The sequence below is a fragment of the Corvus cornix genome, chromosome 13, assembly GCF_000738735.6.
Source record: "Corvus cornix cornix isolate S_Up_H32 chromosome 13, ASM73873v5, whole genome shotgun sequence".
Taxonomy (NCBI): domain Eukaryota; kingdom Metazoa; phylum Chordata; class Aves; order Passeriformes; family Corvidae; genus Corvus; species Corvus cornix.
The window spans coordinates 10,166,143-10,309,679 of record NC_046343.1 but is presented as its reverse complement, the minus strand read 5'-3'; the positions used below and the strand labels follow the sequence as shown (position 1 = coordinate 10,309,679).

The 143,537-nt window shown below is 44.8% G+C and overlaps 3 protein-coding genes and 1 long non-coding RNA gene across 11 annotated transcripts in view; 1 reads left to right on the top strand and 3 right to left on the bottom strand.

Moving 5' to 3' along the window:
- Positions 1-7,017: 7,017 nt before the first annotated feature.
- On the bottom strand, positions 7,018-13,745 carry LOC109143391. The gene is made up of 3 exons (XR_002043524.1): positions 13,644-13,745; positions 13,235-13,346; positions 7,018-9,147 (listed from the first exon to the last, which is right to left on the bottom strand). It is a non-coding gene; the product is annotated as an uncharacterized LOC109143391 (long non-coding RNA).
- A 31,560-nt stretch (positions 13,746-45,305) lies between these two features.
- On the top strand, positions 45,306-118,223 carry TCF7 (transcription factor 7). 5 transcript variants are annotated; one of them, XM_039559370.1, is made up of 12 exons: positions 45,447-45,644; positions 45,755-45,821; positions 46,222-46,331; positions 95,948-96,080; positions 99,158-99,248; positions 103,776-103,862; positions 105,504-105,614; positions 105,830-105,992; positions 106,205-106,312; positions 108,907-108,955; positions 110,526-110,598; positions 114,456-118,223. In XM_039559370.1, exons 1-12 carry the CDS (start codon positions 45,447-45,449, stop codon positions 114,754-114,756), a joined length of 1,491 nt encoding a protein of 496 aa, XP_039415304.1. In that variant the 3' UTR covers positions 114,757-118,223. The 5 variants fall into 5 exon arrangements, with proteins under 5 accessions (XP_039415308.1, XP_039415304.1, XP_039415305.1 ...); XM_039559371.1 differs by having other exon boundaries at positions 46,225-46,331; positions 114,456-114,756; XM_039559374.1 differs by lacking the exon at positions 110,526-110,598 and having other exon boundaries at positions 45,306-45,644; positions 114,456-114,631.
- Positions 118,224-119,908: 1,685 nt separating this feature from the next.
- Positions 119,909-129,008, bottom strand: SKP1 (S-phase kinase associated protein 1). Of its 4 annotated transcripts, none has more exons than XM_039559376.1 (6): positions 128,902-129,008; positions 126,320-126,416; positions 124,064-124,137; positions 122,734-122,877; positions 121,942-122,082; positions 119,909-121,169 (listed from the first exon to the last, which is right to left on the bottom strand). In XM_039559376.1, the coding sequence occupies exons 2-6, from the start codon at positions 126,414-126,416 to the stop codon at positions 121,134-121,136; spliced, it is 492 nt and encodes a 163-aa protein (XP_039415310.1). In that variant the 5' UTR covers positions 128,902-129,008; the 3' UTR covers positions 119,909-121,133. The 4 variants fall into 4 exon arrangements, with proteins under 4 accessions (XP_039415310.1, XP_039415309.1, XP_010388972.1 ...); XM_039559375.1 differs by having other exon boundaries at positions 128,765-128,945; XM_010390670.4 differs by lacking the exon at positions 128,902-129,008 and adding an exon at positions 126,773-126,852.
- A 9,579-nt stretch (positions 129,009-138,587) lies between these two features.
- Positions 138,588-143,537, bottom strand: part of PPP2CA (protein phosphatase 2 catalytic subunit alpha) — a 15,995-nt gene continuing 11,045 nt past the window's right edge. The window contains exons 2-7 of the mRNA XM_039559637.1: positions 143,015-143,224; positions 142,325-142,498; positions 142,055-142,144; positions 141,608-141,769; positions 140,739-140,857; positions 138,588-140,000 (exon numbers count right to left, since the gene is read on the bottom strand). Of these exons, the coding sequence (XP_039415571.1) occupies positions 139,928-140,000; positions 140,739-140,857; positions 141,608-141,769; positions 142,055-142,144; positions 142,325-142,498; positions 143,015-143,224 (828 nt within the window). The 3' untranslated portion in view covers positions 138,588-139,927. The remainder of the gene's footprint in view (positions 140,001-140,738; positions 140,858-141,607; positions 141,770-142,054; positions 142,145-142,324; positions 142,499-143,014; positions 143,225-143,537) is intronic.

Below are 143,537 nucleotides of genomic sequence, written 5' to 3'. Positions count from 1 at the left end.
TAGTCAAAACTCACAACATTTCCACTTTGCAATAGCCTGAGTGTTCAAGAGCACAAAAGTCTCCCACAACCTTTTCCTCCGGCACTCAAACACCTTTAAACACAACCCTCCAGTCTTCCAGAGCCACCTTACCATAGAAATCCTCCACGTTCAACCAGACTGAGCTGGTCCCAATCAGACGCAGAGGGAAAATCTGCCAAATAAAGCTGCCACCCCACCTGAAGGCTTTTAACTTGCCAATTGGCAAAGCTGCGGTGATAAGGGGAAGAAATGAGTGACCTTGGGGCAAAGCCTACAGGAGGATAATGCAACAGCTGCCCCCGCAAAGCAAGAGGGAGGTGCCACTAGGTGGTGACAGTGCTCACAGAAATCGAACTACCCAGGAACTGTTCCAGCTGGGAGCATGGGTTGGAAATAAATGATTAGTGCTTTTTGTTTCCAAGGAATGAGAACTAATGTAATTGGTGTTGTGGGCAAGAGCACCAAGAGGTGTTTGGTTACTGATAAATAGAAGAGTGAATGAATTCATCTGCTTGGTGTGAGTGTGAAATGAGCTGTTTCTGCATCATCATTAGAAGCAGAAAAACTCTATTTTTCTTCATTTCCCCATGCCCGCTCCCTTGCACCTCCAGTGCCCTTAGGCTGGGATCAAGTGTAATCTGGGCTGTGGGATCCCCCTGACATCCCCAAATGGAGCTGATCATCTTCCACGGAGAGACTTCACTTGCTCTGCCACTTGTCCCAGCACAGGAGGAGCCCAGTGTAAGAGCTGCTGCTGGTGACCCACCTGGGCACTGCCCTTGTACTGCTTTTCCAACACATTTCTGTTCCAAGCTCTTGGTTTACACCACATTCAAAGTAACACCTCAGCAGCTTTATGGCAGTCCACTAAATAATCTTGAATTCAGTAAAAATGGGTGGTTACAGATAACCCATAAAATCTATAAACGCTGATAAGCAGGAATTGGATTGTACCTGGTTACCTTGGTTTGTTTCCTGTGCAAATACTTGTGTAAGGGATGTTTTATCCTCCAAAAGGCTTCTCTCCCACTTTCCTGAAATCAGAGTTGTATGAGAATGAACAAGTTCACCTACATATTTCATCTAAGAGTGTGACACATCTCCAGATATTGGATTTGTCTTTCGTTTTTTATTAATCACCTAAAGGATGCATTCAAGAAAATGTAAATTTTTCAATAAATGGCAGCAGAGGAGAAACTTTTTCCTGGCATTTAATTATCTTTGTCATCTCAAAATCAAGAGCTCATTTACATCTGGTTGTCTTGTCACTGTAACACTCTCGTCTAAAACATGAGAAGGAGCCCAACTTGAAAACACCCTACAATACCCAGATTTTTCAAAAATCCATGTGCATGTTGTGACCTGATCTTTATTAGACTTGTGCTCCCTCTTGACTTGCTTCAGAGCTGCATTGAGCAAAGCTAAGTGATCCCATCATTACCACAGAGCAGACAACAAATCCACTGGGTTTTCTTCTGTTAAATATATCCACAGCATGGTGAGAAGAGGGGAATGTCTGGAAAGGACAGAAAATGTAGAGAAACAGCGATAATATTTGCAAAAGTACAGGAAAAATAATGTTCTTTCAAAGATGGAAAGATAAAAAAACCTGTGGGTAATTCTGAAAAAGAGGAGGGTTACTGATCCGTAATTATTATCTGACTCTGGGTTTTGTTTAGCTCCTTCGTAATCCAGCAAAAATGTTCTCCTCTCTCCCAAAGCGCAGCCCCATCGGTCAGACAATGTGAGCACTGCAGGCCAGGGCTCTCCACTCAGAGAGACAAAAGGGGGTGTAGGTGATCTGTGCTGAGCCTCAGATCAGTGCAAATCAGAGCAAATCCCATCTTTCAGACCACTACTGTAAACCACACTCCTGTACTCATGGCTGAATGGGATGCAAAGGAAGCATGGCAAGTATTCCTGCAGGGACAGAGCATTCTTAGGATCACAGAATTGTTTAGGTTGGAAAGGCTTTCTAAGATCATCAAAGCCAACCATTTGATGCCAAGCCCACCACTAAACCATGTCCCCAAGCGCCACACCTACACGTTTTTAATCCCTCCACAGATGGTGACTCTACCACTGCCCTGGGCAGCCTTTGCCATGGCTTGGCCGCCCTTTCAGTGAGGAAATTTTCTTTAATATCCAATCTAAACCTTCCCCTTGAACAATTTGAAGCTACTTCCTCTTGTCCTATTGCTTATTCCCTGGGAGAGAGATGGACCCTACCTGGCTCCAACCTCCCTTCAGGGAACTATAGAGAGCAAGAAGGTCCCCCTGGAGCCTCCTTTTTCTCCAGGCTGAGGCCCCCCAGCTCCTTCAGCTGTGCCTCATCAGTCTTGTGCTCCAGACCCTTCCCCAGCTCCATTGCCTTTCTCTGGATATGCTCCAGCCCCTCATTGTTGAATGTGGTGATCTTAAAGGTCTTTTCCAGCCTTAACAATTCTGATTCTACAAGTGTCTTTCCTGTAGTGAGGGGCCTTACTGCCCAACAAAAAAGCATTTACAAAACCACAGTTCAGGAGCATGTAGAAAGGAAAAGATATCTTCTCTGACTTGGCAAACAGCTGTCAAGTGCATCCGCAGAGCATTTTCACCTTCCCTTCATGAGTGATGCTCAAACACATTAGTTAATGCTTAGCCCCAAATGTGTGTTTTGTTGAGTTCTCACATGGGAACACACACACATATGTCAGCACAAACTGAGCTATTCCCATTGCAAATCCCCTTTGCTTAATGATAGCACCAATTTTACTCATTTCTAAACAGTCTCCTCTCTTTGTTCAAAAATCACTCACGTCTAAATGGAAAAAAAAAAGCCAGTGAATTTTTCAACCAAAAAAACTCAGGTTTCAGTTTTACAGTGAGTGTGAAATACCCAGTTCTGTCAGTTTTCACTTTTATTAAACACTGCATTTATTTGCACAGCTCTTCTCTTACCCAGGCTGGTAAGTGACTGGAAAATCAAGGTTTTGTCTCTTCCAAGGCCTTATAACCCCTGACAGCAGACATTGCCAATACCCCAGTTTAGCACTGGGTCTCTTCTCTGGAATGAGGTGGGATGCCCTGAACTCTCCTGAGGGAACAGCCACCAAGGGGACACCTGACATGGGTGGGTCCTTTCACGGGGATATAGGGTGCTCCAGGGGAGTTCCCCAGGATGGAGGTGTCCTCAGCTGCTAACAGTTCTTCTGGTAGAACCACAGACTCGGCTGTGGAGAGTATGGCTATGAAAAAAATACTATGCTAGAAGGTATAAATAAAAAATATTTCTTTTCAAAGTTGTGCTCTGATTTTTTTCTCAGCTGTACAAGCATTTTCGTGAAAACTGGAGACCAAAAGACCATTCATGTATGGAGCCACCTGGAAACAAAGGCAGCAAAGAACTTGAGACAAAAAAGGAAATTTCTTTCCCCATGTTCCAATCACGGAGCATTGGTGGGGAAGGCAGGGGGTTCCCTGCTATGATATATCTTTTGTGTTCTCCCCTTTATGCCAGCTGTAGGCCCTGGGCTGTGAGCTGAAAGCCAACATGCATCCCAAACCATGGGATTTTCTGAATCACCCCTTTTTCTCATTGTGCTGCATCTGCACAGCAGAAAGACGACCTTGACAAGTTGCCTGATTGCTGCAGGTGACACCCAAGCTTGTCCACTGTCACTGCAAACGCCACAGTGGCTTTAAAACCTGATGGGAAAATATCATTAGCACTAATTTACAGGTGGTTAATTGGTGCTTGCAGTCAAGGCTGCACCACCCTTCTTGGGGAAGCTGGGATGGGAAAGAGCTGGTGTCCCCCCTTTGGCAGCCAAGCTTGGGGCCAAACAAACACCTCATGGAGGCAACCAGAGATTTGGGGAAAACACCTTCAGTGTTTCGAGATTAAAGGCAGGGTGTCAGCAAGAGCAAGCAGGTGCCCTCAGGATCTGCAGCTCCTGTCCTGGTTCCCCGGACAGCACTGTGCTCCCAGCCCCAGAGCCCCCACATGCCTCGGGTGTCAGGTGGGGACACAGCAATGGGAGGGACAGGCAGCCCATTCCTGCCACAGTGCAATAACAGAACTGCTTGAAAACAAACTGCCTGTGGTTAGTGCAATGGAAAATATGCAAGAACATTCCTTTCCCCAGTACACACTTGCCCTCAACCTACTCCGCAGCTGGTGCAGAGCTCCTCCTGTGCCCCACACCTTCGGGTCCCAGCACTCCCCAACATCCATTTTTGTGCATCTCCGTGAACAAAGAGATTTCGTGACTTTTATTCCAACCATTAATCCACATCGCCTATGTCATGGTACACTCCAAAACTCCCTTCAGGACCGCCTGGGTGCTGAGCAGATGTAGGAGAAGCCTTGTACCCATATCAGTGAGGGCAAACATATCTCTATTTTGGAGAATACTGCTTTCCATTGTGGCCCAAGGTCACCCACAACAACAAGAGGGGTTCAATGTTATAACCAGTGCCACCAAGATGACAATTACTTTTCCAGATTTTTGAAAAACAAAAATCATTTAAATATTGCATCATATAAACAACCTGGTTCTTGAGCATAGGCTCATTTATTCCTTCCCAAACCAGATGTGCGGTAGAAGATGTCAACGCAAAGAGACCACCAAACAAATGTTTTCTACAGACACAGAGTTTATCTAGCCTTCATTGAAATAATCTGCTGTATCCCAGCAGTGAATGCTGCAAATTGACAATGATTTCCATGTTTCCCCGACTTTCTGGCATGCATATGGAAGTGTGTTGCTATAAAACATAGGCAAGAATTTCAGACTAATTAAAGGGATTTTATCTGGTTAAAATCATATCTTTCTTTTTTTTTTTTAACAGACATCTCCTTGCCTGTGTTTTCTAAATAGCATCTTAGATTATTAAAGTTTTACGAAGCTAATTTACATTATGCTGTTTATTGTCTTCTGTTTATTTTTGCATGTCTCCTTGTATAGTCTAGTCAGCCCTACCTTTCTTCCCCAGACCTAGAAAGTGCAAATCAATGGCATTTTCAGACTCTCTCGCCCGAAAGCAGGAGACAGGATGGATCAGTGGTTAGGGCACTAGACAGAAATACAACTCCCTGCTGCCAACATCCCGTGGGATCCTGAGCAAGGCGCTCGCCCGCTCTTTGTCTCTTTTCCCCATCTGTAAATCACCATTTTCCTAACTCACAGGGCTGTCCCAAAGCACACAACATTTCTTTTGAGCGAGATAATGAGGTGCAGACATAGCTCGTAGCCACCTCTGTGCCTGCCACCACTGTTAATCAAAAAAAAGCTACAAAAGGACTGAAGGGAGCTGCCTGCTGTAATTGTAGGCAGGAATGAAGCTGTAGGTGAAACATCTGACTTTGAAGAAGGGAGATACATGAAAGTGTGCAAGGGCGCTTCAGTCCCTGGGGTGGAATGTAAATACAGCTTTCCCAGCAAACACTCTACTCCAAAACTGGAGTAACTTTATTCAGGCATAAACACTGCACTTTAAATAGCACAGCAGTGCCTTATCTGCTTATCTTGACTATTAAGGAACCCTTTGTTTTCAGCAGATTGCCACTGGCCTGAGTGATGATCTTGTGATTCCTGCGGTGGGTATTAACCAGAATAGGATTCTGCACAGCAGCCAGGGATGCCTGTTTTTCCCTGGTGAACTCTTCACACATTGCAGACAGCCTGTCCAGGTGTGGCTGGAGCTGCACAGAGGAAAGTGTAGGGAAAGAGGAAGGCAGGACCTTCTTCTTCTCCACTACATGCCACCCTGACATCTTAGAGGTTATTTATGGCCTTGAAGACACGAAGCACATTCCCAAAAGTCCCAAGTCATCCCTCAAAAGGGCATCCTAAGGCAGCTGACCCAGAACATTGCAGGCTGTGGTTTCTCACATGTATCTCTCCCTGCCCTACTGCCCAATGTAAAGCAGGCAGGTACCAGAGCATCAGAGGCAGGTCCAGATCCCTCTCTGAGCTCTGTTAGAGGCTTAGGTGTCCCCAGTAAATCAATATTGTTACCTTATGAAGTCTGAGAAATCAAGCAAAGGTTCTGGAGCAGAATCTGTAAAACACTTTATTTAATCCAACCGGTTGTTCCCTCTGTCTTCTGTACTGTAAAATTCAACAGGAAGATACACGAAAGGATGATGGTATAGAGTTTCCCATCTCAAACAAATAAAATCCAACCCAGAGTCCAAAAGAATTTCCATCTAACAGCTGATATAAACAAGTCTGGGGCACCAGGTTAGCTCCTTCTCTGACAAAGGCAGCATCAGGCAGGGTGGCCCTGCTGTGGTTCTGGCCAGACTAAAGGGGAAGGGAGCTGAGATAACACTCATATCACACCCCACAGGACTCACCTGGGAGAGCACCACCCAGGCGGCCTGGTAGGCTGGGCCTGGGCAACTCCAGTGTGCAATGGCCCTGGTAAAAACATGAAATATAGTAACAAACAGGTTTTACTATAACTGAATTCCCAGAACTTGGCTGCGCTGGTAGGAGTCCAGTTCACTGGCACATTGCAGGGGGTCAGGAGCTGCACTGCTCTTTGGGGCATGATGTTACATTCTCCACAGGCCCATTCAATCAGTTCAAAACTCTATATAAATACCAATGAACGTGTTCATCCAAACTGCTGTGGATGCTGGGTTACATGAGCTCCTAAAGCATGTGCTAATCTCCAGCAATGGGAACCATTTGTTTTCTAAAGGTTACAGAGTGATCAGGTCTCCTATTTGTAAGAAAACCCTTCAAGAAGAACCTAATTTATCTGTTTTCTCCTAGATACACAGGCTAGTAGCCATGATCTATCATTCAATTACTAGTAAAATAAAAATATGCACCACTGTACACACACTGGTGACAGCAATACCTATAATTACCGGGTAAAGCCCAGTTTGCCCTAGAACACTAGCTGGTTGTAATTACTTACATTTACCCAATTTCAGCTCATCATACCCCTGACTATGCAGGGATCAGCAGCACTTTTATGAAAACCCCTCTGAAGATGGTGGTGCCCATGGAGCGTTGAGTTGCCTTTGGGGAATGTGAGCACCAAGAACTGATCCATTCCATCAGTAACTCTGGTGATACCAGATGGCTCTCAGGATCAGCCCCTCTCTTGCCACCCTGAGGCAAGGGAAGCCCAGCCAGGCACATCTGCAGAATCACATTCATGCACCAGCACTCTCTGAGTCAGGATCAGCCCCAGGGAATCGCGGGCAGTAAGTGCAGATCCCATGGATAATGAGGGGCATCAACCAAGTGGACATGTCAAGATATTTTTCAAAGCAGAAGGCAAATAATTAAAAGCTTGTAAATGCTCTAATACTCATTTCTGATAAGAGCTGCTGATTTGAACCATGGGTACTCATTTATTCAGCAGGATGTTTGTTACAGCATGAACTTGACCTTAGCAATGTAACCTACGTCTGTGTTTCTACTCTGAATCAGGCTTCTAAGCAGCCCATACCTGGCATGTTTTTTTCACTGAGGCTTCATGAAATATTAAGACTTAGAAAGAAAATTAGAAGATAAATATTTCCTTTACTGAACACAGATGATTCCATTCTTCTTGCCACTGGTTTACAAGCGTTTAAGGCAGAGATGGGTAGACAGAGCAGGAGCTGAAGGTCTTTCCAGGCCTGCAGCTGCTCAGTGGGAACACACAGAGCACCAATACAGAGCTGTACAAATGTCAAGACAGTGCCATTTTTGATAGCAGATTTTATGTAAAGTGCTTTAGCTCCTGAAACAGCTACTAGAAAAACACATGGAATCAAACTCAATCATCTGGGCAGAAATCATATTGGAAATATAGAAATAAAGAGATAAAGAGGAAAAAAGCAAAATACTGAAATGGTCTGTGTGATTTCAAGGGTGGCAGGTGGTTCCCAAAGGCTGTTTTACCTTTTTACCTGCTGTTCCTCAGGGCAGCTCAGGGGTACCCACTGTCACACACTCCTCTGCCATGGCTCACCACTGAGAAATTCCGTGACACCTCTTTGCCTCTTCCTTTGGGAGCCTATAACTGTTGTTCCAGCTCACAGCAAGTATTACTACTAGTCATACTGTTATCCAGCTGTTTGCTTTGAGAGTTTTATTAAAAGAAAAAAAGAGAACAATCATATTTAGCTTTATGGACGCTTTTCTGTAACAAGACTTTTCCAGATGTTCTGCCCCTTGATGATGCAAGCCACAAAAGCATGTTTTATCATGACATAAATACAAAGCAAGATGAAAGTCATGGAAATGCCTGTGTGTTCTTTTCTTAACACAGCTGTATTTGAGTTGGTTTTTTGTATCTGTCAGGCATAAATCAAATGGGGGAAAACAATCCTGAGAAGTCATCCATTCCTTGACAGAGTCAGTGTTTTCTGTCACAAATATTAGTCTTTGTCAAGAATTGTTCTCCACTATAAATTTCCACTTCCAGCATTCACGGAGAGGTTAAGTTAAATGTTATTGAAGCATTTCCAAGCCTGGACTGGAAAGTTCTGAAAGTTGCTACATTTATTGATCTGCATTATGAAAGATTAAGTAATGAGTACAGTGTAAGAGGAATGCACGTCAGCTATAATTCCTAATTTCTCTTCCCAGCAGTGCCAAAACATTCATGAGTGGCTATGGCCAAATTGCTGATTTGGACAAGAGGTTTTTTTCATATTTTCTGGAGACATGATAATTAATCATTAGTTTAGGTGTTCAGATGAAACTTCCTAATCAGTGAATACAAATAATTCTTTAGTTTAAACTTTTCACATTAAATTGTTGGAGCCCTGGCAAGCAGGATATCATATAAATGAAAAACAGGCTGAAGTGATAAAAAGTGTTACTGTGTAAGCACAAAATACAGCCGTACCAGGAGAAAGAGCAGCCAGTTTTTTCTGACGTTTCCCAAGCAAAGCACTACTTGCGGCGAGCCCTCGGCTGCACATTACCTATATCCTGTATGAATGAATCCCTTTTTTGTGTGGTTGTTCAAAGCCAATGTGTCCGTTTCTACAGAAGCACCCACAGGATCACCGAAAACCACATATTCAGTTCTTGTTAATGTCAGCAATGACGTACCAGAGCACGTACTTGTTTGTCCTGTAGAAATACAGGACTTCCACTGCTTGAGCATGAGCCTGCTGCCGAACGCCTGTTCAGATAGAAAAAAAAAGAAGAAAAAAGTTGTTGACATGAGAGGAAAAACCAGGTTTCCTGTTTGAACTCTGACAGGTACTGGAAGATATGAGTAACATCAAATCTTGGTCTGCTCTAAAGGCAGTCTGTGGTCAGGGGGTTCTCACATTTGTTTGTGTGGAACAGCTTTGAATTGTTTGCAGATACCGCGCAGAAGAAACTCAGAGATCCTTATCAGGGTGCAGGGCCTGTTATGAAATATGTGCGTTTGTGAGTAGGTTACAGGAGATCAAAACGGCTCCAGATGAGATGCCTCACATGCTGTAAATGTGGTAGATGCTCCCGAGATACCTCTGAAAATATCACATCGCAGTGTTGTCGAGTACAGGCAGTAGCCACCCTTCTTTCCATTTGTCACTGTGTGGCAGGCGAATGGAGTTTGGGGGATTTTTTCCAGATCATTCTTTGGGGTTTTTTTATGTGTGTGTGTCTGTCTGACTGTTCAAATTAAAAACTTTCCTTGGTTATGATTTTCACTAACAGAACTACTCAAATGGTTTCTGAAGGGGAAACCTGCAGCAAGGACAGACAGGGGAGATTCTGTGTGAGTGGTACAGACTATTCTCCAGCAGCAAGGAAAGTGAATAGACCTGGATGGGGATGCAGCAGGCAGAGCCCTTGGTGAGCCAACAGGACAGGACAGGACAGGACCACAGCACCCAGCCCAGCTCTGAGAGGGGCTGGTGAGAATTGTACCATTTGTAAGAGACTTCCCAAAGTGCCCTGTCAAAGTGATCAGTCAAAACTGAAGCCAAAGCCCCGTCTCCCTCACAGCACAGCCAAAAGGATACTGCTTCCTCCCATATCAAAGATCAACCCCTACAAATTCCTCTTTCCTCACACCTTTGTGTGAGGCAAAGTCTAACCAGCTGACCAGACACTTTCCAGGAGCTCAGCCATCCCTGAACCAGGAGCTTGCCCTCCAGCCCAGGACTCCAGGTGTGAAGATCTCAAAGGGCCCTGCTTGGTCCCATCCTTGTGACAAGCAGCTCTCCAAGTCAGCATTCATATCTGCCCTCGGACACTTGCAATGCCTTCTCTTTTTGACCACCCCAACATCACAGTACAGTGCATTTGTATACAAAAAACTAAGCCTCCACTTTCCCCACACTCTAATGTAAAACACCTCTTTCAAAAACTCTATTAAAAGGCCTCCCAGAGCCCTGCTAAGCCCAGGTGTATCAGGGAACACAGCTCATTCACAGCTCCATGTCAGCTTAATGAGCATTTTAGAGCTGCTTCAGCTCATTCTCTGAGGCAAAGCTCTCCTCAAAACTGTGAATCACAAATTGATGGCATCAGAGCTCTTGTAGCCCAAACTGAGCCCATGCAAGGAGCTTCCAACAAAACCAGAGGCAATTCTGCATACACCGCCGAGGAAGGGAACATGGTGCTCCAGGAGGAACACTCTCCTTGGAGAACATTAGCACCTTGATACGTTACCAGGAGACCACCACATCCATTCCAAACCAAACCATTCAGGGATTCCATGATTTATTTTTATTTCAATTTTTCCAGCTCACATGTGAGCTGCTTCTACTACAGTCAGTGCCCACAGAAAGCAGGTTTTCACTTTGCAGGCTGTAATACACATGGAAGTAAATTGAAAACTAAAACCATTGAATCAAGGAACAGAACAATTCCCTAGAACAACACCAGCCAGTTGTGGCTCAATAACAGTTGGAATTTATCTGGGCTAGTCATAAATCCATTTAGCATGCAAAAGCCTTTCTTCAGCTACTTGTAGTAACTTCTAATAAGCCTGAAGCAGAAAAAAACCTACAAGTTCCTTACAAACCTGATGCACGTTACAATCACAGCACATTAGTGTCAGAGTACACAGCTGAAGGATCAGAAACTCAGTAAATAATTATCCACTTAAAATACTAAGTACTGTGTTTCTCTTCATTTCCAAGCTAGAACCCTGTCAGATAAACTGATGATTTTCTACATTAGTTTTTGTAAACTTAGTGGAGTAGGTGTTTTTCCCCAGGATCCTGGATGGATTTTGCCAGCTGGGTTTTAAGTGCTGGTTCTGGTGCAGAGGACACAAATGCAATATTAACAGTATGTTCCCAATGGTCTGATACAGAAATTGCCCTGGTTAACTTAATATCTGTGTTAAGAGCTTTCATGAACCACAGCTGTAAATCCTCCTGGCACCAAAATCATTGACCACTTACTATTTATTTGAGGATATCGGGATTAAGCCATAAATTTTTTTTGTAGTAATTCATACCAGTGTCATTCCGAATGGACTTGTATTATCAAAAGTACAGTATTTAAAAAAAAAGTATTAAAATATGAAAATTAACTATATGAAAAATAAGAAAATCCTGTAGAATCATAACTAGAAGTAATATTGAATTAATTCAGTATGACACGGTGGCAGTGAAAAATACTAAAAAATGGGAACCCTGGTTGTTTATCTACAGCACTTCAGCATTATAAACTTACAAGACTGAAGAGTTTGTCTTAAGTACTAATCAATTGCAATTTTTTAAAATAACTTTTGAAGTAAAACTCTTTGAAATAACACATCACAGATCTTTGTTCCTTTGAGTCTCCAAGAACCTATGTGAATTATTACATTAAAATTGCTGATCCTATTGACTCAGTCTTGTTTTAGCAAATAATAAGGCCAGGTGTGCTCATAATCTTTCTATATTTTGAATGTTAATGGTCAATCAGGAAGATAATCAAATTTAACCAAGAAATAATCTTAATTCAATTATTAAATATAATTTCTGTTCATTATATTCTTTTAGTACAATTTCAATAAGGAATTTTCCCTTTTTAACTCTTTATGTTTAAATGCTGCTACCAAATGTTCTCTTATTTGAATAAAATAACAAGAGTCCTTTTTGCCTTACTTAAATTTCTTCTTTTCAACTTCTGCTTTTATTTTGGATTTTGAGACAGCCAATAAGGTGCAAAAAGAACTCTGTGTACTCAAAGCTTTATTTCCTATATCCAGACTTTCCTGGTAACAAACACACAATACAGTCCTGCTCTGAAAATTCCACCGTATCACTCAAATTCCACCTATCAACTGCCACACACTATATGTGCCTCCAGCTCTGAATTAATATACATTCATCAACAATATTATCTGATTTTATGTTATCAAATACAACATGCAGAAGCCGAGAAACAAAGTAGTTTGCTGGCTTATTAAAAATAAAAGAAATATTTAAAAACATACTTTTAACAAAGCAACTCATTTTCAAAGTGTCAAAACCTTTTTGTCTTTTTCTTTTTTTTTTAATTCTATACTTTCAGAATATCTAACCACAAGCATTTGAGCAAACTAGAGAAAAGAAACTGTTGGTAATGTTCTGCACGTTTCAAAAGGCAGCAGGATATACACACAGTTTATGTTTCTATCTATAGAGAGCTGCAGGCAAACGTACAGTGGAACAAAGATAGACATCAAGATATATTTGTACCTGCTGCTTGTGTGCATGCATGGAGGTAGATTCTTAATGAGATAAGTAAACAATGGAAACTTTTAAAATTCATAGTTTTAGTGTGCTCAGCTCTGTATTTCTCTCTTACCTCTTCAGTAATAAATTTTTATGTGCTTTCCGTGAGTTACAGCCAATCCCAAAGCATCCAGCACTGCTGGGAGAGCAGATGTGGGCTCTGGGTCTGGCTTTGACCTGCACCAAAGCACAACCAAACATATAAAAGTGAAATAATTTTCTTTAATTCAAATATTTCTTTGGCATTTTGGGAGAAAAACAATTTCTGAACTCCTGAGCGAAGCAATTGCAACATGGAAGATCCTAAGCAGAATTCACCTGCACGCTTCTCATCTCACTGCTTGTCCCCGTGGCTTTGTCTGCCCAGAGGACAGGTGGGTTCTGTACCAAAGCCCAGAGCCCCGGCTGAACCCGCAGTGAAGCTCCTCTGATCCAGATAATGCTTTATTTATAGCTTATAAAAAACTGAGCACATGTTTGGGGGGAAAAAGAGAGTCCATCATCAGCTAGTGGGAATCAGTAAAGCCCTGGGGGTTCAGCAGAACTATGATAACTCACACAAGATTCAGTTCAGATGACAGGAGCCAATCCAGAAGTTGATGAGATCCATGTGCTAATTTCCCAGCACTGCTGGAAGAGTCATTCAAGTGTCCACAGAAATCACCTGCTTCTAGTAAACAGAAAAGCAAATTGCTTATTTTTAAATAAGCTTTCTTTTCCCTTTTTCTGGCAAGGATTTAAGGAAGCAAAAGGTATTAAAAAAATATTTAAGAGACCATGCATTATATTGTAATAGCTATGACGTTGTGTTTCAAAACCCCAATCCTGTGTTAAATATTCATCCCAATACTTAAGAAATTCCAAAGAGGATATACATTTCTTTGCAATGAAACTTTAAAAATTAATTAAGTGAAATAATCAAATCCAGTAAAATCCAGAAGATGACTGACTAATTTTGCTTTCTTACAGAAATCCAGTGGCTTCAAGAGTCTTCTTCTCTCCTCGTGGTTAATAGAGTTCAGTTGTAAATTGATGGTTTCTTTCTTGGTCTTGGTAAAAAAAATTTAAATGTAAAACTTTGATAGTACAATTTGTCTGTAAAACCAGAATGGGAAACAGAAGTTGAGTAATAGGCTGAAGGCTTTCCTGAATTTATCATTCCATTCTCCAGTAAAGATCCCCTCAGTGCCCAAAACCAGGAAGAATTGTGTTGCAGTAGGTTTGGGAAAGAAAAAAAAAGGCTATTCTTGAAGTACACCAAATAAGGGTATGTGAACCAAAATACTGTAAAATCATTTAATGTAGCATAAGTTAAAACAAATTTTACCCTTCCTGGGGGTTTGAAGCAGTACACTGGAACCTCAGTATTTCTTGGACATCAAAAATAGCATCTGAGTGTAAGAGAAAATCTAACACATGGGCAGGTACACAAGTAAAATGTCAGATCCTTTAATATAACACATGGTTGTGTTTCAGCTTGTGCAAAATCCAAATTTTGAGTGTTCACTAGAAATAAAAGTTGGCACTTGGATGAGGCCAGCTTGGTATCTTCCATTTTATGTCTTTCTTCAAATTTCACAGGAGCTGTAAAAGCTGCACAGATTTTGTGGCAATCGCCCACTTTAGTTTATTCCAAGGTAGAGGGACAATATAAAGCAAGAAACAGAAAAATAAAGACATTATTAATTTTGAAAACATTGCTCTTAAAAGAAAAAGGTTACTCTCGGGTTACAAATGCCATTTTTCAGTTGATTGATTTCTCATTTGTAGTAAATGTTTCTGTGATTTTTTTTTTTTTTTTCACTTTCAAGGTCTGGGTTGTGTAAATGTTTTATTTTTGGCCACAACAGAGGCTGCTTATAATGCCTTGGTGAGTTCCTGGGGCTCCTTTTGATGCCATTTCAAGATTCTCTATAGTAACACATTTCTTGCTAATTTTACCAGCATCAATTTTATCCAGCCTATGTGTGGCTGGTAAACTTGAAAGTACTGCACGAAATCCAACGTTGGGAAATCACCATGGGATTTACTACCAGATTTCCACACTAACTCTTCAGTAGCTGGAAATCTGAGCTAAGAGCAGTAATTCTGTCCCTGCAATACAATACAAGCCTGTAAGTGCCAGGACAAAGCTTCCACTTCCCCAAACAAAACAAAAAGAAAAGGCATAAATTAACAAGAGTCATCTGCAAAGTGGGATACTACAATCCTCCCCTAAGTACTTTATGAGTGTCAGGACGATTCCAGCTTTTTCGTTAAAATCCACACCACCTTCATGCTCCAGGGTGGTATAACTTCACTTTTTTAGCTTTCTGGTCATGGTCCCGCTCCCAGACACATTTCTTTCTTGGGATATCTGGAGTTACATTGACTCTCTGCACTCAATCCCAGTTCTCACCTGGCCACAACCACTGAACCAAGCGCCCAAACCCAGATCGTGCCTTACTCATAAGTTGCTAGGTACAGCACAAGATTTCCCAGACAGTAATGTGCACATCTATATGTGCATTAGTAAAAAAACTACTCTGAATGCAAACTTTCCTAAACCCTTTGATGACAGCAATAGAAAGTGGGACTGCAAGTGCTGATGCGACGCTGCTTACTTACATTTCTCATTATTGTAACGAGCAGTCTACAGGCTCTGGAAACCAAGCAGCAGACAGGGACTTACTCTCCTGCAATTGCTACCTGCTGCTGATAAAACGTTATTGCACAGACAAATTCTGCCCTCAGACTTTATGTAAACACACGAACACTTGCAGGCTCACAAAAGGTGCCAACAGCACCACTTTTAATAGCAATTAGAAGGACAAGGCAAAAGGCAGAGTAATTATCTGTCTGGGGAAAATGCTGCGTTCAACCAGCCGCATCACACAGCACCTTTAATTGAATGGCAGCAAAATGTACAAGTAAAGAGGACAACGGGAAAGAATCTGAATAGCATTTGGTCCCAAAGACACCCAGAGCCTATGGCTGCATCATCCTCACTGCCCAAGAAGCTGTTGCTCCTGCGCTGAAAACAATGGGAAGTTTTCTCTGTGGAAACCATGGTGTGCTCTCTACAACAGGAGAAAATAAATTTTCAAAACAGAAACCCTAAAAGGATGCAGGATAGCGCACACCACCTGGAGTTTCAGAAAGCCAGAAGTTTTGTTTAATTTTTCTAAATTTGTTGTATTTCTGGTTTGGTTTTATTCTGTTCCACCTCCTTTTTCTCTCTTTTGAGTCCTGTTTTACCATTATTATTTAACTCAAAAGGTCTTTGTCTAAATATTTCCAAGCTACCCGTGGAAGGCTGTCTTTCAAGAGCCCTAAAAGTTACTACAGAAATGTATTTTCCTCTCCTATCTTCACAGTCTTTTTGCTTCAACAGTCTAGCTTTTCTTTCTGTGCTCCTCTTAAACAGCCCCCCACATGGCCACCAGCTACCAGTTTCCATTGACTTCACCGAGCTTTGGTTCACACTTTCTGTTTGAAAGTTTTCTGCCCCTTCTTATCTTCATATCCCTTTACTGCAGTGCTTCCTACCCAAACAGAAACTACTTGGTACAAGCTGGAAATCTCATGAGGCTGTGGCTCTCAGGTTGCTTCCATTTCCCAAAGAAGGTAATGTTTTAGCCCTCAGGGGGATTCAGTAACTCCTGATCTGAACTTTCTACAAAAAGAGTTTTTCAGCCATAAAAAAAGCCTCAGATTCGGTCATATTTAGACAAAACAGTTGGGGGTACTTGGCCACTTTTAGCGCTATAAAGTCTGAGTGATTCTTCAGCATGAGTGTCAAAGTGGCTACCCCCATTCCCCAGGACCTGGGTGTCCAGCCATAGCTAAAGAGTCAATCAACACCTCATTATCACATTGGTTCATCAAAGATCTTAAGGAAACTCAATTTCCAGATAATGTGGACATGGAAGCCTTTGCAAACACATCAGAGAAGAAGAGGAAGAGCAACATGATCTCTACAACAGAAATAAAAATGGATGAAGTCCCATATGGACAGGTATAAATGAAATGAATAAGCACAAATACACCCCTGCAGATATACCTTGTGAAAGGGTAACACCAAACAGGAGTGGTTTGTTTATAAAAAAAAAAAATAATAAAAGGAACATGCAGTATTTCCTGTAGAATACACAACAAAATGCAACAGCTGTGTTCTGTGTCGATGTGGTCAGCCATTTTGGGGATTCAACTTCAAGAAAGATTTGGAACAGTTGGAGAGAGTGCAAGAATACAAAAGCCAAAGAGAAGAATTATCAGACAACCTGAATATATGGCCCATTAGAGAGGACTAAGAATTATGAGGTTGCTGAGCTCAGTGAATGGGCCACCAGCAAGGGAATGATATGACCATGGTTTCTAAAAGACATCCAAACAAGAAAATATTTTATTGGGCATGTCTGCAGAAAATTCAGTGAGGAGGATGGACTTAGACTCTGGCAAGAAAGATTCAGGTTAGACATCAAGAAAACCCTCTAGTGAGAGGAAAGCACTGGAATCAGCTGACTGGAGAAGGTGTGGGGCTCCCACATGGGAAGTCATGTAGAGCAGATGAAAGAGTTTTTCACCCGAATGATGAAGGCAGTTTTTCCTGTAGTGGTTCAGGGGATCAGCCAAAAGTACACGAGAAGTCCTTTCCCTGCTTATTAAACAGCTAACTATGGTTAGATTCTCCAGGCAGATCAAAGTGAATGCTAAACCAAGCACAATGCAACTTCAGATTCATGGATGTTGTAATGATACAATTTTCTACATTTTTTAAACCCTCAACAACAGTTAGTGACCAACCTTACCCAGAAAGTCCACAGAGATGATGCAATTTCACTCTGCTGAGAGAGATCTATGGTGGGAACAGGGAAGAATTCACCTTGATTGCTTTTCACTTGCAGTTCAAGATTTCTCCAGGAACAGGCTTGGCTTGTGTGAGGAGGATGGAGCACTTTTCCACAGGATGATCTCCATGGCAGACTTGGGCTCATATTTTCTTTCACAGTCTTTGTCTAACAACAATAACAACAAAAGCACTGGCACAGCTCTCAGATCTCAGATCTTTTTCCTTGAGCAAAACAACTGCTGTCCCAGGAGCTCCTGCCTTATACCCATATCCTTCCCTTATTCTTCTCAGCATTGGCCAAGGCAAAGGTAAACATCCAACAGAACATCCTGCACTTCAAGCAGAAGCAGGACATTGTAATCGCAAACCCTGGGCCAAATCCACACATTACACTGATGATTTATCCCAAAGGAAGGTGTGGCCACTCATTTCAGCCATGGTCTGAATTATTGTTCACACACACTGTGTGCACAAGGCTCACAGAGGTTTTCCTCCCTTAACTGGCTTGATATTTACTTACACAATTATTTCATGCAGACTTATTGTTCAAGCTTTTTTTTTTTGTTCTTGTAAAGATTAACTTCTTAAAAAGATGTTCAGCTGACAAAACACTCCAATATAGTTCTCTGGGGGTCTATTTCAAGACATTAAATACTTGGTGGTCATTATATTTCACTACTAGTACTTAGTGTTTTAGAAGTTGGGGTTTGTTCTACATATACACATAATTTATCATAAAAAGACTCCTAAACATATTCTCCAAACTTACTTGTCCATTACAGAATGAAATCTGTATGCTGTATCAAAGAAGTTAGGTTAACTCAAGTCTCAAAATGTTGTTACCCAAAACTAACTCCACTTGCAGACTTCAACTACTTATTTTCGAGATAAATATAAAAGTCCTTAGAACAGCAACACAGGCACATGTACCACACCCAGTCAGAAATCACAGAATTGCAGAATGGTTTGGGTTGGAAGGGACCTTAAAGCACATTTCATGCCAACCCCTGCCATGGGCAGAGACACCTTCCACTAGACCAGGTCGCTCCAAGCCCCATCCAACCTGGCCTTGAACACTTCCAGGGATGGGGCAGCCACAGCTTCTCTGGATAACCTGTGCCAGGGCCTCACCACCCTCACAAGGAAGAATTTCTTCCTAAGATCCAGTCAACCTACTGTATTTCAGTTTGAAGCCATTCCCCCTTGTCCTGTCACTACATGTCACTGTAAAAAGTCCCTCTCCAGCATTGCATTCCATCATTGTCACAAGAAATACCATGGTAGCAGGAATTCCAGCACACAGGAGACCGACACTGCAAGCACAAATTCTGGTCTTCTGCACTCAGAAGATAATATTGATGGAGACTAAATCGTGATTTAAAAAGCAAGTTACATGACATAACTGTGTCTCAATGACTGTTCCCGCCTGTAAAAAAAAGCCAGGCAAGATCTCAGACACTAGAGATGTCCTCAGAAAACGATTTTTGAGTCATCAGAAAAAACAGTCATGCTTGCCATGGATGCTTTATTCTGGGTAGATATTTAATGCAAGAAGCATTTGACGTGCCATACTCCTGCTTGCAGAGCATATGGCTACATGGTGGGACAAGGTATTCTCCGGTTGTGAAAGTTCCCTTAGCTAAGAGAGTGGGATCAGCCAGGTCTGTACCCAAAACACAACCTCCATGCATTGTGTGGATTTGGGAAGGGGAGAGAATGATGGCAGAAGGAGCCATTCAGAACCCATCATAAAATAATATTGATAAATGAGAAGCTGTTCAGAGCAGGGCTAAGAAAATAATGAAGAGCCTGAGGGAATAGGTGGTAAAGGGAAGATTAGAAGAATTACGTCTGGATATCTTTGACCAAAGGAAACAGTCCAGGAAGGTCTGACAGGTACCTGCTTCACACAGGGGGGTGGGGCAGAGCAGGTGGGGTGGGGTAGGATGGATATCTGGGAGCAATTACAGGAAGCTGAATAAAGAGAAATTTAGACTCAACATGAGGAAAGAAAATCAAAGAAGAAAATTAGAATATGCAATACTTTGGGGGTAAAAGGGTAATTTGTAGAAACTTCTTCACTGGAGAATTCAAAAGCCAGCACAATAAAACACTAACAAATATTCAGCAAGGAGAATCATCCCTTGTGAAGGAGGGAAACGGTCTTGGTGATCCACTAATGCTTTGCCAGATGTAAGATACAGTGCTCTATTTATACCTGACCACATCATGGGATGCAATGAGGTAAAGTTCAACATCCTCACTTCTAGGAGAGTCTTTTCTTGATATATCTGCTTCCACATGAGCTGTGTTTGATGCAGGTCCATAGACGTGAGCTTCTGTTGTGCTCCAAGACATGACCACCAGTGCCAGCAGGAGCCAAGTATAAATGGTGTCAGTCTGAATGGCAATCAGAGAGCAGGAAGAGCTGCCAGATGCTGCCCTCACTCTGGAAGGGTAAAACTCTGGCACAAGGAGAACAACCTCACAGCACGCACTGCTCCAGAGTTTACATCTACGACACAAACAGTGGTCTCACTCCAACATTTGTTTCAATAAACACTGGGAGAGCTTCCAAAAGCCTGCTGTAGGCAGTTATGAAAACTAACCATTGAGCCATTATATAAATGATCTTCCAGGCATTCATTATTATGGTTAGTGCTGGAAAATAACACGACTTTGAGGGGCTTCCACAATAGTAGAATCTTGTTTGTGATCCCAGAGGCTCTATTCAAGCACATCAGAATTAGTCTAAGTTCTAACTGAATTGAGAGACACTGTGGGGTTAAAACCATTATTGCATCAAGATTAAATACATCTGTTATGAAAAACTCCTCTGCTTTGCATACATGATTCAATAAAGACTCTTAGAAGGATAATTGTTTTGCCCAGGTTATTAACTAGAATTTTCTTACCTTTTTTTTTTTTTTTTTATTACTCCTCTGAATAATTCTTAAGGTAAGCAACTCATAATTGTGCAAGAATTGCATTAAGTGGAATGCTCTATCCCGAGTGTCCATTCCTGGATATTATATTCTATTACCAAAAGCCATCCCTGCATTAGGAAGTTAATTTTATATTTCAATAAACTAAAGCTGACAGTTCGTCTATGAAAAGCATTAAAAAAAAAAAAAAAGCACTGGAAATTATGTTCTGACTATCAGAGATTATGTCAAGGTGTGAATTAGGTTTGTACAAGATCAGAACTCGTTGAAAGCAGCGTCAGAACCAGGGATTTGAGCTTTGCCCCTTGAGCAGGGATGGCTCCCTAGTTCAGAGGTTAAACCACTTTGCAACTATTGACTCTTCAGAGAGATGTTCTTTCTTCAAAGCTCCGAGACGAATAAACAGGAATAAGAGTCTTATGCTAGACTAGTGGCCACTCTGAGCACCCGCTGGAGCCCCGAGCCCTGCCCAGCAAGCCGACGCTCCTCTAAGCACAACCTGCGTGGGACAGGCCGTGACGAGCGGCAGCCCCGCTCCGCAGGGAAGGCGCGGCCCCGGAGCTCCCCGGGCCCGCAGCGCCCGCCCGCGGCCGCCAGAGGGCGGTGCCGGGAGGGGCCGGGCCGCCCGCGGAGCGACCGCGCGAGTCCGGCCCCGGGCGGCCAGGGCAGCCGGATCGCTGGGATCACCGGGATCGCCGGGATCACCGCCTTGTGCAGAGAAACTGCGGCTGCCCCGTGCCAGGAGGGGCTCAAGGACAGCCTGGACGGGGCTTAGACCAGCCTGGTCTAGTGGAAGGTGTCCCTGCCCATGGCAGGGGGCTGGGATGAGATTGGCTTTAAGGTCCCAGCTTTAAGGTCTCATCCAACCCAAACCGTTCCATGATTCTAACCTAGCTGGAACCAGAGCCCTTGAAAGCCACATGACACTGATTATTATTTTTCCTTAAAGGTTTGATCCAGGAGATTCACTGGAATATACTTACCAGAACAGGTAGTGGCAGTATTCTCCTCTTTTCCAAAGAAGAGTTCAGAGTTAGGACACGGTTCGGAATTTCAGGAGCATAGGGCCATACCTCTCTCCCCCGGCTCAGAACTGCAGGAGCATAGAGCCTTACCTCTCCCCAGGTTCAGGATTTCAGGAGCATAGGGCCATACCTACCCCATCCATAAGCAGCATCCTGGCTCCCAAGCAGCAGGTTGTGGGCAACAAAAGGCTGTGCATAAACCCTGCTCCTGATGCTTTTCCCTTGTCTGGAATGTTTCCAGACAGATTGGACTGAAGAAAAGGAAAAAGTCTATGACAAGACTCTTTCTTATTCCTGTTTATTCATCTTGGAGCTTTAGAGAAAAAAACATCTCTCTCATGGGACAATAGTTGCAAAGTGATTTAATCTGAACTACTCTGACAGGCTCCAGCACCCTTCCCTGTGTTCAGGGAAAACTGCCATTTTGCAAAAAGCCTGATCCATCACAAGTGTTGCTGGAGAAGTCCTACAAGTTTCAGCCCTTCCACAGAGGCAGAACTTTGCCTACTCGGCAAATCCAGCCAGGGCAGAGGTGTTAAATAACAACCTTAAACCCCAGTGTCGCAATACTCCCATCCTTGCTCAATTGTCACCCAACCTTAGAGACTTCTGGAGCCTGCTGATGCCTTTCTTGTCAAATTTAGCCCATTCCAGAACCTGAACAGCACGAGGAAGCGTCCTGCAGGGCTCTCAAGAGTCCCATTTCTAACTTTTAAGGGTCACTGGTTGAGTAGCAGTAAGGGATGATACAGATAACTGAAGATGCCACAGTGGAAGCTCAGAGTGTCCACTAGTCAGCATTGCAGCCTCTGACAGAAAACACATTGTTTCTGCTATGTGGACAAACGGGTTGGACTAATTAGCACATATAATCATTATTATTTATGCTCTACAGACATCAGAGTTTTGTCTTTAAATGAATTTATAGAGGGGGGGAAAAATCATGAAGCTGAATAATCCCTATAATTATATGCTTAAAAATCCTGAATGGAAGAAATTAAGGGACACAAAGGAACACATAAACTAATTATTCCTTGTTTTGCAGCAGACGTATTTCTATGGTAGCCACTACTGTCTTCAAAGAAATTAAATGATTTTAAATCAGTTCATTGGAAAAGTCACCCAGTAAAACCCCAAAACAAAAATCTCTCAAGTAAGTCTAAAGATGAAGGAAGAAAGCATGTATTTTCCCAACTGTGGATTATTAGAACTATGAAGATGTAGTTTTATTAAAACCACTAAATAGGTTCTCTCTTACATGCTGTGTGGGAGCTTGGTGGGTATGAGCACAGGCACACATGAATGTGTGGGTGTAGAAGAGAGAACTTTCACCTCTTCTATACACCATGTGTCAGTATGGCCAGGTGAACAGAGCACAAGAATGTATGGGTTTTAATAGTTGCATTTAGTGCTTCTTCTTTTTTCATATTGAAAGCTTCACCCTAATCCTTACAGAACCTCAGTTTGCTCTACACCATTTTGCTGAGTATTTATTTAAATGTGGAATGTCCGAACTCTGCCTCTTCCATATATGAAAAAGTACATTAGGTAGGCAAAAAAGGCATACAATTTTTGTAGACCCACAACACATGAAAGGCAGTGTAGCATTTTAAAAAGACCAAGTTTACACATTTTTTTCTCTTGAAATATAGCAAATTAATCAAAAACATGCACTTAAAACCAAACCAGCCTGTCACCAGCTTTATATTATTTAAGTTTAGCTCAGGGGGTGCATTGCCAGAGGAATAATTCAATCAGAATGTCCCACGAAGCAGGCAGGCTCTGGCTCTGTGGGAGGTTCATTCTTCAGGCTGTGCAGAGCTTGTAGCCAAAAAAGACAGTTCATGCACACATGCCTCACCCTTCTTTTGACCACACCACCAAAACCAGTGGCTTCCCCTATCGCATCTGTGGCCATGCTGGCAGCTACAGATAAAGGACTTAACTGAACAGGCTCATATGAAGGGATCCTCAGGGTTCAGTTAGGAGGAAAGTCCCTGCAGTTGTAGCTGAGGAGCAGGGTTCAGGCTTTTTTTCACAGAAGTCAGAGTTCTTTTCCTCTCTTTCAGCTCTTCTTGGTGCTTTTAGTGTCACCTTCTCAGATGTCTGCCTGCCTACAATGCTGTGACCAAAACAGGAACTTTACTGGAGAAAACTAAATTGAGTGCTGTACATGATCTGCCTCTCTCTGCTTGGATGAACTGTCACAAATAGAAGAAATACCAGGAAACTTCAGTGTCTCAGGCACTAAAAGACTGCACAGTTCCCTTTTGTATCACTTGTTACAGAACAGCCATCATCAGCTTTTCCATTTCTCTGGGACAGTTTCTTGCCACAGCTTTGCAAGGATATAAAGACATGGCACACATCCAGGCACGGTCCAGCAAGATTCATCTCTGCCTTTGGTTAACAAAAGATTATTATTATTCTTAATAATAGCAATAACAGTTCGTATTAAAACATCCTGCTGGCTTGGGAGAACAGGTTTCTATTTTCCTCAGGTTCTAATTTTAGAAGCTTCTGGGGACTATGTAAACATGTGAGCTGGAAACAAACAAAAGAACCATATAGATTACTTGCTGAAAGCTTGGGGTGGGTGGTCAGATCCAAATATCCTGCTGTACTGAAGTCACTGCCCTGGACTTCCACAGAAGAGTGCAGCACAGGGGTATCGTGGGTCTGGCTGGGCTACTGCTGAAAAGAGGAGCTTTCCCTTCTGCTTCATTGGGAAATGGCAAATCTGGGACAGATAAAGATGCACTGAAAGCCACCAACACTGAGCAAATGCTATCATACTGAGGAAAGGCAAAGAGGATGTGCACAGCCCTGTCTAGAACCTCATCACAGTAAGAGAAACCCTCTCTCATTTGATGCAAAACTCCTCAGCTCTCTGTGCCAAGCCCCGTTCTGCATCTGCTCTGCCAAATCTTTGTGCCCACTGCTATATTTAGAAAAAAATATAGTGGTAAAATGCTCATTTTGCATTCGTAGTAACAGCTTTCTTCAAAAGATACAACAGATTTTCACACATGAAATGGATCTCTAAAGTCAAGCTTGTTCACATCTCATTCTTCTTTTTCATTAATCCAGAGGAAAAAAAACCCTACATGACAATTTGCATCACACTTCTAACAGACAGCAGATCTGAAATATCTTCACGAGTTAGGTTTTTTGGATCTTGATTCTACAAAGCACTTAAGCAGGAGCTTAGTTTACTGTGGGTAAGTTGTTATGTGGCTCCAGTGGAACAATGTATCTGATTAAAGAATAAATGTAATTGTCTCTCCAGATCAATGACATAACTTACTCCTCACTGAGTATCAGATAGATCTTTATAGTCTCTTCAATAAACTCATGCAGTGCAAAACACTAAGTGATCCAGCTTACAAAACCAAGCACACACTACTGGAAATCTATACCCGGATATATATTAACATTGCTGTTTAAGTATTTAACTTCTATTAAATTTCCTAGTCAAATAAAATCCTTGCTTTTTCCGCAGAACTCTGTATAAAGAGCTCATAAAAGCAAGCCTCAGCTTGTCCGACAATGTCTTGACAAAATTCAGACACAAGAAAACCCCACCAAAAAAAAAAAAAAAAAAAAAAACCAAACCAAAAAAACCCAACCAACCAAAAAACCACAACCAAAACCCACTCACTTATCGGGTCAGACCCTACAACAAGGACAAATTTTCAGGACCGTGGAGAATAACTTAAGGTATTTAAAAGAATACAAGAATTTTGTAAGCCAGCATAGCGCATAAAATCAAATATTGGGGTTGCTTTTGTTGATAGTTGGTGCTTTAGACACATGTTCCTTCATCTGCACTTCAGGGACCCTTATTCACTTGGCTCCGAAAGTTAACGCATCCATCAGAGGAATGATTTAATGGCCTTCACAGCCAACAGTGACCCTACAGGAAGAATAAATGAGTATGTGTTGTTAGCTGAAGGCGAAGGCATGTTTTGCACACATGATGTCACTCTTGCAACTCAGGAAGAACTAATTGCTCGGCTTGTTGTAAAGTCTCCTACTCGTTGGGTTCCCTTGCAAATTATAGTCGTCTGGAGAGCTGCAGCATGTCATCAGCACACAACAATGTTGTCTGAAGCGTAATTAATATCTGTCTTTCTTTTCAAGTTCCTTATTTACCCTCTTTCCCCCATGACAAATATGTTAATAACCTCTCCAAAACCCACAAGTTGTCATTTTCAAAGAGCCCCTGTCTTTCTGCCTTGAGCTGAACACTTTAGATTAAATCACGGTGAGCCTGTTCTTGCCCCCATTAAAGCTATTGAGGGTTTTGTCAGTGACTTCAGTGTAAGCAAACTCTCACAGTCTGTAATGGGAACGGGACCACAGACCTATTTTGCTTTGCACCTTCAGCTAGAGGAAAAAAAACAACCAACACACCAAACAAACAATAGGCAGGGATTGTTACAATTTTGCAGGATTTGGAGTTGAATCAAGAGTCCAGAGCAACATAAGGATCACCAGACCATCCAGTCTCATGGGCTGAGATGTTTGTGCTGGGTTACAGGGTCGTAAAAGGCCACATTTTTGCCTTTGGTTTTGATTTTGGGAATGGGTTTTATATTTTTGAGGTTATTTTCAGCCATATTAACTGCTTACCTAATTCTCTGTAAGTACTTATCTGCAAATGGTGAAATACTGCCCAGAGTTTAATGCAGTTGCATGTGAAAATAAACATACAGAAGATTTATTCAGTAACAGCAGTAAATGTACTGGTAGCCCAGACTATTACTGGGGAACATTTTGACACCAGTTTATAAAGTACTGCTCACACTCATAAAGGGCTTGGATAATTCTGAATGTGTGTCCATTTTTTGGTGTATGACTTTACAAATGAATCAGGTTTACAAATAATAAATGCATTTACACTAAAACCAGAAACAGGATCATCTATATTCAATTACCCACATCTGTATTCTACTTTTCTTTTTCATTAAAAAAAAAAATCCCCTAATTAAATCATCTGCCATACGGCAGAAAACTCCATACAACACAAAAAAAGTGCTATTTCCACTATTACTTAGCTGTGAGTTTCAAATGTGAATAAAGCATTTCCCTTTCCAAGAGTTAAACACATGGCAAATCCCCATGCTGCATTTATCAAGTTTTCACATGTTTCTATCCTTCCCCAGTTAGCAAGGTAGAACTTCTGGAATTCTTAATGTATTACTAATATGAATGTACTTGCAGGTAGGAACTACAATATACGTTATAAATTTCTTCTTTTGCACACAGAGCTGAAAAATAGAGGCTCAGACCCCCTTTTTCTATTCCAAAACAGGTGCTATAACCAGGTTTCAGCTGAAGTACCCCTCTTCTATTGATCTAGAACTTTTCAGACCCTCTGAGGACCATGACTGGAAGTAGATATTCATCTCTAATTCTATCTCTTTCTCAGTAGTGATGCATTTGAGGATGAACTTGGTCCCCAAGGGACACTGCAAGGTCTGTGCACTGCTGTGGTCTCTGCTAAGGAGAGGAAAATTTTACCTTGACTGGAGCACCTTTTTCCCATCACCTTTCCCCAGTCAGGAGCATTATTCCATCCTATGAGGTTGCCAATGAGAGCACTGAGGCCAGTATTCCAACAGGGATCCAAAACCCCAGATTATCTTGTGAGCATAAAGTACACAGAGCCCACACCTCCCCTGATGCTGCAGGCTGTGATACAGAGTCTCAGTCCTGCTGACCAGGGAAGGAAGCCCAAGGTCTGTGAGCACTAAAGTACAATATTCTAAAAGCCACCTGACACTTACATTTGAAAAAAATCTTTTATATTACATAGGTAGAGCAGCATAAAGCAAGCACAGTATATAAACATTGCTGAATGACAGGCAGAATCTGTTTCAGCAGAATTCTTATTTCTAATGACCTATATTGATTCTCATTCCATCATGGTTTAATGTGTTTCTTCAGCATTATGTAAAAACCCTCCTACATTCATCATTTAATAACGATAACCCCACTGCATTTAAAAGCACTCATAAGTTTATAAAGTCTGCCAGACAAGCCCAGTGGATTTTAATGATCTTCTCTCCTAGCAATGAATGGAGAGCTCATAGAATAGGGGCTGTGATTCAGGATTCTTGGGTTCTGGTCTTCATTTTGCAATACCATCACTGCCAAACTATGCTTGACACCTCTGTGCCTCAGCTTGCCTAGTTCATAAATGGGCCCAGCAACACCTGTCACACACTGTTAAAAGGTTGAGTTAATTGCTGCTCATAAATCATATTGAGAGCCTTGAAAAGAGAAATATATATATATGCAAAGAAGGTGCGATGTTGTAACAGAATTGCATTGCTTTCAGATACACCGTTTAAAATTAAATTCTTGGAGATTCATACCTCTGGTATCGCTTTACTACCCACTAGCATTAAGGATTGCTTCCAGAACGTTCAAAACCTGCCTACAATGTTTGTGCAATTCAAGACAACGTTACTATGACACTCACAGGGGAAGACACTGGAATAGGAACAATTTTCCCTATCCATCTCCTATTGCAGTGGAGCGAGTTTTGCATTCATTTCAAGGGCCATGGGACCCAAATCTATTCACCATTTCTAATCAGCCTGGAAAAGCAACACTACCAGTTTATAAGATACAAATCCTACATTTAATAGCTCTGTCTCAAACAAATGTTTCCCCTCCTTCCTCTTAACAAGCACATTGGGTGGCTGAAGGATTTAAAATTAGGCACCTTCACTTTGGGAAGTGTTTTGAAATCTGCCAAGTACAAAGTAGACTGTCAAGATTACCACATCGATTCCATGCCCCCCCCCCCCCCCCCCGAATTACTTGCTATCAACACCAGCTGCTTTGTGGACAAGAAGCAGATCAGGAGGTTAGGAATGAACACTGCGCCTTTCCAGGTGTCATACACAGAAATGGAGCTTGCAGTGGCAGAACTAGGATAAAGCTATGAAATTTGGATTTGATGAGAAATTTGCTATTTAGACTTCAATGATTTTCAAAGCATCAGTTTTACTTCTTCCCACTAGAAAGAAAAGAGAACATTACAAACTTTCAATCCATGCCCAGAATACTGCAGAATCCAGTAAAGCTGTCTTTTCTTGGGCTTTTGTCTCAATTTCAGCTCTAAGATAGAGCCAAAGTAGATAATTCCTGTGCCTTTTCCATGTTGCAGTGAAGTGGCACAAAAAGCAATAAAGATTCAGGGACGGAGGTGCCTACAGCAATATGACTCCATTGCTACACATCTCTCCCCACTGCTCCCATGGGTTGGACACTCCCTGTGCTCCAGGCCGTGTACATGACCACAAGTGGACCTTCGGAGGAGAGATGACTTGAATCCCTGCTGAGCTGTTCCATCCTGGTACGATTTCCAACCACACAACTACAACAAAATCCCAGACAATGAGACTCATCCTTCACTCCTGCCCGGGGTACCAGGGATCACAAGCTCCATTCCCGGAGCAGCTCACTCACTGTCCCACAGCTCATGTTCAGCAGGCAGGTGACAGATTAGTCTTTTCTTTAACCCTTTCAAATTGAACTATTTCTGGTTCTTTCACCGGGTATGCTTGATCAGGGAAACCTGGGGTTTGCTGTGGTGTCCCTGCCCATGGTTGGGGGTTGGAACAAAATTATCTTTAATGATGCCTTCCAACCCGAACCACTCAGTGTGATTCAATGGGGTTTTTTCCCTAAAACATTACATGTCAGAAAATTATGTGAAGGACTCTCAACATTTAACAGCTTACCATTTTAGCAGCCACTTACCACCAAATGAACAAAACAAGCTACAAGAATTCATTATAACTTATTTCATGCTTGAAATCAAAAGGAGAAGCAGTTACCTGGATTACCCAAATCTGAAGCAACCAGATTTTACAAGAAGGAGCCTGGACACTGAATAGAGCCATCAGTGGGCTGAAGAATGTAAACAGGGAGACAGGTAGTATAAATAATCCATGACTGGAATATTCGGCCCCCATTTGGGGCAGAACACTGAAACTGTAATTGCTCTTGCAACCGATGAATGAAAACAATTACTCATTTTATTTAAGCAGTTGTTAGTTCTGCCAAGACAAGTTTACAAAAGTCATTAGTCAGACTGCTCATAAAATTAAATAATAGAGAGGCTGATTTTTAAAAAATCATGCGATTATAAAAGAGCCCCAAAATGGATAAAGACGCTCAGGCATTCTCTTCCTATCTGGTTCAGACAACAGGGACCTTTTTTCCAAACTTTTCTTTGGAGTAATGAAAACCAGAATTTTTACTATGATTTTTTAATGAGATAGAGAGCAAGCCAAGCCTTGGGACTGCAGGAGCAAGGACTTTATGGCTTCTCACATGGATGGAGATAAAATTTAGGATGCTGGAGCAGTGCAGGCCTGGGCAGAGGCTGCTGGGAGTGAGGCTCAGCGCCTGCCAGGGCATAGCCACACGGAGATCCAATGGCTGGCTGTGGAAGGAGGCCAACTTGAGCACAACAGGGGCAGGAGGAGGGGGAAAGGCTTGCTCGGCTCATCCTGCAGCAGGATGGAGAGGCACGGCTGCCCCTGAGCCTTCTTCTCTGCCAGCACTGCAGGGACAGCTGGCTCCTCGGCCAGGGCCAGGTGAGTACCCACAGTCCTGCCAAACCCACAGCATCAAAACCAGTGAGAAACAGTTTGATTCTGTGCATTTAACCTTCTCAAGACCTGGCAGGAGTCTCCTCAGTCACTAAGACAAAGAGCAAAGAGATATTTTATGCCCCAAACACTCAGTGCCTGAGGGGAAGAGGGGCAAGAATGGATCAATAGGGCAAGACATGCAGGGGAATGGGACAGGACTTGGCATTCCCACTGCCTCCCCACTGTGAGAGTCTTGTGGCATCAAGAGTCATAATTGGGGGAAACTCTGTGCTTTCCAATACCTTAAAACAAAAAGGATTTGTAAGACTTTTCCCCTTTGCTGGGGAGCTACAAGGGGTGGTTCCAGGTTTGCCTCACAACTATTCGTGGCATCAAAAGCACATTCATGAGATCAGACAGAGTGACAGCAGGAAGAGCAGTTGAAGAAGAGCACATGCCTCTTACTACTACGTCTAGAGAAAGCCATAAATGTACCAATATTTTGGAATGCTGAAGTGCCACTGACAGAAAAATGAGAAACAAAGCACATAACCAGATTCTGATGGAAGCTGGAAAGGGCCCCATCCCAAACCTTTTCTGGATTCAGATATGCATTGTTTAACCACAAGAAAAGAGAACTTTTATTGCAGATATTTCTATTGTAATGAACAAGTTGATCTTGATGTAGTCTCTAGATGGTCCAGGTAGTCTCTGTATGTGATCTATCATCAGTCTTGTCTGGATGCTACAGTCTCTGTTCTTTTCACCTCTGTATTTAATATTTGAAAGTCATCATGCTCATTTTCTTAAAGAATATGGTATATTGCTACAAAATGCACCAAGACAGAACCGTACTGACATCCACAGCAAGACCTGCACAGAACACAGAAATCGTTTTGCTCCTTTTGATCAGGGGTGCAGCACCCCAAGAGGTAAGGCACACCGTGCTTACAGCTGCTGCTGTATCTTCTTTTTGGCTAAATGGGCTGTACACGCCTCAAGGGAAAATAGCCAAAGTTTTTACAAACCTCTTCTCTGTCTTGGCTTACAACACTTCTTTCTATGGAAACTGCCACAGTGTATGGTCACACTCTAGACAAGAAAGCACCAAACTCCTGCTGGTTTACAGCCCCTGAGGAGAGGCACCACCTCAGACAGTGCAGAGGAACAGTTAAACAGGGGCACAGCAAAACAACACAGCATTCACACCTGTGAGCATACGAGCTCACTACAGCAGATACATGTTCCAGTGGGACAGATGCCAGGCATAAAGTGGACTGATTTGTTTTGAAGATCACAGATTGCACTGATAAACATATACCTGTCAATAATCTGGGAAAAAATGGCCTTTGGAAGAGGAGAATTTAGCTCAAGTTAAATTCTTGCTTCAGTTCACAGGTTAGAATTTTATTGTACTTCAAATGCTATTTCATATGAACAAAAATACCTTGTACAGAACCCAGGAAGGTTCACACTGAGGTCAGGAAATCCTGTGCCATTAGAAATGGATAAACTCAACTTTCCCTTGCTTTACAGTTGTGTGATCCAATATCAGTATTGAAAGAGAGGCTAAGAAACTTTTCTTTTCTGTTTGACTTTGTACAAGCAACATCTAAACTTCTTTTTTCTAATATGTGAAATGAAAACACTTACATATCTTCACTGCAAAGTACCTAAAGAACAGTGGATGTGAAGAGCTTCATGGATGTGCAATCAAAGGAAAAAACCCAAGACTTAGACTGAAGCCTTATGCACCACCTTGGCATGTGGAGAGGACCATGTAGTTCATTGACAAGAGGGGCAAAAACTGGGATCCAGTCGTTCATTCAGCAATTAAAATTGCTGCTGAGGAAGAGGCATTTCTCCAAAGCCATTAAAAATTAGAGCATGCATAGTTTTCATTCAGCATAATATGAGGTGCTCCTGATCTCCTTGACTCCCATGCACATATTCTTTTTGTGCTTCTGTTCAATGTGCCTCAACCCCTCATAATCTAGATATTTTTAATTCTTTTTAAGCAAAAGTTACAGTTAAACAGAGATTAATAGCATGAAAATTTTCATGTGTTTAATGGTCATAAGGAGAAGTCTTTTACAGAGTCTAAACAAGACTAATTAATAAGTAAATGTAACTCAATATTCTTTGCTTCAGCTAGACCATCTCAAGTATCACAACAAATACCTTTAAGAAAGAGGCTTCATACTATTCCACCACTTCTAAATGGTGGGTACTGCTCAAGAAAGTCTCTCCATAAGTTATTTCCCTAGCTGGATTTCCATATGCCATATGCTTAGAAGAAGAAAGGAGAATTTTTGCCATCCTTCTGTTTGAGTAAATCCCTGTGAATCTCTTTTGTCTGCTTGGATTGCCAAGAAGAAGCATTGAATCTCCTCAGCAGTGTTTTAGTTGGCTCTGTGAGAACATGCTCTCATCACTCCCCTTCATTCTCTAATGTATCTTTCCAAAATCATAATGCCTATTTCTCTAATTACTTTATTTGGCAGCCTGAAAATAAGGGTAATTACAATGTTCTCTATTAGCTTGTAAGGAGGACAGAGGACTAGATCATTTGGAGGAAGGAAAACTCAGACCAGTAGGTCCTGGTTATACTCAAATAGGAATTTCCAGAGGAAATGTGTGGCTGTTTATGAAGGACTTTGAGAGCAATTTTCCTTTAAACCAATAGTGAACCAATACAAGACAACAGAGGCACAGTGACAATGCCACATTCCCAAATGAGATGTTGAACAAATGTCTTTACCGCATGTGGTCATTAAAGATTTGATGTCAAGATGAAAGGTGTTAACCTTGGAAACCTGGCCGGACTCCAGCACAGGTAATTACATTCTGCCTTCCTGAGCAGTTCTCTGTAGAGTTCCAGCTGGACATTTCAGCCCTTGAACCGTTACACAGCCTTGCTCAAGAAAAGGACTGTACAACTCAACAATATTCTGTGCCAACACCTCATATTATGGAGATGTAAACCTTAGAGTGGCAGCTAATCATGCCACAGAAAAGTTATTTGGGTTACTGTGCATCACTGCAGCCCTTTTATACCCAAAGCAGCTCTAGGAATGCCATGAAACCTACAGTGCACATAACTTTTGTGGGACAGACCTTCTGAAAAGGAAAAAATATTGTACCTTCGCTCACAGATGAAGGTACACAGGTCTTGCTTTGGAAGAAGCTCATAGAGACAGGCGAGGGTTGCTGTTCTACTGGAATTGTTCAAGTTTGCACTGTGTCACTGTTTCTCATGGAAGCAGTCCTGCTTGGATCTGTGAGTTGTGGGAAAACTTTGCAGTCTCATAACACCACTACCAACTGTGAACACAGCATTTGCAGCCTGGCTGCTGGATGCTAACAGCACATTAAGTGCTGCGGCACTGAGACCTGCTCTGCAAGCAGAGCATTTACAGTTCCAGACACCCTTGTATGGGAGGATTCCCTAGAGGCAGATCTACACGGCTGGGCAGATGCTCCCTTCTACCTGTGTCCCTGGGTACATACCCTGGCCCCACACTGTCTCCTTTCCAGGAGGGGTGTGCATGCACAGCCACCCCCCACACGCACTAATTTCCTTTGCAAGGGTGTCAGGGCATGCCTGGGGGTGGGAGCTGGGCTGCACCCTGAGGGGTGCCAGTGGGTTTGGTGTGGGACCAGGGCAGTACTGAACTGCAGCTGCTGATACCATTGCCTGCTTTCAGAGGGCAAGCAGAAAGCAGCACTGAGGGTATTTTGCATGAGTTTCCCAAGTGTTGATGAGATTATTATTACCATATGCATCTTTTCCTTACAAAAGGGAATCATATTTTAGCTCAAGCAGACAGGATTCCTGAGAGTCCCATACTGAAAAATATGGGCTACATGCAAAAAACCCCAGTGCAGAGACTTACTGAAGCCTGTCACACACTGATTTAAATGCAAGTGACTTCAAGGGCTGCACTCTCAGACGTATCACAGGAAATTGTTGTAAAAGGAAAATTATTGACCATCTTATGGATACAAGAGTAGATAGAAATAAATCCTTATTTATGCAAAAACCTCTAAGCCTACCTGATCTCATATTGATGACCATTCTACCTTAGATTCATTTTTTAAGACCTTTAATAAAATTGTGCAATAACCAGAGCTAAGGATGATAGCCTATGTTAAGTTTCTGACACTGCAAAGAACAACGTGGATCATATTCAGAAATTTTCCCAGTGCTCAACATGCCACTTATCAAATTCCCTTCAAGCATTCATCACACCCAGGCAAATAATTTATTCTTCCCCACAGAAGCTTTGTGTTTGATCACAATGACAACTTACTGCTTCTGCTCTGCATCAAATACATTATGGAGCTTCACACCCCAGAGCAAGAGCTAAATCACATTGAGGAAACCTATTGAGGTGACCATCCATTCCTGCAGTCCTTGCACACAATTACATCTCATGAACTCACAAAGATTTAGTTATGTCAACATGGTCTGCAGAACCAAGACCACGCTTTTGAAAAATGAGTTGTTAATCCCAAAAAGGACTAACATATTAGGAGATAACCAAATGCCTAGCTCAAGATTGTTACAAGCAAGGCATTTTGATTATAAACTACATTTTTATCATTTAGGAGTCACCTGTCCTGCAAATACACATGCACTAATACTTTGTCTATGAAATCCCTGGGAAACCACAAACAAGTTTTAGAATCTGCTGATCAGGGTAAGTAGTCTGTCAGAATAGCTTTAGCAAATAAAAGAAATGCAAAATACCAAAACATACCTAGAGGACAGAGTCTCCTGGCTGAGTAGGGTTGTAGGCTGAGACCCAAAGAGCTGGTAATTTGGGATGGAATAGCTTTTACAAATCAATCAGTGCAGAAAGCCAACATCACACCAGTTACACATTTACCAGGCAGTGTTTGACAGCAAGAAACAAGCTACAGCACAGAAAATTTCTGTGTATTTTAAGCCTCCATCCCAAACTGACTCCTCATACAATTCATCTGCAGGCTGTAATTTACTAAATCCATCTGTTGTTCCTACAGCTCGCTTTCTGGAAATTCTGCATTTCAAGGGTCTGCTTGTTAGAGAAGGTCAAAGAGTAAAGCAGGCCCTTTCATTTTAAGTGACTTGAAAGAAAGGAAAGGAAATTTATATTTAGAAATAGCAATGATTAACTAGGGGAAATATATTAGAGTATTAAAATAAACGACATAGAATAGCTCTTACTTCCAATTAGGCTGACTTTACTTCAAGAAAAATATTTATATACAAATATAAAAGCTGGGGAATGTTAACCTATACTAAGATGAAAGCATCTCATAACATAATTCATGTTTAGCCATTAAAATGGGGGATCACATTTTTACATACTTTTTCTTCTTGTCCTTCTAAAGTCTCTGCTTCTGTACTTTCTTCTCTAATCACCAACTTTTCACAGCTTCTCTTTGTTAGCAAACCGCCTATGGCGACTGCACACCTTCCACATCTCCATAGCCTTCACAAAGGCACCATCTGATGCTACTGCATCATTCTGGATCAGAACAGATTCACCACAGAATTAAGGAAATAAACTCACATACAGCCTAAAACTGAAGGTCTCAAGAGCTAAAGTCTGGACCAGGGTCCACCAAGATGTCCTCTGTATTCCTGACTATATTCAGGGCTTCTGTTTTCAGCCCACTTATTGAACGATATAAAGAACACAAAAGCCGCTTAAAACAAACAGAGGAGAGCTGTGGGTATCTCCTGAGCACACAAGTGAAGTGCTGGTGATGCAGTGCAGAGCCACACAGGACAGCCCCAGTCACCCCAAGAGCCCCAGGGAGTGTGTCCAGCCCCTGGGGATAACACTCAAGCTCGTTTAAACCACTGAGCTCACTCACCACTGATACTGTAGCCATCATCAGAGAGAAAGAAAGGAGCTCTGAGAGCCCTCCCTAAATCCTGTGCAGCTGATGCTGTAGGTGCCAGGTGTTCACTTCCACCTGATGAGTTAAAGGTGTGGCACAGCTCCAGAGGTACTTCAGGGCCATGGTAGGGACCATGGTAACAGCCTTAAAGGAGGCAATGACTAACACCATACAAAGCAGATACTGGGGGGAAAACACAATTCACACAGCTGGACTCCAACCAGGAGACTAAAATCACCCTCTCTATGAGTGCAAAAGTCTCCCAGGACCCTTACTGGCATGAGCGGTAGGCTGTCAGACTAAAACACATCCTAAGCTCGGGTATGCTAACATCATGCGAGAACACAGGTTCAGTCCTGACTCAGAAGAACCAGTGTCACCTACTGAGTCACCAAAACCACCCCTTGCAGCATAGGTTTCCTTGGAGTCCCCTTTGTAAGCCCTGCTTAGGCCTGACCCTGTTTTGCCTGTAAGATTTAACACCATGGGAGTCAAAAGTCATATGATGAAATGAGCTGCAGTTTGTTTGTTTTCTATGGGGCTCTCCCTCCCTCCAACAGCAGCCCTACCAAAAGGCCTTTGTCTAAGGAGTAGAATAAGGAGCACAACACAGTGTTTGCATTTACTTATGGAAGAGCTACACCAGCAGCTCCTCTCAAGCCTCTGAAGTCAGCTCCAGTACAGTTACTTGGCCTAAGTTCATCTAAACTAAATGGGCTGACTTGGTTCAAATGTGTTGCAACACCAAATGATAAAATTTGGGGTGGGGGGGGAAGACTAGTGATGACACATGTATTTAACACTGCATGTCTCCTCTTTCCAGATTAGGAGGAGCTGGCAAGCTTCAGTCTGCACACATGCCAGCAGCGGATGTCGGCACATATACAACACTTTTCAGAACAACATACTGTTGAAACATGTAGTTCAACTCCAAGGCACCCCTTCTGTTCAGTTAGCCCAAAACAGCTATTAGAATTGTCTTGCTTAATATGGTAGGATTTGTAGCACAGCTTTTAATGCTGCTTTAATCTGGTTTCTTTATAGCCACTTCAGAAACACTGAGAAGTCAGTAGGAGCAGCCCTGCTGTGCTTTGCACAAGGTCCCCCACACCCATTTGAGCTGGGTGAAGTAACAAACCTGTTGGCAAGAGGGAAATATCAAGGATAGGGGGGGTGTCATAAATGATACAGGAATATAATCCTCTCTTCCGCTTTTACGTGTCCTCACTTTCATTTTTCAGTCTGAAGCACAAAAAAGCACGATGCTGACAAGCTCACCTTGGTTCATTGTCAGAGTGTCTTGAGAAAGTCATCAGTAAAGATCTGAAAGAAATAATGTCTGCAAAATAAATAAAAACATATTCCAAGTTGGAAATGAAGTGTTCTGCATTCATCAACAGAAAGCTCTGCCCTGATGACTTCCGATTTCAAAATAAGTTCAGTTCTTTCCTCCTTTTTCTTTCAGTAATTTTGGTGTGAACATTTATAAATTCAGCATCCCCCTTAATCCCATGTTCTTTTTACTGCTTTGTTTTCCACTTCATCTCTTCAATTATTTTATTCTTTGTCACCATCGATCTCTAACAATCATTAAAAAAAAAAAAACAAAGTGCAGAAAAAAACCCATCTTTTGGTGTGGGACTGGAGTGATGCTGGATGTATCAGAAGTGGCCAATATACCCCACGTCACATGGGTCAATTTTAGACATTGGAATAATTTTCCTTTAGTTTCTGATCTGGCCACTCTATCCCACCACCATTATCCTGACAATTTCCCTTTAGTCTCACTTTCTAGGAGCTGCTTCCATTTCACTCCCCTTTTCTTTCTGCATGGCTCTGGCACTGGGGAGGAGTTGGTCAGACTGCAAAGACTCAGGGAGGGCTTCCTGCCATGGGACTCAAACGGGTGTTCGTGTAAGGCAGGAGCCGCCAAAGCCTCCAGCTCTGTTCTGCAGAAGTTTGATGTGCTAATGTGAGGATTACAGAGAGAGCTGCGGCCAACCCTTTCTCCTTTTCCTTAGCAGCACCTGTCCCTGCAGGTACCTCTTGGTGAAGCAGCCTCTGGCTTGGGTCTTGTTCCTTTTACTCTCCTCTCAAGCATCCAGAGACAGCAGTTTTCCATTCAGATGTCCCAGGTCACCACAACTAAAACCAGTTTCACTGTCTGCCACTCACTTCAGCAGTTCATTGCTGCCATCCAGCCCCCTTGTCATCATTGATCCTCATTCTCATCTACCTAACCCAGGTTTTTCCCAATTATTCTTAAAATTTCAAAATTAATCATAGAATCACAGAATTATCAAGGTTGGAAAATACTTCCATGATTATTGAGAACAACTTTCAACTGAATACTGCCATGCACACTAAATCATATTCCACAGTACCACGTTAACTTGGTTTTTTGAACACTGCCAGGAATGGTGACTCCACCACTTCCCTCCACTAACTCTTCTAACACCAGAGCTGTCCTTTAGAAATGAGCTCATTCAGGCAAAAGCAAGCTGGGGAGCGCCTATGTGGGAAATTACACTGCCCTGTCTGATGGAACACTGTTGGTGGGAGATACACAACAAGGGAAGAAGCAGTTGGAAGATGGGGCTGGATCACCACCTCTTAACCAGGCTCACCTGCAGCCTGGACAGCACGTCTGAGCAGAGCCTGAGCTAAAAGAACAATATTTGGATTTCTCCTGTACTTTGGTCCATCCAATGTTCAAACAGGAATTCCAGAACAAAGTGTACTCTATGTGAATTGTAGCAAATGCATAGCAAGAGGCTATTTCCACTGGGTTGTAAGGATTTGCTTAAAATGTAAAGGATGCTTTCAGAGAAAAAAAGGAGCTCTGTACCTTCGTTTGGTAAAAAAATCAAGTTTTATAGACCCAAAAATCAACATACTTTTCCCTATAGTTTACAGGAAAATGGTTGTGGAAGAAATGAGTGTGATTCTGCAAATCTGTCTTCATGGATCCTTTTAATTTAGAGGCATGAGTAATTGGAGCAGGGACTCCTTGGATGATTGTGTGACCACAGGATGCAGCCCTGGAAAAGTGTTTTTGTAAACAAATAAACATGTTCCTTCCTGTTTGAAACTCAGATCTTTCAGCATTGGGCAAGCGCCTGAGAACCTGACAGTGAGAGTAATAAGAAATATTACATGCAATGCCAGTTGCTTGGTCCAGTTCCAACAGCAAGAGGTGGACAAAAATAGATTAGTCTTTTAAAGTCCTTCAATAATGTGAAGTGCTATTGGTATCAGGAGCAAAGAAAAGACTTGTTAAGTGAAAATTGCCTGAAGAGATGATCTTACAACCTGACAAAATCAGAACAGAGGGTAAAAAACCAAAAATTGGGAGATTTGATGGTGTCTTGTGCCATACACACAGGGAGTGATCCAAAGATCACAGGCTCCAAAATGGATTTCACACTATGGCTTTTGACATCTGATGAAGTCTTTTGAGAGAGATTATCCTCTTTTCCTGGAGAAAGCAGGATGCTGGCCCCAGTCAGCAGTCCGCACTGCCTTTGCTACTTGACTCCCAAAGGGGAAAAATGGAGTCTTCAGTCTTAACAGCTGGAAACATTTCCAGAAAAGCATGTAGATGTTCGAAAGCAACCTAAATATTGCAGTGTCAGGGAGTCAATTTTCTGTTGGTAGTTTAAAAGCAAACTTCTGGCAGCTCTCAGGGAATCCTTTAAGTACATTTACATCAATGCATGGAGTCAAATAAACACTTAAAATTCCTCAAGATTAAGATGGGCAGAGTGAATCCAGTCAGGAAATGGCTGAGCCACTGCTTGACCCTCTTTTCTGTTGCAGACCAACCAACCTGGATGCTCCAACCCAACCCCAAATCCTGCTGTACCTGGGAATACACCAGTGAAGGAAAGGCGATATGGAAAAGAGAACACGAGGCTTGTCCCTGGCCTCAGCTGGGTCGGGATGTTTCAGTTGCAAACGATAGATCTCTTTTACGTATTAGAGCTTGTCTAGACTAAGGAAATGTTCCTGCTATGACTATGTTGAGGTAATTACACCAGTGTAAACCCCTTTGGGCAAAACAGAGCTTTCAGTGGCCTGATTTACTCTGGTCACTTGCCAGGATTAGTTCAGCTGGTACCAGCCTGTCCTCCAGGATCTCCTGCTCCCAGCTGGAATCCCGCACAGAAGTTTTCATCCGTCTCATCTGAAACGTTGGCACTGCCAATCTATCAATCAAGCCATCCTTATGGGATGGTTGTGCAAATGTTTTTCTCCAAAAGAATGGTAAATATTCAGAAGGCTCCTCTGTTAGTGGAGAATTGATTAATTGGCTAAAAGAAAAAAAAAAAAGCTTAAATAAATCTGGGTTTAAATTAAATCATATTTGGATTTGTATATGCATATCAGGGAAACATGTTTGCTGCAAATACAATGAAATAGGAAACCTGATGTAGGATGTTTAACCTGCCAGGAGTAGATGTGTCCCTTACCCACATTAAATGAATAGTCTGCGAGGACAAAATGTGTCCAAACAGAGTAAAATGGGAGCTACTCCAAACTGATCAATTAGAATTTAAAAAAAAAAAAAAAGCCCCTGAATTAAATAAATCCAAGGAAGGCATTTTTAAAGCACAGAAGGTAGAACCCTAGTCTAGGAGAAGTCAGTGGCAACATTTACATTAACTTTAAAGGAGAGGCTTCACTCACTCTAATGTGTAAAACCACACAGTGCTTCTGTGCAAAGCATGGTACAAAATACATGTGCTGAGTTTCACACACAGCATTCAGGGAACATGTTGATAAATGCAGGATGAGGAACAGCGGACTAACAGACAGACTTGGTTATATTTTAATCTGGTTTGCTGTTACCTACAGGTGTTGCAGTTAAAATGTTTTAAAAAGTTACTATACACCTTTAATTCTAAACAGTTACTGGAAGAACAGCTAGAAAATCTAATAGTAAAGCAAACATGTTCCTTTAAAAGTTTCCTTATTTAAAAAAAAAATTAAAAGAAGGGGGAAAAGTATGTCTGAAGCACAAAGATGACATCAGAAAAGTTCCTCAATTCACAGATGGCTGCACCTTTCAAAAAAAATTTAAAAAGGAACCCTAGATTGATTTAATCACCCATACAAGCGAAAAAACGTAATGAAGTTATTTAGTGCCAAATTGGTTTCTTGGGACCTTTTCCATGTAAATAATACATATCAAACCTTGAAGTTCAGCGCAGATATGATCTGACAAGTAAGCCAGGCTTTTGTTTTCCTTTGATCCAGCTCCAGAAATATTTTATCCAAGGTAAAGTTGGTTTTAAGTGTTTTCCATTTCAGTTTTTAATTTTGGATATTCATCATATAGGAAACTTGCTTATAATGCCTCAAACACCAGCCAGGCTGCACTGACTCGCAGCACCAAACATAAAGATTTCCTTGTATTTGCTCATAAGAGGAGGAATATCAAGAGCTCCCAGTGTGACACAGGAACAATTTCCATTGCTCAGTTATTTTTAATAGTACAGGGAACATGGACAACCCCAGCTGAATATTTCTAAATATTTCTAAATATTTCTAATATACAAGCCAAGTCCAGTATTTTTTGCACTGTTCCACATCTCCTAGGCGTGTTGGGGAATAATACTTAAAAAGATAATAAGATAGACAGGCCTTTGCTTTCTAAGTGATTCCCCAAATTCCCCACATGCTGCCACTCCCTCAGGATGCCATCTGGGAGCAACAGTGCCTTCTCTTGGAAGAAAACCTTCACAAGTTAGGTTTACTCTTTTTTTTTTTTTTTTTTTTTTACTTCTCTGATTCTGTTAAAAAGAAAAATTAAAAATAATTTTAAAAAATCCTTTTTCTATTCCATTTTCAAACCAGGATGAAGATTCTGCAGTTCAGAAAAAAAAAAAAAAATCTGACCTTGTTCACAGTTTTCAGTGTTGTGTCCCTAAATACAGATTTAGGCACCTTGCTGTTGGCATCCAGTTTTCAAAAATTTAGCTCTTGTCAATAATGTAAAATCTTGTGGATTCTCTTCCTTCCACAAATTGGTATGTAGTATATTTAGAATTAACAGGGCCCATTTTCTCTTTTGACTTGAATATGTGGTGTAAGGTTAATGAAAGTAAGATGGATCTTTTATTTTGGGTCTTACACATAATATTATTAAATGTGCCCACCAGAAATGTAGGATAAAATATTTGCTCTGCTTGAAGATTATGTGATATTTGTATTCTAAGCCTCACCACAGTGGGTTTCTTTAAATAGAAGCTATACTTTACTCCTAAATTGCTTAAGGCAAAGGAAGCAGAGATGATGTTTTTATGAATGTTTAAATGCAAATGGAACTGAGAGTGAATGCTATGCTAGCTAACATCAAAGGCTCACCAAAGTCTCTGCATTAATGAGGCTCTTTGTTTCCTGGATCACAGATTACAACAGGTTTCCAACTCATTGCCAAGGCTTTATCTCCATTTGGGAGGGCTGTAAATCTCAGACGATTTTTTTCACATGCAAAACAAGACGATCATCTGAAAGAAGAAGAAAAAAAAAATCTTAAAGTAGCAAATATTTCATTCAAATGATTATTCCTCAAAGTGGCTGCATCTTGTTTTATTTTTGGGATGTTTAAAAGAATGGAAATTTGCCGACAGAGTTTCCTATGGGGCAGCTCATTCATTTGGAGGAGAAAACTGAGCAGGAAAAAAGCAAACAGCATCCTTCCCCTCTTCCATCTTCTTCAGCCCAGCATCAACCATGCCCCGAAATCAGAACAATAATTCTGTGTCATGCAAAATCAGCAATTAGCAGAAAGACAGATTTTGCTCCATTTAAATATATTCAAGTACTTTTCAAAGTGGCTCCAACTAGTTCTTCTCCTCCCCAAAAAGTAATGAGATTATATCCCTAGTAATAATACCCTAATTAACAAGAAAAATAGGGACCAAGATTTTTAGCTTCCTATTCAAGGGCTGAATGTGACAATATGTTGTATATTGGGTCATAAAAAACAATTTACATGGCGTCATTACAGTCTGTAGCAAAGTCTCCAGGACCCAGGGCTATCTTATGCAATCTTAATTAAGGAAAATAAATATCGGTGTGTTGTTTTAAGCTACTGGAGACATGCACAGGACCTGTCATGTGTGATCAGAAGAGATGGGGAGTTTCCTTTTCCATGGGAACTGCTTAAAAAACCCTCCGACGCCAACACACAAGTGTCTAGTGCCTTCAAAATGGGCTGCGAAGATGGTAATTTCTTGTTTCCTGACCCTCGGGGCCAGGCAGGAAAACTAATAATTTTCTGCCACCCCACATCATGTCTGTGCTCCAAAGGGGCTGAGGTCGCGATGGCGGGGCATCACCCGTGCCCAGGGTGTGCACGGCGGGCGGCCAGTGGCACCCATGTGTGACACGGGTGTGTCTGCACCCACAGCTGGGAAGGGGCACCTGCTGTGGGGGTGTGTGTGTACACGTGTGCTGTGTGTGCCTGTGCTCAGACATATGTGTCCTGATGTGTCTCAGTGTGTGCACACATGCATGTCCTGATGTCACAGTGTGTGCATGTGTGTGTTCATGTGCGTCTGTGCACACACACGTGTCCTGATGTCGCAGTGTGTGTTTGTACACACGTCCTGATGTGTTTCAGCACCCACATAAACGGTGCTGAGGTGTGTCTGTGTGCATACATACACATCCTGATGTCTTACTGTGTACACGTGCATATGCCTTCATGCATGTCTCTCTGTGCGCACACACATGTCCTGATATCTCAGCGTATGCACACGTGTTGATGTGTTCTTGTGTGTGCACACACGAATGAGCTGATGTGTCTGTGTGCACACACGTGCTGATGTGTGTCTGCAGCTCCACGGATGGCCTTCTGTCCTCTGTGTTTAGTCATGTGCTGCTGATCTGTGCTTGTAGCTCCATAGGCAAATGTGAGCATGCAGATGTGCTTGTGTGTGCAGATGTGTGTGTACAGATGTCTGTGCATGCCAGATGTGTAGCTGTGCATGCTGATGTGTGCAGTTGTGTGTTCTTTTGTGCTGACGTGTTTGGGGCTCTGCGTGGATCCCACTGCCGTGTGCTTTTATGTGAGTGCTCGTGTGTGCCAGATGTGCAGCTGTGCATGCTGTGTGTGTATACAGGTGTGTGTGTAGCTGTACACCCAGGCACCTGTAGAGACATGTGTGGGGCCCTGCAGACCCTGACACGTGCTGATGCGTGTGTATGGACTGTGCACACATGGACGTGTGCACATAGACTTATGTGTGGATGTGTGTGACGTGTGTGCATGCAGCTGTGTGTGTGTAAGTGATGGCATGTGCAGGTGCACGCACAGCTGTGGGCATGCAGGAGTGGGTGCAGGCGGGCTTGTGCCACGGTGCGTGTGCGGATGTGCATGCACACAAGCGTGGGCAGGAATGTGGACGATGTGCACGGGTGTGCACGGGGCGTGTGTGTGTGTGCTCAGATGTGTGTGCAGGCATGTCCCTGTGTGCAGGCATGTGTGCACACAGGTAGGCACAGGTGTGTGTGCAGATGTGCGAGCAGAGATGCACGTGCATACCCGTGTGTGTCACAGATGCGCACACACACCCGGGGCTGCACCAAGCCCCCGGTGCTGCCCACCCTCGGGCCACCCCGCACCCCCATACCCCTCCACCCCGCAGCCGGGCCGGGAGGAGGTCACTCCGCTGTAGCGCGGTCGGGGGGACGGCGTCGGGCCGGCTGTGCCCTTGCTGCAGGGACTTGGCGTCGGAGCGTGTGTGCGGTGTGCATGTCTGTATGTGTCTCTGTGTGTTCACAGGCGTGTGCACGCCTCTGTCTGCGTCTGTGTGTCCCTGTGTCTGTGTCCCTCTGTGTGCCCGCCCCCGGCCCCGCCCCGGCGCTGCCAATCACCCGGCGGCCGCTTTGATGTCGCAGCGCTCGCCCGCCGCGCCGCCGCGCTCGCAGTCGGACCGGGCGCTCCGTGCTCCGCCAGCCGCCGGCGCCCGCTGCTCCAGCCAAACTTCCCGGGGCTCGGAGGGCGGGGGGGCGGCGGCGGCACGGGGGGGCCCGTGGAGCCCGGCATCCCGCGACGCCTGCCCGCCCGCAGCCTGCCGAGCCCCCCGCGAGCCGCCGGACCGGGGAGGGAAGAAGGGGGGGGAAGGAAAAGAGTGAAGAGGGAAAAGCAATTCTAATTATTTTTTTCTAAAGGAAGGATTTAAAGGGAATTTGGAAAGGGGGGAAACAAAATTAAAGGGAAAAAAAAGTTTAAAAGTTAAAAGGAAAGGAGGAAAAAACTTTAAAAAGAAAAAATTCAAGAGAGAGCTGCTTTTTTTTTTTTTTTTTTTTTTTTTTTTTTTTAAGAGGAGGAAAGAAAATAATTGAGGGAGAGAAAAAAAGTAATAACTGCGAAGGGCTTGATCCGGGAGAACAATACTCCCCGGGAAAGTTGCTGCGCGGCGGGGAGGGAGCGGCGGGAGGAAAATGCCGCAGCTGGGCAGCGGCGGCGGCGACGACCTGGGCGCCACGGACGAGATGCTGGCCTTCAAGGACGAGGGCGAGCAGGAGGAGAAGATCCCCGAGAACGCCTTCACCGAGCGCGACCTGGCCGACCTCAAGTCCTCGCTGGTGAACGAGTCCGAAGGCAGCGGCAGCCCGGCCGCCGCCGCCGCCGATCCCGAGGTGAGCCGAGCCGGGCCGGACCGGCCCCGCACGGCGGCCCCGCGCCCCCCGCCCCGCCGCGGCCCACGCCCCACGCCCCCGCGCTGCCCCTCTCTCTCCTCCCCGTGCAGGCCCTCCGGCGAGTGCAGGATCCGCAGAGGGTGTACCAGGAGAAGCTCCCGGACCACATGGATGATGGTTAGTCACAGCAACCTCCGCGTGTCTGTGTGTCCCCCCTCTCCTCATTCCCGGTTCCTGCCGGTCTCCCCCAGTGCGCCCCGTCTACTGCTCACCCTCCCCGGGGTGGTGACCCCCCGGTTCCCCAGCCCGTCACCCTGTCACCCCTGGGAGTGAGGGATGCCAGCCTGGCCACCACAGCTCCCAGCTGGAAAGCTACTCCTGACAGCACCGAGGCTTCCCAGTGTCCCCACTGTGGGAGTCCGCACTCATGGGGGACCCTGGCACTCCCAAACACCTTCTCTGAGGAGTATGGGAACAAAAAGACTCCCACAACATGCTGTAACCTCTTTGGGGACCCCCAACAGGCAGGGGAATCACCTGTCATAAGATGAATTTTTACAGGGAACATTGATTTCAGCAGGTATGAAACATCAGGACCCAGGGATGTATAAAGGATCTGCATATTCCGGTTACCCTTTCCTGATGCTCTCAGATCCATATCTGCCCAATGGATCTATGTCACCTCTGGTGAGTTCCTCCTCTCCTCATGGAGAAGTTTGTGGCCTCTCTCACTTCTAAAGTATGTTGCAGGTATTGTGCAGGCACCTACACATGCTTTTTTCCTGACAAATTGGAGCCCAGTTTCTGAAATACCTGGACACTGTTCTGTCCAAGCCGAAGGGAAAAGCAGTGGGAAGGGGGAGAGATGCTTGGCAGGAAGCTCCTGCTTCGCTCTAAATTTGCTGGAGGAGCTGCTTTTCCAGTCTCCTCATCCTCTAGGTTTGGCTTTACTCTTCCAGCAGTCAAATCCTAATATCTGATGGAAAAATGTCTCTTCCTTTTTCTGGGTCATGGGCTTTGGAGGGAGCAGCTCCTGGTCTTTGTGTATGTGTTCAGGGATATGTCCTGCAGCTGAGCTTGAGTTCGATGTGTCTGCCCGTAAAACAGCCAGGTTCTGGCGTTCTGTGTGTTAGGGCTCTGTTGTGGATGATGGCCCAGAAAGTGGATTTTGTGCTTCTAAAATGGCAATAGAGGTTTTTAGGAAAAGGCTTCATGCTGCTGGAGGACTATTCCCGTCTTCTTCCTGTAAAGTTTTTCCTTCTCGGTTTAAATCAGCTTTAGTAATTCTGTATGTTCTCATGTTTCTAAGTATTGCTATCTGAATGATTAAACTAAAGGCTTCATTACAAAAGCTGTCTTTTCCCATCACCATCTCTATCAGAACTTCAGAAAATAATGTCTTGACATTGCAGCAGACAGTCGGTGCTGGTGTTGCTCCTGGGAGCCGGCACTGCTGCATTTGTTTCAGACATTGTTCTGCTTTAGCCATCGGCAAGTGAGGACAGAATGTAATTTGGTTTACTTCAGGTTCAGGTTTTAACCTTTAAAGGGATAAAATTTAAAAGAATCTATAAACCCATCCTTAATCCGGTCATTTGTTCACAAGAGGAGTAGGATGTAAAACTGGTGTTATGAAAAATTGACGGATTGTGGAGTATGAAACTCGGTACTGTTTGTAGGAATCAGTGCCGTATCCTCACACCGGACCCAGCTGGCCTGGGTAGCAGGAAACAGGTCCCTGCAAGAGCCTGCCTGTACCCCACACAGCTTTTCCTAGGGGATTCAGTTTTCTTGGCTGCAGACTGCTGGAACTTTGCTGAAGTTTGCAGATATTGAGGATCTATCCCTAAATTTTTAAGTCTTCCTTCAGTTTACAGCAAGAAAAGAAGTGTTTGCAAGGCAGGCCCAATGTATGTTGTTGTAACCCAAATAAGCATTTCTTCTGGTGCTTCCCACCTTGTCCAGGGACCAGGTATCCCACTCATCCCCTAAAATATTAAGCTGTTCTCTTCCTAATAAACTTTAAATGCTTTTACATTTGTCTTATGTAAACACATTTCATTTGCTCCCTGAGATAGAATCTGGATAGGTCCAGAGTTACATTAGTCCAGCAACTTTTTGCTATAGTGGAATATTTCTTTTAATCCTAAACTCTTCCTAGATGGGCAGCAGAGTGCAGTAGCCTATTTACTAGCAGCTAGGCTATGAAGTAGATTGTGATTTAGGAATCACCTTTTCTCTTGATAACAGAATAAAAGCCAAGCAGTTACTGTCAGAGCAGCAGACAGGAGCAAATAGACTGTGCAGATCTTGAAAGGGAGAAAACATAAGTAGCAGAGAAGGAATGATCCCATCCCCTTGAGAGCCACCAAAATCATCCAATGCCTCAGCCAGCTTCCTTTAGGCCTGTTTGGATCCTGCTGTGGTTTATGAAGAGCTGATTTGATGTTTTCAATTAAAAATCTGTTCCCTAACAGACAAGGGAAGATTTCTTCCTCAAATGAAGGCAGGTCTTGCGGTTTTTCAACTTATTACAATTACTATTCCAATATATTATTCTGGGCAGTTTTGTCTTTTATTTCTATTGACTCTGCAAAGGTTATCATGGTAAATTATGGATTGCTCTCATAGAGATTTATTGCTGCTGTGTACATTACATAAAGTGTGGGCTATAATCTGGTGGCTGCTTCCAATAATTGAGGAGGTCAGATCTGTGACCAAAGATTGCAGATACTTAACCATCCATAAAAGTGTGTTTAATTAATACTTTAGCACAAGTAGAGTCGGGGAGGAGGGTTGTGTGAGTGAATAGGATTACGTATCACAGTCATGCGTGCACTTGATAGTGGAGATTGTATTTTGGTTAATGAGGCTTCCTGGAAACAGTTGTTTGCAAGTAGGATTAATTTTAGAATCTTCAAAAAAAATCAATTAAAAAATTAACCCAGGAGTACTTTGGCAAACTGTCAGGGCTTTACATTGAAAACAGTAATTTACCTGATTGAAAATAGAGTATAACTCCCTGAAAGACACAGAGCAGCCGGCACGGAGGCTGGGGCTGAACCCCTGCCCTACAACGCTCTGTAAAACCACATTTTTTTTGATGGGCCCCCCATGAACCCTGTGAGGGAGCTGCAAGTGGCTCTGGACTGGCCCCAGTGCTTGCCTGGCTGGGTGTGTTGCTACCAGCAATACTGGGGTGCTGCTTTCCTATTTTCTTTCTGATTTTCTCAGCAGCGTCACTTTTGCTTTGTTTCCCTCAAGGTGTTTGTAGCCACTAACTGTTACACTGCTCACCCGAGCATCCTGCTCAGCTCCCCACAACTCCCAGCCAAAATTGCCTCTTTTTACCAAAACACATGCAGCTGTGTTATTTTTGTGCTCTGCTGCCGCTCCAGAGTGATGCTCTGAAGATGGCTGGGTATCTGCCATCAGCAGCAAAGCCAAGCCCAGCTGATGGTCCGTGGAGGGCCAGCAGCAGACGGGGTGGCAGGAGCTCCCCGTAGCAGGGTGGCCCACCTTGGCTGAAGGTGGCAAATGCCAGTGTAGGATGATTCAGCTGGAGTGCTGCTGGTTTTGGCAGGCACAGGTTTCCTGGACTGGCAGTAGAGCTGTCGCAGGGGGCGCGGGCAGGTTGGAGGTGCTGCTAGAGCTGAGGATAAGGCAGAGGGCTGAGCCCAGGCGTCCCTTCTTCTGGGAGCTGTGAACCCCATCACCTGCCGGGCTGGGGAAGGCACACTCTCAGTCAAGGGTGTTCAAGAGCATCTTGGCGTAGCCTGTGTGTGTGTCTGAAATCCTGACACTGCAAGGCCCCAGGAGAGCTGTCTCTCGCCTGGCTCTCAGGTGTTGTGTGTGTGGTCGTTCATGGCTCCACTTTATCCCGTCTTATGCAAAGTCCAGCTTTTCCCAGAGTGAAATATGTAGGACTTATGGGTTAAAAATCTGCAAGAAACTTCCAAAGAATATGAAAAAGTTGAGGAACTGTTTTTCTAAATTAAATATAAAATCATAAAACTATATCCTTTTTTAAATAGTACAAATGACTTTAAATCAAATTAAGGTACATCCTTAGTAAGAACATCAGCCTTTTAGGTGGTTACAAACATTAGAGGTCAGACATGGTCAAACATGTTAACACTTTGATCAGATTAAAATATTTTTCTTGCTACAGTTGTATAATTGAGTTTAGACCTGAGGGGGTTTTCTGAACATTGTTATATCTTGTACTATGTGGTAGTTAAATGGTAAAAGGAGCACTTATAAGTTCCTTTAAGTTCATTTTGTAAATAGGTTTATAAAATAGGGGAATGAGCCATGCTGCCCTGTATATAGGGCACGAGGTCTCCCTGCTCCCATTGATGGGAGAGATCCGAGGGGAGCTCTTCATACCTTCTGTGCACCTCAGATGTGTTTGTTGAGTGTGTGAGGAGTGTAAAGGCAGGATTAAGATGTTCTATATGTAAAGCTGAGGCACTTGACTTTCTGCCTGTATGAGAAACAGAAGTGTAAGAGGCTCTTTTTCTTTGGAAAACAGACACTACCTCATTTTCTTAATTACTAAGTTGTCAAACCAGAGCTTACATGGGAGCAGAAGAGTGGGGGTACCTTCCCAAGCCCTGCACAGCTGAAGTCCCCAAATAAGACAGCAGGACTCACAAATAATGTTGCTTTTCAGAGCCTGGTCCCTGTGGTCCGCTGAGCTCCTTGAGCTTGTTCAGAGGGTATGAAATGTCCCCTTGGGTGGGGCAAGATGAAAGTGCAGTTACTGCTGGCCTGGGGCCACAGGGCCCAAATGTCTAACACAAGGTCAAAAAGCATGGAGCTACAGTCTAGGGCTGCTCTTCACTGGACAGAAGCTGAAGCAACAGCAGCTGAGCCCCAGGACACGGCTGCTCCTGCTGCATCCCCTTCTGCTCCATCCCTCTGCAGCAGAAGACTGTGCCCCCCCCCACCACCAGCAGCTGGAGGAAGGAAATCTGCAGCTCAGCTGCTTCTCTGCCTTTCTGTCCTGACTTGCACTGTCAGGGCAATAGTTTAGTATTGCTTTTTCCTGTGTTGAGTTCGGATCTTTTTGAAATCAGTGGGAAAACTCCCCGGAGTCGCCATGTGATGGGGATTTGTTGCTCTGAGAGCACTGCTGCATCCCTCTCCAGATGTTGTGTGTGGAGGGAGGAAGGAGGGCAGCTGGAAGCCAGCAGTAGCTCTGCGTGTTCCCAGCAGTGCCTGCTGCTGTGGGAGAGCAGCATCCCAGCCAGGTTCCCTAGCAGCAGGGCTTGCACTGCAGGACCTCACCAGGATGGTTCCCTGTCCCCATAAATTGTAACGTTCCCAGCAAAAAGCGTTAGGAGTGCAGTGGCTGCTGATGGACCTCCTGGCAGACAGACAGATGAGTAATTTGTTCCCTTCTGACCAAAGCAAATCCACTTCTTTCAGCTCTTCTACCTAGCTTGAAATAAGATAGTGGTGAAAATAATATTTTATATTAAAGAACAATTTTGGATATGTGGATGTACCAAGACACAGGGCTTACGAGGTCATTTATTGCATGTCTGATTCAGTCTTTGTTCCCCCCAAGGAAAATTCTTGTGTTAATTTCTGAGTTCATATCACACCCTCAATTTTGAAGCAGAACTTCCCTTTGAAATAAATTAGAGAGTTCTGCTTAAGAAGCAGCGACATGATACAGCACTGCATGTGTGTGGTCTAATATAACCTTACTTTTAAAATTGTTTGGAATGAAAAAAAGAGAAAGCAAAATGTCACAGGGAAACAAAAGCAAGTTTTATGTAAATCTGTGAATGTGAATAAGTGTGCACAGGATTCAGACAATTCAACAATATCTGCTCTCCCAGTGGGATTCCTTCACAGGCTACCCTGGAACTGGCTTCCCAGGCATGGGATGCTTTGTTGGTGGAGAGTTGCTATGAGATATGTATGGTAAAGGCACTGTTCCTGCAAATTTCCGACCATTGCTGTTTGTGAAATGTTATGGGCTTGACCATAATGGGAATCTGGAGAGAAAAGCAGAAGCTTAACATCAACTGAAGTTCCCAAAGCTCATCCATGTTAATGATTAGTGGGCTTGAAATTTTAACTGTGAAGAACAAAGTGATTTGGTTTTGAGTGGCACATGGCATGTCCAAGATGAGAAGTGCAGAGCTGGTCTGGTATCCAAAGCGGTAACTGAGAGAAGGGGGAGCAGGCGGGGCTCTGCAATGTGCTCACTCGTGTGTTGCTTCACAGCTTGTGATCCCTCTCATGCCATGACTCTATTGGCACCATTAAATTCCTGCATTGGGGTGAAAACCCTGGCTAATCCATGCAGTAGGGTGTGCTGGCATTTGCTCTCCCTTGGTACCCAGGCCAGTAACCCCGCGTGTGTTCCTGTGACTACACAGACGTTGCTGGCTCTGGAGGGACAACTCTCTTGCCTGCTGTCATAGATCTTCTGTGTAGGGCCAGATCCTAATCACAGGCTGAACCCTCTCTATCTGCAGCATAATCTGCAAGGGAAGCAGGATTTTGGGATATGGGTTGGTGTGAGCTGCACACCTAAGATGGCAGTCTGGTGTGGACTGTGTCTGTGTGTACACGGAATGGTGGTTATGGGCAGAGCAAAGCCTAGTGCTGAGGAACATCAACAGTTTTGAGGAAGCATCTACAGCTTGCCATTAATTTCATACTTGCAGTTCTTTGTCTGCCTTTTGGCCATGGTTCATCAAGACCAAATTTAGCCTTTGTTTCCTATGGGTTGGCCTTTGAGTCCCCTTGCCAATTCACCACAGAGAAGGTGAGGAAGGACCCAAGCACTTGTGAGCATTGTTACTGTCACAGGGAGGCTGTGCTGGACAGGGTGGGTTTGGGTGAATAATAGTCAGGCATGTGCTACTCTTCAGTTACTAAAACCTCCTGCACCATGTGTGAGTCACAATTTCCTTAACAAATCCTCAAGGATTATCTTCCCCTCTCTGTTCCATTGATTTGAAGAGGGATTAGGTGCCAGAACTGTCTTTTTGAAGGCATGGCCACTGTGGGATCTTCTCTTCATCCCACCCCTCCAAGGCTTTGGCTACTCTCCTTCTGTTTGCTGCTCACTTCATAGAAACACCGAATGGTTTGGGTTGGAAGGGACCTTAAAGATCATCACATTCCAATCCCCTGCCATGGGCAGGGATACCAGCCACTAGACCAGGTTGCTCAGGGCCCTTGGTTTCCTATGTCTTTGCCACTCTACCTCACTGCTCGGGGAGCCAGGAGATGGCTTATGTCAGCATCTCTGCCAGCCTGATGTACACATGCTCTTACCTCATCATTTACCAATGGTGGGTGGAGGGCACAGCAATAGCAGAGTAGGTACAAGTTGCTTCCTGAACTCCTTGCAGAGCCACTGTGGCAGGGAAAACTTCTCAGCCTGATCAAATCCCAGGCTGGTGCCAAGCTGGGACATGTGAGTCCCCCCTCCAGGCTCTTTCATGTGCTGTTCTTTGAATCTCTCTTTTAAAAAATAGGCTATAACAAGATACTTGCTCATTAGTCTCTGTGTCTGGAGGATGAAACAAAGGTTTGGTAGGCGAACGGGTGACTCAGAGGGTTGGATACAGGATACAGAGCTGTTCACTTCCTAGTTTCCAGTTTTAATCCAGCTGAATCAGTAAAGACCAGGTGCCTGTTCTGTCTGCTGGCTTGTCCAGCGGTCTGTCCAAGAGGGCACGGCTCCCTCCAGGCCCCAGGCACTGCGAGTGTTTCATGGGGTGAATGTCCAAAGAACATGCAAAGTCTGGACCAAACCCTCTGTGAGCATCAACCAAGGTCTTGTTCTCACCATGAGACTGCCAGTTCAGCACTTGCTGGTGGCTCACAAACCCACCGACTTCGTTTCATAAAGGAAGGGTTTGCAACACCATGTGCCTCTCAGGCTTGATAATCAGCAGGATCTTTTTCTTGGTCAATTATCTTGGACAAAGAGCTCTTACCTGCACCTCCTTGCAGAGCAACTTAGCACTGCGCTGTCACTGGTTTTTGCCTTCGAGTCTTTATAATTTAGGATCATAGAATCATTTATGCTGGAAAAGCCCTCTAAGATCGAGTCCAGCCTTGAACCCAGCCCTACCACTAAAGGCTACCACTAAACCATGTCCCCAAGTGCCACATCTACACATCTTCTGAATCTCTCCAGAAAGAGTGACTCCACCACTTCCCTGAACAGCTTGTACCAGGGCTTGTCAGCCTCTTCAATTAAGAACTTTTCCCTACTATCCAACCTAAACTTCCCCCTGGTGCAACTTGAGGCCATTTCCTCGTCCTATTGCCTGTTACTTGGGAGAAAATACTGAGCCCCCTCCCCCACCTTGCTCCACCCTCCTTTCAGGTAGTTTTAGAGAGCAAGGAGGTCCCTCTGAGCCTCCTTCTCTCCAGGCTGAGCTCCCCCAGCTCTCTTAGCTGCTTCTCATCAGACTTGTGCTCCAGACCCTTCATCAGCTCCACTGCCTTTCTCTGGGCATGCTATTTATGACCATTCCCAATGAAGGACTATTCCACCACCACCCCCTCTTTGAAGTGGATTCATGGAGAAAGTGGGACATTTGGTCAGTAAAAAAGGGTTAACAAAACCTGATGAAATCAGCTGTCCCCATCCAGAGCATCCTGCTGGCTGGAGGGGCTGGGCAAGAGGTCACCACAGTGGCTTTAAACCACTGCTCCTTTCCCGTTCACCACCTCTGTGCTAAACACAGCTCAGCTGCCATGAAAAGAATCTGGTTCATTGTGTTTCACGGGGTCCCAAAATTAGTATTTTGTGAAAGAAAACAATAAACTCAACCATGCTGTGGTAAGTTTTTGAAACCAAAGTAAAACTGGATACTAGAATCTAGAGCACTTTTCCCCTCCGGTTATAACAACTTTGCATTTGATTAAATGATAGGCAAAAAAAAGTCTCAACAGTATCTCCTTTGTTCCATTGAAGAATCTGGAACTGTAATATACAAAGTACACGTCTGCCTTGAAGAGCTACATAGTAATCACAGACTGACCAAAAAAAGACTTCTTTTTTTTTTTAAGTGATTCAGCTTGTCTGCTCTATGTTGAATTTGTTTTCTGCTGTGGTTTGTTCTGAGGAGTAGCGTCCATGAGCATAAACTGAGGTTCTGCTCTGATGGGACCTACACAAAAGTAAAATATGAAAGCCCAAGGTCATAAGGTGTGTTTGAATGGGTGCAAGAGGGCTGTGATTATAAAGGCGCTTGGGGAAGAAGTGCTGGGAAGAGACTCTTTGCAGCGAAATGCTCAGAAAGGATCAGAAATGTGGCATTTTTATTCTGACACTGAGGATATGGCACTGCAGAGATTGCTTTCATGTTTAGGAAATAAACCGTCGTAAGATCTACCACATGAAAATTTGTTGTTCTTAGCATGGAGAGGCTGATGCGATGAACGTGCTGCTGCTGCCCTGGAATTACTGGTGCGGGAGTCGGGCTAGTGAGGAGGAGTTGTTGTCTTTGGATTCTAAGTGGGAGACACAGCAGAACCCCTGACACCACCAAACCCCAGGTCAAAAATTGGCCTTTGAGCATTGGCTTCCTGCTATGGCTTGCAGACTGTGGCATTGCCAGATCTGGAATCTCACCATCCAAAAGAATATATGGATTTAGAAATCCAAGTGATGTTTTGCAAGATTGCATCATGCTGTGCTGAGTATTCCTTGGAGTGCTTAGATAAATTAAATAAGTAGATAAATTAAATATGCATATTAACCCAAAATTGAAACCAGATGCAGTAACATAAAATAAGAAATAAAATTCTAAAAAAATTAAATAAACATCCAAAACTTTTTGTTTTACTTTCTCTGATACAAAGCAATTTCTCCAGGGCTGTACACCGTATGAAACACATTATAAATGCTCTTGTAAAATCCACATCATTATACCACATGAAAGGCCAGGTCCTAAAAATAGCCATTCAGAGAGGATGCAGGCTAGTAGCAATTTCGGTGATCGTGAAATAGTTGTGTTGACATCTCAATGCATGCACACCCACAGAAAGCTTTGACTTTTGAATATTCTTAGCAATATTTGTGGTTTATGGAATTTTACATCTCATCCCATGGATAGTCCTTTACCCAGGGGCATTAATTTCTGATCTTATTCCCATGTTTCTTACCCTGATTTTATTGAGAAAATGGGTACATTACTTTTCGTGGGGTTTTTTTCAAATTTTATGTGAAACTCTTTCCTTGCTATCAGTTTGACAGTGGCTGGCAATATGAGTTGTATTTCCCTGTCTTCCAGCAGGGATTTTTTTTTTTTCTTCAATAGACACACACATCCCTGGTATTTTGGGGAACTAACTGTTAAAATGTAAACCTAGGGCATTAGATAATAACACAAGAAGTTGCCACATCTATGCAGCCTTTGTATCTGCTGTAGTATTCAAAAGAAAGTAAATGAAATCTGCAGTAATTACACAGTAATGTATCCACAACAAAAAATTTCTTCCTCATCCCAGTGATCAGAACTTGGCTTTTGTTTTGGAATATGAAAGACTGCAGCCTCCTGGCTTCGGTGTGTTTGCAGCAAAACCCTGGCTGGGATCAACTGCTGTAGCTCTGGGGTAGACAACAGAGTCCTGCCAGCTGATATCGCTCGAGATCTTTTTGAAGAGCTCATCAGATTTGGTTTTATTGCTTTTGTGTTTCGGTTTTCACTTGTTATTTGTTTGAAAGCATTACTATAGGGATAGTTTTCTGAAAAATGTTGGAATCTTCAGCTCTGATCTCTTGTTTGCATTTTTCTTTTATAAGTAATATGATGGTGCTGGAGATGCACACCTTCACATGAGGGTGGCTGAAGTCTGTGTTTTAAGCCTATCCTGGATTTTAAGTGTGTGGCCCTTCTAAAACCACTTGGAAATGCTTGAGTCTATATCCTCAAAATAAGTTTGCTTCTGGAACTGGAGCAAAATCTGTGGAGATGGCAAGTGAAATAACAGGGTGTTGAAGAAAATGACATTGCTTCTGAAATAGCTGGCATGAAAATCATGAAGTCTGAAGTTTCATTCAAATCAGATGTAGCTCTGGTTGTCGTGGGGCAGGACGCAAACTTACCCAGCAATGCAGCTCCAAGGGATTTACAGGGAGACTTACAGTTGTTCCAGGTTGTTTTAACTGCAGGGCAGCTCTTGTCTCTGGTCCAGGGTGGGGGTCCTGTTCCAAGGCAAACAGACTCTCCAGTTTTTACCTTGGTTGGTTGATTTTTTGCAGGCTGTTAGCAGTTCTGAAGAATCAAATGCTGTAAAATGACTTCACAGAAGTGGGTTTACTGTTGCTAATTTAGCTCCCTAGAACAGCTGGACTAGGAGACATGGGAACACCTTGACAAGGCAATAGTTTTATAGTGTAAATGCATTAATTTGTACATGGAGTCATCAATAATTGAAGGATCTCTTTCCAACCGAGGGCTGAGAAATTTTGGCTTCTATTGGCATCCTGCTCTTTATAATGCAATAGACAGTGGTGTTTAGAAAAAGCTAAAAAGTTTTAATGCTTCTTTTAATGCTTGAAGCTGGCATCGTGCTTAAGCCCTTTTCTCTTTTCCATAATTAATTGAGTGGCTGAAACTGGGGTTATATCTGTCAATGTCAGTTTTTTACTATTCTGGTGAGCTCAGGTTTTTCTGCTAGGAGCAGATTTCAGGTAAAAGCACCAAATGTTCCTGACTGGGACTTCTGGCGGCACTTGAATGCAAGAGCTGTTGTAGAGAAAATTTAATTTCTTGACTCAAGAGTACAGAAAATTACTTAATATGTCAGTGCCAGTTGTTTGGCTATTGACATTTACTGGAACTAGTATATAACTACATGCATATATTCAAAATCTGTAAAATAGAATGTTTTCAAATTATAATAGACTGTTTGTACAGATCTAGCGCATGGATCTGCACATAAGTGCATAGTGATGGATGAGGCAGGCTGCAGTGAATCCCTGAAAGATCAGCTCCCGTATCCAAAAGCATAACTCTTCATCCAAATTTCCTTCTGAAACCAGTGGTAAATGCCTGACTGTGGGGTGGGTGCATTGCTGTTTCTGTGGGCGGGAGCTGCCTCTCTCCTGCCTGTGCCCCGGGAGCTCATTTGATACGGGAGCCGAGCGATCCTCTTACCAGAGAGCACCAGGTGCTGTGGCAGACGGTGTAAATAGCCAAATAAACAGACATGAGTAGCACCAGTTGTTTATGTGTTAACACAGGATGTTCTCAAAATCAGGTAAGAAGTGAGGCATGTTACCGAGTTTTATAGCGGAGGAACCGGATAGTCTTGTAACTGCCGTGCAGGGCTGTGGCAGAGGAAGCGTGGTTTTATCCCAGCTTCAGCTCCCAGTCCCACAGGAGCTTGTTTTTCTGACTCAGTTTCCCCCAGGAGCATTGTGGAGCTTTATCGTTTCATGTGTAAGTGATGTTCGGAGAGTATGGCAATGTCGATACTGAAATAAAATGTAAAATCCCACACAGGCTGCTGTGAAAGGGGATGTTTCAGAAATGACCAGAGGACTAGCCTAAAAGAGTAAGCTGTGCTGCTTATTAGACCACTTACTTCGAGATATTAAACAAATTGCAATTTCATAATCTTTTAGGAAGTTGCAGATGGCCCTAAGACCACAACTCCTTCAAGGCAACTGGCGTCTTCCTTTAAAAACAAATCACCTTCTCAGCCTAAATGATAATTTCACAGAATGGTGTTAGCTGGATGGCAGTGATGATGGCATGGTTCAAAACATTGTCTGAAATACACATGACACACAAATCCTTGTTATTACACCAGGAACAAATGTCATTTATTTACCCACTTGTAATATGGTAATGAGAACAACCTCCTGATCACAGGATCACACAGCATAGCTTTTGGACACATGTACCAAACTTCTGGATGCATAATTCAAATTCCTTGTCATGAAGAATGAGTCTATTTATCTTGGAACCTTTTTTACTTAAACAGTAATCTCTAGGAAATCATTTAACAGTAGTTTGCTGCCAGTTTGTCAGTTAATAGCTTGAGGCAAAGTCTGAAGTGGATGAAAACTTTTCCAGGGAGATGCTGCTGTCGCATGGGGTGCAGAAAGGTTTATAGCAGAAAGCAAGAGAGGAGGCGGTCAGATGAGTTCAGTCCAACTTTTAGAATCACGAGGAAACTCAGCACAACAGGGTAAAGATGGCTTTTGCAAGCACATCATGTGTAGAATGTGAAAGCCATCAACTGTGCCCTTGTCAGCTTCCCAAGCCTAAATTTTCCTTACTGGAGGCTCCAGGTGTGTGTGTGTGGAGGCCAAAACCACATGTGTTTGTGGTGGCTGGGGCTCTGCCTTGCTCCCTGTGCCTCTTTGCTTCCCAGGCATTTCTGCATCTCTGTATCTCTGTATCCCAGGTATCTCTGTGTCTCTGCATCCTGGGCATCTCCACACCCCAGGCATCTCTGAATCTGTGTCCTGGGCATCTCTGCATCCTGGGCATCTCTGCATCTCACCATCCTGGGCATTTGCATCTCTGCATCCCAGCATCTCCACATCCTTAGGCATCTCCCCATCCCAGGTGCGGAGGCAGCCAGGCAGGAGAGCCGGGGTGCAGCCCCCCCAGCTCAGCTGGGGTGCCGCAGGGTGTCTGCCAGGGCAGCAGAGTCCTCCAGCTCTCAGATGTTATCACTTCTCTCTAAAAGTTTAACAGCAAGTTTCAGTTAGGTAATGAGTTATCTGATTTCGCTTTAATCTGGGCAGCATCACTCCAGCGCGATAACCTCGAATCGCTGTTTATCTCACGCTCAGTGCTACAGGAAGAAAATGGCAAGAGTGGGTGAAAATTCACTGGAAAAGGAGCTGAGAAAAGTTGCACTGGTCTACACCAAATCCCTCCTTTTTGCAGCAGGAGCGGGTGAGAAATAACTGCCCCAAGTTGAAACTCTCCCAAGAGGCCACAAAATCCAGCTGAAGTAAATGCCACTTCCCTGCAGCATTATCTCCCACTCGGTGCTGTCTGCCCACAGAGGATGGTAGGGTGTAGGAACTGGCAGGGGATTAATGGCAGCCTGGTTCACAAAAAACTCTGCTGCCAGAAGGACGTGGGACCCAGACAGAAGTAAAGAGGGGCTGGTTCTCTCTGCAGATGCCCCCAAGTGCTATTTGTCTGAGAGCAGATTTTCCCACAGATCTTTGGCCTTCATATTATTTGAAGAACCCCCTCTGCAGCTGCAATCCTTCCCTCCCCCGAGGGAAAAACAGGGTGGTAACTTTGTGAACTGAATGGTGTGGAGGTTTAGGAGTACTGCCATGGGAGGGGAAGAATTGGCTCATTAGCGTGGAACATTGTGTTGCCAGGAACAGAGTTTTGGGGCAGAACTAATAACATGGAAGCAGATGCAGTCAGCTTTTATTAAACTGGTTTGTAGATTACTTTAAATAGGCAACAGTTGTATCTGGGGCTTTCCTTGCAAGAGGCAGAATGGCAGACCCCAGCAGTAGCAGAGCCTGCCTTAGATGCTGGATAAAAAGTACAGAGGAGCTAACCAAATTTCTGGATGTTAGGAAACATTTCTCCCAAATATATTTTTAAAGGAAGGAAAAAAAAAACCAACCAACTGAAGACTTTGTGATTGTGTTATAATCTTTGAACTTTTAGACTCTACACATCTCCCTTTGAGGAAGGAGCCACTGTAGAGCCACAGCGTTCATAGTCTGAAGGACCCAACATGATCTCATCTTTGCTTTATCCTAATGTACCATCTCCTCTAGGCCATGGACTCCCGAGTTTCACTCAGTTACCCCCAAATCCGGACATACATTAACTGCTTGACAGTGCATTAGAGGCTGGCATGGATAAATTAATGTCCAAGCCAAGTTTTGAAGCTCTTCTCCCTTGAACCACCCTTTCTGTAGCGCCAATTAACTCCATAGCACTTATCAGCATCAGCAATGGTCGGGTGCCATTTCCTGACACATGGCATTCCACGGCCACCAGTAATGAGAGGTTGAACTCGCTCTGTAATTGCCTTACCCAAGTACACAGGTTGAAATGACCATCAGCCAAATACAAAGTGCCCACCCCAACCAGTTCCCAGATCCAAGTGAGACCGTTGATGCCTCCGAGGAGTCACCACAAAGACCATCCATCCCCGGCCAGACCCAGTGATGACTATTGCTGTGTGTCCTTACAGTGTCCTCCGCGTCCTTCATCACCTCTGTGCAGCCTAGACCAACTGCCTGGCTTGCATGAGGGTGTTGGGCATGGTCAGTCCCTGTCAACGCAGCCAACCCTGCAAATCTCTGTAGAAGTGCCCGTTGGATTTGTGACATCTCCACAGATGTCTGTCAACTGTCACCTCCTTCTATGCCAACTTCAGCCACCATTTCATAGAGCAAAGAGAACCCTCCAGAAATCCTTTCCCTACTCCATGCATCCAAGAGCAACCTGGTATTGCCATCATGTCTTCCTCGCTGTGCTCCACACAGCCTCATCATCCCAGTCTGGCTGAATAAGGCAGGAAGAATCCATTCGGATGCTGTATTCCATCCTGCCTTGGTTGTGCAATACTTTTTTTTCTCAGGCAATTTCTAATCTAGAGATTTTCTGGGATCTGTGCATGGTATTAAGGGAAGTCTCCTCATCACCTCAGGTTCTGTCTTTCGGTACCAAGTGTTTAAGACATAATTCTAGGCGTCCAGGGCTTGCTTTCTCTTTGTGTCTCCTTTGCTGTTGCTTTCATTTGCTAACATGTTGAACTTCAAAGTCTATTCTTTCTCATTCCTAATTTTTATGGAAAAAATGGTCTGAACCCCATTTGCATTTCCTCCCTGAGGATACTGGCAATCCTTAATCCTATATATTAAAGAATCTCAGTTTTCCCAGTAGCCCTTCATTCTGGGACTACTCTTCCACTCTGTTTTCTCCTTGAAATCCTCTCCCGTGGTTCAGAATTGCTCTTCACGGTGCCCCTGACCACTGTCACTTGCTGTTATGAGCTGTTTGCATGGATGTTTGATCACTTTTTAAGCCCTTTTCCCTTCCCATCCTGTCCCTTGCAGGTAATTCATGAAGGTTTCATGCCCATGGCAATAGACGCCTGTTTGCTCCCAGAGGTTGCAGCATGGGCTGTGTGCTCTGCAACTGGCAATATCCAGGACCTGCTGGAATAACTATTTATAAAGCCAAGAGAGAGCAGGATGAAAGTAAATAGGGCACTATTTCATTCAGGTTGATTTTAATTTCACACTGATTGGTCTCCATATTCCAACTGAGTCCCAGTGACTCCTGGCATTTACCTGCTTGAGAGGCGATTGCCATCCGTGCTTCCCCTGCTGTGATGCAGGAGGGTACAGGGACCGTCTGTCTCTCAGTCCCTTGTCCCTCTTCCTGCTTCCACACAGGAACCACAATGATTCCCTCTGTTCCCCAGCACCTGGGAGCTGTGGGAAGGAGGTAGAACATGGACTGGGCTGGCTGTGCAGATCCAGGGATTTAGATCACGCAAACCCAGTGTTCTCTCCTACAAGCCATTCTCAGCGATGTGCTCGGGTAATTAGCATGTTCATAAACACTTCGTAATCTTGTGATCATGGCTTGCAGATTAGCTCTTTTGCCAGCTTTGCGATTTCTTTGCCAGTTTTAGTTTTAATTGCAAATCCATTACTGCCAGCTCCCTTGCATATTGTAGCAATAGGCAAATTAAAACACTTGGACACAGTTGGGCGGGTTTCAGTTAAGAAATTAATTGTTACTGCCAACCAGTGCTTTTTAATGTGAGGGTGGCATTTAAGTTTGTTTTTGAGGGCATAATCTCCAAGACTTTCTTTTTTCCCTTCTCCTCCCCCCTCCCCAGACAGCGTTGCCCTGTCGAGCAGCTCCCCAGATGGCATGAAGCAAATGCTTGCCTCTTTGATCTCCTAGTCAAGAAATTTGGAAGTCGTTCTGAATTTATGAGAATCCTGTCTGAAATAAATCTGTCTGTGCACAGGGCCACACTAAGGCAACCAGGAGCTGCAGGCACAGCTCACCTGAACCTCCTGGGGAAGCACAGGATTACATCCCACAAGAGCACTGTGTGATGCTGTAGCGATAAAGAGAAACTTCATGCATATTGTTGAACATGAAAAAGTCTAGACAATCTACAATTTACCAGTCGGGGTAATTGGCTAAAGGCTTAATCCACCCTGATAATCCAGTAATGGTATTGTTGGCAGGACATTGATGTAAATATCACTCAGCAGTGCTGGCAGCCGCTGTCTCCTGTGATTGCTGCCGTTCCCAATTCCTTTCCACAGTTGTTAGGGCTGACGGGGAATTTTCAGAGTCCTGTGAACTCCTTGTCTTTTTCAAAAACTGTCTGGGCTCTGTGTTTTTCACTCTGTTTGTTGAATAAGTAGCATTTTTCACCAGGTTAGAATTTTCACAGACCCATTCCTCAAGAATATCTTTGTTCCTTGATGTACTCTTCTCCCTCATGTATTTCTCCCATAGCTCTCTCCAGCCTCTCAATGCTGCTGTCGCACAGTTTGTTATCACCCTTCAATACAAACAACATCTGGTCCTGCAGCGGACCTGTGCCAGCACTGCAAGCCACCTGCCACCTGTGTGTCACCACCAAACCTGGTGGCATTCACGGAGACTGGTGGCATCAGTCTGCACAAGCCCATGCATGTCACCAGCATGGATGGGGCTGCAAACATTGGTGGGGCACTGTGAAGTCAATGAGCTGAGCAGGGTTTTAGAAATCCATCACTCTCCCCATTTTGCAGGGGTGCTTTTAATGCATTTCTCTGTGCCACATGGGGACAGAGAAGGGGATTGTAGCACCACAGATGCAGGGAAGAATGGATAGACTTAGTCACTCTTCCAGACATGAGTCTCACACACCACTGCAGTGCTTATCCCCACGTGCTGCCTTCCATGGCCTGTTGATGTGTGAGAGCATGGCTGGGCTTAAAGCCCGCGCTTAAATCTTTGTTTAATTGTGCATGAAGCCAGTGTCTAAAAACACCTGTCCTATTCTTGTTACTTTATTCTCTTTAACTCATTCCTTCCATCTGCCTTAGTAAATGTGGTTGTTTTCAGCTGCCTTTACAGCTGAAGGACTCTACTCCTGTAAGTCTGCACAGTACCAAGCACAAATGGACCCTGCCTGACTGGAGTCACAGAATCCCAGAATCATAAAATGGTTTGGGTCAGAAGGGACCTTAAAGACCTTCTCATTTCCCCAACCCTGCCATCAGCAGGGATGCCACCCAAGAGATAAGTTGTGCAGGGCCCCGTCCAACTCCTGCACAACTCCTCTGCATTGGAGAGATTGGGGTTGTGTAATGGATTGGAGCTCAGCAGAGGATTCCCTGATGAACGAAGCAGAACCACACTGGGAATTCCTTTTCTGCAGCAATGTTGACTCCATGCTGCCAGCTGAAGTATTTAAAACCCTATATGTAATAATATATAAACTGCTTTTGGTCACTGACCCAGCTGAGATGGCTGTGAATCCTTGACACCATTCTTAAGGCAGCCTGTAATGGTTTTTCTGAACATTGCTTTATTTTTTTCTGCTCAGAAAACAATAGAAGCAGCACGGTTCCGCTGCAAACAAAATCTGAACACGCTCTAGCTTACATGTGAAATATCAAAGAGCGCTCATTCAGTACACATCACCGCCCTTCCGTTTCACAGCAAACACCTTGTCACAGCCCAGAGACTTTGGGAAAACTATATATAGTGTATTCGGGCGAATGTCACCCTGGTAATTATCCCATAGCTCTGGCTCCACAGTGTTGTGGCTAACAAATCCAACTTTAATTGTTCGTGATCTCTATCGGAGCAGACATCAGGTTTGAGTTCAGTTGGTACAGAGTCAGGAGGAATAAACACAAACCTACAGTAAGATCAAAGCAGCAGAGAGGTGCACATGTGCTAATAATAATAGCTTATGAAAGCTCATATTTTCCTTCAACAACATCCTGTCATTTGTGTATCAGCTTTGAAAAGGGTAAAAAAAAAAAAATTCAGTGTAATTTACTTCAGCAAAAAAATAAGATAAGGCAGATATTTGATTGCAGCAGCTCGTGTGTGTGGTTTGCTGCGAGGATTGTACATGCATTGCGTCCTCCAGTGCATGTGTGAAGGGAAGGTGCAGAGGCTGAGCTGGCTGTGACCAAAGTACCATCATTATCTGATTTTTACATACAGCTGGTGACAATGTGATGCAGAAGGGAGGATGAGGTAAACAGTCTCAAAGTCGGTAACCGCATCCACACCTGGTGCACCTCGATAAAATGTCTGTAAACAGTCTGGATAGAGTGAGGTTACGGCGAGGCTGAGGACGGCTAACGGCTCCAGGAGATGCAGGGAGAGGCACACGGAGGTTTGGGGATGGTGTTTCGGTTGGGGTGGAATTGCCCAGGGGATTAAAATGGGGATTTTGCCCTTCCATGGCCGTAGGCAGCTTTGCAGGTCGGCTTTCCCAGCAGTGCGTGGGACAAGCAGAGTGTGGTCGGGGTGACAGTACCCAGGAGGTTCTTGCTGAGCGGGGTCGGGCAGCCGTGATTTCCCCTCCACACAATGTGACCTACTTAGGAAGGTCAGCCCTCAAAACTGGGCACAATGCTGACCATTTCCTCTGTCCTCTTACATCAAATTTTTGCTATCAGCTTTTTTAATCTAGGACAGTAGCTTAAGTTTCCGTTGGGGGTTTGTCCTGCCTGGCACTGAGATGCCTGGTGGGCTGTGGGGGACTGGGACACAAGGAACTGCAGGAGCAGAGCCGTGGTGGGTGATGTGCCTGTCGGGAAGGAGTCATGGTGTGTTGTAAATGTCTTTCACGTTGCATGCTGTGGTTGTTGACATTCGATTATGCCTGTAGTACTCTCTGCAAGCAGGAAAGGGTTTGGGGTTTTGGTGAAGGGAGGAAGGCTGACAATAAAAGGTGACAAAGTGTCCCAGCAAGTACTGAAGATGGGCTGGCTGAGGAAGGAGAAGGTTGTTTAGAAAGAAAACCAAGGAGAAGAGAACAAACAGGAGCAGGTACAAGAACAGTCACACTTTCTGCTCTTTCTGCACAGGTTTCTTGGGCTGAGTGTGACATGGCCATGGGGTCACAGTAACAGAGAGCAATCCTTGCGCTGGGAAGGTGTTTTTCAGGGCTGTGAAGCTGAGCTACAGTCTATTCAGAGTCTGCAGCAGCTGAATTGCATCAAACAGGGACTCGTTAAGAAACTGGAGCAAATAATAATGATCCATATGTTTAATGCAGCTGAAAGGTGTACTTCAAAGATAGTGTTATCCTAAAAAAGCCCAACTATAGAGGGGAATATACTTGATCACGGCTTCCAAGTTTTGATGGTAGTGTTGTAAGTAGGTCAGCAAACGGTAATATTTAAATTAACTCCTCTTTCTGGCAACTAGATGGGAATGTAGGTCTGGAAATGGGTAAATGTAGATTCCCTTCCCAGCTCTGCCACTTTGACAAGTCACTTCATCTCCTCGTGCCTAAGGGAAAAATGCACCTTTGGGTGTATTTTTGGGCTCTGCCCAGTAATCATCAGCCAAATGCTTCCCCACCTATCTAAAGGGTTTTAGAATATGTGATTGAAAAGTGCAAAGTGTTATTAACATTGAATTAATGTCTGCCATTACAATATGTAATGGAGTATTTCTGCACACACCCCATTTCCTCCTGCTCGAATGTTTTGTCAGACGAGTCCAAGTGTTTACCAGCTTTATAGCTGGCCTGAAAAGAGCCAGCAAGAGCTGGAGCTGCTGGTCGCTAGTGGAGCTGCTGGGCTTGTTTGATGGCAGGATAGCTGGGATGCAGAAACTGGCAGCAAAGCTGGCAGCACACAGCCATGGAGCCAGTTTGTGGCAGCAGGGTTGGGGTGGCCGGGGTGCCCCATCAGCCGCCACCCAGGAGCTGTGGGCACATCTCCTGTGACGCCTGCACACTGCGGTGCCATACCAGAAGGCCAGGTTCCGCTTGCCACAGGGTGCATGGTGAGGTGCAAATGCACACTTCCTGACAGGGATGGAGAAGGGCAGGCAGGTCTGAAAACGGGGAATGTGCTACTGGAGCACTTCACTTCTCTTTTCTGGGAGCTGAGCGTCACAGCCCTCCCACCGCCTGCACCTCATCAACTGATGGCAGCATTGGCGCTTACCCGGGCAGCACTGGTTGCTTTAATTTCTATCTCCTCTAAATGATTTGATTTTCTCTTTGCAAATAACAGCTGCATGTTTGTTGACCCACAGCAGTATTTAAGGATTCCCACCCCTGGAAATGTTCAAGGTCAGGCTGGATGGGGCTTGAAGCAATCTGGTCTAGTGGAAGGTGTCCCTGCCCATGGCAGGAGGGTTGGAACAACAAGAGCTTTAAGGTCCCTCCCAACCCAAACCATTCTATGATTCTGTGATATCAACCCAGATCTTTCAGAGCAGCATTCCTCCTTTTCAGTTGTCTTCTCATCCCATCAGACAGACATTCCCTGCCTGCCTTGGGTTTGCCCACCAGCGTGCACAACCCTGCCTTCTTTCTCATTATCATGCCCTGCGTGGACATTTCCCTTCTTTTCTAAAATATCTCAGCACATGGTGTGGGTTACTGTCTAGACTACATCACTTGAACCAAATGTATTCACTAATATGATATATTATTAGAACTCACAAAGAGTAACAAACAAAGTACATTTCTTTGTTCACTCTTTAATTGTTTGTTCATTAGCTTGCTTGCTGATTCATAAAATATGAAAAGCTCCAATAGGGTATCTAGTCACTAGTGCAAATTAGCTAGTTTCTAATGTACATAAATAAATTATAGCCCTGCATTTAAAATTTGCCTTTACTATAAGGGCTGTGCAGAAGTGCTTTATCTCTGCACACAAAATGACAAGTAAAGGCAGAAGCTGGGAGTGCTGTATCCTACACTTGCAGAACACGCTAGTGGCAAAAATTATCTCTTTGCTGATGGGTAATTTGTTTTCTTTAGCTCCGAAGGTGGAATATGACAATGTTGGGTAGCTACCTTTGTAGCTAGGGCTGGATGTTGAGCTGGTGTGAGTTGGCAGGGCCATGCTCTGTGTACTGTCAGCCGCTGGGAAAGCCCTGAAGCTTTTGTTATCCTGGGGCTCTGTGTTTTCCTCTGGTTTGTCTGATCACTGTTGTGCTCTCTCTCCAGCAGCAGCTCTTCGTACATTTTGGCTATTCTTGTTGTTTATGAATTACTCCCAAAAACCAGCTATGTCCTCAGATTCCTAGGAAACTTCCAGGTATTATGTGCCCATGTGCAAGACTTCCAGAGGGTGTAAGATCATCTTAGGGTGGTTTTTTCTATGGATTTCTGTGGTAGGGAGTGTAATTCTCTAATAAAGATGGAAGATAGAATTCTTCACTCCTTTCCATACCACGATCAATATGTTCATGACTAAATGAATCATTCTTTAAAAGTTTTGTAGGTTTCTAGATAAAATTCTGCAGGCAGCTGTTTAATATCTGCGTATTATATTGGTTTAATCCCTTCTCAGTGTAATTTTCTTAAATGAGGAATCCAGGCTACCAGAGTCCAAAAGAGAGAGTAGCAAAGTCACAGAATCACAGAATGGGTTGGGCTGGAAGGGACCTTGAAGCTCATCTTGTTCCAACCCCATGCCATGGGCAGGGGAATCTTCCACTAGACCAGGTTGCTCCAAGCCCCGTCCAACTGGCCTTAAACACTTCCAGGGAAGGGGCATCCACAGTTTCACTGGGCAACCTGTGCCAGTACCAAATAGCACAGAGAATTTATTAATTATTAAAAACTTGTGTCTCATCTGATTTGTATGGATACCAAAGATTTATGGCCATAAATGCCTTATTTTGCTAAATTGATGGTTACTGCCTCTGCCATGGGTAGCATTCCCAAAGTCTTTGGTGGGTGTTAGGCTTGGACCTGCAGATGCTCACGTAGGGAAATGATTTCACTTACATGGATGGTCTTGTCTAAACCAGCCTAACAATTGGTGCATAAAATTATTTGTATATATTTGTATTTGCAAGTGTTGGATTTATACATGCAAGATCAAGGACTTAATTTGTAATTTTTTTTGTTTTGCTACATGAAAGCTTTGCTGACTGTGTACCCAGAGGTCTGTGCTGCATAAATCGTGTTGAATTTCAATAAAAAACACTTGTATGCCTTTCCTGAGCAGACCTAGATATTTATAAAATTCTCAAATTTATTATAAACTGAAGGATATTTCAGCAGGTCAGCTCACTGTAGGATGCCACATTTCCAGTGATGTGTTACCAGCAGTCAAGGCCCAAAAATGTCTGGTTTTGACAGAGTGAAATACACACTTTTTTTCTCAGCCTCTTTCAATGGCATTGATTAAACAGAGATTAGGATGATGTGGGGTTTGTATCTTCAGTTTTTTTACCTCAGTACTATACCATTGCTTTAACTGACTTTACCACAAAGCCTCTCAAACTTCCTTTTCTTTGCTAAATTAGCTTGTGAATTCTCCACTTCCTTACATGCTCAACACCTCCACCTCTGACAGATGTGGAAAAAGCCTTTTATCATTACATGTCCAAAATGTTCCCAGGCAGTGACCCTGGTGCACCCGTTGCTGTGATGGGACATGGTTTTCCAGACATTGCAGACTGGCTCTTGGGAGGGGACCTCATCCACAGACAGAGTGGTGAAAGCTAAATCCCAGTCCCAAAGACATTTTAGGACCTTTGTGGTATCAATGGGAGCATTTTTCTTGCATGCTTTGAAATTGAGAATCCCAAGGCATGATTCATATGGTCTGGGAGCTGGCAGGGCTTGTGGTGCATTCTCCACATGCACCAGAAGTCTGAAATCTGCTGTGCTCCAAGTGTGGGCAGTTAGGTTGTCACACCAAGTGAAATCTTACTTTGGAAAATTGGGGGCACCTTTGCCCCCCAGTTTGACTCCATCCGCATTTCACATGAGGCTTTTCTTGCTTGATCGCTCATGGGTTTCTGTCATTTTGTCCGTATTGAGCTTCAACAATAAAAGCAAATTAGTTCTGCTTAATTAATCCACAAATCTGTAGTCTCTAGTTTATGAAGGAAAAATACAGAAGTGGTAGAATCTCATGTCCTGCTGTTGGAGCCAACCAGTCCATGCTGCTGCAAAGGCCTGCAAGCTAGTCTCCACAGCATCATTCAGAAAGTCTTGCATCTTCATCTCATTCTGCTTGAATTTCTTCATTTACTTGTTGGAATCATTGGCTGCACTTGGCTTCCTACATTTTTGTTTTGCCATGTGTGTGATGCTACCCATGCCTCTTTGCAGATGACCAGATTAGGTGAAAGAAAATTCATTATGCTTATTTCTGTGCTTTAGGTGTTTTTTCATGAGCACTGCCCTATGCAAAACAAGGAATATGATTCTTTAATGTTTTCTTTAATCCTGACTCTAAGCAGTCTCCCTAGTTCCAGCTGAGTTCCATGTGAACGTAGCTTTCTTCAACATAGGTTTTTTTCTTCATTGTTGAAGAAGAAATTTCTTGTGAAAGAGGTAGACAGTTCTAGATCAGCATCTCCATTTTAGGTTGCTCACTCTACGCTTTTTTAATCCAGGCCGGCCATGGTGATGAGGACCTCAGCCCCAGCAACAAGCCGCCATTAGGGGTAGGGTTACAGTTCAGAGAGCTGCAGAGCCTACAACTCCAGGGATGATGGCACTCAAAATGCTTTGCAAGGGCGTCACAGCAGGGTGCCAACATCTCCAACTCCACACTTTTTAATTTGTGCCACCTCTGGTGATGAGCACCTCTGGCCCAGTGCCAAGATACCATTAGGGTAAGGGTTAGGGTTACAGTTAGGGTTAGGGTTGAAAGATTAAAAGAGCCTACAGCTCCAGGAGCACTGGGGCTGGAAAAGGCATGCCAGGGTGATCACAGCAGGGCCACAACATTGCTACTCCTGCATCTTTCTGATCTAGACCAGCCATGGTGATGGGGGTTTCAGCCCCAGTGACAAGCTGCCATTAGGCCTGGAGTTAGGGTGGAGAGAGGGAAATAGGCTAGAGCTCCTTGGACACTTGGGCTGGAAAACTCATACCAAGAGGATCATAGCAAAGCCACAACATTGCTGCCTCCACACCTTTCAGATTAGGGCCATGCATGGGGATGGGCATCTCAGCCACAGTGCTAAGCTTGCTGAAAGGTTTGTGTGAAAAAAAACAAAATTCTGAAATGAAGTGAAAACAATTAAATGGAATAGAGTGAAATGAAGTGCAGTGAAATGAGCCAAAATTTAATGAAATGATCTTCATTAAAATCTTGAGATTTCATTTTCTTTCATGAAATGAAGAAGTTTTATTTCATGAAAAGAAATTAAATGAGAAATTGAGGAATGAAATGAAATGAAATGAAATGAAATGAAATGAAATGAAATGTCAGGAAAGGAAATACAATGAAGTGTATTTTCTGTCCATTCAATTCTCTGCCTTCCCCTTGCTGTTAGGGGCAACTGTGGGGCTGAGATTCTCTGAGATCTCTGAGATTCTCTGGCCAATTCTGGCCATCAGAATTTGACTCTGAAGGCCACCACACAATTCCTTGAAGAAGACAACTTCCATTCTCTGCTGGTCCTGTCTAATTTCAGGACAACTACTGTAGGGCAAAGTGTTTTACTGCAGATACCAAGAGTTTTTAAAGTCCTGAAACAAGCTTGCATTTAAAAGGAAGAGTTGCTAAATTCAACACATATAATTGACGTATAATTTGAAGTAATAGCTTTGCAGGAGTGTCTGCATAGAATCTGACCTATATATTCCTTAGAATTGGTGACCATGGGGAGGAAGGAGAGAGTTTGACCCAGCTTGACATTCAGATCCCAGAGAAAGGTTGCATGACTAACACTGAAAAAACAGCCATTTAATTTCAGTCTTGGAATTGCATCATGAACTCACAGGCTGACAACCATGGAACCCAATATGGGCATTTTCCAGAGTCACTTCCTGATGCTCATCCACGTGAATTAAGACAAAAGAGTTAATTACTTTCTTTTGGAAAGCAGCTCTCCTCTTAAGCACTTTGCCATATTAAGAGCACCTCTTCTGCAGTTGAGGAGGATTTCAGATACACCTTTGACTCACTCTTGCCAGGTGGTGGTGATCCAGCCTTTTCAAAATGCCTCTACATAAATTTATCCCAATCCCACAAACCACTCAGTATTATTTCATTGGTGTTCTGCTGGCAAAGAGGCCTCTAAGGCTTTAGAGACTTGAATGGAGGCAGGTGCCTTTTTTATCCTCCAGCCTTCCCAGAAAATCTAGTGATGCTGTGGGATTTCCCCAGTCCTCAAAGGAATTCCCTCCTTGAGGGAAGATAGAGTGGCAGTGTGGGTATTTATTTGAATCTTCCTGGGGCAGAGGACTGTGTCTCCGGTGCATTCTTCTCCTGCATCCTTGTGCCACCTGGGTGCTGAGCCCTCATTCCCTGGGAACATCCTGGGCCACTCTGTCCTCTCTATTTTCCCATTCCTGGTGTGCTGACAGCATTCAGATCACACATGAAGGGAAGAGGTGCAGCAGTGCAGCAGTGAGTGCCTATGAAACAGGGAATTAATCCAGTGACCCCAGTATCCTGGGTACCAAACTCCCAAGGGAGCCCATAAGGTTGGTGCCTCAGGACAGCAGCATCCTTGGTACCACGCTGGGGCTCCATTATTCCCACAGTACCGCCTGTTGCCCTGCCTTGTAGCTCAGCATATTCTTGACCAGCTTTAAGGAAAGGACTGTTCTATATCAGCTGTGTCAATCTCTCTGTTTCACATGTGTGGAATGTCCTGACTTCCATATGCAGTGCAAGTGGCTGTCAGGTTCATCACTTCAGTGGTAGGATGTAGGGTGCTATTTAGGATGACTCACTGGGGTGCACTGCTCTGCCCCTTGGGGCATTTGGTTCAGACATAACACGTTCTGGGATCAGGAGAGAACAGAAAAGGAGCAAAGTGTTGCTACTCTGACACATTTTTTAAAACTCGGCTTCTTAAAAGATGAGCAGAGCATGCCAAGAGCTGCTGGGTGTTGATCTCTGTTTTCCTGCTCCCTTAGCAGGCTCACAGAGATTTGTATTTTCCCTTGCGACAAGGATGGGTGGAATGAGCTAAAAGGAGGGAGTCAGGAGCTCTGCTGCCTGATGGAGAGAGCACGGGTGAAGTGTTGTCTTCCAGTGCTGGGGCTACCAGCAGCAATGGAGATCCAAGCAGCTGCTGGGCCACCCAAAAACACGCCCAGAGAGAGGGAGGGGAGAAGCTTGAGCTGCTGTAATCACAGGTAGGAGTGGAAATGTCTGGAAATGATCCATCAGTGAGCAGTGGGCCACTCCTTGGAAACGCTGGGAATGACTCCTGTCCCCTCACAGCAAATGTGTGCTGATCTGGTCTTGGACAGTACTTCCTTTTTCAGTCTGGCTAATATTCACAGTAACATGTTTAGATAGAAATTTATATAAAAATCTCTCTTTACGTTTCATTTCCAAGCCATCACACATGGATTTACTTGTGAATAATGGATGAGTAAGCAGGGTATAATGCTCATTACTCACAGTGAGCACGCAGGGAGGTACCTGGAGCAGTGGTGACGGCTGGGTGAATCCCAAATTCATCCTGTCCCTGGATGCTGGGCATTGTTTCCTGGAGCTGCCACGCTGCTGATGCTGCAGAAGCTGGGATGAGGAATTCAGCTAGTTTTCACCTCATTTTTCATTCACTTCTGTTGAGAGAAACTAAGCCTGTGACACATCATGGAGTACAAGCCAACAATAAAGTCTAATTTCTGCATCTTCTGCCTTCCCCTGCTGTTTGTGGAAGGGAGGTAACAAGTGACGTTGGGCAGCCACAAACTTTTAAATGAGGATTACATTACCTGCAAAGAATGTAGGCAAGCAAGATTCAGTGGTGCAACTTTCCGAAGAAAAGCCTGTCAGCCAGTGCTAATGAGAGTATCTGGTCATTCACAACTGGATTAATCTTCTTTTCCCTCAGTGAAATGTTTCTGTTTAAAGCACCTGCTGAAAAGGGAGCCATGTAATGAAGTGTCTGGGTCATAAAAAGTGTTCTTAGAGCCCTGGGTTTGCTTCCCATTCTTCAGGCAATGTATAGAGCAAAGAAAATGCTTCCATATCATGGGAAATCAGGAACAGGAATAAGGAATTAGGATCTGAGAGCCTGAAATACCCAGCCTGCAAAATCTTATGCTGCTGGTTGGGTGGAAAAGAAGAGAGATAATTGAAGCAGAGAGACTGAATTTAGGAACAGAGCAGAACAAATTAATGTGTGGTCCTGGAGGGTGATTATCCCTGCTCCTGTGCCTGAGAACACCTGGGCTCATCCTGTATCACAGGGGGAGGGTGGTGAAGGATTAGGTTCTCCTTCTGCTCAGAATACAGTTTAGACCAACCCTAGCCAGACCAGAAAGACAACACGCCATGGAAATCAAAACACAGGCTCCTATTTCTCTAATGGTGTACACAGGATACAGTGGGGCCAGCATGAGGTTTTTTTTGTTTGTGGTCGAGAATTTAACTTTCTTTTTTCTAGCGTCAGACACTTTGGGGGTGAGGGTTTCAAATGAAACAGGATTTGGCTCATGCAGAAGTTGCATGTTTGCAAATACAGTGATGTGAGTATAAACCCTGTGTGGTTTACCATGGAAAATACAGACATGGTGTTTTTCACCTGAACTTGGCTACACACAGACCAAAGACAGAGGAGACTGTGTAGCTAAAGCAGCGAAGAATTTCAGACACGAAACTGAAATTAACTTCCTCGGTGTGCACACAGACAAATACAGATAAACACGCACACCCACCCAGGCTGCTGTAGGGTGACGTCCTCGTGCCATTTTGGCTTGCAGGGCAATCAGGTTGTAGTGAGCAGCTGTCTGTGTCTGTGTCAGCAGAGGCTGAGTGGAGCTCCAGCCCCCCGAGCCATGGAGGAAAGGCTTTGTGCTGGGAAGGACACTGTGCTGGGAGGGAGTCAACACTCATGGACGTGACCTCAGCAATATTCCATATATACTTGGACACACATTTAGCCTCTATTTAGCCCTGAGGATGCAGGCACTGGGACAGGTTATCCAGAGAAGCTGTGGATGCCCCATCCCTGGAAGTGTTCAAGGCCAGGTTGGACAGGGCTTGGAGTAACCTGGTCTAGTGGAAGGTGTCCCTGCCTATGGCAGGGGTTGGGACTGGTTGAGCATTAAGGTCTCTTCCAACCCAAACCTTTCTAGGATTCTACAAATCTTTGTAAGCAAGTTCAAGTCTTTCTTTTATTTGTAAGTGCATGAAAATCTTCCTTGCTTTTGCTCATACAAGACCCATATGTTTCAGCATCCCATATGGATGACACATCTTTCCAGCTTGGAAAGGGCAGGGTATGGCCCTTCCACTGGAGCTGAGGGAGACAGGAAGAATTACTTGTACAAAGAACTCATTTAGGCTTCCCCTTCTCTGCTTCCAAGCAGGCTGAGGATTAAGATGCAGGTGGCAACACTCAAAAATACAAGGCTCAGGAGTCCTTTCATACCTTGTTTCTTAGCAGCACAGTTACAGCTGCTGCCTGTTTTCCAGTGACTTGTGCCTGTAAAAGGAAAGCCAGGTTTTATTTGTTGCTTCTTCATGGTTTTATTTATTTGCTGCTCAAAAAGTAAGGGGGAAAAGTATGGCACACCACATTTAAAATGCATCATCTGAAATGGATCATTTCCACCTTTGGACTGGGAAAAAAAAAGACCTCCCAGTACAGATCTATGCAAAGGACACTTGTATGTGTTTATCATCGTGCATTACTGGGGTGGGTGAGGGAACTGCCTTCCACATCCATAATTGCTTTCACTTTTGATTCCTCCTGCAGTGTTGAAGGTTTACAGTCTGTAACACATGTGGGTTTCACAGGTCAGTCAGCCTGCCCTGGAGGAAACAGATTTTGGGTGTAGTTACTAATTCTCATTTACTCCTTGTATTCTTCATTAGCACTAAGGCCCAGAATGAGCTGGCTGCAGAACACCAGCTGGGAACGGAAAGCCAAGATGTGATTATCCTTCACCTGGCAACAATTTTGTGAGGATTTGGCTTGAATGTACATTTTAGCAAAAAAATGAAATCTGTTTTTTGAGTTAGAGTAAGATATGTGTTAGGGTGAAGGTTTGGGCTGGTAGAGGAACCAGGACAGAGCAAGGACCTGCATGGGCATTAGGGCTGCTGGGATACACTGGATAGGAGGAGAAAATTTTAGAACTAAGGTTTGGCTGAGAAAAGCCATGAGACAGTGTAGCTGCTTCTGGATTCATGATCTGGACATGAGACACTGTTCAACTGGCACGTAGCAACTGAGCTTTACCTACTGCCTGGAGCCTTGGCCATCAGTGCCTTGCTGGCTGTGGTTGGAAGCATGGCCCAGGGGCACTCAGCAGTTCTAACGTTGTTTTAGTGATGCCTGTAGTACAATCTCAGTGGTTTCTCCTGGTTCAAGCCCTAATCCTACGTTTAATATCAGCCCAGCCCTAGAAACCTCTCCCAGTTCCCAGACTAAATGAAATGGCTGCAGATGAGGCAGCAGAGCCCACCATATAATCTGCTGGATTCAAACTCTAACCCTGACCTCAATCTCAGCCTATTCACTGCTCCAGTGACTCCTGGTTGACCCCAGATTTCAAAGGAGTCACAGATTCACTCACCATGAGCTTTCTGTTTTGGTGCTGTCTCCCCCAAATCCCTTTATTATCCTAGCCCATCAGTGTCTTTTGGACCTTCCCAAAGTCATGCAGCCCTTGCCAGTTCCAGAAAAAAATTTTCTCAAAGAGCATCATGTCCTCTCCCCATACTTTGCTCATCTGCCTCCACTGAACCTTCTCATGACCCAAATTTATCTGTTCTTCCTGACCTGACTTACGGTCCTAACACTACTCCAGCCTCAGTGCCATTGTTTTCCCTTTGCTCAATACTAATCCTAACCAAAATTTTCACCCGAGTCGTAAAGATGGAAGCTATATACAACCTGCCTTAAATCCAGGTGGACCTGCTAGAATGCTTTTTTTGGGTAGAAACTCACTGAGATCCAGAGTCCCATGAGTTGGGTAGAAACTACACTGAGATCCAGAGTCCCATGAGTTGGGACTGGGGTCAGGGCCGAGGTTAATATTGTTCTCCAGATGAACTTTAGGATTTGTTTAGGCTCATGTTTCACAGGAGCCATGAGCTAGGAAAAAATGGGAAAGTGATGACACTATGGCATGTCTCCAGTCACTAGTGCTGGTTTCACACACAAGTAGGTCAGGAGTGTCCTGTCCCAGATTTCCCTGCCAGCTCTCACATGGACAAAAGAAACATTGGTACCATAGGTGCTTGGTCTGACAAAAGTCTTCCTTGCAAAACAGACTTCAAGGAAGAGTATCTGATGTCATCCCTGAGAGATGACTGGGTTAGAACAGTTTCCTTAATTAACCTGTAAATAAAATGTTTGACGGACTGCAGCTCCACAGTGGTGCAAGGATCTATTTCTGAGGAAATTCTTCTGAATTCCAGAAGAGATCAAGATACTTTGACTGAGAAGGGACTGTATCCAATAATAACTCTCAAGTTCGCAAATAAGTCTTTGATCTCTTCTGTTTCATGACTCCACATTGCTTTTGAAAGACAGCTGAAACTTCAACCCCCACAGTAAAATTCAGCTTTTTTTTGTTTTATCTTGTTTACAACAAACACAGTCAGGTGGCAGGTCCTGGTAGTGCGATGAGTGTGAGGGAATGAGCTTCCCTTCCTTGCAGCTCAGTGACAAATGAGAGAGAGAGGAATAGAATAGAATAGAATAGAATAGAAATTTCAGTTGGAAGGAGTATGACAGCTACTTCTGTTTTACATATAACAAGAGGGCTTGAGATTTATGTGATCAACAGTTCAAAAGCTATCAGAAGAAGAGAAGCTCCAGGCTGTATGCATGCTTGCTCACAAGTGAATGCAAAGCAACTTGAGGTCAAAGTCCATCCCAAATGCATCCCCCCGTGTTGCAGACCACCCCCGTCAAAGCTGTGTGAGGATGCACTGCTCCATTCCAGCCCCATGCTGAGTGAGAGTCACCCAGTGGCACAGGGACAGCTGGCCATCTGTGCACCTCTCTGGGGAGGAGCACACAGCTGTGAGTGCATCCTTTCTCATTTGATGCATCACATGTGAAGGGACAAGGCTGGTATTCCAAGCTGGCCCCACTGTGCCTGTGGCCACGGGGGAGCAAAGCCATGTACCCGAAAGTTAGTTCAGTGAAGCAGTCACAGGTTTTCCTGTTGATTTCCATTCAGGCTTCTAAAGGTACTTTTTCTCTTCTCTGTGTTTTATAAAGCACTGCATACACCTACTTTCAGCTATAAATAAGAAATAATCGTGTGCATTTAACACTTATTAAAATTCTTTTTAAATTTATATGCAAATGAGGAGCAGCCACAGGCTCCTGGCAGGTTGCCGATAAAGCCCTTTGTTCTGCAAAGATTCTACACCACTGATGAGGCAGATAAATTTGTCTTCAGTGCCATAGTCTTGTCTTTGCTCTGAATCTTTTTTATAACTACTGGAAGGTGTAGGTTGAGAAATGCTGGTTTGATTAGCTGGGCTTGTGGTTGGTCCCTTTTATGCCAAAATCATTTAAGTGTTCCAGACATGGCATACACCCATGGAATCTACAAATATATCTCTCCCCAGTGCGTCATAATTCCTGGGGTAGTAAGTGATGAATCATCAGGATCTAATGTGAAGATAAGATAATTAGCATTAATCAGAGCTCCTGCCCGAGGTGGGAAAATGCTAGGTGAGCAGTCTGTTAGCTGCCATCTGACTTATTTAATTATTTTATTTTCATTTCTTTCAATTTTACAAATAGGACTCTTCAAAGCTTCCAAGCTCGTAGACTGGTACTCTTTGGTGACATGAGAAATTTAACAGCCTTTTCATGTCCCTTGGTCTCCATCCTGCCCTGATCTCACCCATCATCTCACTTCTTACATTGCCTGGAAGTCCACAGACTGTGGTTGGGTTGTGCCATGGCATGGGATGGTTGCTGGGCTTAGAGGTTTCTCCCTGCCAGGAAGCTGCCTGCAGCCCCCTCCTGCTAAAATCGTTACGTGACTATCTCCAGAATTTAAATTAACTCTTATCTTGTTTCAATATGACAGAATAGAGAGATCCCATCATGTGTAGTAAGTGGTGATGAGAAGTATTTCCCCTATGTAGAGTAATTGTGATATCAGGCTATGTTCCCCTTCTTTCTACTCCGGGCAATAATTTTCTGTTTGAAATCTTTAAAATTCTATTGCAGCATTTTTCTTCTAGTAATGTACCTTGTAGCAAAAAATCCCAAGCAGCAGGGATGACTGTAAATACTTTCCAGTGTGTCCTCACCCTGGTTGGGGCAGGACTGTTGCAATCAGAGTTCAAGTCTGTGGTGCAGGAACATGAGGAATTCAGTCTCAGCAGAAAGATGCCATCAAACACCACCCTCCATGAGTGCTGGCCCATTTGGAGGATTGTTTATGGCAAATGCTTTTACCTATTGGCATCTGCAGCATGCCTCTGGATTTTGAAATGCGTTGGCTTTGGTGGTGTGTCTCCTCACACCTCAGGTTTGGCAGTAGGAATCCCAGTACAAAGGGAACCAGGATTCAGAATTATCCATTAGCATAAAGATAATTAGCTTTCAGTGAGACCCATGAGGAATTATTTTAAAGATGCTTGGGCACTCAATGTGCAGCATGGCACCTCAGGGAAACTGGGACTGTCCTGCAGCCCCACAGCCCTGATGGCCCACAGTCCATCCTGGTCGCAGAACACAAAATGGTTTGGGTAGGAAGGGACCTGAAAAATCATCTCATTCCAGCCCTCCTGCCATGGGTAGGGACACTTTCCAGTAGTCCCACCTGGCCTTGACATCCACTTGATGTGGCACAGCCTCTCCTCCATGGAACAGCTTATGGGCTCCATGGGAAGCAGCACCGAGTACAGTGGCAGCCCTGCTGGGACGTGGGGAATGTGTGTCAGCCGACCCCCAGGGCAAGAAAAAGGGAAATGTCTGCCAGTTTGTGGGTTCAGAGTTCTACAGTACTCCAGTCGTGTGGTCCTTTGCTGTGGTGGCCAATGCGTTTCTTTGCCACCCAGACAGAACTGAGGTTATCTTTCCTTGAAACTGCTGGAGATCTGCCATGGGAAATGCCTTTCTTTGATCTGGATTTTGCCATGATCCCATAACTTATAATTACGTTAACTCTTCCATTCCAGTGAAACCCGCCCCTTCCTTTTTTACCCATGGCACATGGGAGTTTTAGAGAAACCACCAAGACTTGTCATAGCAGTGTTGTGCTCCATGGACTGCTGGGGTGGGTTTTACCTCTTGAATTTGCTCAGGTGTAGCAGAATTACTCCTTTTCACCTAAATACTGTTCCATAGCTCTGTACTGAGTTGGAGGAAAAAATACCACAACAAATCCAAAAGTGCAGGAGCACGTAGCTGCTTCTTTTATTATGGGGAATAAAGTCACCTAGGCCAGCTGAGAAGGTTTGTAGCCACCAGCAGGTGTCATTGCAGCGGCACAGTGTGGTACATGTCAGGTGAGAACAGAGGCACTGCAGGTATTCAGATAATACCCAATGGAGAATGAAAATAAAAAAATAAATCAAGTAATCGCTGATTGCAGTTAGCTCATTCTTAGATCACTGGTAGCTCATTTGTAGTAGATACAGTAGATATGAGGGATTAAATCCCACACTACAATTTGTTTTCTGCTGAATAATTAAGATTTATTAGTCCCAAGCACAAATTATAGTCATTTAGAATAGTAATACTTTTTTTTAAATGGAACATGCAAGTGGATTTTGTTTAATGGGAGTAGTCGGGTCCTGATAACCTAACGAGCCTGAGGATTAATGAAGGGTGCTGGTGAGGGGCTGATCTGCCCCATGCTCCAGTGCTCCTCCCGTGCTGGGCCCTCTGAGGAGAGTGGAGCACAGCAGCCCGTGGGGCTGGGGGCTGTGCCAGGGGCCCGGATGTTGGTTACAGCAGTGACTCACTGCTGTTATGTTGGCTTCCCTCCTTTGTTTTCTCTGCCATGTCTCCAGGACCTGGTAGTTTGTGCACATCTCCATTACAGTGCTCTAGTGGAAGGGGTCCCTGCCCATGGCAGGGAGGTTGAAACTGGGTGAGCTTTGAGGTCCCTTCCCACCCAAACCATCCCAAGATCCTATGATTCTGTGGTTCCTTGGTGCAGGAGGAGAGCCTTGGCGTGCATGTGTGTGCATGTGTTTGCCTGGACGTTCGTGTATGTGCAGGGATTTATGCCCTTGCTCACCTCAGTTTTTAATGCTCACAGATTTCTATGCTAGTGGCTACAGAGTGCCAGACAATACTCCTCTTGAAATCAGTGGCAAACTTTGCTGTCATAAAGACAAAATAATGAAAAATGCTCATTAGGCTCTGTTCTTGAGTAATTTCCCCACTCCTTTCTCTGGGGTCAGCCAGCAAACAGACAGAGAAACATCCCTGAGCTGCCTGTAAGACCTTGGTCAGTCACTGGTAGTTATTATTATGTCATTGCATCAAATGTATAGAAATATTTTATATAAAATCTCCCATTACAAGCAATATTTACTGTTTGCTTGGTGAAGACCACAAGTAGAGCTGAGTCTGCTGAGTTCTGTCTTCTTCAGATTCAGGAGATAACAAGTCTCCACCCTAAAATACACTTTACAGTTAAGAAATGCAATTTCTGTTAAACTCCTGATCTGAATATAGCCCTGTACACATACAAGACAATCAAGCCTAGGCAGGTGGATGTGATGATAAGAGAGATGGACTAAAGGCAGCATTTTATGGCCGGTCTCTTTGCAACACAACAAACAAGTATTTATCTTGTGGGAAACTCTGGTTCTTCCTATTTCTACAGTCCCTGTTGAGGCTGCACCTCAAATTCTGTTTGTGTTGAGTTTTGGGCCCCTCACTCCAAGACAGACATTGAGGTGCTGGAGAGTTTGCAGAGAAGGGCATTGGAGCTGGAGAAGGGTCTGGAGCACAAGTCTCATGAGGAGACAGGCTAGGAGGGCTCATCCTGGACAAAAGGAGGCACCTTCTTGCTCTGTACAACTCCCTGAGAGGAGAGTGGAGCCAGGTAGGGATCCATCTCTTCTCCCAATAAACAAGTGATAGGGTAAGAGGAAACAGCCTCAAGTTGCGGCAGGGAACGTTTAGATTTAATATTATGAAAAAATGTCCACCAAAATGGTTGTCAAGCCCTGGAAGAGGCTGCCCAAGGCACTTAGGGTGGAGTCACCATCCCTGGAGGAATTTAACAAACATGTAAATGTAGCACTTCGGGACGTGGTTTCGTGGTGGCCTTGGCAGTGCTGGGTTGACATTTGGACTCGATGATCTTAGAAGGCTTTTCCAACCTAAACGATTCTGTGATTCAAGACCTGAATGAACACCTGCCAACACTGGAGTTAATGTTGTGTTCTTGGCCTTAGATGAGATAAATCAGTAGGAATACTTCATTGACTTTGGCACGAGTTGTATCTTATTTTCAATTCCATGAATCTAAATTGTTAATCTTTTGCTAAAAGTGTTTGGAAATGCCCCTTCAGCTGGGGACATACAGAGTCACCTGTTCTGGGATGGTGTTTCCTTATAAATCCTGTCAGCTAGGGCTTGGCTCAGCTTGGGGATTTATTTCTTCAGAAAGTCCCAAGTTGCTTTATGTCCTGAAATAGAGGAGAGAGCCAGCCAAAGAATTAAAGGGAAGATGTTATATTAAACATGTGTTTTAAGAAGAAATTGCTTTATCTGTGTAGCACTTAAAACTGAGAAGTGTAAAAAAGTGTAATTCTCTATAAACCATACGATTTTTACCTTTCGCTTTCTAAGGAGCTTGGATGATGGCCAGAAGAGAGATGGACTTATTTTTTAATTGCAAACTTTGCTGGGAAGAATGTAAATCCTAACCCAATGGTAATAGTGTTTCAATTGTTTTTTTCAGCAAATGTACAATCCATAGGTAATAAAGAGAACTTTTACTATAAAAAATGCAATATATGTATAGGATTTAGTTGTGTAGCAATGCCCTGAAGCAAGGGCTCTTTTGCCTGTGTATCATTGTCCTGGTGGCAAGATAAGTTTGGCATTCCAGATTCTCTCGAAAGCAGATGTGGGATACATGGACTTCCAACTCAAGCCCTAAATAATTCCTAAGATTAAAAATGTCACTATAGGCATGTCGAGGTTGTATGCATACAGGTATGGTAGATGGTTTGGGTTTTTTTAGTATAATCAGTGTTCTCTGTAACCTCAGTTCCATTGTTCAGCAAATACAGCTGTCAGTTACTATAATAGATCAGAGACCATGACAAGTAAGTTAAAAAAAAAGTCTGTGTTGCAGAATGACCTGCAGTTAAATACCTGATCTCTGGTGGTGGGTGGGAAAAAATCTATGCCAGAAGCTTCATGTTATCCTGTATTCTTCCTTCTTCTTGAATTTTTTTTCTTCTTCTTTTCATCTAAATTGGTGCAAATTCTGGGGCAGTTGTTGTGGATCTGTTTGCATTTCATGGAAGCAGCTGGCATTGTGGTGGCACCATGGTGGCATCACTGGGGGCTCCTGGTGCGGGCAGACCTGGCAGATGTACCTCTGCACCAGTGACGTACTGGGATGTGCTGGGACACAGTGGTTGCTTGCACATCAGCCACCCTGGTCCCTGCCTCCTGTGGGACTGACTCCATACACACCCTTCTGTTTGCTCAGTTCTGCTCTGTTTCACTTTTCTGGAAAACCTCTTCCACGGAGTGCCATGTCGCAGCTGACCACGGGGCAGGGCGAGCTCCCAGGGCAAGCTGTGTTGGAAAACAACAAAACAAAGTCTGACCTCAGCCAGCAAAGTTGGTACTTTAACATTTTTGCCCTTCACCACCTCCGTGAAATGGTGATATCTCACACTGGGGTGATGGGAACAGACGCTTCCCTCGGGCTGCTTTCCCCACTCAAGGTCAGGCCACCAGGACCCTCTCTGTGATCAGCCAGGGGTACAGCCCACCAGAAGATTGCTCTTGCAAGTGTCACCAGAGATGAGAATCAGAGCATGAAAATACAAAGAAAGGTTCGGGATGAACGTGGCTTATATCTGGGTCTTGGTGAGTGCATCAACCAGGACTCTGTCCTGCACTTTAACTTCTCCCAGCAAAACTGTGGTGAAGTTTGGTGCACCCTATGAAGAGTTGTGGGTTCTTCTGAGAAAAATAAATAATGTGGCTTAAAATTCCTGACCCTGTGCAGTCCTGGACCAGGTGATAAGCTCCCCAGTAAGAACTGCATCACTAGAACCGTACTAAGATTTCAGCCCTCGCAGGTCTGCGCCTGTTGCTTCTTGTATTCCCGTGAACCCCGAACTCAAAGCAAAACCAAGTTGAAAGAGAAAAGTTTCATCAATTATTTTTCTCATCAAAACCATATGAAATTTTGACTTTCTCATTTTTTCAATGTGAAGCCTTTGATCAGTCCTGCCTCGTGAACATATGATTAGCCAGGGTCAAAATGAAATCCAAGACTGGGAACGTTTTGTGTGGTCTCTGGTTTCAAAGTGACAATTTTTCATGTCTGTCCTAACCAGGTTATCCCTGGGCCATTGCTGGCAGTCACTTTCATAAAGGCATAGCCAAAACTGATGGGAGCTCTTGGTAAAAATATGCTGAGAAGCCAGCCTAGCCATAGCAGGGATCATTTATTATTTTTATTTTAGCATAGAACATAAAGTTTGCTATATTTATTAATAGGCCAAGTCATAATCCCCCATTATGGCACCTCCTGGCACTGTATCTGGCTGTATATGGAAAATGAGACTTTCATCCAGGCCCTGAAGTTTGGAAACCAGCTCTCTCCAAGCTGCTTTCCATACCGAGACATAAAGATGAAAATAATCTCATGACCATCCACTCCTGTAGTAAAATCTTGTGCAATTAAATCTATGAATCTCAATACCTGAAAAACAGGATTTGATGACACATGACAAGAGCCGAGTTAAAATATGTATGACTTACTACCGGCACGGTGCGTAATCTTTATCATCACAAGTGTGGAGAAGATGAAATTGAGGCATGGGGTGGGGATGTATAGCACCAGAGCTACCTCATATATTCCCACCCCTTACCTGGAGTCCCATTCTGAAAAGGAGCCCCAGAAGTATTTCTGAATAGACAATATTGAAAAAATAAAATGGAAAAAGATCTGTAAAGATGCTTTGGATGGAGTCAGGAGTTGCTATGGTGCTTAGTGCATCGCATCTCTCTTGGTTTGCTAGCTCATTACCTAGTTTGTTGTGAGGAATTAGGAGACTGAGGCAGCAAAGCTGCATGTTGCCCGTAAGTCTGAGTCCAGCTCACAGGATCAAACCTCTCCAGCCTAAACTTCATCCAGGACCCTCTGCCCCATGCTGCTGAGGCCGCCAGGATTAGCTGTTGAGCATTTAAACTGCTCCTTGTTTTACATCTCATAGGAGGTAACATTTAAGGAACTTCTAGAAGTCAAGTGGCAGGACAAGATTAATTAGGATTCCTTTCTAATCCTAATTACAATGATATTTGCTTCCCACGATAGGAGTTGTTCATTATCATATGTATAAGTTTGTTTCTTTAGTCTGTCTGCTTCCCTCCCCCCAACAAAAAAAGGTTAAATAATATTTAATACATTTTTGCAGTCATTAAAAAAAATCAACTCTTTTTAATCTAGTAAAAACATCAGATGGGCAGAGGAGAAACCCATTCAATTCCCTATTAATTTCCCTTGCTCTCTAATTATATGCAAATCCACCAAGCCCAGGTTTTAATTCAGCTGCTCGCATTAAGAGATCAGAGGAAGATTCAAAATGGGAAAGCAGAGTTTGACGTGTCGTCGGGGGCGCGTATGAATTTGACTGGGAGATAAATTCCACATTTTAATTAAAATGTTTATTCCGCTCTGCACAATAATGCTTGCTTGCTTTCAGAGAAAGAAAAGGGTATTAAGCATTAAAGGAACTAATTCCTCCTATCGAGAAAATTAGGATTTCTCTCAGGCAGACACAGGGTATCATCCAGGATTAGCGGCTGTAGCATTCTTTGTAAACATGTCACCCTTGAAAGTGAGCAACAAGGAAAGCTGCTATCACCTTACTGCTGCAGGGTGTCCATAGGGCATCCGTTTGGCTCCAGAGGGGCTTATCTTCCCTCCGTGGCCCCCACAGAGCCATTTATCATGGAAACTGGGAAATAAATGTGAGTCAGATTAGGATAATGTGGGGGTGGCAGCAGGCAGCTCGCCTCTCTCCGTGCCAGGATTGGCAGGGGGATTTGGGGGTCCCTGTGGGGAGGGATGCCCCTTGCCACAGCCCTCACCCATTGGGCTTCACTGGCTGGCAAAACCAGTGTTACGGGGGGAGTGACATCTGTCCTCACACTGGGCTGGAATGATGCTGTGGAGGAGTCTGGGAGAGACCCCGGGGAAGGCTCAGAGCAGCCGTGGTTCATTCTTTCCTGGCCATCCATGCTGGAAATGTGCTTGACATTTGTATAAATTTGAAAGGATTTCACCATAATAGAGAAATGTGCACTCAAAGAGGATGATGATATTACATATTATCATCCCTGGTTGTTTTAGCTTATCTGTTACTGGTTTGTGGCATGGGTTTGGACATAGCCACCTCTGACATGGTAAAACACTTTCCTTTGGTGTCATCTGACATTGTGCAAGTGCATGGCCTTGGCCATCGGGTGCCATGGGAGAAAGCTCCCTCTGGACAAGTCAGCAGCATTACAATACCATTTTTATTTTTATTTATTATTCCTGTTATTACTATTGTTTTTTCGCAGCATTGTCAGCGAGTTGGGGATTTCAGATGGGGTGAGAAACTTGGGTTTGTTGTCTGTTTCTTTCAACCAGTGCTGTTGTCAGACAGTGAGGTCTCCCCTGAAGCTGACCTTTGAGACTAGCAGATTTAAAAGGGAGGAGAGAGAGAGAGGGAGAGGGAGAGAGGGAGAGGGAGAGGGGGAGGGGGAGGGGAAGAGGGAGAGGGAGAGGAGAGGAGAGGGGAGGGGAGGGGAGGGGAGGGGAGGGGAGGGGAGAGGAGAGGAGAGGAGAGGGGATGGGGGGGAGAGGGAGAGGGGAAAGAAAAAGGTGAAAATAAAATAGGGACTGTAGTGCTTGCCAGGAGGGGCTGGTGACTGTCCCTTCCCAAGCCTATAGACAAGGGGCAAACATCCTATGATAGGTCTCCTGTCTAGGTCCTGGTCTGACCAGCAGGATGGTGTCACCCGTGGTGGCCTTGCACCCTGGCACTGCTGTGATGTGGAGAGGCAGGTTTCACCCCTCTGATGTTTGGTGAATCGAAACGTTTTAAATCACATCACAGTGTTTTTGGGGGGTTGTGTTTTGTAAACTCCCCCACACTCTTTCAAGTACATGGGCTGGTTTTGTTTTTGTTATAAATGGAAAGAAAAAACGCAGCCAGCAGCCAGGACCCCTCTCCTCACGCCCAAGGGTTCTGTAAGCAAATATTTGCCTCCAGAAAACTGCACGATGCTGGCACCTGGAGGGTTCTTGTTGCTGGCAGATGGCCCCAGAAATCTTGCAGGTTTTTCCATCTGCTGCTGCAGCACATCCTTGGAGAGGAGGGATCTTAGAATCACAGAATGGTTTGGGTTGGAAGGGACCTTAAAGACTATCTCGTTCCATCTCCTCTGCCACGGGCAGGGACACCTTCCACTAGACCAGGTTGCTGCAGGCCCCAGCCAACCTGGCCCAGAACATTTCCAGGATATGGGGCAGCCACAATTTCTCTGGGAAACCAGTGCCAGTGCCTCACCACCCTCAGAGGGAATAATTTCTTCCCGATATCTATGGATGTGACAATCAGGTGCCAAAGCCATCTCAATTCAGATCCAGCACGCAGCTGGGGCTGGGGTTTGCAAATGGCTTCTCAAAGCAGGTGAAAATCCTTGAAACCAGCAGCACCAGGGATCAGGCACAGCTCTCACAGTGCAGACCCTCAGTGTTTCCCCAAACCTTGCACCCTGAAGTTTGGCTGGACCTGGTGCTGCCAGGCACACAGAGGGTGACATCCCTGCTCCTTCAGGAAATGGTGTTTCAAGCCTGGCAACAGGGCAAGCCTTGCTTCTGTGACATATTTTTATTTTGCTTCCCTCCCTTTCTCTCTTGGGCATTTTCCTGATTAATTCTGGGTACTGGATCAACCGCTCACCTTCGAGAAGTGGAGTGAAATAAAGCAGGTCAGATACTATCAGCCTCCACAGGTCAAGTGGGAGCCTTCGTGTTCACAGCCTCAAGTGTTACCAGTAACTCCAGGGTTTGCAGGTTTTGATTCAAATTCTCAGAACCACAGGGCATGATGGGGACAGAGATTTTTTTTTTCTCTGTAGCCCAGAACATGAGAGAGCCAGTAACCAGGGATGGATGTTGCAGAACAAGAGGAACAGCTGGGGGTTGATGCAGCCCCAGAATTAAATTGCCCTGGTTTTGGGGAGAAACTAGCAGGGGTTTGGTGCTCCAGTGCAGCCCCTGGGTTATATTGCCCCAGCATTTTGGTTCCATGTGGCAGTGCACATTGGGACTGGAGGGATGGTTCTGTCCTCTCCTGAGCAGATGCTTTGAGCATCGCAGCAGGAGTATTTCCCAAGCAAGGCAAGCGTTGCATGAGGGCACTTTCTGTGGGTTTGAGGAGGCTTCTGGAGTGAGGTGGCTCTTCTGCTGAATGGAACTGTAAACATTGGGTGGTGATGTCTAAATTTCATTTTTTGGGGGTTCCATCTCTCTGGTATAGTGTGTAGCTCCCTCTACACTTGCCCCCAGTCACCCTAAGAGAGCAGCCTCTGGGAGGGACTTTTCATCTTTATTTTTCCATGCCTTTTTTTTCTTTTTTTTTTTTTTAATTTTCAGGAAGAACCACCTACATCTTTCTCTTAGAAGATAAATACTTGAGAAGTGAAACAGCTCTTCCTGTGCCCATAAATGGCAAAAAACTCAGCTTATTTCCCCTGTAGAGTTTGACTGAAAAATAATAACCCTTATTGCTTAAAACCAGAAACCAGCAGCAGCATGGAAGGTCACTGAGAAATTTTAGAACGTTTTTAAGTTCTTTCACTGTGTTTCTCCCATCGCTGTACATGTTCAAGGCCAGGTTGGAGGGGGCCCTGAGCAACATGGTCTAGTGGGTGGTATATCTGCCCATAGCAGGGATTGTAACTGTATTATCTTTAAGGTCCCTTCCAACCCAAACTGTTCTGTGATTCTGTGATTTGTCCCCATCGTGTCTGGAGCTTGGTCACCCCTCTGAGTGCTCAGACACAGAAGAGGTGAAATGCCAGGGAACTTGTTCTGTGATGCACATCCCAGTCGCAGGGGAATCAGCATCAAGGGAGCTGAGTTTGGCCACTAAGGTGAGCGCATCCCCTGGAATGTGCAAAGATCAGGGCTACCCAGGTGCCTCATCAGCATTTTCAAAGCAGAGCTGGATTTTAAAGAAGCTGAAAGAAATCAGGGGGAAAGGGAAGAGTTGAGGGAATTCATGCTCCATCAACCACAAAATGTAGAGTGCCGGGATAAAAACCAGGGCGAGGACAATGTTTGGATAAAAACCTGAGCAAAGACAGTATTTGCCTGTATGTGGGATATGTCTCTTAAACCAATCAGCTCCTTGTTGCAATTCATATGCAGAATTAATGCAAGAGTTAATAGCTGCAGATTATTCCTTTCCGCTCCATCTGACTGCTGCTCATAAGTACATCAGAGCCAGCCAGAGGTGGGGTGCACAGGGCAGCAGGACTCTTCTGGCCTTGGGGATGAGGTCTCTGGGCTCTGGAGGAACCGTTGGTGGTGCTGAGGGTAAGAACCATATCCAGATCTCTGAGCCACAGCCATGCTGGTTGACCTGGGCAGTGGCAAGGGAGATGCTGCTGCTGCTGCTGCTGCAGCCACCAAAATTTGGCTCTGCTGGAGGGGTGCACAGCTGGATGAGGGCAGTGCCTGAGCGTGGGCAGCTTTAACTTTCCCTGTTTCCTTTCCGCTGCGGCAGCAGGCTGGGGCGCTGGGACTGCAGCAAAAGTGAGAAAAGAGAAAAAAGTGTGCTGAGACGAGAAATGAGTCGACGCTGCCTTTGCCCACGGGCTGCCGAGGGCTCCAGCCCTGGTGCGTGCAGTCAGTGCCAAAAACGGTCTGCAGTGGGTACTTAGGGTGATCTTTTATCACAGCATCTCCTGGTAAAACAGGGGAAACGATGGGGGAAGGTGTTTGCTGACACGATCTGGGGCCCTGAGCTGGGAGGTGTTACCAGAACTTAAGAGTGTGGAGAGCTGGCTTTGAGTCATGGGCTCTGGGTCCCTGGTGCCCCAAGTGGCAGCATTCCCCTGGGAGTCCTCCTGTGAGCCCTCCTGGCAGCGGATGCTGCAGGATGTACCTAACAATGTCCTTAATAATACCATAGAATCACAGGATGGTTTGGGTTGGAAGTAACCTTAGAGAGCATCCAGTTCTAACCCACCTGCCATGGGCAGCAACACCTTCCACTAGACCAGGTTGCCCAGGGCCTCATCCAACCTGGTCTAATGTCTCCAATACATCCCTGATCCCTTGCTAATTTGGACTTATTGGAGGATAAAGAGCAAAAGGCACAGTGCCCCTGGTCACAGGTAGCTTCCGCAGCAGCAGTGCATGCTTGGTGCAGCCTGACCTTATACCTTTCTTTCTGTGGCATGATGACTAATTTTGCAGTGAAGAGGAATTAATTCCTCATTGAATCAGCCACAGCAAAACTTGGTAGGTTTTGTTTTTCATAGCCAACACATCGACTCATCTCACTCTCTCTGAGAAGTGACGTCAGAGCAAACACATATGGGGCGACTCGGGGCTGGACTGCAGCCTGCAGCTCCTGTGCTGCACCCAGGCACCAACGCAGAGCAGAGGAGCATGGAGACCTGCTCGGAGCTCAGCCCACCATCTGAGCTGGGAACAGCCTTGGGGGATGCTCCCAGCAGCCAAACACACAGTGCAGCCAGTGACACAGGGCTCTGGGACTGCCAAAACCCGCCTCTGCCATGGTGGTGATGGCCACCAGCACGGCACAGCTGCCAGCCCCAGCTCCCTTCCCTTGGTCAGGCCCCTCGCCACACACGGGTCACTGCTGGGCTGCCCCACAGCTCTTCATTTCTCTGTTTTTGGGGCTGGCAGTGTGGGAAAATTTGAAAGTAATGTGAGTAATCTCACCTGACTGTGGCTCGGCTCCCCGGCGAGGCTGGAAACCACAGCACTCACCCCGGCCACCAGCTCCTGCACCCAGGCGCTCTGTGCTGTGGGGGACAGATCCTGCTCCCTCCAGGGTGCTCCCACTTTCCCTCAGCACGGTCTGGGCCATGGGGGCACCTGGCTCCAGGGGTCACAGAGGGGTTACGGGACTTTCCTCTCCCTGCAGGCTCCTGTGCATCCATGGACGGACAGTGGCTCCCACAGTGCAGGGGTTTCCAGCAGTTTTGGCTCTCAGAATGTTGGCTGATGTTCTGGGAGCTGTGGTTTGTGCAAGGCAGGCAGCATCCTGTTATCCTCCGTGGGGAGCACAGCACCCCTTGGAGTCACATCCCCAAAGAAAATTTACCTGCATGAAATTTAACATTTTTCACGATTGGAAGGGGCAGTAGAATTAAGCTGCTTTATTTTAGTTCTGAATTGTCTTCTACCAGAAAATTAATTAAAGTCATTCCCATCGATAGAAGCAGCAGTGGAGCCCAGCGCTGGTGGGATGTTGGGATCCTCAGCAGCCCCCAAGGCAGCATGGTATGACCACTGCTGCTTTTAATAGCTGTGTTCAGTTGTAAAAAGGAATACTTCCCACAGGTTACAAAACATCCTCTTCTTTTTTTCATTTGTTTCTTTTCCTAAACTGATCCGAGCAGAAAAAAATTCTTTTTTTTCTCTCTAATATTTTCCCAGAGTTAAAAACTCAAAGAGTTTTACCAGCCATGGAAATTTTTTTAGTTTGATCATTTCACTCAAACTTTGACTTTCGACCTTCTGTGCTACATTTTTCTAAGGTTAGCTTTAAAGTTTAAGAGAAAAATCCTCCATCAAACCAGCAAAGTAAAACTACTCATTTTTAGCATGTCATGACTAAATAGATAAGTCTTTAAAAAAATGAATTAAAATACTTGCTAACACAAGGTGCTTTCCAGAAAATGTTTTATTATAATCTCACACCATTCTCTAGTGAAAACCCCACATTTTGATTAAAAACCCCCTCATTTATAGTTCTGATCAACCAGCAGCATCCCAGCAGCTTGTATAACCCCACTGCTACCTGTGGCCAGAGCACGTGTGATGGGGAATGGAGTAAAGGAGAAGGATGTTGAGCCTGGTCAGGCACCTTGGAGCCAAAATACACTGGAACTGCAGTGGTGAGGGTGATCCTCATATGCAAGATCCACTGGGTTTGTGTGTGCTCAGAGGAGAGTTTTCTGTCTGGCCTTGAGATCCAGTCACAATCACACATCCGTGTGTGAGTGGAGAGATCTAATTTTGCCATGCCAACAATTAGTCTTTCTTAGCAATTAGTGCAACTGTGTTTTCTCTGTGCTCCTGCAATTACCTCTAATTATTAAAGTCACATCTTGGCTTCAAGGAGGGATCCTCTTCCCTCCATAGCGTTGGGTTTTTCAGTCATTTTCAGGGAGATTGGTGGGGTGTTTGGTGCTGGGAGAGGGATGTGCTGCAGCATCAGTGCCTGGCCTAGCACACAGGGGAGGAAGGGGCAGCACTCACCAGGGAGCTGGGCACTCAGCAGAGCTGCAATTTAGCAAATTTGATAGGGGGAGAAAAAGCCCTCCAGGCTTGCAAACCCCGTCCTGCTGCTCCGTCCCCTCTGGAAATACCATTCCGCTGTTGCTGTGAATGTGTCTCTTCCTTTCTGTACGAGGTTGTGGCTGCACAGCTCATTCCCCAACATGTCCTCAAAGGGCTGTGCTGAAAGAGGTGAGGCAATGCTGTCCTTGGAGCCCTTTCACGTCCCCCATAGCTGCTGAAGGACAGGAGGTGACAAATTGGTGTTGGGACCATGATGTTTGGCACCAGCAGCTTTATTTTTGGTGGGTGGGTAGTGAGCAGCTCTGTCATTGCAGCTCTGGGCTGTGTTGAACCCCAGGAGACAAAATAATATGGTTTACCAAACCACAGCACGTCCTCTGTGATGTCCTGACCACCAGCACCCTGTGTTCTCTCAGGGGACCTGCTGAGAGAATGCCAAATCACTGCCCTCCTGTCAAATCAATTCTCTTGGGAGAGAACATTTACTTCAGGTTAATTTTATGGCATAAAACATTGTTAGCTGCTAAGTTCTGGCTTTGAAAAGCCTCATCGGGGTTCATGTGCTGCAGCTGATTTGCCGGAACATAATCTAGACCTTGCAAAAAAGAGGATTGATCCTGTTTCTCTGGCATATGGATTTCTATAAGCCAGATATGGTTTCATAGTGCAGCTGGGGAAGACCAGGAGCTGCAGTCATGGCCATGGACCACAGTCATTGGCAGCTGCAGTCTTTGAACCAAGATGAACACAGAGTTTTCTCTGTTTCTCCATATTTTTGTGCAGCATTTCCTTCTTCCCTTCATTTTGGGAGATGGGTTCCTGTAACAAACTCCCTAATAGAGAAAGTAGGAGGGGCATAAATAGCCCCTTGCAGAAATTTTTCTTGTCTCCTTGCTGGTCATCCTTCCCCACCTGATCTTTATGGCTTTATAGAGTAAAGAAGTTTTTTGAGTGAGGCAAGGGCCAAATGTAGAAGGGTCATGGGGAAGGCAGCTCTTCTTAATGGTGCAGCATCTTGTTTTCCATCTGAACTGATGGAAAAGCTGAGTAATTGAGCTGCAAGTCTTTGTTGTACCGCCAAGTTACCATTGAATCATTTAATCTGAGAATGGTATGGGTTGGAAGGGACCTTAAAAATCATCTCCTTCCAATCCTCTGCTATGGGCAGGGACACCTTCCTCTAGATCAGTTCTAAGCCCAGTCCAACCTGGCCTTGAACACTTCCAGAACTTGTTCTGAAAGTTCTGCTTTGATGGGAAGGAGGACAGTCCATGCTTTGCTCTAACCACATGTACTCTCTGCTTTTCCCTGGGGAGGTATCTTGCAGATCAACATCAGAACAGTTCATCTGCCTTTTTAGTGGTCTGTGTCTTCTGTCATTGCTCTGAAAGCTGTTCACAGTCATCAGGCAGCAAGACCGGCTGGTGAATGGTGCTGTGCTTTGGATCAAGCACAAGGCAAATGGGAAAGAAAGATCTGCCCTACTTTGAACATAAGAAATGCTGGAGTTGAGGTTTTCCAAACAGCTCAACATCGAACTCGTTCTGCTCCAGTCTCATGTTAAAACGTACACGTAGAACTGCATATCCCTCATTTAGGCTTTGTGGTTCTCAAATAAACTAAACCATAGCTAATTTTAGAAATATCACTGGAAAGCTCTGCTTCATCTCATTTCATGGCTAGGAATAGAAAAAGCTCAGAGTTCCAAACATGTGTTTAACTAAGCAGGAACCAGCCAAGTGCTGCTCTCAATGGGAAAACCACATAACCCATGGCCCTGCTGCAGGACTGGAATGCTTGTACCACACCAGTTTGTGCTGGGAAGGGGGGTTACATTCCCAGTACCCCATTGTACGCAGTAAATCTACACCTGTTAAGCATCAGGAATTAGGGTTTTCATTCATTCTCAAATGCAAACCTGCGTACCTCTTGGTTTTTATTTGCATGAGCAAACCTTTGTGGGAAAGGCAGATGTAAAGCAGCATCTCCACCAGTTTGTTTTCCTTTCCGCTTCATGGGCTTCCTCCTCAGAGTGCGGATGCAAAACACAGGACCTGCCCAGGGCTCCCAGTTCGCTTGGAGCAGCCGGGATAGGTCCAGGACCAGTCGGCCAGAGCCACTGTCTGCATCTGTGCCTCCTCCACCAAAGCCAACCGGAGCTTCGTGCTCATTGTGCCTGAGCAAAATCATTACCAAAGTGAAAGGCACCAGTGAATTGAGTCCAGGGATCAAATGACTTGTCAAAAGTCACACAGCAAATCATCTGTAGACATCCCAGTGAGACTGATGAGAACTGGCTGGCAGTGCCCAGCTCCTAGCCCCTGGAGAGCTGTCTGACCTGCTCTGTTTCCATTTTCACCCTGTTTTGGAGTGCTGTTAATCCTGTTTCTTTTTGTGGATTTATCTGGGACAAATCCTAACATTCCACCACCAAGATGAAGTCAGTTTGGATTTAAAGGCAACCATGGGCGAAACTGGGCATGTTAGGAAGCAGCACGAGACGCTCGAGGCGAGGAGGCTGCATAGATGGCAGCGTGTGTGAATGTGTGTGTGTGTGTGTGTGTGTGTTCCTTAGAGCTGTGCAGCTCTTCCAAACAGGTTCCCCCCTCTCTGCTCCAACATGCAGGAGGACTTCCTGTTGTGTTCACCAGAAAGGGCCTTTTCCAAGGTGTTGGGCTCCAACAGCCAAGCTGTGCGTAACCAGGAATAGCCACAAGAGGAGACAGATTTTTCTTTGCTTAGTTTTCCTGGATTTTTTGCATCTCCAGCATTTCCTCAGCTCCCTCTGGTCCTTCTCCAGCACTGGAGCTCAGTCCAACAGGGATTTCAGCCCCAGGGCTCACTGGTGACCATGTCCCGTTTTCAAAGGCATTACCCTCGGCGTTTAATGGTGGCCTTGGCAGTGCTGGGTTAATGGTTGGACTTGACGATCTCTACAAAGTCTTTTCCAGCCTAAATGATTGCGTGATCCTGTGTCTGTCCGTGCATGACAGCCCTGATAAGTAAAGCCCAAACATGACTTTCACAGTGAATATGAAGGATTCGCTGTGAAAGTCCAGATTTAGACCCTGTGGTAGCTCAGGACAGAGAACAAGAGCTTTGCATTGGGTAACACACTTGGAGCATTCATCCTGGAATAAAAGAGACTGGAAATGAATGAAAAAAAAGTTCTGAATTTTGAAAACTTCATGCTGATTTGATCTGTTTTCCACTTATCCAAGAAATCATTTCCAGCTGTTTTCCCTGCTTGGTTTATGGATTTTTTTTTTGCAGGATGCTGCAGTGTTTGTTTAGTAATTTGTTTAGGGTTTGTTAAGTGTTTTTAGTTATTCCCAGCCTTGCTGGCATCAGCAGGACTGCAGAGGGCACTGGCCTTCCTTGCTGGTGGATCCTGATGACTTCTGAGTCCTCTCTGTCATTGTGTCTTGCAGTCCAACAAAGTTCCCGTCGTGCAGCCGTCCCACGGAGTGCACCCGCTCACCCCGCTCATCCCGTACAGCAACGACCATTTCAGCCACGGCTCCCACTCGCCCCACTTGCCCGCTGACATCAACCAGAAACAAGGTAATGGCAGCACTGGGACCTGTGTGCTGGGAGAGGCACAGAGCTGGAGACCACTGAGGCTGTAACCTTCCTGGTCTCAAATCAATGAGAAAAACTGGGAGCATTGGTCAGCTGGGACATTGCTTAGCAGTAAGAGGTTATTTAGCTTATTGGCAATGCTTTGTGATCTGGCCGTGAGCAGTTTGATACGAAAAGGGCCAGCCCTGCTGATGGAGTGTGTTCAGTTCTCTGTACAAGCTGTCCTGCACCTTGAGACCAGACCAGAGCCTGCATGATAATGCACAAGAGTCAACCAGAAAATGGAAAGTAATCTTTCCTTTGACTCATACCCAAACTGTTGTCAGGTTGTCATTTTGAGAAAATAAATGCTTGAAACAGGAAATATTTTGACTAAACAGGATCAGTGTCTGATAGTTGACTGGATAGTGACACATGTGTCCCCGTAGCCACACGTTATCTGGTTGTCACACAGCTTGGCTTTTTGTGTTCCTGTGTGAGCCCAGGCTGTGTCAATTGGCTTATGAGGCTATGGAGGAAAGTACAGTATGTTGAGGTTAAACCCTCTAAAATAAACTGTAAATACAGGTATGTGTTGAGGAATTCACCCCAGTCCATCATTCCATCATTCTTCATGGGTTCCTGGCAAACTGAGTGCAAAATCAAACTTTTCTCAACCTTACATTAGTGCAGAACCTCTGTTCAGATTACCCAGGCTTTTACACAAACCTGGGCTTAATTTCGTGGGAAAGCAAGCAAATTGACAGTTTTCTGTCAAACTGCATTCAGGAAGGAGGTCAGTGTCCATCAGAGCCCAGAAATCAGTGCCAAAACAGAGGCACAAAACCAACTGTTGTGATTTGGGCAAAGGCCTCCACCCAGGAGTGATCCAAACTGTCCCAGAGGCATCAGCTTCACCAAGTTAACATCATTGATAAAACAATGGGTTATGGAAGATGCTCTTGGCTGAAGGACTCGCTGAATAATCCCTGGTCTGACCCTGAAGGCCACATTCTGGACTCATCAGGGATGCGGATGGGTAGGATTTAGGTCTGGTGTAAGAGATACCCAGGCATATCCTGGTTGTCTTCCAGGCAGCACACTGCTTCTCAGCCATCAGAGCATAATAAACTCAGCAGAAAAATAGGAAGAGTTAACAAAATAAACCTATTAAAATCTCAGCTAATGGCTGAGTTTGATTCTGGAGAGAAAGTGCGCAAGAAAGCAAGCTGACACACCTTCCCCCACACTGCCTTTGCTGTACCTGGCAGGGCTCTGCCCCTCCAAGAGCCCCTCGCTGTGAGATGCCTCCTGGGACTCACTGTCAGCCTGGAAAACCTTAAGTGATACAAGAGAGCTCTCCCAAGGGCAGAGCTGGTTATATCCCTCTGTAGAGGCTACAATTGGCACTGGAGCAGTCCCTGAGCGTTCATCTCTGCAGTGGGTCAGTCATTCTAGGACATTGTCCTTGGACTGCCCACCTGCGCCCTCAGTTGCAGGCACTGTCCAGTCTCCGCTTCCCATTTAGCCTGTACTTTTACAGACATGGGGAGTCTGTTTGTCCCAGAGACCCCCCAGGTGCTATTCAAGGAGAGGTTCAGACCATCATCCTCAGCTGGGTCTTGCCTTTGTGGTGCAGCTGTGATCATACATACATGCCCCATCCCTACACTGCTGGGGTGAGGGTTTTCTTCCCTGTTCATCCTGGCTGTGCCCCATCTCTGTTTTCATCACTGAAATAGCTCCCATTATCACCCACAGTAAGCACTTGAGAGTCAGTCTCATTCTCCCAGCATCCCTTTAAAGTTTCTCACAGTAGCCCAAGGACACACAGACAAGGAAATACAAGCAGGAATTCTGAGTCAGTGGCTGGTGTCCCAACCACTGGGCCAGCAAGAATAACTTGTGCTCTGACTTACGCAACTCATATTGTTGGGGGTGCAAATCTGAGGATGTTCCATCAGCTGCCTTGTGCAGGGCTGGTTTTGTTTGACCCTCTGTGGGCCACTGAGTCCCACTTGAAGCAAATCTCATATTAGGTTATATATTCCTTTCAGGTCAGTTATGTGTTTATTTTAGCTGCCTACTAAGATGCTTGGAATTGGTTGATGTCATTCCTAATTAATAAGGTATCATTCATACACCTAGGAAAAAAATCCAGTTGCAACTGCTTGCAACTCATCACCAATTTAGTCCATGTATTTATCACCCAGGACAGCCACTCATCAATCCCTGTACCCAATTTTTGTCTGAGGCTCAGTAGCAGCCATCACTACACCATGCTGTGCCAGAGCTCAGCCTCAGCACCCCCCAGTTTCCCAGTCCAGGGGTCAGCTGGAGGCTGTTTTTGCCAGCAGCACCGTGGTTGTCTGAGTCCCACTCACAGCCCCAGGCTCCACAGGATGTTTTTCAGTCCAGATAGGAACGGAGCGATGGCTGCAGCTGTGTCCCCTGGCCATGCTGCCCGTGCCAGCGGCTTTGAAGATCACACAGGGATTCCCCATACAAAGGGTGAATTCCCAGCTGGCACCATACCCACCTCCACAGTTCTTGGCACTCACAGAGCTGCAGAACAATTGTTTGAACTCAAATTACTTAAAATGAAGGTGGAAGTGATGACTGCTGGAGCATCCCCACTGCCTGCTCACGGGGGGTCCTGTGGATGACAGTTGGAGAGGGAGCATAGGAATGGCTTTGGCCATCCACTGAGCACCTGAGTGGGCTCTCTGGGAAAGGCAGAGGGGAGCCTGGAGTTAGCCAAATCCTTACCAAAGCACAGTGCTGCTTGGCCGCAGGGTGGCATGGAGCAGCTATGATGCTTGTGCAAGAGCAAGATGCCTCCTCCACCCCCTTATGTGAGTGTTTGTGATTTTGCAGCAACATGGATGACCCACCACATCCCCACAGAGAGAACCACAGGAAATAAAAGGGAATTACACCATCCTGCCACTTGCAGAGAGCTATTTCATGTAGCTGTCCACAAGTGACCATAGATGAAGCAGCCAGGGGGTTTGGAACAATCCAGGTCAGCCAGGGAGTGCAGTGCCAGGTCCAACTCCTCTCCTTCTCCCTTCTTCCAGGAGTGCACCGTCCTTCCCAGACCTCAGACATCCCTGGTTTCTACCCCCTGCCCCCCGGAGGAGTCAGCCAGATCACGCCGTCGATGGGATGGTGAGTGAGGAGGGCTTGGTCCACGCAGCCCCAGCCCCGCTGGACATGCAGGGCAGGGATGGGTCACTGAGCCAACCACTGCGGCTGCTCCCCGTGACCTCCACGGTGCTTTCTCCCAGCTTCACCCCTCCTGTGTGCTGTGCGAAGAGGGAGGAGAATTTAGCCCTGTCTTGGAGGTGGGGAGCAGACTCGTGGAGAGGCTGAAGGCTTCGTCCTGGCTGAGGCATCCCTGGAGAGGGGTTGCAACCTGCCCAGTTCAAAACTGCCTCCTGCTTTACATCTGTCTTTGTGGATTAGGGAACCCAGCGAGAGCTTCCTACACACCCCTCCTAATCACAGCAAAAGTCTCTCTTTTGAGTAGGAGGTAATTTTCTCCCTCGCTGGACTTTTCGGCACAGACAGTGCTTTCCCTGAGCATGCCACCAGCACGGAGTAATCCTGTGGGATGCTCCATCTGCCAGGCCATGGTATTTCTTAGAATCTGACATACAGGGAAAAAGTACATCATGGCAGAGACCTGCCAGGAAGCAACCCCAGTACCCACAGCCTGGCCACAGCTCAGCCAGTTGGTAACCACTGCCCCAGCAGGCATGGGAAAGGAGAGACCATGAGCTGGAGCACTCCCAAAATGTACCCCCTGCGTGGGCCAGCCCTGCGGAGCACCCTGCAAAGCAGAGCCTGGTGGTAAACCTGCCCTGGGGACAAAAGTTAAAAATACACCAGTGTGTTCTCTGTAGTCATTGCCACTGGCTTTTGTCCCCGTGACCATGAGAACACCGAGAGAGCGGGTCTGGCAGGTGCTGCCATGTGGGCATCATCACTGCTCAGATTAACTTTTAATCCCCCGTGATGATGTAAGGACATGGCAGAGGCTGACAGGGAGACTGGTGGCTGCAGGTGGCAATTCAGGGTTGCTGGGATGAGGAGAGAGTGCAGGGCAGGTGATCACAGGGGCCATGGCCAGATCCCCCCAGTGCCAGTGGATAAAACCCTGGCAGAGCCTGGGGGAGAGCTCCAGGTACAAGAACTTATTGCAAAGTGGGAATGGGGAAGCTTCTTAAAGCACAAAGTAAAATGTTAGCTTTTTGCTTTGTTTTGCTTATGAATTCCATGTTTCAGATATTTAACCACAAAGAAACAGAGGATGAGGCCTTTGATACAGAGTCTGGCTTCAAAGAGATTACATTTTACCTTCTGTGCTAAATCTGCTACTCTTGGGTGATGATTTAACTCCTCATATGATGAGATTCATCCTCAGGAAAAACAAGGACTGGGGTGACGGTGCTGCAACATGAAAGAAATAGTTGGAGTGGGGAGAAAGGAGCCTGTTTGTCAAATGGAAGGTCCGCTCCTGGGTTAGGATGATGCTGTTCAGACAGCCCTGGGCACATGAAGGGAGAGCAATCTGGTTTTTTATGGAGGTTCTGTGGGATGGTTGGTGGTGGAGAGAGCTTTTCATGGCTGAGGGCTGCTCCAGCATCCATGGGGTTTGGCATCTTCCTGCAGCCTCATCAGATGCCTTCATTAATGGCTAATAAGCAACAAACAGCCTGACATGCAGAGAGCAGCACCTTGAGGGACATGTGTCTAACAGAGCTTTTGCTCATTCTTTTCCTTGCCCGGAATGTACAGAAAGAGCCCCAAACTCACTTTGTGGAGTGCCCAATCCTCAGCTGAGGCTCAGCACACTGCTGTGGGTGGGTGCAGAAGCACTGAACCCCAGAGGGTTCATGGCAGCATCCCCCCCATGCCAGCAGCAGGCAGCAGGGGCTGTGTGCCAGGGATGGATGTGCTGGGGATGGTCATGCCAGGCATGCATCCCAGAGAAGCTGTGGATGCCCTGTCCCTGGAAGTGTTCAAGGCCAGGTTGGATGGGGTCTTGAGCAACCTGGTCTAGAGGAAGGTGACCCTGCCCATGGCAGGGGGTTGGAACTGGATGATCTTTAAGATTCCTCCCAACCCAAACCATTACAGGATTCCATGGTTTTGCTGGTGCCACCAAGTCAGCTGCCAAGTCACGGCAGCCACACACTGGAAGCAACTTTTCCTCCACAAACTGGCAGGCAGGAGCTGGGCAGAAACTGGTTTTGTTCTCATCGAGCACTTCAGGAGGAGGAGCTGCAATCACTCTCTCTGTAATTAAGCTGGGATGACAGTCAGATAAAAGCCTCCAGGAGTCCAGTCAAGTGAGTTTTGTTTATGGGAGCCTGGCAGTTAACATTGGCCAGGAACCTGCAAACAGTGTCACTCACCTGTGCCTGGGGCCGAGCACGGCGATGCCATGGCAGCCTCTCATCCACCATCCCACAACCTTTTTTCTGAGCCACCCTCCCATCACCAGGTGATCCTCTAGAAAAAGGCTGGGAGAGCTGGGGTTGTTCAGCCTGGAGAAGTTCCCAGGGAGGCCTCAGAGTCCCTTCCCATACCTAAAAGGAGCTTATAAAAAAAAGGGATAGGGACTTTTTATATGGGCAGATAGTGACAGGACAAGGGGGAACAGTTTTGAACTAAAAGAAGAGAGAGTTAGATTAGGTGTTTGGAAGAAGTTCTTTACATAGAGGGTGGTGAGGCCCTGGCACAGGTTGCCCAGAGACATTGCGGCTGCCTCATCCCTGGAGGTGTTCATGGTCAGGCTGGACAGGGCTTGGAGCATCTGGATCTAGTGAAAGGTGTCCCTGCCCACGGCAGGAGCTTGGAATGAGATGAACTTTAAGGTCTCTTTCAACCCAAACCAGTCTGTAATTCCATGATATGGGCTGTAATCGTGCACTCCCAACCATCAGGGACTGATTTTGCAGTTGCTTTATTTTGCGTGTCAGAGGGACTTCGGGTGAAGATGCAAGTGCCTGACTCCATTCCTCTCCCAATATACCAGCCTCTGGAGTAACACAGCTTGCTTCTGGATTAGCTCCAAGTGTTTTCTCAGCCCTGGGGCAGCCGCCTCCAACTTCAAAGGTTGTTTCAGTTTCCCAGTGCACGGCAACACTTGGCTGTTTGTTGATGTGTTTATACCCACCGACATCTGAGGGGTGGGAGAGGGCTTCTGCCTGCCAGGGTGTAAACAGCTCCGGCTGCCTTTCCTACAGACAGATCCGGCAGATTTCGGTCAAGCCAAGACACAGCAGCAGGAACGGGAGCCTCCTTCCTGCCCAGGGCAGCTCAGGGGCTTGATTGCTGCCCCACTGTCATTATTCCTCTTCAGGGCAGAAACTTGTCTTTAGCCCCAAAAAATCCCAGGTATCCAGGAGCTTGGTCCTTCACAGTGCACCACATTTAATGGCAGTGGACTTTTGTGGGTTTTTTCATCATTAGAGTGAAAATAGCTGGTCCTGGGTTTAGGTACAGCTCTGTGCAGCTTGGCCAGAGGAGCATGAGCACCAGCACAGGTATAAGCATCCCATTGTGCCCCATCCCTGGAGGTGTTCATGGTCAGGTTGGATAGGGCTTGGAGCATCTGGATCTAGTGAAAGGTGTCCCTGCCAAGCAGGAGCTTGCAATGAGCTGAGCTTTAAGGTCCCTTCCAACCTAAACCATTCTGTAAATCTATGATCTCAGTTTCCATGTGCAGTTTTAGGCTAGAAGCATCTTTTGGCAGGTTTGCAGAACAAGCCAAGGTATTTTTGAGCTATTTCCATATGAAAATGTGGGGGTTCCCTCGCTGGGAACAACAAGGAACTTCCTGCATAGTTATTTTACTATCTCAAAAATAATTTCCAGCCCCAGGTCTGATACATGCCTGGTCCACAGTATGAAACAACTTTCAAAATGAATGCAGGACTGAGCTTTTGGCTTGTTTAAAACTGATGGGTGTCCTTAAGAGGATGTGCTGGGGAAATCAGAGCATTCCTGAAGCACAAGGGCAGGGTAGGTACTTTCTCTCCAGACTCCAGGAGTCTCCCACACTTGGGGCATTACAGAGTCACAGAGGAGATAAAGTTGGAAGGGACCACAGTGGGTGATGTGGTCCAACCTCCCTGCTCAAGCAGAGTCGTCCCAGAGCACATGGCACAGGATTGTGTCCAGACCATCCTGGGGTATCTCCAGTGAGGAAGGCTCCACACCCTCTCTGGGCAGCCTGTTCCAGTGCTTGGTCACTGCACAGTAAGGAAGTTTTCCTCATATGTATCCTCCTGGTGCAGCTTCTTATGCACCACACAGAGAATCTGAGCAGGCTTTAGTTTTTTTGGTCACACTGTGCTCTTACGAGCAACTTCTTCTGTGCAATAGCAACATCTCCTGATTTTTCAGCACACCTCTGCATTTTGCATTATTACTGGGTAAACTCAAAGCTGCAGCATTACTCAGTACCAGGGGCAGAAGGGGGTCAGAATTGGATCCAACCTTTGTAGGAAGGCCGAGGTTCTCTCAAAATAACATCCAAATCCCACACTGCCCCTCAAGCCCAAGGGACACCGAGTGTCCCCCCAACCAGGGGCATTAGTGCTCTGAGTCCCCTTAGCAAAGGGTATCTGTAGGAAATACCACGTAGCTGTGGATACTTTATAGACTCTTTCTTCCTGATCCCAGGCAGAGCCAGTCTGTCTATCCGCTCCCGTCATGTGGATTTAGACAGCCGTATTCGTCAGCGCTTTCTGCTGGGGCTTCTTTCTCCAGGTGAGTATGAGCTGTGTGAGACAGGGCAGCTCAGCTGGTCGCGCAGCTTGCAGTTTGTGCAGTAGCAGCTTGCAGCAGACCACAGCCACCCAGGGACAGCCACGCGCCCTCCCTGGGGCAGGCGTGGGAAGAGAATGTGCTTTTAGGCAGTCCAGAGGGTGCTCAGGGGAATATCCAGGATGAAGGATGCACAACAGTTGGGCTTCAATCAGCAGAACTCTAAAGAGAGTCAGAAACTCCAGCCTTCAGCTCAGCACTGGGAGAAAGGGGTGGAATCCATTGCTCAGGATTTTGCTCCACGTCACTAACCCTAATCTTGAGTGTGTCCCTGCTGCCACCACCACTTTGCTCTGCAGAGATGGATCTGGTTTACTTGGTCTCAGCTTTAAAAGCAAGACAGGAGTGGGCAGTGATTTCCTGCCCTCCCATTGGCACAAGTCAATTCTGTGAGATATGAGCACAGCTTCTGCCTTCGGGTGAGCAAAATGCATCCCCTGTGGATGGGAATCACAGAGCCCAGCTCTTCAGGCGTGCTGCTGGGCAAAGCCCCCGTGGCTTCGTAGGGATGCCAGGGCCACACCAGCTTTTGCTTCTGCTTCGTGTTGTCCTGAAGAGCTGTTAGTGGAGATTTCCCACAGGAAAACCATGCAAACCCTTGCTCATGCGAGCCCTTAGCCATGCAGAAACCTGGATCTGTGCAACCTTCGATCCTGCGGAAGAGGGGAGGGAGTGCTGCCAGGCTTCCTTTCTCGCAAGGCATCACCCTTGCACAGCCTTGAAAGTGAAGGCAAGAGAAGGTAACGGTTCCCTGTGGAGCCTCAGCAGCCTCCATGAGCTCCTGCCTGCAGGATTCTGGGGTGGATTTTGTAGCACTGCTGCAGCCGAGAAAGTACACCTGGTCAGATAAGGATCAGACTGTGCTGGTGGATTAAATTAAACAGCTTTTCTTTTCGTGCCAGCATATCTAATGAACAGTTCATCTCCCATGGGCAATTCTGCCATCTCAAGCTCCAGTCATAAAGTGGCAAGCTTGGCAAAGCTGACTCTGCTGGCTTTATCCTCCAAAACTCCGGAGAGAGCTAATGAAGCCTGAGAGCTAATGAGACCTCTCGTGATCTCAGCCCGTGTTGTGGAAAGCATTGCTTAGGCAAGGTGCACCTCCTAGAGTTGCAGTTGGGTTCATGTTCAGACTTAGTCTATTTCTGTTAAAAGGTAGGTGTGGAGTGGTCCTAATCTCTCCCGTCCAAGCGCCAGGTTGAATTTTTTGTTTCTTTCTGCAGTGCTAATGAGATATTGCAACAACAGAGATCTGAGTAGCTGAAACTGCTGGGTGAAAGCACCCTTGATCTCAGCCAGGCTGGCTCCTGCTGCAGCCGGGTTCCCTCACTGTGGCACCGGATCCTTTCCATCCACGTGCCCATGGCTTGACCAGCCATGGCACGAGGGTGACCCAGGGGTGGTGGGCACTGCCTGCCCCCACCAGCCCAGCAGCACCTGCGTGCTTTCCATGTCTTCTGCTTTCCGTCTGCTTCCGCCACATCAGAGTGCACTCCGAGAGACGCCGCCCTGGCTGCCCGGCATCTGCAGTGTCCCCAGCACGGTCCAGCCCTCCCAGCACGGCTCACCCACTCTCTGTTGCAGGTTCACTCACCCGCTGATGCTGGGCTCTGGCATGCACACCACCGGCATCCCACACCCCGCCATCGTGCCCCACTCCGGCAAGCAAGAGATGGAGCACTACGACCGAAACATGTGAGTGGGAAGTGCTGGCTCAGCAGCACCAGCACCTCAACACCCATTTCATTTATCACCCTCAGTGCTCGTATGGGAGGAGGATGGATGAACACTGAGCTCTGCATCTGAGGAGCAGATCTCGGGCCCCCCACCTGCTCATGCTGTTGGGTTGTTTTGGGGTCAAGTCTTCTGGTGGCTCTGATGCTGACAGCCCCTCCTTTTTTCCCACCAAGGAAACCTCAACCAGAACCAAAGAGAGAGAAGGAAGCCAAGAAGCCCACTATTAAGAAGCCCCTGAACGCTTTCATGTTGTATATGAAAGAAATGCGGGCGAAAGTCATCGCCGAGTGCACCCTGAAAGAGAGTGCTGCCATCAACCAGATCTTGGGAAGGAGGGTAAGAGCTCACGGGGCCCAGTGTCATCACCTAGTGCCACATCCCTGTCCCTTGCAGCTACTCTTAAGCACATAACCAGCATCTGCTTCAAATCCGGGTGCTCTTATCCCACAAACACAGGGGGCCAGATGTGCCCTGGGGCGGGGTGGCCATGGTGGGCAGGGCTGGGAGGGGACAGCGGGGCCGTGCTTCATTGCTGTTTGTCCTTGCAGTGGCATGCGCTGTCCCGGGAGGAACAAGCCAAGTACTACGAACTGGCCCGCAAGGAACGGCAGCTCCACATGCAGCTCTACCCTGGCTGGTCTGCCAGAGACAACTACGTAAGTGCCACCATGCTCGGACCCCCGCCCTGTGGCATGGCCCAAAATGACCTGGGGGGCTGACAGCTGGCATTTACCAAACACCTGGTCCTGGCAGTGCCATTCCTGGCAGCACAAGAGCCATAGAAATTCACATTTCAGGAGTATTTTGAACACCCTCTTGGCTTATTGCCTGTCTAAAGGATGAATGATACAGCCCCCAGCAACCACAGGCATTTATTTGCTTATTGTCTAAGCAAATACAAGTAGAAATGAAGAGAAGCTTTTAAGTGCTGTGGAAATATAATTTTATCCTTGGAAATACAATTTTATGGAAACAAACTGCTTTGTGCCTCTTGGACAGCAGGTGAGGTATCTGTGAGGGTGAGGAGGCCCTGGCATGGGTTGCTCAGGGAAGTTGTGGATGCCACATCCCTGGAAGTGTTCAAGGCCAGGTTGGATGGGGCTTGGAGCAACCTGGTCTGGTGGAAGGTGTCCCTGCTCATGTCAGGGGCTTGGAACAGGATGTGTTTAATGTCCCTTTCAACCCAAATCATTATATGATGCTGTGATTTAAAATAGTGGCTCTTTTTGTAGGGAGTCTTTTCTTGTGACTTTCATGACTGTTTTGCTATTACATGCCTAACAAGCTCATTAGAGAACTAAAGCAAAGGACACCTAAGTCTTCAGATATCTCTCATGGGCTCTGTCCTTTTGATCTTAATCTCTATCATTTCCCTCACAGACACTTTCTTAACCCTGGGAGCTGCACAGTGAGTGCCCATCCATCCCACACTGACTCCAGCCCTCCTTCCAGAGTGACTAAACTCCACCAGGGGCAAGAAAACACCTATAAACAGACCCAAACCACCCCAAAGTCCCCACACACACAGAGGGCAGAGATGATGCAGAAAAAGCAGAGGTGATGGGAAGCCCCCACATTTTGATGGGCACATATCTGGAGGGCATTAACATCTGGAGGGCAGCAGCACTGCTGAGAACATGACACCATCTTCCTCCAAGACCAAGCACATCCTCCATGGAAATCCAAGTCCTGTATCATCTTCATCTGGTTCCTTGGGGAGCCAAGGGCTGGTTCCTTGTTCCAGAAGATAGATGGTGGGCTCCAAAGGTGCATATTGGTCCTCCCAGCACTGTAAACCAGCTGGTTTGGGTGTTCTGGTTGTTGGAAGAGATGCTTTTCTCTCTGGAGCTGAGCAGGGAGGAGGAGGAGGATGAGGAGGAGGAATGTAGGTCACTTCTGAAGCATGTGATGCGGATATCAGGCAGGAAATACAGTTGCTCCCCCACTGAAGAAAAAGCTTACCACAGCTCAGAGCTTTCCACCTTCACTCAAACCACAAAAAGTCATATAAGAAGTCACAGGTCAAAAGGCAGCCCTGGGAGCTGCCTGCTCCACACAGCCAGATTTGCTCCTGCACTGTTGTGCCCTCATTAATCAGCTCATTAGGGGATGAGCATCTTGTGAATCACAGAGGCAGTTTGGGGATAAAATAGCACTTTTTTATTAGTGAAAGAAGAATGAGAGATGGGTTCAGAACTGCAAAAGCATTGAAATATATTAGTATTATTTAAAAATAAATTTCTGGGGATTTCCTAAAGCTTTATTTCCCATTTGAAATCAGGGAATATCAAGGACCAACTTCTGTTTGGGTATAAGGTACCACATTAAAGCATGTTTTGGAAATAGGGAAGGTTCTAAAATGGACCAAGTGCTTCTTAGAAATGTGAGGAGGAGGAATAAGAATATAACAGGAGCATCAGCTATTGATCATACTCTCTCCATTGCATGCAGCAAATCTTGTTTAATTATATTAATCTCAATAAACTTATTAATTAAATTATCAATTCATTAATTAAAGCAATAATGGGTGGGATCCCCAGGTGAGGTACATCAGAGTGGGCTAAGGAGTTCTGGCAGGAGTTGGCAGAGGTGCTGAGCAGCGCAGGCACAGGCACTGGCTTTTTTACAGCTGATTTACATCCACTAGCATTTTCTCTCACACCTTCTGACACAGCCTGCAGCATAAATCTGGGTCTTAGATGCATTTGCAGCATGGTCCTGGACTCATAAACCAGAGCATGGAGCAGACATGGGGGTAGGAGTGGGGACATGGCTGCCATCGCCTCTTGAGTTTATTGCAGTTTCTAAATATGCACAGATCTCATGCAAAGTGCTGAGCCAAAGTGCCCTATGGTGCTGGATCCGGGGGTAATGGAAATGAGGGGTAATCCCTGAGAAAAGGCACCAGCCCAGAATGAATGTGTGCTGTGCAGAAGCCATAGCAAGTGCACAAAAGCACACATGGGTTTCACTTTGAGAGTTCCTCCTGAGTTTTTTCTTAGGAGCATTGGAGTGGGAAGAGGAGAAAGGAAGGGGACATCCTCATAGATAAACCTGAGTAGTCCCTTTGCAGCCTTATTCAGTTCATCTCTTCCTGGAATGGGCTAAGCCAGCAGCACCGTGACTCTTACCAGATCTGGTCATCTGGGAGGCAGCAGCCATCCCCAGCACCCAGTCCAGTCCCAAAAACCCTGCACAGCACCCTCAGTTTTCTGGAGCACAGGTAACGGCCTTTCCTTTGATTTCCTAGGGGAAAAAGAAGAGACGAACACGGGAAAAGCAGCAAGATTCCAACTCAGGTAAGTGCGTGCGGCCTGGCAGCTGTCTCAGCTTTCCTGCTCAGATGGGAGAATCCGAAGCAGTTGTTGTGTTTCACCATGTTTTCTGTTATTCTCATGAGCTTAACTAGAGAAATACACATTCGTTATTTTTTTAAGACATGGTAAATTAACCTTTCTGTGACTTTTTAATAGACATGTTTGATTTAGAACATGGGTAGTGTGTGGAAACTGAAAAGATCAGATTTTGGCAGGTGTATAATGACTTCATATGAACTATCACTAGCCTTAATCTATTGAAAATATCCAGGGTGAATGTCCCCATCAGACCTACAGATGTTATTAACTAAAGAAAACTCCTCTCAAATGCATCCATGCTGTGTGTGGGATGAAATGCAGTGGCAGGACTGAAGATCATTCATGGGACTACCCAAGTTTGGTTGTTATGTCAAAGTAATGTGGAGTTGAAGCAAAGTCATACTAAACCCCAGTACCAGCTGCCTCCCTGTACCACCCTGCTGATTAGAAAAGGCCCTTTCAACAGATTTCAGCTGGTCACAGACACATTCCCATCATCCAAGGCTCTTCATGTGCTGATTTCTGAAGTATTTCTGCCATATCAGGAATAAATATTAACTCTACCAATAAATATTCATTATAAAGGGAATCATTATCAAGAGATGTGTCCCAGTAATACCTACAGTTTAATTAGCACTGTTGATCTCATTCATTGCTGAGTCTGATAAGAGGAATACAAGCTTTTAGGCCTTTATGTAGAGTGCATTATGTATTTTTATATATGCATATATATGTTTTGTCTGTATAATACAAAAATGATAATTTTGCCTGTTACAGATTTAAAACCAACCACTGGTTGTACACAACGAGACATTGATGGTGGTTGAAAGAGGGAGGCTGAATCCAGCACAGAAATGTGCTGTTCAAATCTCATTTACGACACTAGAAAAAAACATGATGTGCCTGAAAGCAAACAGGGCTTCACCCTAATGAGTCTTGTAATTATACAGTAAAACAGCAACGTTTTAGGAAAGGCTGTGGAGAACAGCTTTTCCATTAAAACTGGAAGGGTTATGATGGGGGGCAGGGTGGAATACCCTGGGCCTGGGTCTCCTTGGTGCTAACTCTGCTTTCAGCCTGCTTCTGCAACGTTTCCTCCTCTTTTCTCCGTGCACAGTCCGAGCTCGCTGGCAGCGCACGTAGTCGCTGCTGGAAAGGGAGGGAGCAGGTAAGGATGCAGACACAGGAGTCAGGCATTGCCTCTAGGATTTGGCAGCTTTTCCAGACTTAAGAAATTTGAAGAGCTGTGAATTTCCCCATAATTGCCCACGTTTCTCAAAGCTGTTTCCCAAACCACCTCCAGCTGTCAGCAGTGATCACTGATATTTGCCTAACGATCACTTTCTTCCAGGTGGTGCCAGTGCCATTCTGTAGCAGAAAATAATGGGATTTTAGTCTGTTAGTTGTGTGTTAAAGTGGCTAAAATGATGTTGCCTCTTTTCTTCCTCGTGCTCCTCCTCCTCTTTGTGCCTCTGCCTTGCCCATTCTCCGCCGCGCATGCTTCTGTGTTCAGATCCTGCCTCTCCTAAGAAATGCAGAGCTCGCTTTGGTCTCAACCAACAAACGGACTGGTGCGGCCCGTGCAGGTGTGTATCGGCATCTCCTCGCTGCTGGGTGTTCCTGGGAGAGTGGGTTCAGCTCCAAGTGTCCTCCCGCAGCCATCCCAATGCCAGTGGGGGCTGCTCTGTCCAGGCAGGGATGGGCTGTGCTCTGGGCATCCTCAGGAGTTTTCTGAGCTGCAAGGGACAGGCTGTAGTCTGGGCTTTTTATCCCTTCTGGGGCAGTGTTGGTTTAGTGCTAGACGTATTCCTCAGCTGATAGACTGCCCTGGTCTTAAAAGCTTATTTCTAGGATGGAGGCCTCTGTGACCCTGACATGAGGCTTTTTTTCCTCCATTAGTGTTTTCCAATCCCATTAGTGGCACCCTAGGGCCAGCAGCGAGGATTTAATGGGTTTCTTTGCCCTATTTATACTGGGCTAACCATGTATTTCAAGATCCAGCTCTTCCTGAGCCTTAAATTTTGCAGTATCCACCATGGGTGGGGTGGGACAGCCTCAAGCAGCAAAACAGAGCAGTGCTGTGCCCTTCAGGCTTCCAGAGATGGATTTGGCCAGGCAATAGTAAAGTTTGGTGCATCAACCAAGTGTTGTCTGGCTCAGAGGGCCTGCAAAGGCAGCCAGGCAGAAAAAGCTCCTGGGAGCTTCTGGATCTCGGTGCCAGAGCACAGAGAGACTCCAGCTTGGACAGAGGTCTGCAATTTGCAGTTTTGTACCAACGCATTGAGGAAAAAGGTGGAAGTACTGCTTGATATGCTCACTTAGGCTTGAAGTGTCTAAAATCATTTAGTTGGCCCAAATCTGGCCCAGACCTTGCTGCACCCCAAGCTCCAGTCACTGGGCCTGAGTCCGACATGAGTTCACCTCCTGCACGTCAATGTGCCACAGCAGCAGAGCTCCCTGCTCTCCTTTTATTCCCTGGGTAGTGTCATCAAGCACCATTTTTTAATTGATTAAGAATCTGGACACAGCTCCCTTAGTGTCTCATAAATACTTGAATGTCCAGAGGGGGTTGCTGGAGCCCCCCATGCCCCCTGCAGCTGTGCCGCCAGGCTGAGTGCCCCATTCTTCCATGGGCACTTCTTCCACCTTCCCTCTGCCTCCATTCCAGCTCTGAACTCAGCTTCTCCTCTGCACCGCTTCCCAATTAACACAGGCTGCTGGAGTGCCCGAACACCTTGGCATGCTCTTCTCGTGTACCCTGTGTAACCAAGCCCTGGTCAGCCAGAGCTGCTCTGCAATTCCCGTACTAACGCGCTGCTGCCACTCAGGGGCTCCTGTCCTATGTGCTCTGTTTACCTGTGGAGAACAACTTCCACAGGAGGATTTCCACTCCACAGGAGAGGTTAACTGGTTAAGACTAAGTGTTCCTGCTCTAGAGCTTTCACACTCCTCCCTCATACCCTGGACAAACACTCCAGGGTGCTGCAGTTCCCAAAGAGAGAGGGAACAGTTCCTTTAGCTGTGTAACACCCACCTCAGCATAGCCCATGGACTGGGCCATTATCAGCAGTCTGTAGTATCACATCTGCTTTTTTCCCTGTTTCTTTAAATCGAATGAATCAATGGACACATTCTTGTAATCTTAAACAGGTCATTGAAACTCTATGCTGCAGCTACTCCCAAGATGTCTGTGGGAAACACAAGCTCCTCCTCAGGCTTGTCTCTGGGGAATTACTGCCCATGGAAAATACCCTCAAGTTGAATACTCGGTTCAGCTGAGCTGTTGTGTTTCCTATCACATTAATTGGGTCACCACGGCTAGCGATGGCACTGACAGCAGGAATAGCACTGCTCTTGTTCACTTCCAGTGCAAGTCATGTTTAATACTGGACTAGTTAATACACATTCTCACAGGGTCTGGTTTTTCATTAGGAAGATCAAAGAAAGGTGTGTGCCCGCATTAGCAAGTTCTCCATTTGATCAGTTTTCCTCAAATGAGACAGCCAGGTGGGAGATGTTCTTTTACCTGTTTTAGCTGTAAAGTCTCCAGCAGAGGAATTATCCCCTCGATACTATTAAGGTGACATCTTGAAAGCTCTTTTGTGTGAGGATCTATACTGAGGTGCTCAAGGACCCAAAGCTGGTGACATAAGGGATCTGTCACATGGAGAGAAGGAAAACCAGCTCAACAAAGAGCGAAGACAAGATAGTGTAGGGACTGACTCTGGACAGCCAGGGGGTAGTTAAAATAATCTGGAAGTACAAGGTGACACCTGGAACTTGGGATAAATACTGAACAGAATTATCACAGGATGTGAAAGAATCATGGCCAAACCCAGCTACAGCAAGAATGATGTGTGACTTGTATTTTTGAGACCCCCAAATCATAACATCCAAACAAGTAGGGAACCTGAACATTTCTTCCAGGAGGAATGAAGGGAGGCTGGTCCCTGCTCTCAGGTGCTGCTGCCTTCAGGACCTTCCTGCTCCCAGCAGATTTCTTCTTAGAAGAGCAGAGCTGGGAGAGGAGAACTGCCCCCGATGGGTACTGTCCTGTAAAAACCCCTTTGGGTTAGTAAAGCCATCCCCAGCTGATGACCTCTATCACACTCCACAGAATGGAAGCATGGAACTGAGTCTGTCACCATTGCAGGACCATTCATATCCTTCTGCCAAATCTTTCTCCCCAGTGCCTGCCCACATTGCATTTTGTACCTATACTCCACTTCCAGGGGAGAGGTCACATCCCAAGGGGAGGTCACAGCAAACATTTCCTGCCCAGGAACCCCACGGGCTGAAGTGTGATTGGTAGCTCTGTCAGGGCTGATTTTCCCTTAGCTCAGTGAGCAGGTTAAGGGTGATCTGCCCTCCAAGGAGCAACAAGTCCTCTGAAGGCCTCGGGACTGTTCCAGCTTTCGAAGCAGGACCACAGACACGCTCAGACCATCTCCCTCCAGCCAGTCACAGGCTATTTTGTTCCCTATTCCTGAATGGCTGCTGAGCACTTTCTGCTCAGCTGCATCACTGAGGTGGGAATGAATGGAAAGTACACTCAGATGCAGAGATAACTCAGAGCAGAAGAGAAGAGCTGAGTGCTAAGGCCAAGTTGGATGGTACTTGGAGCAACCTGGTCTAGTGGGAAGTGTCCCTGCCCATGACAGGGAGGTTGAAATGGGATGAGCTTTAAGGTCCCTTCCAACCCAAACCAGTCTGTGGTTCTAAGTAGATGATACTGTGCACAAGGCTAGGAAAGTGCTGGGAAATGGGGTCTTGGAACCTTCAGATTTTGGGATGAGAAAAGCCGAGACTGGCGTGAAGGGCAGTGTCCCAGCAAGGCACAACCTGGCGCTGCTAAGCACAGTGGTGCCGACCTGCCCTGTGACACCAGCGCACATGAGTGTCCCGTGGGCCCTGCGTGGGCTCTGCGGCAGGTGGGGAGGGGACCCACGGCAGTGCTTTAGTCCTGAACTCATGAGAGCCAGGCACCCACACAGCCTCCCAGAATTCGAGCAGTTGGGGTGGTGGCTGGTGAGGAATGACCTCATGGGTTGGATTTTTACTATTCTTTTGATTTTTTGTTTTTGTGGGTTTTTTTTTTTTTTGGGTGTTAATTACTATTTATATTATTATTCTAAATTTTTATTATTATTGTCATTTCATGGCTTTGATAATTATTTTGGGTTTGGGTTTTTTTCCTGTTTTCATTTTTATTACTGCATTTTGATTTTTACTGCTGTTTCATGCCCTCCTCCTCCTCCTCTCCCCTTGCGGCCGAGCCCTCTCCCGCGGGCCCCGCTCCCGGCCCGCAGGCGCCGCCCGGCGGTGTCCCCGCAGCGCTGCAGCGCCGCCGCCATCCCAGCCCCGCGGGGAGAAGGGGACGGCGGATCCCCCAGGGTGCCGGGACCCTCCCGTTACTCACAGAGGCCTGTCTCCGCTGTTCCAGGAGGAAAAAGAAGTGCATTCGGTACCTACAAGGAGAAGGACGCTGTGCCAGCCCAGTTTCTTCCGATGGAAGTGCTATAGACTCCCCTCCATCCCCACCGGACGCACTCCGATGCATCCCCTCCGCCTTCCCGTCAGAGCAGCTCGCAGCCCCCGCCGACCCCGCGCACCGCAACCAGCCCGACCCCTGCCCCGTGTCCGCACACCTCCCGCCCGCCTCCGGCCCCTCCAGACCCGGCGCCCGGCGCTCCTCGGCGCCCGCCGCGCCCCCCGCCTACAGCCGCGCCTCCTCGGGGACATAGTCCCTCGCCAGCCGCTGGCCACGCCGGGCACTCCGCTCGCCCACCTGGTTCCGCTGCACCTGGACGAGGACCAGAGGCCCAGCCGAATCCCCATCTCACTGTAAAACACGCAAAGTTTGGCGACACGATGACTTAAAGGATGATGGAAAACTCACTTGGTTGGGGTTTTTTTGGAGGGGAGGGGTGATAAAAATAGAAAAGCAATTTTAAAAAACGTAAAAAATAAGTACTTGCCAAAACTTAAAGTGCTGATGAGTAAACGAGCCTTTTGTCCCTGCCCTGTGATGCTTTTTTGTTTGTTTGTTTGTTTGGGGTTTTGTTTTGGTTTCTTTTTTCCTGCGTTATCTGTAAGTGTGTCGGAAAGCAAAGTCACATCCCCAGCTTGCTGCTGTAGGTGGTAGGTGCTGTCAGTCTAACCCTGGCTTCCGCTCCCTGCCCTCCGAGCTGCTTGAAAGTGTAGTCACCCACAGATCTCTCATAGCCGTTACACCACAGAGCTGGAAAAGCTGGAATAGGAGCATTTTTTAAAGCCCTTATATCTGAAAAGTAAACGTAGCGTTGCCGGTGTTCTGATCCGACCGGGTAAAAGAGACATTAAATATTTAAACCAATGAGGTGAATTTTTTTAACTTCTTGTTTGAGAACAGGAAGATGTTGTTTTCAGGTAACAGGTCTCTGTGCAGACATGTCCCATTCCACGGTCGTACAGCACGGCAGAGGAAAAGGGAGCACCAGCTGGGCAAAGGAGCACGGACCGGCCACTGGAAGAAGGGCTGATAGTTGCTCAGGGCATCAGTCAGATGCAGGGTTTGCCCTGCTGTTAGGAACTGTCCTCTGCAGATGTGGATGGTAAGAAATCTCACCAGACAGGCTGGGCAAAGCCTCAGAAATCAGTCTGTTGGTTTTGTAGGCTCTGATTGAGCTCTGCACCTCCACAGCGGTGAGCAGGGCAGGGCATGTGGGGAGCCAGCAGCCCCGGCAGGCTGGCCAGTGTCCCAGGATCACACTAGCCCAGGGCTGAGGACCACGCTGGCCCAGCAGACAGGGGGGAGGTGTGAGCTCTCCCGTCCCGGGGCAGTGTGGCAGCAGAGCAGCACTCACTACCCTGCCCTGGGCTGTAGGCATCCGTCTGTACGTACCCTCGGCAAGAAGAGAACCCTGTTCTTCATGATTCAGTGTAGAACTTTTTAAAAAATCTTATTCTAGCTTTTTCTAAAAGACTCTCCCTCCACCCCAATGACGATGCCAAATGTTAATGTATTCTTTTCAGCTTGAAAATGTTTACCGGTTTCTGGTATTGTATTTATATTTTGAGTTTGATAAACAAAAAACACTGTGGATGGATTATGATCTCCATGAACTGGTGTAAATCCCAAATAATTCCAAATGCTGGATTTACTTCAGGTTTACAGTCTTTTCAGAGACCACAGTCTAGTCCAGTGCAGACTCTTTTCCTGCTTGAAAGAAATATATTACAGACTGCTGAAGAGAAAAATGACACCACACAGAGGTAGAGGGGGCACTATTTTTTTCCTACTTGATAAATAGGTTCTGGAGTACTGAATACAAATTATGTAGTAATATTATTATAGAACTACAAGAAATTTAAGATGACCTTTATAATGTACAAAATATTTTTATATTTTTTTCTTAATGCAAAAACATAAACCATAATTTTTTACATTGGATTAAACATAACTTTTTAACCAAGTTTATGCCTCAAAGATTTAAAATTTAAAAAAAAAAAAAATCTAAACCTAACTAGTCTGTAGAGCAGCTTTGGCTTTAGTCCCTTTATTTAGCTAGTTTTGCTTATAGTAGTGTAGATTTTTTATTTCTGGTTTTAGTTTAGGAGATCTAAACCTATTTCTTGATTCCTCTCCTGTATAAATGTAACTTCAGAAGCACTGATAGAAAGCTACGTGCACAAACCTGACAAGTTTGCAAAGAGTAATTTTGAAGTCTGAACCATTTTAACCCTTGGAGAAATAGCATTACCTGATCCAATGCCAACTGTACATTCGTGTACTGACTGCACTCAGAGGGTTAATTACATAGCACTAGATAAATATGCAATCTGCTCATTTTAAATTATTTTAGCAAGTTTAGCCAACAGCATGTTCCAGTGCTGAACAGAGGAGCTCAGTAGACTCTTGCCAGATCTGACATGGTCTCTTTAATCATCTGATTTTCAAACAAACAAAAAAAACAGCTTTAGAAAATGGCTGTTTCAGCTCATCATTTGTCACTCTGAGACCCTCTGCTGTAAGGTGCTGTACAAGTGTCACCTACTGGAGACACCACAGATGACAGACCAGCCACCATAGTCTGGTGTACCCCACACTGGGTGTAAGGCTGGTGTAACTTAACACCCGACTGGTACTGCATGGTTGGATGACAGATGTAACTTAGCAGCAAAGCAAAGGCAGGTATAAAAGGAAAAGCAGATGTGTCTAAATCACACCAGAGGAAATTTCAGGGTAAGTCCTGATCAGTATTAAACTGGCCAAGGCACCCAGACCAGCCCTCATTCATTTCACTCTCTGGGACTTTCACCCACTTATTTCAAGGCTCCTCTGGCCCCTCCACGGTGTTGTGAGTCCCTGCCTCGACCAGCAAAATGCTCATCTGCATTACAGCCTCCTCTCACTATTGTTATTCCACCTGATTCCTGCAAAAGCTCTTTAGTGACACCTAACACCCCCTCTCCAGGAGCCGTTCCCTGGGCCCTCGTAGCACAGAAGCATTTTCAGAGCCCCAGAGCTGGAGCAGTCACACCCACAGCATTGTTTTGCCTGTACTCTGCTCTATGCATACAGGTTTATGGCCAGACCTTACCCTGTGCTTCCAGCTACTGCAGGATAAACTCAGAAGGTCCACTTGTGATATACTACAGTCAGTTTATACTGGGGTAACTGAGAAAATTTCATTTTTATTCCAACACACACAAAAAGATACCTTTAGGCTGCCCCTTTCCAAGACAAAACAGCATGACCAACTTCTGTTCCATGGTCCCACGGCTGATAACCAATGCCAAAACAAAGTTACTCTTATTAATACCAAAAAAAAGTGTCTTTAGAACTGCTATATGAAGTGTTGCTATTTTGTGTTAATACTCTTTTTTAGTAGAAGGAGATTCGCAACAAGAATTTTTTTCTAGTTATTTTACAGCAGTTTTAACTCTTCCTGAAACAGATATTTGAATTCCTGAAATCAGTCTGAATGTAGAAGTCATGGAAGTACCAATTCATTAAAACAAGTAAAACCACTGTATGTATGTAGCAGGGGAAAATGTTTTGCAGCTGTACCTTCATTTGTCCAATGACGATCCATCATTTGTTTTAATTTTTTTACTTCACTGAGTTTGTATTTTTTGGCTTTTATGTTCAAAGTATGTTTATAGCTTTATAAATAAAGTAATTGCCAGACTGGCTGTTCAGAAGAGGCCACTGGAAGTTAAAATGCTATCAAACTCTCAAATAACTATTTCTTAGCATTCAAGACAATTCCTGCTTGCTTTTCTTTTTTCCCTTCAGCATTTGTATATTTGAATAGTTTTTAGAGTAACTGCCAATAACCTTAAATGGGTAAGACTGAAATAGTAAGCCAAGGGGAAGAAGAAAATATTTTTTCTACAATTCCTACTGACACCCAGCCTTCCCTCTCCCTACCCCCACACTTAATCCCTTTATCCAAGAGAGGCCTGATCCCTGATCATGCACAGACTTAAAAAAAAAAAAGTTAGGGAAGCACCATACAAGTTAAACAGCAACAGAAAGTTTAACAGAGAGAAATCAGTCTCTTCTGCTTTCTGGAATTTCAGAGTAGGCAGCCAGTGCCTGTTACAGTAGCTAGGAGCAGGTTCAACTGAAGCGGGGAACACAGGCAGCAGCCACATGACAACCCAAACGCTCAGCACCTCCTCAACTGTCCTTCTCTACAGCTGAGCACTAGTATTACTGGAGTGGGTAAGGTAAGTGAGGGAGTCGAAAACAAAGTCTTTTCCTGCTGCCATCCCTGCCAGGCAGCTACAGAATTTGAATCTGGCTGAAGTCTGAGTCAGTGCTACAGGGGAATTTCAATTAGACAAAGTCAGCTGTATGCAATCCTACCAAGCAAGACTACTGAGACTATTACAAATCTGCCAAAGCTACACAGTGCCTTGAGCACACAGACCAGCCCTACCCTACACCTCCACAGGTGCTTCAGTGCCAACAACCAAGTGTCACAACCTGGAGCTGCAGCAGAGGCTCCACCACGGCATGTTTGGCCAGCACAGGTCAGGCTTTGGGCCAGCTGCTCACACAATTACCAAGTTTTATCCCAGGTGTGGTTATGCAGGCACAGCACAGTTGGAGCAGTGCAATGAGGAAGATAAAGTATGTCTCTCCCTCACCCTACAGCACCATGAGGCATCGTGCAAGGTGGTGGCTGCTAACAAGCATTGACGCTGGGCTCATGACAAGCACCCAAAGGAATTTACACAGGCTGCTGCCACCAAACACAATTACACCAGGCTTCTGTATTAGCCACAGCACTCTGAGGGGGAACAAGTGTACTCTGGAACATTGCACACACAGATTTATTTCTTGTAAGAATCCAGCATAAGCTGAATATTAACTACAAACATAGTCACAGAAATGACATCAGATTTTCCTCTAGTAGCACTTTTAAACTGAGGTGCATTGTTTGCAATACAGGCTACTGGAAAGGCTTCAGCATGTCCAAGTGTAGCAGTGGAGTATTTTATGCCCACTGACAACATCTAAGACACCCATATAATGCACAGCAGCACAAAGGCAGGCCCCACAACCTCCTGAGTAAGCAGATGTGAGGAGGAGCTGTACGCAGAGCATGGGTTTGAATGCTGCTTTAGAGCAAATTCTGAATACTTTCCATAATGGTCACATTCAAAATTTAGGTAATCTTGGTAAGCCATCAAAAAAATATCTCTCTGGATATTTAACCATCACCCAACTTCATGTGAAAGTTGCCCACTGTGTCTTAACTAGTACCCTGCATTAGTCATTTAAAAAAAACCCCTTTACATCTGTTTTACTTCAATTAACCACGGCCTCAGTGCTATTATTTCTACACTCAATAAGTGACAGTAATATTGTCTAGTTCCAAATAACTAGAACCATTTGCAAACAAAAGTTTAAAAGCCCTTTATTAATTCAGAAGTGAAACACCAATATTTCAAGTGAGATAAGTACGTTTATTAAGGTTTATTCTACTCTAAGGTTTATACAGAGAATGGAATGCAATACAAGCTAAGAGCACACCTCAAAGATCTACCACACAACCATCCCCCTACTCCCTATAAGGGAACTGTAAAAAAAAAAAAAAAAAAAAAAAAAAAAAATCAGAAAACCAGTTACTGTTTAACTAGTTGCAAGTGGCTTTGTCCAAAGAAGTTAAGCTTGATATTGCATTAGCTTTGTATGCAATAATTAAGTCTCTACAAGCTGAAGTATCACATACAGAGGCATAAGATTTCCTGTGGACACATGAAACCATGTTTTCAAGAGCTACATCACAAGGGTCTTTAAAACTGCCTAAAAACCAGCCACTAATGGCATGCACAGGTCAATAATATTAACTTTGGTAATGTCAGTCATTTTTGGTCAAATCTGGATTCCACTTTAAACAGTAACATGTATAAAACCACACCCATTGTGTGCATAAAGCAACACACTTTATTTGCTATCACCTAGAGGCAGGTCTTCAAGACATGGCTGAAGTATTCAAATTTAGGAGCTTGTTTAGTTCTAAGTCACATTTTCACTAGTCTGTAAGGCAAGACTAAAAGGACAGAAAGTGGTCAAATATTTAATTTTTTTTTTAAATGCAGGACAAGAACCATCTTGAAAATTATATAGCTTTAAGTAACACTAATTTTTTTCCACAATGTTTTTGTAAGAAATCCAGTAACTTTTATCTAGTATCCCAAGACACATTCTGGTTTGTTTCTCTTTGTGAAGTTATCAATACCCTGTAAATACAAGTGTTTTGTTCTTCTTGGGGAAGTCATAGATGTTTTTATTTACAACAGAGTCAATCCTTAGCACTATAACTGGACTTCAACAGTTTAAAAGTGTAATGAAAATGACAACCTGAAGTGCTACTACCCATACAGAATCCACACTTAGTTCAGTTTTATTCATTGCAAAATAAAAAGACATCCAATTACACTAGTAAAAACTCAGAGATTTAGATCTGTACTCAAAAAAACACTACACATGCAAAGGGAACAATATCCTGCTAACACAACTTCATTTGCTGCTGCATTTGTCTAATATTAACAATTATGAACAGGGCAGTGCAACTAGTATTTGGAACAATCCTTACAGTGTTCGAGTGTCAGGCACAATACTTCATTTCTCTTCACACCACTGGTTCTCTTTACGTACCTGAAAGAGTAGTTTATCTGTTAGTATGCTGCAGTGAAATTCTAAGCCTTGGCTGTAAATACCCATAAGCATTCAGGATTATTTACTGCAGGGAGACAAACTTGAAGCAGCTTTAATTTTTCACACAGGTTTTGCAATTATAAAAGTCAGTCTTCCAAACTGGCCTGTTCATCAATATAAGCCAGGTTTTTCATGCCTAGGTTTGATCAAATCTGAAATTTTCCAACCAAGTAACCAAATGGATTACCTTAAGTCCAAGTTGTTTGTTTCATGACATAGCATTGAAAAGATATCCAAGTCTACAACTCATTGCCTTGTATAGAAACCAGGCATCTAGCTCTGCTTTTCCCAACTCTACCATTTTGCAGTTGATTTATTGCTCAAGTTTTAAGATCAGTGAGTTTGTTACTTAGAGAACCCAAACTTACCTTTCCAGCCACATGCAGCAATACATCTTCAGCATTCCTACTACAGGCCCAAACCAGCAAACTAAGGCTGCCACAAACAATCCTACCTGCTTTCCTGCTAGACATGCTGGAGTTAGAAAATCAATACACTTTGTTTTGACCTTTTCAGATCAAAGTGTGCAGGTCAGGCTGCAAGTGTGGCAGACATCATAAAGTCTTCTACTAGTACCACCCCAATTATGAGGGGTTGATGCATTAGTTTACACTTACTGGTAACAAGTCTGTTGCATCACAAGTTAGGAAGCACCACACCGTAATCCAGCACGAACAGGCAGCTAAATTGTAATTAAATCCAGATCAAGTACCTGTGCTTCTTCCTCTTCAGTGAAGTCATTCTTAATATTGAATGTCTTGCGAATTTCTTCTGGAGTTTTCCCCTTGATCATGTTTGCCACTGTCTTGCATGTGACATCCAGCAAACCTTTGATGTCCAAGTAATTTGCAGCCTGTAAAAGAGTTTCCAGATTTAAAGCCTCCATATCAATATTCTGCCTCTGTAGATGTACTACCAAATTTAAGCTTACACTGAAATTGTAGAATATTGTATGCAAACAGATCATCTCTGCTTTGAGAAGCTTCTAGCTAGAACCTTCAAGGGACAGTACCTAGAACTTGCTTGCCAAACAGGAGTCCTTTGTACCATGAAAAACATTCTTCCTGCTCCTCCTTTTACAAAGAGCTTTCGGAAGTCTTCAAACACCCAAGATCTTCAGTGTTGCAGTACTGTTAACTAGCCAATGCAGTTGTCTAGTTCTTATGCAGATCTCCAGAACTCCATAATTAGTAATAAGCCCTCAACTTGGACTCGAGAGCCACAAGAATAAAAGACAGCGATATTTAGAAAAGTATTTTTATATTTAGAAATTTTGATATTTAGAAAGATTGATGAGTGAGTATAGATTAATGCCAGCATTAGGCTAACAAGCATTCCAACATCCTCAGCAATTTCAGTCAATATTTACCAGAACCACCTGCCCTCCCCACATCCCCGCTTCCAATGAAGAAGTAACTCAAGAAGCATAAAGGCTTTATTTCTCAAGTGCATAGCAGAGCTTCACTTCACAGGCACAACCTTTGCACTTCTTGAGGACACTCACCAGGATAAGTTCAAAAAGTGTTCCTTGGTCTACTTTCAGAAACTCTTGATCCCACACAGGGATGTCATCTGTTCTCTTTTCTTTGTTCTCATCATCCTCAGGAGGAGGTGGATCATCCTTGTGATGGGTGCACCACTGAATCACCTAATTATGGTTTTGAAATTAAAGTTTTATCCAAGTGATTCTCCCATTAAACTCCAACTAAAACTTAACTTCATTTTGGAAGAAATGTACCTTTTTCTCTAGATTAATATTAAAATCCTGTGCAAACATGTTCAAATCCCCAATATCTTCATTTCAGAACAATTGATCCCCAATCCCAGAATACAACAGCTTTCAAGAATCCCAACAGAGTTAGTTTCATGTTAATTACTTAATCTTAAAAGCCAGCTGCTGGTGCTATAAAGTTATCAGTCCCTGTGCTAACACACAGGTTGTACAAAGAAAACCTAAACCTCATTTTGCTGTATTTAATCTGTTTACAGAAACATTTTGTATTAAGCAGACTACTACATGGGGGAAGAGCGCAGAGTGGCAATAGCTACCAGCAGGTCACATTCACCCCAGTACAAAGTTCAGCCAGCAAGTTTGTCAGTAGTGTTGGCTCAGGTTTGGTTTTGGTTTTTTTTTTTTTAGTTTGGGAACATGCAATCTCACGACCCAGACAAAAGGAGCAGGGATGTACTGCAAGCACAACCCTGTTCCATTTCATCAACCCAAGAGCCTTCACAAGTTTAAGTTATTTATGTGTCTCTTCACTAGGAAACAATTCCTAACCCTGTGTTTACCCCAAAACAGTCACAATAGTTTGGTGCTTATTTTGGCACAACTCTTTCTATTTGAAAGCAAAAAGAATCTTGGATACCACAGTACTACACTCTTCCCCCTTGACCCAATGACCATGGCCTGTTAATGAATTTAATACCACCAAGTGCACACAGTGTCTCTTAAGCACTGCCACTGCCAGTCACTCTCACCACTGCCTGTCTCTTAATCCTTTCTCCAAACATTTGCATCTCATGAACAGCCACCTCAGTTTACAGAATCCAATTAAAATTAGTGCTTTAACACCATGAAATGTCTGTGTGCACAGATGCCCAGCACCACTTCAGCACCTTAGGAAGCCTGTCTGGCCTCCAGCTTGCTGTTCTAGGTCACCCCTGTATGTCCTCTGCCATTATCCACCTGCCAGCCTCGGCCCACATGCCCATGTTCATGCACTTGTAGCACATGAAAAGTATTTTTTAACTAGTAGTTCATAATACCCAGCTCCAAGATGAAGTTCACATTTCTTTAGTGCCATGCAGCACAACCACTTTCATCATCTTACCTTTTTTAAGATGGCTGCATTAACATTTGGAAGAGGGACTGGGTCATCATCACCTTCATCATCCATTCCCAAATCTAAAAATGGAAAGATGACTGAGCAATTGGCAGACAAAACCATTCACTGAACTAGGATGCTTCCTCTATTCTTCACTATTTTGACAACACTGAGGCTGAATTATCAGTAACAAAGGACCTCTAAACTGTGAAGTCAGGAGCTTTTGGAAGGCTTTGTGGAGCTACAGCTACATTATACATGCTAGGTTGTACCAAGTTGAGGCTAAGTGGCTGATAAGGCTGCCTCATCAAATGAGAGCTGAACAATCTGACAAACATTTGTGTATTTTTACCCCTTACACAGTTTCAACCCACAAGTTCTAACTGAGGGTTCCCATTCCATTTATGATTAAATAAGAATTCAAATCTAGTGTGGTAAATAGATGCAATGTCTTGTCCTCTGCATGAGCAGGAAATACTGTAGCCACAGACATGCTGCTCTCTGCCTCTGAATCACTTGTACCAATCCTGTATCAGCTGAAGAAGTTCACATGGTAAGACAGCAGTACAAATCCTTCCATCAATAAAGCATTCATAAAGCATGCTTCCAACACTCCTTGTTTTAAAAGCTTGTCAGCATGCTCCAGACAGATATGGATTTGTCCCCTTGGTATGATCAAGGAATCAAAGTAAAAATTAGGAGAAAAATATAATTAAAGTGTCAGCTTGATACACAGAACAAATACCACATTAGCCATCTTAGAGAATGTGCTTTTTTTTATTACCCAAATGCTAACAGTTGGATGACACCCTAGCTGTCAAAGACATCTTGTAATTAGTTATGTAATTGAGTAACTATGCAGACCTTCACTCATTACATGCACAGATGAGCCAATTCTATATCACCAAGGAACTTAATTTTTAAGAACATACGAACATCATCACTCATCAAATTTGTACATGATAAAAATCATGTACTTCTGTATTTAGACAAGTCCGCTACTGTTGTTATCAGTAGACTATTAATTAACACTACTTGTTTGTTTGAAATCACTCCCAAGATTCAGAACTGAAACACTGCCATTAAAAGATACAGAAATAATTCAAGCAATATCTGAAGTTTAGTCAATTCTGCTTGACTTGTCACCATCACCTCTGAACCAGCAATTTCATCCATTAGCAGAAAATTGGTATTTCATTAGTGGTCCCATGATGCTCAGTACAACCCAACTTTTCAGCTCCTCCCCTCTCAGCTGCAGCACCCAACACACAAAACATTAACTGATGTTCAGCCACCCATACCGAAAAGGCATTTCACCTATACTAGGAGACTAGTTCTCTCCCAGGTTAGAAAGAGGCAAGTTTATGGTACCCAGCATACACACTTCCCATTAATAACTTCCTTCCATTTCCAGCTGAGTGTCATTTAACACCAGCAGTGACACAGCTCCTGCTGGAGAAAACTAAGAATTGTGCACCCTAATGCATTCCAGTTCCTGTTTGAGTTGCCAGTCATGTTCAACAGCATCCTATTACCAGAAGTGTTCAATGCCTGATATAATTCAACCTTATTTTTACTGTTCTTATAAGGTGTCACAACCAAAGATTTACATCCAAGGGCATAATATGAACTACATCTACAGAAATAATTATTTCTAAGTTAATCCATGAATACATCCAAAAACTAGAAAAAAACACCAGTAAACAATGAGGATTTGCACTAGAGGGATTAGACAGTTTGCTCTGTATCCCAGCCATCTGGCAGATTTCCCCTCCCCCGCCACGAGTTCTTTTGTTTCAAATTTATGTCAGCAGGAGATCAGACCTAAGTATTTATCCCAAATAATTTAACAGCATTCACAAGCTCACAATACAAGCTCTTTATTGCATTGATTTATTATCTTCCACTCCATACAAGTGATATTTACATTCTAAGACTCGTTTGTGTGATTAAATAAACTGAAGTTTTAAATATTATTAATGTTCTGCTTGCTTAACTCTCACAAAGCTGAAGTAGACTGTAGGCAAGGCACTGGGCTGCTGGTATTTTACTGGCCTCCCTGCAAGTGCTCTTAACCAGGGCTTTTTACAAGAGCATATCCACCCTAAACAGTTTCAGCTACAACAGCAGGAGTTCCAGCTGTTGTGACAGGAGACAGCAAGCTGCTCCATAGACCTGGGAATGCTTTTTCAGCAGAGTACCAACTTGTCTCCTCTGGTCACAATTCCTGTCTAAGAGGCCTCCTCAGGGTCTCACTCTTACCTTCAAGCATAGTCTTTATAGTCACAGACTGTTTCGCAATTTCCACATCAACTTCAAAGATTTCTCCATCTGAACTCTGCAGTTTAATTGAAGGCATCTACAAGAGAAGGACAGTTATTTCCACACAATATTCAGCAGACATTACAAGTTCAGCTGACTCAGATGCGCATCACCTTTACTGCTAAAATTGCTTCTTCCCAACAGCAGATAGCCCAATGCCACTTAAGGCACACTCAGATTATTCACTGCTTGAATCAACAGCCCTAAATTCATTAATCCTCATACTTAAGAAACAAGGATTGACTGAAGTCTAACACTAATTTATGAGCTTTTTTCCTTAATTTGAAAGCATAAAATACACAGATTATAACAGTGCTTTTATTTTTTTTCAGTATAACACTAGGGCTATCTTTCTCTTGAAATAATTTTCAACACTTCCAAAACACTACTTGCCTTCAAATCCAAACAACTGCTACTCACTTCAACTGCTCAAATGATGTCAGATCTCAAAAGCAGTTTTCAAATGATAGCCTCTGGAACAGAATCATAGCATTAAGGTAGGAAGGAATTCCCCTAGACAGAGTCTAGTCCAGCCTCCCTTGCTCCAAACAGAATTAAAACAGACCAGGTTACTCGGAATCAAAGGCTTTCCTCGAGGAAAGTGTTTGGTTTTCTGATGAGATTAAAAAGCAATAAACTCCTACAAGGAAGGCCTTCAGCACTCACTACTGCTCTTGAAAAGCAGGAGGTAAGACCAATACTTTGTTAGCATCTGAGATGACCATGCATTTTAACAAAGTTTCTCAAACAAACTGTAGTAAGACCTACAATAAAGAGGCAGCAGTCTTGAAAGATGTCGTTAGCAGAAACACAATCAAATTTTACAAGAAAGTGTATTTCCAGATATGTAACAACTCAAACCCAGAAGTAAAGCACATGACACAGCAGCCAGGAGATTACAATTTCTGTCTGAAACTACACATAGAGACTGTGGGGGTTATCACTGCACTTGAACCAGCCAAAGGGCACTATTAACACAACCGTCTGGCCACGTAAGTTTTATAAATTTCTTCTCAACCAGTTAGTAGGATGTGTTGTAAGTTCCTTTACCATTCAAAATATTCGTTAGCAGCAAACCATTGCAACAGTTTCCTTTTTTTGTCCTCAGGTTACCTTCAATTTCAATTAATTTTCAAATGTTCTTCCCCCATCAAACTTACAAGCCTCACACACTAGTTCCTCAGAGTAGTACTTGAGCTATGAACAGTTAATTAGTTCGACCACTTGCAGCAAACTTCCATCACCTCTTTCTAAGAGCTCATCAGTGTAGTGTGGCTGAGCCTGACAGCCCTACGCAAACCCAGGCCAAAGGAGGCTCGGCCAACACGTGTTATTAAGCAGCTCACACCAGCCCCAAGTCCTCATTGCTTTAATTTCCATTTGGCAGTGAGCAGCCAGTTAATGTTTACACAGCAATGTAACCCTATATGACAGTGCTACTTCTAATTAAGACGGGTGTTCTGGAGGAACACGGTCATGATTGTTCCAAAGGTACAAGTATATATATTACACACATGCACAAAACCAAAATCTGGATTAAAGCACCATTCTGGGTTAGCCGTTTGAACGATGCTCTGGGAAAAAGTGCTGTAGGCACACATTTTAAATGTAATGCATCTGTTCTTGCAGTGACTGTCTGGGAGCACTCCAGAACAAACCCAGCTCCATCGCCAGCCTCCTTGTGCCTGGGCTTACATAATGCTGCACAGCAGAGCCGGCCAGGCAGGGATGCTGCCTTAGCCAGGGCAGCCCCTGCAAGGATATTTCCCTCCTATCACCCAAACCCTCTTCTAACAAGACTTTTAGTTATTGCTGAGGGTGTGAAACAGGTAGAATGAAGTTCAATTACTGCCTTATCACTGACAACAAACCAGAATTTCATCAAATTTTCATTGTTTTTTTATACCACAGAACTCAGCTTCCTAGAAAATAGGGGGGGAAAAAATCATTTTTAGCAAGCTGCAGTACAGCCCTGGCAGGTGACAGTCCCTGGGCAGCAGCACTACTGGGTGACTAAGCAAACCAGTCCTAAAAGCTTTATTCAACAACAGCACAACAGGCTTGGAGCCGGGCTGAAGCCAAACCTGAATTACAGCGATAATTTACACGTCTAAGCCTGAAACGCCGAGCTCAGCCACCTACAGCTGCGCCTCCCAGCGCCATTCCGGATGGATGTCCGCTGCTTCCCCCTCGCCTCCCGCGCCAGCGCCGGTAACCAGGAGCCGGGTAACGAACTCGCACCTGAGGCGCGGCCGCTCCGGGACACTCAGCACCCCCGCGGGCAAGGCTCCCCACACCGGGGAGCTTCATTCCCGCATGGCCCGGGAGGGCTCGGCCCCAACGAACCCCCAGAGCTCCATCCCCGTACGGCCCAGGAGCACTCACGTCTCCGCCTGCCCCGCCGCGGGCTCCGCGATCACCCCACGGCCTCCCGACCCTCTGTCCGCGGCAAGCCAGGCCCGCCACCCCCACACAGCTCCTACTACTGCCCCGCCCCCTCCCCGGGCCGGGCCGGGCCTCACCGTGAGGCGGAGACGGCTCCGCGAACGGACCGTGAAGAGGCGGTAGCGGCGCTCGGGCCCGACTGCGGTGGCGCTTTTATACCGAGCGGGGGAGGGGAAGGACCCGCCTCTCGCCGCCTCGCAACGCCCGGGCTGCCCGCCGCGAACGCCTGAGTAAAACTCCGTACCGGGGCTCCCAAAGGGTAAAAAGTGATACTCGCGCCTTTTTCCGTGAGGTGTGGAGGGGCGAGCGGAGCCGAAAGGGGTTTGAGGGGACGGAGCAGCCGGGCGCGAGTTTGTCAGGCAGCGGCGGGGCCGCGCCAGGAGCCGCACAATAGGCGGAGGCCGAGGAGCTCCCCACTCCCCACGGGCCGAGGTGGTGCCGCGGGCCCGGCCCGGCCCCGGTGAGGGGGGAACGGCCCTGCGGGGTCCGGGGTCGGGGCCGCCCCCTGAGGGCAGCGCGGGGCTCCTGTGGCAGCGGAGGGCGCCGGAGCGGCCTGTGGTGTCCGGGGGCTGGCTTGGTGCCCTCCAGCGACCCGCGGGCCCGGATGGCAGGTCGTGTAGTGAAATCGGTCATTCACGGTAACCCGGGCTCGCCCTAGAACGCCCAGGGTGTGGGTTTTCCTTCACGGGGAGAAAGGCCGAGGCCTAGGGGTAAGCGGGGTAAGGCTGCAGCTACCTGTGGAGGCTTCCCGCAGGTAAACACGGTAAAACCCCATCGCCACGGGCTGCTCCAGCGGCAGAAGACGTTTTAGCCAAAAAAGCAACATTGAACAATCGGCTAGTTTAAAATCGTTCCAACAACAGCCAGCCTTCCTCAAGTGGAAACACGTGCGGGACCTTTGATGGAGCCGGAAATGGATTTAGCTCTGAGTGGCGCTCACAGAATATCTGCCCTAGATCCCGCCAAGAATTTCAGGTGGCTCCAGCTCAGCCCTTTAAAGCATCTCCAGACAGCAGCTGTGCTAGGAGCCGCTGGGCCGAGGAGCAGAGCTGGGCACCCAAACACAGCCCAGGCCTTTGTGTTAGCACAGTTCCACCTGAGCACTGTGCCCAGCACAGGTGACAGCTGAAAGGTCACCAGTGTGGACTAGAAAGCGACAGGTACTGGGTCTTCAAGAAAAGAAGATGTGAAGGGTTGTGCTTTGTGAGGAAGGGCAGGGTATGACCCCTCACATCGCTGTGAGGTGTCCAGAACACTGTGTTGTGCTGTCACAGCACGCGCTCCGTGCTCTGCTGCTGAGCTCAGTTTTGTGTCCGCTCTCCATGGCAAAATGGCTTTCAAGTAGGCAAGGTATTTCCACAGTGACAACACAGGATTCTGGCAATTTTCTTTACTTCCAATCTTAAATAAAAATGTTTTAAGAACCAAAAAGCATGTTTTCACATCACTCCAATGCAGACACAGCCAGGGTGCCTGTAAGCACACTGATGCCTGCAACAGCACCAGACTGCAGAGTCCAGCATCATTTATATCCTCAGGCAGCACCAGGGGAGGTTCAGGTTGGACATCAGCAAGGATTTCTTCCCTGAAAGGGTTGTCAAGCACTGGCATGGTGGTGAAGTCACCATCCCTGGAGGTGTTCAACAACAGGACGTAGCACTGAGTGCTCTGCTCCAGTTGACGAGGTGGTGATCAGTCAAGGGTTGGACTTAGTGATCTTGGAGATGTTTTCCAGTCTTAATGATTCTGTCATAAGTCACAGGTTTCCCTTCCCTTGGGGTCCCTGAGAGCTCCAGGCTGTGCACCCCACACCTTATTGAGCAAATGACAGCCAGACCCACTGGAAAATATCTTCTAACACAAAGAATTTTCCCAAGATTCAGAATTTCTTAGTTCAGAATCTTGTTTTCCTCAGTTCAGTAGCCAAGACAATGAAGTGTCAAGTATTGCTTACTCCCCCTCCCTTGCTCCCTTCCCTTCCATCTGAGAGTAGACATAGAATGATAAGAGTTGGAAGGGACCTTAATCTCATCTGGTCCCACCTACCCTGCCATGGGCAAGGACACCTTCCACTATCCCAGGTTCCTCCAAGCCCCATCCAACCTGGCCTTGGACACTTCCAGGGGTGGGGCAGCCACAGCTTCTCTGGGCAACCTCTGCCAGTATTTTTCTCACATAACAAGTGAGACTACAATTGGAGAAGCATTTAATATTAAATACCTTGTTGGTTGGGGCTGATTCTCTGGAGAGATGGAAGACTCAAAGAGATTCTCAGCCAGGAAGGACCTCCTAGAGCTCAGCTGATAGCCAGGCTGTTCTACATCAGAGCATAACACTTAGAACAGGCTTCTCTATAAATTCCAAAAAGCTGTTGGAGATGACTGCCTGGCTTGGGAAGCTTGTTCCATGGGCTTTAGGATGCTGAGCAGCTTGTTAGAGCAGACTTGAATACAACTCTGAGCAACCTGATCTGACTTTGCAGGTGAATCCAGGTCACCTCTGTGGTCCCTTCCAGCCTGGATTACTGTGTGCTTCTGTAACATGTGCTCCCCTGGAACTCTTCCTAAGAGCTGAGTGAGCAGCCAGGAGGGGCCAGGTGATGCTTGGCAGCAGACTTGGACACTAACAGGAGTTCCTCAAAGGTCCTGGTATTGATAACCACATAAGTTCACCATTTAATGGGACCTAATTTTCATTTTTAATTTATGTGTGTCTCATACATAGAGTGTGAACCCTCCAAACTACATCTAATGTGACTTTTTGATTGTATCAGCATTGCATTTACCTCTTTCTTCCTCAATCACTCCATCTCTTACTCCAATGCTGAGGATCACATTCAGTGCACTAAAAACCACTGCCTTTATTTTCCCTAAATTATTATTTTTAAATTATATTAAAACTCCTTGGTTTAGAGAATCAGACAATAACAGAAGGTGGCCTGTGGAAAACATATCTACAAATTCTAAATCCCCTTTCCCAATGTTGCCAAAGACCAAGGTTTCTGATTTGGCTCGTGACCAGCAAGCACAACTCACAGACTGCAAATCAGGCTCAGCAAAGGGGGGATGGGGTTTGCTCTCAACACAAGACAATTCTAATGGCATCTAGGAACAGGCAGAAAGCTAAATTCTATGCTTAATTATAATTGTGGATAAATTCAAAATTATACTACTGATGAGCTTTATACTTGGTACAGCTTTCCAAAGGAGAAAATTCAGTCCTCAGTGGACTTTGAATTCTACTGTTGAATCAGAAGTCTGGGAAAGTTAAAACAGCAAAAACACCCCACACCCCAAAAAGAGGCAGATGGCTGTCATAGATATGCCATAATCACATGACAGCACCTCCCACTGTGCCCTACATATCATACAATGAACTTCCCCAGCCACTCCAGATGCTTCCCGTTATCTGTTGTGATAAAGCAGCTGCTGCGGCAGCGGTAGCCCAAGTGCTGTGAGTCAGTCAGTATTAATAGCACAAAACCCCTATCCTTGGCTAAAGCTGTGAAGAAAAGAACAAGATTGCTTAAAAAAGGGGTGGCCCAATTTCAATTGTTCTGCGCATTGGTCATGATTGCACTGCAAATAATCCTGAAGATGAGCATTGCTTCCCTGAGTGCAGAGAATCACACCATGTATCAGCCACAGGTAAATTACAATTAAGGGCCTTTTACTACTGAGAACATGGAGGAGGAAGGGAGCAGCTTAACGCCAAAGCAAATACCTGAAAAGATTGGTGCAACTGAGCTTGATTTAACGCTTAATCAGATCCAGAAGAGCTCTGACCTACATACTCACAGCATCCCTGGGCTGCAGGCACAGCCAGTTGAGCAGCCACGCAGCTGCAGGGGAAGAGCGTTTAACACGCTGAACATGAGGGAGCAGCCACCTGGAGACAGCCCTGCATCTGCTCCACAGCCTCAGATTCCCTTCCTGGGTGTTTCTCTTAGGCAAAAATTACTGTGCCCCCCACTCTTCAGAGCAGCTCACATTCCACTTTGACAGAGAAACAGATTTTTTTAGCTGCTGGTGGTGATTTAGAGACTATGGAGATAACACACTGATTATTTTTCAATACAAATATGATGTGGGATTGTCAAAGTCTAATGACAATCAGGCGTGAAAGAGCTTAGCTTTGCTCCATCGATAAATTGGAAAAATCCACAGAACTCATCCTGGATTCACTGAACCAGGGAGAGCAAATCAGGGAGAGAGCCAGGTATGACCATGGAATCTGAAAAAGAATCTTATCTACGTGTAGGGGAGAATGAGACTTGCTGCAAAAATCGTCCTTTTTTTCAGGAATACAAAAGACGAACATTTTTTAAAACAAGCAACCAGATCAACAAGTTTGAAAATAATTGAACTGATTGGGTCAGTGTAAAACCAGAAAACATCAGAATTATTCATGTGAGAGAGATGGTAGAAAGACACTGCTGAGCTCAAAGGCCTGGGCCACTGTTGTTTAAAGCAGTCTTGGAACAACGCAGCATCAGAAGAGGAAAATTCTTGTTCTCAATACAAGTCTGAAAAAGCTTATTATTGCATTTCTACTTCATCAAAACTTGTATTAAAGCAGCATCCTTGAGAAGGTGTTACTTTTCATACAAGTTGTGCCCCAGCAATGCGAAATGGTGGGTGGCAGAGCCCAGCACTTAGGTGATAGTCCAGGTTACACAATCAGAGAATCCTAGAATGGTTTGGGTTGGCAGGGACCTTAAAGCTCATCCAGTTCCAACCCTCTGCTGTGGACTAGACCAGGTTGGTCAGGGCCCTGTCCAACCTGGCCGTGAACACTTCAGGGATGCGGCAGCTGCAATGTCTCTGAGCAACCTGTGCCACGGCCTCACCACCCTCACAGGTAAGAATTTCTTCCCAACATCCAATCTAATCCTGCCCTCTGTCAGTTTAAAGCCATTCCCCCTTGTCCTGTCATTCCAGGCCCTTTTCCCAAGGCCCTCTCCAGTTCTTTTGTAGCCCCTTTAGGCACTGGAAGGGGCTCTCAGGTCTCCCTGGAGCCTTCTCTTCTCCAGGTGAACACCCCCAGCTCTCCCAGCCTGGCTCCAGAGCAGAGGGGCTCCAGCCCTTGGAGCACCTCCATGGCCTCCCCTGGTCTCACTCCAGCAGGTCCATGTCCTTCTGATGTTGGGGGTCCCAGAGCTGGACCCAGCAAGCAGGTGGGGACTCTGAGAGCAGAGTAGACACCAATGGACTGACAAAACCCAATAACCAAATCCTGTCAAGCTGACACCAAGTGAGATTTTTTTATCAGCTTCTATTTCTTCCTGTAACAGCACTCCCATTCCCCTTACATAACAGCGGGGATTCAAGACAGTTTAAAAAAATGAAGATGAAGAGGAGGAAGACTGAAAATAGAAATACGTACCTCAAACCTATTTGCAGCATCTACTTCCTAACCTCACCCTCACTCCACCTCCCCATATTTAAACAATGATTCTTGTTCCAGTTCTGCCCTGGCATCCTCTGAAATCATCTGGAGCACTCTGGAGGAGCCAAGCGGGATCCTCCGTCTGCTGAGGGTGAGGGTCACCCACCTTCAGCTACGTTAGGGCCAGTGCACATCTCAGCCTTGCCGACAGCAGAGCAGTTCCCGGCCCTGCGGGTCACGACACGCCGGTCCGACAGGCAGGGCAGTGCCACGCGGTGGCGCCGGGGCTCGCTCCGAGGGACGGGAGCCGTCAACGAGCTCAGCCCCGGAGAGATGCGCTCCCGGGCATTCCAAGAAAATGTAAAGAGCAGACTTTCTATACGTGGCCTTGAGAACGACCTTCAGTGGTACCGTATAAAATTGTAGATATCCTTGATATAAGCACGAGGGGAAGGGAACTGGGTTAGCTTTACAGGGCTGCCTGGCACTGGTCTCCAACGCTGGAGCCGTTCAAAGTCCAAAAAGCAGATTCTGGGCTGGTTCTGACGCCACAGATGATAATGAGCAGTTGCTTTGAGGTTTCAAAGCCCATGGGAATAAATATAGTGTGTTTCAGAAGCCAAGCATTTTAAAATGCATTCAAAGCTTTTTAAAGGGGATTCCAGGGGGGAAAGGGACAGTCCAGTAACATTTTGAGATGGCTGAGCCAAAGCTGGATAAACTCATTACCAGACAAACAGAACCCAAGCACCAGCCTTTCTCTCTCCCAGGAAGCTGTGGCGCTCCCTCCCCTGGGCATTGTCCCTGCTCCAGCAGCAGCCGGGTGTGTTCCTCTTCCCCGAGGACAAACACAGCAGCGGAAAAGGAGCAGAGCTGGCTGTAAAGTGGGTCAAGCGTGGAATGAAACACCCACCATAGGATCCTCCCAGACAGGGCTTCTCCAGGCCCACCCCACCCCCCGCGTTTTTCTTATAGATTAAGGAAGCACAAGAGAGCAGCCATCACTGCCCACTTCTGCACTAATGGCCACAACAAAGAAGGTTTTTCACAGCAAGGTTTACGGTTAATCTGGATGTGGGGGCGTGTTTTCTCAAACTCCTGAAAAATAAAGGCAGTTGCGAGCCAGGCTAAAGCCTTTCAGCCCAATCAATTATGCAATTATCAATGTAAGCAGGATACTCATCTTTTACAGTTCAGCACTTTCAGTTTTAAACGCATAATATGGAAAACAGCTTATAGATCTATTGAAATTAAAAAACAAACAAACTAAAGCAACAAAAACAAACCAAAAGAACCTAACCTCTAAAAACCCAGATGTGTTTGGGGGAAATCTACAGAGGAAGATGAATACAGAAGTCAAGACAACCAAAAGCAAAGATTTAGTTTAATTTATACGACCTTGTGCAATGATAGAGTAGCTGCAAAATGGAGTTTTCTCCTCAAAATCACTTTCCTGCAAGTTCTCATGCAGGATGCTCACCCTGATCACACTCTTCCATCACCAGTCACAGGTACTATTAGCGACTAATGTTTTATACATTATTTATACCAGCAGCAATCATTTTAGTCTCCATCCCAAAGCAGTTCTGTTCACCAGAGAGTAATTAAGAGATCAGTAGTTCAACCCATTTTAAAGAATAAAGCTTTTAAGCACAGCACAGGTTTTAAAAGGCTAAAACATACAGCACTGCTTAATTTAAAACCAAAAGCGTCGTTTCAGCCTTTTTTTGCTGTCCATATGCCAAAGCACTCTGGTCCCTTGCTCAAGAAAGCAGCCTGCCTTTATTCCCATCCAAAAGGAGTACAGCCAAATGAATTAGAGCACCAAAGTAACCTTTTGTAAAACCACAGAAGGCTGACTCATGAACTGCTGACTGCAGGGCTTTGTTGGTGTGTTCATGGGTACCAAAAGATTTCCACAGAGTCCAGTGTGATTTTTACTTAACACTTAGGACCTGTTTCCAACCTTCTCCCAGAAGAATGTGCAGAGCACACCACTCTGTGCCATGATTGCTGTAGCACACAGAAGGCACTCAACGCCTTCTACAAGGCTTCAAAAACCCCTGCTTGCAGACATTTTGCTCCAAAAATCCAAGCTCATACAAACCATGAATATGGTTGCAAAAAGCATGGAAGACGTAGAAAGTCACTTCTCAGGCAAAATTTGCTGTAACCTATACAACCCCTAAAACACATTGAGAGCTTCCAGGAGTGTTCTGCATCCAGACAAAACAAGCAGCAATTAGAGCAATAAATGAGTGTGAACAGGTGCGTAAGGAGGTGATGAGTGGAGGCACACCTTCAACTCACTGAATGTGGACCAGCATTTAATTTGAAATTCAAAATTGTGATCACACTTGCATCTTTTTACAGACCATCTTTCCTGAATGAAAAAGAGTACTTACTCCTCAGCCCCCTCCCAAGGTCACAGCTCCTCCAAGAGCAGGAACTGCACTCCAGTATTACTAAGGAAATGAAGAGGTCAGAAGGGGAAAATAATGTGTTTATTCAACTATGAAAAAAGGCCCAAAATAAACCCAGCACTTGCATAACAGGTTTGGTTTTGTCTTGTACAGGAGGAAATCCTTTAAGATTCAGGACGAATTTTAAATTGTCAGAGCAGACTTTGACCCAAGGCCCTTGAAACACAACTGCTTTCTAAAAAAGACTTTCAGTGCTTCAGTTTACTATTATAAAATCAAAATAAACCCCATGGAACATGGATTGGTAGGTATTGGTACCTCTCAGCAGTTTTTTCTGACAGGAACCAGACCAAGATACAGGTACGTGAAATGCCACAGCTTTCATGGGCAGGATGTCCCCATACCACCTCTTTCAAAGGGCAGAATATGTTCTGTTACTATCCAGACATATGGGGAAGGAGGTAACAACTCTGTCTGCACTCTCCCATGCATCCAGTATCTTGCCAAGATATCAGAAGACCTAAACGATGTAACATGGCCCAAGCACTTGGAGCAGGGATACTGAGTGTGTATAGAAGTGTCAGCAGCTAGAAACAATATGAAATGAGCACCAGGTGAGTCACACACATTGGTTACCTTGGACAAACATCCATCTACGTCTGATATGGCCAATGACTTACACAAAATGAAATATGGAAAGCTCCAAACCCTCCCCCCTTTGTACACCAGCATTCTCCTGGCGCTATTCAAGTTCTGAGAAAGAATAAAAAAAGAGGAGTGGTTCATGGAAAAGTGTCATTTCATTCCCAACTGCCATCTAATAATCTGAACCCCAATGTAAGCCCTCCCCGTTAAGAGCTGGGTGTGACATTCCCACTTAAACACTGGAATAAACCACCACAATATGGCATTTCCAGCTATGCCTATTTTGCATTTCATGGAATGCAGCAGTCGGTGTAGAGATGAAGGAAACATCACCACTGATCTCCAACACATCTCATTTCTCTGCAGTCACCACGCTCAGAGGCTGAAGTAAAGGAAGTTTTGTGCAGGTAAACTGATCAATCAGCTACCAATAAATCAAACCCCAATTATTTATAGCTGAAGCTTTGTTTCTTCTCTTGCATCTTCCAAACACGGTTTTAGCTGGTTAGCGCTCCATCAGCACAACCAATTTTTTCTTCACAATGTGGCTTTCTCACTGGCATCTTCACACAAGCGGTCAACATAAGTATAGAGGAAAGCACGAAAACTGGAGTGACTCCAACATTGTCCATGGACTTTACTAACAACCACTTGGATTTGTGTACAGAAACTGAAGCAAGGCAAGGACTGCTCCTCGCCAGAGGAGATGAGTCACGCCAATTAAAGCAACAAGGAAAGCAGAAAATAGGGCAAAGTCATTCCTCTTGAAGGAATGGTGTCAATGAAAGCACAAAGTCCCATCTACACAAACACAGAGAAAGACAAGTGACAGGACTGGAAAGTGAACTACTCTCAGCAAAGGATTATTTTAATAGTGATCAAAGCAAAAGCTCCCACTATACTAAAAAAAGCCACTTCAGATGCACTTACTTTTAGCATGCACTTCTTCCTGTAAGAGATCAAACTACAGCAGACTGAGCTCTCCAGAAGCCATTTGGAACCCAACCTACAGGACAAAGCTCAAATTTTGCTGAAGGAAAAGCAATCACTTGAGGCTTTCTGAAAGGGGATGAAATAATGCTTGATGAAATGCAGCATCTTCTTTCCAAGTTAAAGAATTAAGTGGTCCTCCAGCTTTTCAGAAAATCAAGAAAGCCCCAAAAAGCATGTCTAGGACTAAACCTCCAGGTGAGTCGGACATTTGCAAAAGTTCTGTGCATTCCCTTAGAAACAAGCAGTGTAAAAAACAAACCTCCATGTTATTACAGAATCTACTTGTGCCCAAGAAACTTAAGTCTCAAACAATATGAACGTTAGGAGTCTATTAAATGAACAGCCAGGTACATAATTTAGATGTACCCAAGAAGTTTAACGCACAAGCTTTAAGAAGGCATAACATTTGAATTTCTGTTTTGAACCAAACCATCAAATCAGGGTTCCAATTTTGAAGAAGTTAGTAGAAAGGAAATATTTAAACAGAAGTTAACATAAACCACGTACCACTATTTTTCAGAATGGAAGCTTGGGCAAATACACATAGTACTAAACTTCAAGTTGTTTCCTTTAATATTTAGAAAACTGGTTTTATTCTTAGTTTTTCAGAAAAATGATTTTAAGTATTAGCACCTACATTGTAAATGACTCAAACTTAGATTTACACTTGAAATAAAGCCACACACAATCAATTAAGTAATCCTATATTCTTCCATTTCTGAGTATTTCAGTAGAGCACCAAGAGGGAAAGAGCAACATGTGAGTAACCAGCAAGCTGTTCTCAGCTGTGAGACACATGCCCAGGCACCTTCCTGGGACAGGATTCAGAAGTCAGAGTTTTCCAGCACACTCCGTATCACCTCAGTTTTAGTTATTTTTAAGGTGGAAATTTCTATGCAAGTTTATAAAACCCATCCAGCTACACGTTAGTTTATTAAACCACAGTTGACCTGAGATGCAATTAGAATTTTGACATTTTTCCATACTTAGTTCACAAGTTTATTATGAAAAACACTGCAGCTCTGTCCTGCAGTAACATTGTTTTACAGAAAAAAACAGTTCTGTTCAAAGTAATTCACTATCCTTGGACAATTACAAGGGACAATATGGTAGGGCAGAGTGGAAAAGGGAACTGAGTGCAGACAAAAAAAATAATCAATACAATTAAATTAAACAGTATTCCCTGAAAATAAAACAAACAAACAGTTTCAGAACAAATATGAGGCCTTGGTACTTATTTTAAAAATGTTCTTTAAGCTTCAATGATTGTTTGCTGCTACCCTTATCTACAGTCATGCTGAATAAAGCTATAGCTAAATGGAAAGTTAAATGTATTCACGAGGTGTTAATGTCTACATCTTATTATTTGCAGTCTCTCAGAGAAAGCAAAAGTAACTACAAATAGCGCTATGCCAGAAACTGGTTTCTTGACCAACAATGTTGCTTCAGCATGCAATGAACTGGTTCATTCTAAAGTGGTCACAGTTGTTGACGACAAGAGGCTTTGTATTGAATATGGCACGTCTTTTGGTCCATGTGAAAACAAAGTTTGAATGTTAAATATTTTCTGACACTTTGGAGTTACTGTTGCTCTTCCCATTTTCTTTAGGTCAACATATGGTTCATGGCAATACTGTACAGGTCTAAAATCTCTTTACAGGAAGTAGTCTGGGGTGCGACGAGTAACATGCGGTTCACCTCTGCGTGGTGCCGGGTCAAACTGCAAACTGAAGAGCACAGACATCAATGAAAACACAAGAGCTCAGCTTACATTCACATATGTTCTAGCTATGAATTTACAGTGGTTTAGTACAGGTGAATCTTTGCAAGTTTTATCAACCAAGTTAAGTATTCTAGAACAAGTGTTACAGCTCTTCCACTCCCATTAGTATGTATTTATAACCATCACATTTTAAATTCCTCTTACCATGAAGGTCTGGAGAGAAATTAATTTTAGCTTTAAGACTCAAACTGGTCAAACATTAGTCTCTATTTAGAAAGTTAAAGTCTTCAGTTATTATCAAAGAGGGCAGTTTGCACAGTGCTTTTGCATCATTTACTAGTTAAGTTGCTGCTGCAGTAGTTAATTAGAAATCTCATTCAAAAAGCTGACATCCCAACATCTGAAGAATTCAAAGATTCCGAAAGTCTCCTGCCCGAGACCAACAGGAAGGCATTACCTTAGATGTGACAGACTACTCCTGCTCTCAAATCACATCCCTACACAGTAATTCATTAAAATCCAGGTAATTATACAAAACAAAAATGAGGAGTCTCACTTTAATCTGACAGAGATGATCTCAACAGCAACTGTTCCAGAGGCTTGACTCCAAGACTAACCCAACAATTCCATATTCACTCCACCTCCCAGAAGCATAGAGGGGAAAAAACCCCCATGCTTTAACACAATTAAGTGGTATTTTAAAATCACAGGCAATGTAATTCTCATTTTTAAACATACTTACAAGGAGTATTTTAGAGTATCATCAAGTTCCATAATTGCAGCCTGGTTGCCACAACGGTAACAATAGTTTGGAGCACTGAAAATTGTTACTACATTCCGATCATGGCACCAGTTGTACCCCTGGAGGAAGGAAAAAATAATTATGACAACCAAGTTCACGTACCCCATGTAACCACGTGACTAGAAACCAATCTTTTAATGCACACAGCTCTAAGTGGCATTTATAGGGTTATTTTAAATAAATTTAAGGCCGTGTCTTTTTTTCCTTCTGGAGAGAAAAAGGGTAAAGGAATTTTGGCCATCATAGGTTGCCTCCTACTAGTAAATATGAGCTAGATATTAAAAAAAAAAACCAAGAAACAAACCACCTAGCAAGATTTCTCCATTGCATTAACATTAAATAGTTAAAACAGCAATTCTGAAGTGCACAATCTACTCTGAACCTTCAACTGTGATCACCAAAACCAGAATCCAGACACACATTTAAACATCTGAACTGCTAGGAATAACTAGAGGCCAAGAACAAAAGCATACATCCAAGCTAAAAAGAAAAAATACACCTTTTTTTTCAAGGAACACATATTTAAAAACCTTTTTATCTACACAGAAATGCAATACCACATCTAGTACCAAAGCCTGATTTGGGATATTACTGTAAATTTTCAGGAAAACAAGGCCAAAATAAAGGTTATTCCACTGTCAAACTCCTTTAGTAGCACATGAATACTGTCAAGGTCAAGTCTCTGGAAGCCTCTCAGCTGGATCATCAGTTGTCACAGCAGCAGATGCACATCTCTGACACACAGAGCATGGAATAATCAGACCAAGGACACAATCCAAAGTTTGAACACACAGGCTGTCCCTGCTCACCTCCATTACCAACTGATGAGCTCTTGAAACCAACGTAAGGCCATTAGCATGGTTAAAGGTTTCTGAAATATCCTGTCCAAATGTGTAACCTGCACCTCGAGGAGAAATTCCCCAGCCACCACGATCATCTGGATCTGACCATAGCAAATCACACATTGGACCCTGTAAGAGACATAGATAGATGATGTTTCAGAGGTGAAGTGCAAAGAACCCGAACCCAACAAAACCACAAAAAACTTGCACACAAACCACCCCTGCACAGCGCTTTGAAAAGTATGTTTCTTTCTTTAAGCAAGGAGATGCCCCTCATTTTTCCTTTAAAAAATCCAGAACAGGAAGACAGGCACTTTAATATTGCTAAGTTGATCTGAATTTCATTTTCAGCCTGTGAACTCAACACCCCAGTACATACTGAATCATCAATCTCATTGGCTTAAAAAAAAGTACCTCATGGGGAACTTCCTGCAAGCGATCGAGTGCTCTGATGTGATCCAGTGTATCTATAGATGGAGAGAGGCCACCATGTAGACAGAAAATCTGCAAGAGTTAACATACATGAAGTTTATTTGCATTAATCAGTGCAGTTAGAACAGTTTAGAATAAATGATTAGGAGAAAATCTGCATGAGGTTCCCTTAAAGATGAGAACTGACAGAATGCAGTGTTAAGAGCTCCCTTTACAACGAAAAACATTCAACTTTGTCAAATGTCAACATACCTGGCCATCCACCAAGGCAGTTAGAGGCAAGTAATCAAAAAGGTCTGTAAAGTATTTCCAAACATTTGCATTTCCATATTTCCTTAAACATTCATCATAGAAACCATAAACTTGTGTGATTTGCCTGCTTTCATGGTTCCCTCGAAGAATTGTGATACGTTCACGGTAACGGACCTAAACAGAACAGATTATTTTAGAGCACCAATGAGTAACTCTTCCCCAGAACAGAATTTGCACTTTTCATTCCCTGCCACACGTCAATAAAGCAATCAAAACCAAACCCTTCTGAAGATTCAATTATAACCTTTGAGGTAAAAAAAAGGAATAATTTATTGAAATCTTCAACTGCCAAATACTTTTGAGATTAATTACAAGTTGTATTTATTATTACTAGTGGACTTCACTACACCTGTGCATTAAGCTGATCTCTCCAAGCAGATTCTTAAATTGCTACTTAGTCAAGTAATAAATAAACTCAACACTCATTTTAGATAAAGCTCAGGCTTGCACCTGAACATGAATTTTTTTTAAGAAGTGACTTAGAAAACTAAGACAGCCAAGAAGTCAGTTTTGGTACCTCTAATACCAATGCATTGTTATGCATTATGAAAATCATAACAGATATTAAGTGTAGTCAGGATAGTAATGATATATTTTACACTAAACTGTACAGCTGAGAAGAAAAGTTACCTTAAGAGCTACAAGCAATGTGACTGTTTCAACTGAGTAATATCCTCTGTCAACATAGTCCCCCATAAACAAATAGTTTGTGTCTGGTGATTTGCCTCCAATTCTGAAAAGTTCCATGAGGTCATGAAATTGTCCATGGACATCTCCACAGACTGTGACTGGACATCGCACTTCTTGTACATTGGATTCTTTTGTCAAAATTTCTTTAGCCTATAAAACAAAACAGCACATAAATTGTGAGTTTGTCTATTAACAGTCGTTTTATTCAAAACACACTCTACGACTTCCAACTCTGCTACCTGCTCTCTTTAGGACCTCTTGTCCCTTCCTTCTCTGAAGCACTTGAGGTAAAAGTTTTTTTATTTAAAACAGCATTTTGCTTTATGAAACCCTGTACAAGTAATTAGTAGTTGAGTGGCTTTTTTCCCTCCTTAAGGATGGTATCTTAAGTAAAACTTCAGACTTTCTACAAAAATGGTTCTGTGAAGCATAAAACAATGATCATTGCTACTGCAACTTAAGA

Bases quoted from the DNA above. Each gene is read 5' to 3' on its own strand.
- SKP1 (XM_039559376.1), bottom strand. From the start codon at position 126,416: ATGCCTTCAATTAAACTGCAGAGTTCAGATGGAGAAATCTTTGAAGTT. The intron at 122,878-124,063 runs GTAAGATGATGA...AACCATAATTAG, and splicing joins ATGCAGCCATCTTAAAAAAG to GTGATTCAGTGGTGCACCCA. The intron at 121,170-121,941 runs GTACTTGATCTG...CTACTCTTTCAG, and splicing joins CTGAAGAGGAAGAAGCACAG to GTACGTAAAGAGAACCAGTG.
- TCF7 (XM_039559370.1), top strand. From the start codon at position 45,447: ATGCCGCAGCTGGGCAGCGGCGGCGGCGACGACCTGGGCGCCACGGAC. The intron at 45,822-46,221 runs GTTAGTCACAGC...CATTGATTTCAG, and splicing joins CCCGGACCACATGGATGATG to CAGGTATGAAACATCAGGAC. The intron at 106,313-108,906 runs GTAAGTGCCACC...TTGATTTCCTAG, and splicing joins GGTCTGCCAGAGACAACTAC to GGGAAAAAGAAGAGACGAAC.